The 144,179-nt window shown below is 32.2% G+C and overlaps 4 protein-coding genes and 2 pseudogenes across 5 annotated transcripts; 3 read left to right on the forward strand and 3 right to left on the reverse strand.

Annotated features, from left to right (window-relative positions):
- Positions 1-14,224: 14,224 nt before the first annotated feature.
- On the forward strand, positions 14,225-18,525 carry LOC107846528 (WAT1-related protein At2g37460-like). The gene is made up of 3 exons (XM_016690892.2): positions 14,225-14,590; positions 17,467-17,529; positions 18,433-18,525. Exons 1-3 carry the CDS (start codon positions 14,376-14,378, stop codon positions 18,500-18,502), a joined length of 348 nt encoding a protein of 115 aa, XP_016546378.1. The 5' UTR covers positions 14,225-14,375; the 3' UTR covers positions 18,503-18,525.
- A 4,630-nt stretch (positions 18,526-23,155) lies between these two features.
- LOC124888835 lies at positions 23,156-103,059 on the forward strand. The gene is made up of 2 exons (XM_047400124.1): positions 23,156-23,377; positions 102,838-103,059. Exons 1-2 carry the CDS (start codon positions 23,156-23,158, stop codon positions 103,057-103,059), a joined length of 444 nt encoding a protein of 147 aa, XP_047256080.1.
- A 20,486-nt stretch (positions 103,060-123,545) lies between these two features.
- On the reverse strand, positions 123,546-124,797 carry LOC107846527 (annotated as a pseudogene).
- A 10,167-nt stretch (positions 124,798-134,964) lies between these two features.
- LOC107846526 lies at positions 134,965-135,336 on the forward strand. Its single transcript, XM_016690891.1, has one exon. The coding sequence runs from the start codon at positions 134,965-134,967 to the stop codon at positions 135,334-135,336; it is 372 nt and encodes a 123-aa protein (XP_016546377.1).
- A 5,106-nt stretch (positions 135,337-140,442) lies between these two features.
- LOC124885299 (beta-adaptin-like protein C) lies at positions 140,443-143,489 on the reverse strand. 2 transcript variants are annotated; one of them, XR_007047294.1, is made up of 3 exons: positions 142,891-143,489; positions 141,444-141,535; positions 140,443-140,881 (listed from the first exon to the last, which is right to left on the reverse strand). XR_007047294.1 is itself a non-coding variant. In XM_047399650.1 (2 exons), the coding sequence occupies exons 1-2, from the start codon at positions 143,362-143,364 to the stop codon at positions 141,521-141,523; spliced, it is 489 nt and encodes a 162-aa protein (XP_047255606.1). In that variant the 5' UTR covers positions 143,365-143,489; the 3' UTR covers positions 140,443-141,520. The 2 variants fall into 2 exon arrangements, 1 of the variants encoding a protein (XP_047255606.1); XM_047399650.1 differs by having other exon boundaries at positions 140,443-141,535.
- Positions 143,490-143,586: 97 nt separating this feature from the next.
- The window catches only part of LOC107846525, a 1,023-nt pseudogene continuing 430 nt past the window's right edge, over positions 143,587-144,179 (reverse strand).

Here is a 144,179-nt window from a genome sequence, read left to right on the forward strand (position 1 = left end):
TGAATCAAGTGCAAATATAAAAGTGTATCCGATAATGTAATTTCATCTGTTGTGTCTCTGAAATAAAAACAATGCAGATGGACACTTTGCTAGGGAGCTGCATGGTCAGGATTATCACCTAGATAGAAAATAGAAGAAGACTAACAAAGAAGCCTCACGGGCATCGAGGGTAGAAATGATGTATAGCAAGTCTAGAAAACTTATGCCAACAGCAACTACAGTTAAAATAAGGAATCTAAGCGAAGGCGGTAAATTTCTAAATTTTAAATTTCATCCCATGCCTTCTTGTTTGTGTTTTCGACCAGGTCTACTGTCGTTGACTTAATCGGAACCACAAATAAGATTGAAAGGCAAATAGAGTATCATTGCTTCCTTAGCAATATGGTTATAATTGATTGTGTTTTCTTGCCTTAATATGCTTTCAACATTCCTTGGAGAAGATCAGATGTTTGCTGTAGTATGTGAATCTCAATAATTTTCAAGTTTGCCTCCAGCTTGTTGATTCTGTATTCAAGCTGTTCGTTGCTCTCTTCAAAGTTGGTAAAGAGTTTCTCGTCTCTTGTGATCTCGATTAGGAACACTACCTTCAAAGTTGTGGCATTCTAGAAGCCCTTCAGAACACTTTTTTCAGAAGCCTTAAAGGATTCATGGAGGGTCTCTGTGTTTGTTTTAGGTCAAAATGTGTTGATGCACGTTAAAGCTATGGTCCCAAAAGTTGAACAACATACTTTTATCTAGAATTGCTCCATGCATCTTGCTCAACCAATTTGATAAATTAGTAAGAATGGAGTTACGTAGCGTGTGATCTAAACCGGCTTTACCAAGCCTATCAAACATTACGTAACTCTAAGCTCATTACTCTATCCAAAAAAGTATAACCGAGTTAGTTTTCCATTCTTGTTTGATGCAGTACGAGGCTTCAAGGGCCCTCTAAGGGTCCAATACATAGTTAAGTTAAGTCCAATCGCTATTGGTTCTCTTCAGTGACGATAAATATTGATCTCTTCTCAAAACTTGACACGCATAAACACAAGCACCAACCGTCAGTAATTCGTAACAGGGTATCTGCACTATCTTCATGAGGTCCTCAGTTTATCAATTTTGAACCCATCAAACTTAATGGTACAATGCAGGATCTTGTTTGAATGATCAATGCCTAATCGGTTAAAAACTCCATTCACAAAGACAGTGTACTTTATGTGTGTTGTTCGGGTAACCTTATTAGTAATACATACTTAACTCCCACACATATGATAGTGGATCTATCTGCATGCACCTTATTCTTCCTAGCCCATCTATGGCTTAAATTGAATAAACAGATGACTAGCTTATTACAATAGATGACACATCTATTTATATTGTCAATCAATTGGAGATATCTGTTACGAGAGTGATCAACCTATTGCAGAAATCAAATAGATATATACATCTGTTGCAAAAAGATTGCCAGTATGTTGTAAGTTATCTAACAGAAAGAATATATTTTGTAACAGATTACCCATCTGTTAGATTTATTTTAAAGCAATTTTCTTTTCTTTTTGAGATATAATAATTTATAAATAGGTCCCTTCTTACAAATATGGATGATCCAGATTCGTACAAGAATATTCATATCGAGTCCTTGCGTGAACTTCAAAGGTAGTTTGATTAATGAACTCCAGAGAAATATTTGGCTGACTTCGGAGAAAGGCTGTCGGATGAACGAAAGATGTCAGATTGACAATAATTATAATAGTAGTAATAATAATTAGGTAATGTTTTTTATTTTAGCGATTATTTTCCTCCTTTTGTATATCAAATCTACCCAAGGGATTCAAAAATCTATGAACATTCATTTCATTTTGTTGTCGACTTTGAATTTTTAATTCTTATTTAGTATTTAATAATAATCATTCTATTTATTTCTTGTTCTCAACATGTCGACGGTTAGTGGTAGGGATTGAGCAGCAATTTGTGTCAACAGTTAGAGGTTAATCTACTACGACAGATCGATCATATGTTGCACCTGGTAGTTATTAATAAAAAAGGGCTATTGTTGTTATTGAGAGGGTGAAAAGAGAAAGACGTGACTCGAAGTTTCGATTATTCAATATGAAAAATGTTTCGTAAATAAATAATAAGGAAATAAATAATAAACACAATTTATAATCACAATTTTAATAACTGATCATGACTTTTCACCATTTTTATTTTTGAATTTGTCTTTTTAAATTATTTATTATATAATAAAATGATTATTATTTTATTAAGCAATTTGAAAAGGTATTTTTTAATTTATAAAATAAAAAAGTTAGTAAATTTTGATTAATGATATGATGATATAGTTATTTTTTTAAAAAAAAAAGTAGATTATATGTTGCAACAATTAAATTATCTGATGCAACCTATATCGAGTCACAACTCAATAAAAACAGTTCTTGGAAAGAACTAATTAATAATAATAATCTGAAAAGTCATGACTTATCACAATATTTCTTAATTTAATTAATTCATTACTTTTCCCATTAATAAAAAATATAATTAATAAATGGAGATGAACAGTTAGATTATATGTTGCAACAGATATGTTATCTGATGCAACATATTTTATATTTGTTGCGACAGCTAATATATCTGTTGCCACAGATGTGTTATCTGATGCAACAGATATAGAATCTGTTGCCACAACTCTATAAAAACGGTTCTTCGAAAGGCTAATTAATAATAATAATCTGAAAAGTCATGACTTATATCACAATATTTATTTTCTTAATTTAATCAAAAATTTAATTAATGTATGGAGGTGAATAGTCGCGCCTTTTTGCCTCTCATTCAAATTCAATCCTTTATAAATAGGTTCGTCCTTACTTAATCGTTCATTCAAATACACACTCTATTTATTTATTGCATCTCGTCTTTCAAATTACACTCTAGAAGATAAGATTATGGCTGACCCAGTGTGGGACATTACTTTTCTGTAAGGCGCCGTGAATGAACTTCGGAATCAACTTCGTGATCTGCAATGGGAATTGGGAGAAGTTAGATCAAGAATGCTCCGCGAGATACGTAGGCTGAGGAGGGCCTTGCTACTTCCAGTTGAAGATTGGCCGGCTGACAATGATGATGCTGATAATAATAATAATAATAATAATAATAATAATAATAATAATAATAATTAGACTATTATTTTTCTTTTAGTCTATTATATGTATTTTTATTTGTTTAATAAATAAATTATGTTTGATCTTTGACGTTTTAATCCATATTTAATTTTTATTCTGTCTATTATCTTCTCAACAAATATTTCGACGATTCAACGTAAAAAGAAATAATTTAGAATCCAGTAGCAATAGCAGAATTTATCTGTTAGGTTTGTGGCAGGGGTTGATTTGTGTTGTTTCAAACAGATTAATCATTCGTTGCAACAGATAATTAGTTTGGTGCAACAGATAAATATTCTGATGTAACAGATAATTAGTCTGGTGCAACAGATAAACATCCTGATGCAACAAATAATACGTCTGATGCAACAGATAATACGTTTGATGCAACAGATTACTCATCTGATGCACCAGATGATTGATCTGTTTAAATTGTAGGCACTTGTATTGGATTCATAATCGGGGTTCTATCCATTGTTGGAAAAATAGAGTGTACCCAGATGACAAATACGAATAAAAATCATAATTTTACTTACCAAAGTAACCTATGAAGTAATGACAAAGTGGAAAGTGATGTAGTAAACAAATTTTGACCTAAGAAATTGATCAGATCGCAGCAGTAGCGCTGTACCAACAATAACAACAACAAAAACAAATGGTCGACAAGAAGAAGATGAAGCAGAAGATGATGAATAAAGCAGGAAAAACAGAAACAATTAACAACAAAAATCACTAAGAGAGAGAAAACAACAATGGATGAGAAGAAAGATAAAGACGGTTTTTTTCCCTCCGTTTCCCATTATTTTAGGTATACATTAGGATCAAAGTATAAATTTAAGAACTCGTGGGTTATTTTAAAACTTCCCCAACTTTCTTAATACATAATAAAGTAATTGTTACCTTCAACTAATATTTAAGACTTATGTCACCTACACCTCATTTTAAAACTCTTTTGTCACCTGTGGCCCAACCCCCTAGCTACTCCAACTTCTCCAATTTATCACTTCCATCCTATTAAGTGCCAATCAACTTACAATGTGATGTCAATTTACAATATGCCCTTAAAATCCTTTTATCAATTATCAATATGAGTATTCTATACCGATAAAATAGTAGTTGTACATTATTGGTTAGAGAATTAAAATCAATTTACCAATTAATCATGAAATGTAATGGTCTTACATATAATTTTTGAATGTACACAGAAGTAATTCGCAAGATCATGCACCTCCCTTTCCTACTTAAACGGAAAAGGATGCAATTGGTTGGTCCAACCTATTTTTCAAATAAACAACTCACAAACACTCCCTTTATTGAATTTATTGCTAAAATGTCGATATTAAATCTGAAACTCTCAAAAGATAGCCAGTGACCCCAAAAACAAAAAAATTACGTTTTTCACATGATCTCCTCTTATAGCTACATAGATTAAAAAATCTAACTCTTATTGTATGTATGTACACACACACACTAGTATAACTGTACGTGCCTCGCATGTATAACGTTTGATTATTTAAAATTAAATAATTTTATCTATTGCGGAGATTTTTAATGAAATGTAAAAAATTCTAGTCACTTAAAGATCCTTCACACTTTTTTTTAATTATATATAAGAGAGAATACCAATTTTTGGTAGTCCTCACAAGGCTATTATAGTAACTTTCATTAATTTTTAATCCTTTAAAATTGTGACACATTGGATGATAAAGATGAAGTAATTTTATCTTTTTTTCTTTCCATATGAACATTTACAATTGGTGCATATGTCATTAAATAAGAAACTATTATTTAGTTTTTTCTTGTAATTTCTATTGTTTAACTATTTTCTATTTATTTATTTTTGCAAAAAAAATAATTAGGAGTATAGGAAGGAGAATTAAAGAGGAGATTACAAATTAAATAGTTACCAATTAAGTGAAAATTCAAACTCTCAATCAAATGAACTAGTCAAATTCCTCTGTTGTTTAGCTAATCAGTAAATCATTCTTAGAGCTTTCGTTATAATGTTTGTTTCTCATATTTACATATTATTTGATCAAGTCAATTACAAAATATAAACATCAAATATTTAATAATTAATTTTTTACTTTTACTTCATGCTCTATGAATCATCTTTCAATGATATTATTTATACAAGATTTTGATAATAGTTATCCGACAACAAGACCTAAAAGCTTTAATTTTAACTTTTTTAATTATTTTTTAATCAAAATTGATTATTTAATTACTTTAAAATATTAAAATAGTCTTAACAAAATTAATATTTTATATGAGCTTTTATTTAACGTGGTTAAAAATTATACGCTCATAAATTCATAAAAATGCTAATATTTTTCAATTTTTATGATCTTTGCGAATTATAATTATTTTATATTATTTTAAATTATATTATTATGCAAAATATCAATTCACTTGAGTTTGGACCCAGGCTTAGCGCGGGTCATATAAAACTAGTTTATGTAATAATGTAAATATAAACATATATTTTAGTGTAAGCACGTATATATTTTACCACCACAAGTTTCAAGTGGTTGATGGATCATCACTTTTGCGTTTGTCATGCAATACCTTTTACCTTTACTGCCAGAAGCTAAGAGAGACGTATCAATTTGAATCATATTTGTGGTACGACTATTTTTTTCTATATTTAAAACCTTTCCTTGTTTTAAAAGTCAAATCTTTACAAAATTATTGATTACATTTTTATTGCGTACTTAAAATTTTTAAAAAAACTTGATACTTCTTAAATTTTTCTTAATCTAACGCTTTTATATTTATTTCTAAATTTTTCAAATCTTCTTAGAATCAAATTTAGTTTATTTAGAATTCTTAAACTAATGGAAAAAGTATTAGTTGTCATTAATTCTGATGACTTCTAATAAGAAAAGGTTTTATCATAAATATATTTAATTAATTTCAACTCTTAAATAGTAGGAAAAAACTATAGTGAAAAGCCGATTTGTCTAAAGCAAAGACATTTAATGAAGGGTAAAAAGTTCAAATAATATTTCTAAGACTCTTCACACTTTTAATATTATATATATATATATATATATATATATATATATATATATATTTATATATATATATATATATATATATATATTATAGATTATTTATAGCTATAAATTATAGATCATAGATACAGATGTAGATATATATAACCTTGGTCTAATTAATAAGCTATACACATTATACGCATCCATTAATTTACCGTACTTTTTTGCTGTACTATATATACTTGTCAGCAATTGTGCTCCCTAGACCGCTATCATATAGTTAGGTAGGGACAATAAGTCTGCAGTGACGAGAATCTACAGATAGTCATTTTCCACTTCCAATGAATTGCTCCCTAAGTTATCTTATCATTTTATATTAGCGGAGTACATACACAATTCCTCAAAATTATTTAATTTTTTCACTTGGACACTTATATTTGGCCTTGAACATATTAAATACTTTATTTTTGTAAAAGAATATGTCAATTGACATAATCTACTGAAAAAAATGATGCAGTGCATGTACTACACTAAATTTGCAAGCGTGTTTTAAATGTATTTATATTATAGTAAATGTCTATATAGATAAGATCTATCAAGATCTAATAAGATCTATCAATCTAGTTGATATCTATCAGGATTTGAAGTATCTGTCTTTTAGTCAGAAACTAGGAGTAAATTTTCCCTATAAATAGAAGGGTTTCCTTCATTGTAAATCATCCTCAAGGATCTCAATAGAATCCCGAAATAAGAATTACTCTTTCTTTCATCTCTCTATTTCTTCTTGTTCTTGCTTTATAATTTCTTGTTCTTGCTTTTATATTTCATAACACGTTATCAGCACAAGACTTTACCAAACAAAGTGAGATTATAAATCTAAAGGTAATTTCAAGGTTAGTAATTCCTAATGTTATCTGTCTTTGCTACTAATAGTATAATTATTGTTAGATTTGAGAAAAAATAATTGGTTTGGAACCATTTATGTTTAAAATTTCTTTTCCAAGAACAATATTTTCAAAAGGGATGATAATATGTTGGGTTCAAGTCCTATTGATTTATGCCTAAAACACCTTTATATGGATAAGACGTTGAGTTTGAATCTCAATGCACCATATTGATGATATTATGATGGCTAAGGCAAAACAATGGATATTTGGTGAAACCTATCTCATTAAATATGCTCCATTCCAAGAAGTGAATGTCGTAGCAATATATGATAAGTCTGAAAGATGACAATTTGCTCCATTCTTGAAGTGAATATGGTAGCAATATAGAGAAATTCTCTCTATCATATTTATGCCTGATTTTTTCTTGAAGTAGCAATATCATGAAAGAGGTTATAAGCTATCAAAATTTGATAGGCTTAAGGCACGATTATATTTCATTCCTGGGGAATGAGAAGCTTATTAATGCAAACTTGTACTTGATTGTGATGATATCACAACCCACCTCCGAATGAGGCAGAATAATTAAGAGTTATTTTGAAATCTACTTCTAAAGTAGTAAATCTGAAATTTGTTCATGTAATAATAAATCTGAAATTTACTAAAGTAAAAGGTACATGTCATGGTAAACTTGGAGTTTGCTAGAATAAAAGTTCATAAATTGGCATGAACAATTGCGACATCACAAGGATGTGCCTAGTGGGTATTAAGCATATATTGAAGAACTCAAAAGTTCTTCATGAACTTTTAGTGTTGTTTGTTCTCATGATAAGTTGGTTGGACTAACTAATGTTGGAATTTGATCCCTCAAAATCTAAAAATTATAAAGGTGAATAGGGGTCCATTCACCTTTCATGTGATTTGTTAAGATGCATCGATATAAGATGATCACTTGCACGTTTATTGTCAACCTACAGTTTGACATTCATAAAGGTGCTTTCTCAATAAAATTGAGTGAAGAGCATAACTTTCAGATTATGAAATCAAGACAATTCATCTTGATGATGATAGTATCACATTGAATGCCTTTGATAAATAGCTAAACCATTGCTAATGAGAACAAAGCTTCATGTGTTGATCTGAAATATGATATGTTGCATAAAATAACACTCGTATCCATTAGACCAATAAATTATGATTATTTCTTCCCTCTCAATTGGTTTAAGGTCAGGAACCAACTATTTCATCTAATAATTTTGATGTACGATATACGATTAATGAATACCAAGATCCACAAAGATGAAATCCTCAAAGAAGATGAACAATGCATGTTAGTTTTCCTAACATAAGAGGAAGATTATACGCAACTATGAAATATGTTAAGAATTATCACCAGATCCTCATTCAAAATATAATTCAAGTCAAATGTCGAACGCATCTCATATTTAACCTGCAAGTTCTTCTATTTTATGTTCATAAAGGACAAAGTCTATGCATGCGTGAAGCGTGGTAGACCAATCTGTTCCAAATGAAATAATTCTTGAAAAAAATGAGGAGCAAATAATCATAATAAGAAGGCAACGTGCTCTTGAAGAGCCTACGACATAACACTTCATGAAATCTTATGAGAAGTTCAGGTACCTGAAAATAATGAAGTGATGAGATCTCAAAATATTATGTCACATTGTGAACCGATACAAAATGATATATCATTAACAATATCTTTGATACGATATTGACGCAATATTGTTAAAGATTACGAGAATCTGAATTCTGCGTTTATTTAAGCATGCTGACGTAGAAACATTTATCAAGTGACATGAAAGGATGCATCTTAGTAAGCATAACACTTATTTGATTTGCAGTCCAGACACTTGAAGATGTCACACATATTTATATTGTCACTTGACAAAAATTCATATGAAAATTTCTAAAAGATTCAAAATGCCTGAAGCATATAAAATTTCTAGAAAACTTATTTATTATCCTTATAAGGGATAAATTGATGGTTTGAAAATCATTAAAACTCTTGGAGAGTTTTCAGAAGCAATAAGATTATTTGTTGAAATGCGAAACGTACCGAATTGGATTGGTCTTGAAGTACCATATTTTAGTCTAATTGGTGTACTAATGTATGTTGCAAATACTACAAGGCCTGATATAGCCTTTTTAGTTAATTTGTAGCAAGATATAGTTCTGCTCCCATTAGAAGACATCGAAATGAGATCAAACACATGATTTTATTTTATTCTAAAGCTTGCAATCTCAATCTTGTTGGTTATTTTGATGTTGGGTACTTATCTAACCCGTATAAAGTTTGATCTCAAATAAGCTATGTGTTCACATGTGGGGAGGTTGTCATATATTGGAGATATACAAAGTAGTCTACTGTAGCCACTTCATCGAACTATGCTGCGATAATAGCTATTCATGAAGCAAGCCAAGAGTGTGTGTGGTTGAGGTCCACGATACATATCATCCATTAAAATATGATTTAAAATGTGACAAAGTACCCATGATTTCTTATGAGGATAATGTAGCATGCACAACACAACTTAAGGGAGGACTCAAGCAGATAGAACGAAGCACATTTCGCCAAAGTTTTTCTATATACATAAGCTACAAAAAGAATTGTGATAGTAACGTGCAACAAATTCGTTCAAGTGACAATGTGGCTGATTTATTCTCCAAGTCTCTTTCAACAACAACTTTCAATAAGATGGTGCACAAGATTGGAATGCAAAAGTTCATTGATGTTCTCACTAGGGGGAGCAAATACGCATTGTACTCTTTTTCCCTTTCAAGATTTTGTTCCACTGGATTTTCCTTATAAGGTTTTTAATGAGGCAGCCGAATTGCGTATTATTAGAGATGTGTACTCTTCTCTTCACTAGATTTTTTTGTCGACTGAGTTTTTTCTTGTAAAGTTTTAACGAGGTACATTATCTATCAATTAGACATTCAAGGAGGAGTGTTATAAATGTATTTGCATTATAGTGAATGTCTATAAAGATAAGATCTATCAAGATCTAATAAGATCTATCAATCTAGTTGATATCTATTAGGATTTGAAGTATATGTATTTTAGTCAAAAACTAGGAGTAAATTTTCCCTATAAATAGAAGAGTTTCCTTCATTGTAAATCATCCTCAAGGATCTCAATAGAATCTCGAAATAAGAATTACTCTTTCTTTCGTCTCTTTATTTCTTCTTGTTCTTGCTTTATATTTTCTTGTTTTTGCTTTTATATTTCATAACAAAGTGTGAGATGTTAAAACTTTTTAGTTTTTAATTTTTTCCTACTTAAATCTTTTTCAACTCCAAAGAGGCTACTGAATTTTTTGTCAATTTGCATATAGGAGTAGTTGATCGATATGTTGAGATCGACATGAATGGAAAATTCAGTATATGCAATTCATTCCTTAGGAAACAATTAGATAGAATCATCAATGTCACAAGCACTTAAAGAAAAATCTGAGCTATACAATATATTTTATAACTATAACAACTATACTAATACTCTAATTTTAGATCAACAAGGTGAATTATTTCCATACTGTAGTGAATGGTGTTGGATATTTTTTCAGTGGCGTTCATGGATATTTATGAAATTCGAATTGAAATTTACATTGAAAAAACCATTGTTAAAAAACTTGAAGGATTCAATTTTGAGTTAATTTCGAATATGAAATTTAATTGGATTTTATTGTAATAAAAAAAAAAATTGATTCCAGATGAAATTTGATGGTATAAATGCCATGATTAGAGATTTACAGGAGAGGAAGACGGTGAAAGTGATGGCGGTGATAAAATGGAGAAGACATTGGCTCATTTTTTTCTTTTCATGTGTCTTTTTCTAATTATTTTTTGAAAAAATTTAATAAAAGCACAACTTTAATTTGAAAATTACTAAAAATCCCTTCAGTTTGAAAAAACTTTAAATATCCCAACTTTTATTAAATAGGTTAAAAATTGAGATACTTCCTAAAACACTTTTTTTTCAGTTTTAACTTTACCAACTCTTCCTATATTAATGGCTACAATAACGCCAAAATTTTGGTCACAATTTTATCCCACAATTTTCCTTTCTTCTTCTTCTTCTTCTTCACATTTTTTAATTAAGGTTTTTTATTTACCTAAATTCATCTTCACTTTCTTCTTATTATGTTCAATGGTTTTTCTCAAAAATTAAATTAAACAACATCATATCTCTTTAGCTCACCTGAATGATTGTTTGAAGTTTCTTGTTAAAGACGATGATGTTTTTTGTGCTCGAGTTATGGGTAAAGTTACTATTTCGGCGAAGAAAATTATCTCCGATGAGGTTATTTTCGACTGGTTTTTCATTATTGGTACTTCAGGGAAACATTCTAATCCAATAATATTTTGTTGAGCGAAGAAAAAAATCAATTGGAACCTTCGATAAAAGATGATACAGTGACCAACGGATTTAAAGTCATTCATCTTTTCGAGAAAGAAAAAATCCAACTACACTCACCTTGGTAATACTCTCCAATCATCAAGTTACTAAGGAAAAAAGTTGTGCATCATTATCTCAAAACAAAAATTCAAGATCTATGCAGACCTTCAGAGCAATTTCTTGTATATGTTGTTCTCTATTTTTGTTTTTGTATGTATCTCTAGTTCTTTAAGTTTTAGTGACATAGACATATTAAAGATACATGTTAGTGAACTTAAAGATATATATTGTGTATGAGTTTGTTTTGTATGTATCTCAAACTACTTTTTGTTTTGATTAAAATATTTATACCAAAGATACATATTTTGTAGAACAACAGATACATTTTAATCTTTTGTATATCTGATTCTATATTACTGTGAATTTATGTATCTCTTGTTATTTCAGATCTGGGTAATTTCAGGCTTAAATACATATTTACGCATACATGATACTTTTTCAATATCTTGTATCTATTGTCATCTGTTTAAGTTTTATATGTTTCTCTTGTTTTTAAGTTTTAGTGAAATCACCATACTATTTAAGTTTTATATGTATCTCTTGTTTTTAAGTTTTAGTGAAATCACCATACTAAAGATACAATTAGTAAGCTTAAAGATACATATAGTGTATGAGAGCTATGTTATATTTATATGTATCTAGCATTATTTTATTTTATTTTATTTTAATATTTTTTTTTGAATTAAATTATTTAACCCTTGTACGTTATATCGTTAATCCAGACGCCGGAATGACGTAACAACACTGATACATTCATTGCAATTACTTCAAACAAAATCAATAAAAACCAATAAAAAAATCGTAGGAATCGTTTATAACTGAAAACAAAATATGAAAGAATTTTTGTTTAAAAATGTGGAATAACAAGAGATACATATATATATATATATATATATATATATATATATATATATATAAGAGTGTTATGGAGAAAAAGACTCCAAAGTCATTACTGACAAGGACTCCTAATTTAAAACAATTGCACCACTCATCAAGTAAAGTCCTAATAATAAATAACTATATACAAATAGACATTTACTCGAACACCTACGTTACATTATCCTTACATAAAGTATATCACCAATAAAGACAAAAAAGAGTTATTTGGTTAGTGTCTTTATTGAGATTCTTGATGTCACTTATCTATTTGTTCATGGGTCGAAAACAACTAAAAATATTATGTGAAATTTAGCGTCTGTTTGTACTTTTTAACATTCTTCTTTCCCTTTTTTTTAAACAAGAATAATATTAAGGAAAAATTACCTAAAAGAATTTGTAGGATGTAGCTCACGTTAGTTATATGTATTTTCAACGACAATATATTTAAAATTAAGATGCATTTTATCGTACAAAAAAAAATTAACGAGAGATACATATATGTACAATCATGCACAATATGTATCTTTAACACTACTGTATTTTTAGTATGCTGATATTACTAAAACTAAAACACCAAGAGATATATATATATACACAACCCGAACCAGAGATACAAGATGAAGGAAAAATGTATCTAGCTGACCAAATATTTATCTCAGACTACTAAAAAAAAAAAAGAATTATCAATTTTACGTTACATGTATAATTGAATAAACAAGAAACAAATAACTACTTTTGTAATGTTAAACAAGATATAAATTTTTGTAACGTTAAACAAGATACAAATTTTTTTTGTCAGATCTCTTTTTGCATAAATAAGTTACAAATCTTTTTTGTCAGATCAATTGCAATGAATGCTCAATGACATACCATGCCATAACTGAAATAACAGTACACTTATTCTTGTAGATTTGCCCAACCTTAACTTCACTATTTTTGCAACCTGTAATGATCTTGTTCCCCTTCATATCGAACAACGACAACGAAAGGGGTTTGGATGATTATGGTATAATATTGTTAATCCAAATGGCGGAATGACGTAAGAACACTAAAATATTCATTGCAATTGATGAAATAAAATCAATAAATAAATAAAAAAAGAGGTCCTATAATTTTTTTTTTAATGGAACGTATGAACTTTCATTGCTATTGATGAAAGAAAATCAACAAATAAAAAAAAAGAAGGTTGTATGAATTTTTTGGGTGGAACGTATGAACTTTTTACAACCTGAAAACTGATTATAGAAAGGTTCTTGTTTAAAATGGTGTACTAACAAACTAATTACCATATATCGTGAGATATTACTTAGTTTTTACTATAATTAGTTAAGTTAATTGTTATATTAATATTTGTTTAGCTATTACATTCCTTAAAACATGCTCATTAATTTAACTAATCCCTTAAAACATACTAATTAGTTTAACTAATACATGTATTTGTAGGACTTATCTAACTTATATGTATTTTCAAAGGCTAAATATTTTGATTTAATAAAATTTGAAAAATAGTTGAGATTTTTAGTAAATACTAGTAAACATGTTGTTATATATATATATATATATATATATGATTATACTAGTACATAAGTAAGTCATTCTACTATTTAACTATTGAAGAAGGTGCTTCAAGCAATTCTTTTCAAATAACCTATGGATTACTTTAATAAATTTCGCGTCCATTCACTGACTTCGCCGCAGCTTGGGGCCCCTTGCTTTGTCCATTCACCATTGTAGGGGCTGCTGCCCCTGGACCTCCACAGTCAAACCCACAAACATAACAAGTATTTAATTGAAAATGAAAAATAAAAAAAATATTTAACTAAAGTAGAAATTGAAAAAAAAATTGTAGTTCTTTAAATAAATTCACTTGAAAAAATTGATTTTTTTCCTTTTTGTGGAAAACCATTAGTATTTCACTTAACATTACTTTTCAAACAATTTTTTCAGAAACAAATTATATTTGCAAATATCAAAATTCAGCTAACTAACAAAAATGGGAGGAAGAGTGATGGGATCACCATGGAAGAACATGTTAATGCCTAGTGTAGGAATGGTTATTGCAGTTATAGCCACAGTTACAACCATGATTCTTAGCAAAATAGCCATGTCTAAAGGACTTAGCAGTTTCATCATTGTTGTTTACTCAAATTTTGTTGCTACTCGTCTCTCATCCTTCTTCCTTTCTTCCATCTTCATCTTTATAACCAGGTTCTTCCCTTTCATCTCATTAATCATATCAATTATTGTGTTTACTCATTTATTTCATGTAATCACTTGAATTCTTGATCTATTGATTGGAGTAAAGGTGTCTTTGTTAAATGATTCTTAAGGTAGAGCCAGGATTTTGGATTTTGATTAGATAGCTTATTGGTTTCTTGATTAAATCACTTATAGTACCTATTAAGTGATTTTTTAACACAAATATATGCTAGCTTTTGGTCATAGATTTTCAAATATTTTTGACAAGATATATTTGGGTGAAGATTTGAGTGAAATTTCACCTATGTGTTGACCATAATTTGGGAAATTTATTTCACTTTTAAAAACTTTTCAAAAATGGAATTTGGCCAAGATGTTAGTTTTTTCTACTATTTAAAAATTTGAATAATGTACCAAATATATTTGTCAAATAATAACAAATTGTATGATCAAACACTATTTATCAAGCTGTTTTCTCAAAAACTACTTAAAAAGTTTATGATCAAAAGGATCTCATATAATTTGAACCATAGCTACTAGGTTCTCCATTGAATCTGTAGGTCGAATAGTAGCTCCGCCCCTATTGGTGGAAAGACATAGTGATGAATACTAATAGGGAGGACTGCAATTGTATACATTAATCGTTGTTCATGCATCTTCATACTATTACAATTATTTCAAACTAGTAACCAAATCTTTTGAAGGGAAGAACAAATAGAAAAGGAAGAAGGGAGGGAGGTTTCAGACTTAATCCAAGCAATTAGAAAAATAATGAGACAGCCTCATAACATAAAATCTAATACTATGATATATCATTTCTATATATAGACATCATCCCAATTTGCATATAACCTTTCTTTAATCAACATTCCAAATATAATTTGTCAGATTTTCAAATATATCCTCTATCATGGTTATGTTTGTTACAGATATTATTGTCTTTTTATATAATCTTAGACTTTTTGAGAAAGTAATTTTTCAAAATTGAATACATTCAAAAAAATTATTTTCTTATCATTATACGTGTCAGAGTTAAATTTATTCCAAATTTTGATTTATTCAATATTGAACCCCTCATGTTCTCTACTACATCCCAGCATGACATGCTGTGGATTTGGTAAGTGTAGTACGAGAAAACGTCATAAATAGTCCCTTCTCTATATGAGCAGGTCTAAAATAGTCTCTTAATAATATATTTAATAGTTTTGATTCTTTAACTATTTAAAAACTTAATAAATTTAATTTTTAATTATTTTTATCAAATTTGATATTTACCTATTTTAATATAAACAACATAGAAATTATACTAACGGAATCCTATCTCTATGAGATTCTCTCTTCCTGCTACTTTTTCCTATGATTTTTTCATTTCCGTTATTAACTTTCTCTGATCACTTTCTTTAAAATGTGCGGACCATATCCAAAATTTTCATTTTGCATATTACTTTATTCAAATTATCTTCAATGGTAATAAAAGTTTGTACTTGCATCGAACTTTGTTGCTATTGTTGTCTTTCCCGAAACGTAGCACATTCAAGCCATTAGCATCAATAATATACTTCCTTTTATTAGAGCTTGTCTTCTTTCCTGAAAAATATTATTATGGATTGTTGAGGTTAGTGATTTTTTTGACAAGAGGAATTTGTGGAAAAGACAACAAAAAGAGAGAAATAATTGAGGAAATGAGTTACAATTATTAATATAAATTCTATGTTGTTTATATATAAAAATAATTAAAAATCAAACTTGTTAAGTTTTGAAATAGTTAAAAAGACTAAATCTAATAAGTATATGAAACTATTTTAGACCCACTCTCGGTTAGGGCTGTTTATCGGTTGAATCGGTTGGATAATTATGCTTAGTGGTTCGGCTTATTGGTTATCGATTTTTAAATATACTAATCCGCTAGCCACCCAATAAGATAACGGTTCGTTCGGTATCGAATTAGCAATTCACGGACGGTTTTCGGATGGTGTAACGGATAAATTTAAGAGAGAATGAAATATCGAGCAATTAGGTAGTTCTTCCGTTTCTTCGCCAACTAAGTTGTTTATATACTATGATTGATCTATTTATCAGTCTTTTAGACTTCTTGAGTTTTGTTCGTGTAGTTATTTAATAGGTTAAAACATCGAATCAAATAAGTTTTTTCTTCTGGACCTAAAATGTATGTAGAAACATTTTTAATTATTAGATTGACAGAAAAAATTAAAACTTTAATATTATTTGAATTTTTAGGTATTATATCAAACTTTGTGAAGGACAAATTTGAGTTGTTTCATTTTTATTGCGGTACTTTGTGTTGTCAAGAGTAATTTATATTTTGGTTTAAGAATTAATTTCAAATTTTCTTTATATTTTAGGAAATCTGACAGCAATTTATGATTAGATGTCACAAGAAGTGACATGTTATTTTTTAAACTAAGAAGGGAATAGAATAATAAATGAAATTTTATATGTTGGATTGACAAAAGATACTTATATATTTAAGGGTAAAAATATAATTATAATAAATCTTAATGGGTTAACGGTATACCCGATAAGGAAATTGAGTAATCCATCTCCACACCAATAAGCCATTAATTATAAAATTTTAATCCGTTCTCCAATCATTAATCCGATAATCCTTTATCAATTAACCAATAAACTAATTTTACAGTTGAGTTAATGATTACGGTTCAATTTTCACCAGCCCACCATTTATGGCATTTTCTCGTGCAGCACATTAAATTAGTGGAGTAGGAATGAGCTTTATCTCCTTTTGACTTTGAACAATTTTTTTTTTTTCAATGAGCTACTAAATACTTTTTCTAATTGAATTAGATCGAATATTCATTTTAATTTTGAACTGAACTAATTTTCTTCTTTAACCCTTTTATTTGTAGATCAGGGCGCCAACCATTGACCTTCTCGGTGATTTGGAGAATCCTTCTACTTGCTTTAATTGGGTAATTGGTACTACTATTAATTTTTTTTTATTGTCTCATCGTAAAGTGCTATTAATTTCTTTGTTTCAAATACTTATCATTTTTACTAAAAATAGATATTTAATAATATATATTATTTTAAAAAGAAAAAACTTATTAACTGATCATGAACGTTATTTGAAATTTATTAAAAGACACTTAAATTTTACGGTCGATCTATTACCTCACCAATGTGCTGATATAGATTATTGTGAATAGGTCATTTTGAATGATTTTAAGTCTATGCGTGTTGTCACACATTTGACGCGCGTAAAATATATCAACTTGACTGCAACCACCAATTAAAAAAAGCCACATGTGATTAAATCTGTCAATTATTTAAAATTCCTTCTTCTCTTCTCTTTAAATCACCCAATATTCCCCAAATCTCCATTGTTATAGTCATTGGAGCTTTGAAATTTTTTTAAACTCTTTTCGCAAATTCTTCTCAACAAAATCAGCTTTAATGTAAGATGTTTTCAATTATGTTCTAATCTCTTAACGAAATCAGCTTTAAAAACTTTAATTTCATTTTAATTTGCTTAAAGCTTTTGAAATCAAATTATATTTTGTAATTAGGTTTTAAGGGAGATATTTTTATAATGTCAAATACAATCTTGAATTATTTGTAATGACGAGAAGATCACATAAATTAGTAATGGCGATATTAGTAATCAAATGCAAATATCAAATACCAAATATTTATAAAGACAAAGAAGAATCATCTTGATATTGAGAAGAATATCGATATTTATAATGTCAAATATCCTTTATTTCCTTTCCTTTTTCAATGGTGGTAATTTGAGTATTTAAATTTGAATTTAGATGAATTTGATATTCATAAACTAGTAATGGTAATTTGACAACTACTTGATCCCCTTACAGTGAAATTGGTGATAGCAACGATCGTGAGAGTTGGACGACTATGGTGGAGAAACTTCTACAGAATATGTGAAGAAGAAAGGAAGAAAAAAATTTTTAAAAAAAAAAGAAGAAAAGGAATTATCTAAAAAAACATGGCCATAGTTTCTTAAAAAAAAATTAAATTAATTTGACACGTGTCAAATTGTGATTGTTACATCAATTACACATTTTTAATATAATTGGTGTTGACTGAAAAGGAGGTACGAATAATACTTTAAAGTTATTTGAGGGGGTAATAAGACCTCCAGACGAGTCAATAAAAGAGAACTAACTTCATTTAGACACGAGCTCTCGGTGTACGTTTAGCGCATCCTGCTAACGTGCACTGTTAGCTGGAATCGATGGCAAAAATAAGGTCGAGGTCGACCTCCGAAGGATCAAGAAGTGTCGGGAAAGCAAATTAAGACTCCTGGGTTAGCTCTCACGGAAGGAAAGAGGGTCTCGTGAAGAAATTTCAGGCGGTTCAACTGAATTAACAAAGGGGAAAGGAACACTAACTCACAATTCCACCGTCTCACCGTCCCAACTATATCCTAGCCCTGTAAACATGGAGCAAAACTCACCAATTGGGGATTATACAACAACTGTAGTAGTAGTCAAAAAAGGAGAGTTCCCACAGAGTTTGAACCATGAGGAAGTCCCAGACCCAAAGCTGGCCAGGGAGAAGCAAACGGTGGAAACAACGGTGGATAAGTGGTCAGGTCTTTTCTCGCAGAATCGCAACTCAATTAATGGTATACCCTTATCTTTTTTTCCTCCTGTGGTTGTGAATAAAAAGTTAGCAGTACAACTAGAGAAGGATGAAATTGAAAATCAAACTAAGGAATGGCGAAATGCGCTTATATTGTATTCGATGGGGGAAACTCCAAGCTACAGTTACATGCAAAATTATATTGCCTGAACTTGGAATAATGTTGCTAGCCCTACATTGTATTATCACGTCAAGGGGTATTTTGTGGTGAAGTTCAAAACAAGTCAAGATAGGGGATGATATTTTATTTTCAAGTCCATACATAATGAATAGAGTGCCTGTAATCTTGAAGATGTGGACTTCAAAATTCAATTTTCAGGAGGAATACCCAAAACAATTCCACTTTGGGTTAGGTTTCCTAACCTACCCTTGAATTATTGGGGGCCAAGAACTTTGAGCAGAAGAGCAAGCATATTGGGAGAACCTGTGTCTGCGGATAAATATACTAAGAACCAAACAAGGATTTCCTTTGCTCGGGTGCTTATCGATATGGATGTTACATAAGATCTCCTATTAGAAGTGGACATTATAGAACCCCCAGGAGAGCACTTTTCACAGAAAGTTGAATATGATTGGAAGCCATTATTTTGTAAAAAATGCTTGAAGTATGGTCATGTGTGTAGAGAGACCACTGGTAGAGGAGTGGCTAATCCCCCTAGAACTGAACAAATATGGAAAGTTGACCAGTTAAAGGAGGTGACAAGGGGAAGAAAGATGGTTCAGCAATGGAGAAATAGGAATGGCTATCCAGAAGTTGCAACAAAGGCTACTGAATTAAAAGAAGTTCGACAGACTGATGTAGCATCAGAAGAACACAACTTTCCCAAAGACAAAGAAGGTCAAGACAATTCCTCATCATCACCCCTTGGAGGTATGGGGAAAATATCATATTCAGAATTGATGCAACAAAATCTTGCTCTACGTCAATAAATCAGTGAAATTTTAACTCCAAATTAATTTATAATCTTATCCAGGGAGAAGGTGGTACACTTGGGATTTGTAAGTCCTCGGAGAGGGATTATCCTAACAACTCATTATGAATTAGCTAGTGTGAAATGTTAAGGGGCTTAACAAACCTCCTAAACAAAGGGAGATAAGTAATTATATAAAGAAGCATAAGGTATGTTTTGCCGGGCTACTAGAGACTAAAGTCAAGGAGCAAAAGTTTCTATCCTGCCTTAATAGAGTGGCTACGGGGTGGAGCTATGCAAATAATTACATAGAATCACCTAATGGTCGTATATGGGTACTATGGAAACCAAGTGAAATAGCAGTTACCATTCTAGAAATACATAGACAATATATTCACTGTCAACTCACTGGCAATAACTCAGATTTTTCTATTGAGGTTACAGTAGTTTATGGAAGTAATAGAAACATTGAAAGACATGGGTTATGGACAGGGCTATCTAATATAGGCACCACTACAAATAATCCATGGTGTGTTTATGGCGATTTTAACACACTTTTGTTGGGATTTTATTGGTGGTCAAGCGGTTACAGATAATGAAATTAAGAATTTTCAACAGTTTATTGACACTTATACTCTGACTGAAAGGAAGGCTACTGGTAGAATATTTACATGGACAAACAGGCACGTATGGAGCAGAATTAATAGAGCTATATGCAAAGACAAGTGGATGCTAAAGTATGGTACTGTTACTGCACAATTTAAGGAGAATTTTTTTCTGACCACTCACCAATACATCTTAATATTCCTTGTGTTAATATCTTGAGAAGGAAGCTGTTTCAATTTCTTAATGTGCTGGCTGATGATAGTCAATTCTTACCTATTATAAAAGAAAGTTAGAGCAAACATATTCAGGGCACTTATATGTACCAGTTCTGGGAGAAACAACAAGAGTGCAAAGAGCCTTTAAAGAGTCTGAAGCATAATGAAGTGGGTAGTGTTGAATGTAGGATAACCAAATCTAGAGAAGAACTGTTTGCTAATTAACAGCTCTTTACAGCACAACCTAGTAATGATCTACAGGTAGCCGAAAAATAGGCTCAGGTAGATATGACCAAATGGCTCACTATTCAAGAGAACATCCTGTGGAAAAAATCAAAGGTTCACTGGATAAAGGCCGAGGATGGTAATAATAAGTACTTTTTCAACTTAAAGTAAGGGCTGGTTCTAATGCCATAACTATGTTAAAGGATGTCAATGGTAATAGTCTACAAAGGGGTACTAATATAGAAAAGGGGGCAGTTAAATACTACAGAGGCTTGATGGGTTCTGCGGCTACAAGAATTCCAAGTATTGATCTACAACTAATGAGAAGAGGGCCTAAAATCAGTATACAACATCAAAGGGACATGTGTGCATCTGTCACTAGGGAAGAGGTGAAAAGAGCCCTTTTTTTCCATTAATGATAATAAAGCACTGGGAATAGATAGTTTCAATGCATATTTTTACAAGAAGGCATGAACGGTTATCAAAGAGGATCTTTTTAAGGCAGTTCAAGAGTTCTTTCAATGCAATAGATTACTCAAAGCAATAAACAGTACTGCAGTCACTTTAATACCTAAAATCTCTCATCCTGAAACAGTGAGAGACTTTAAACCGATAGCATGCTTCTCTACTGTCTACTAGGTAATCTAAAAAATTCTCACCACTAGAATACAAGGAGTGTTGGATGGGGTAGTAGGCCAGAGTTAATCAATTTTTATTTCGGGCAGGATCATATCTGACAATATTATCCTAAGCCACGAGCTTGTTAAAGGATACACTAGGAAAAATCTTTCTCCCCGATGTATGATCAAGGTGGATTTGCAAAAAACATATGATTCTATGAATGGCATTTTATTGAAAAGAAGCTTAAGAAGATTGGTTTTCCTAGTAAGATGGTGAAATGGATCATGATATGCATAAAAGCTATAAGCTATACATTAATTATCAATGGTGCTTTGTCCAAAACTGTTCAAGCTAAGAGAGGTCTAAGACAGGGAGATCCACTTTCTCCTAATATTTTTGAAATAGTGATGGAGTACCTGAATAGATGCCTACAAAATCTTCAAGGAGAACCTAATTTCAACTATTACCCAAGATGCCAGAAATTGGGAATACTTCATCTTTGTTCTGCAGACGATCTCCTAATGTTCTCTAGGGGTGATGATACATCTGTACAATTGCTAAAAGAAAGGTTTGAGATGTTCTTAGTAGCTTTGGGGCTAAAATCAAACTTAAGCAAAAGTTGGGTGTACTTTGGAGGTGTAAACACCACCACTAAATAGAGAATCTTGGACATTTTAGGGTATGAGTTAGGAGAACTACCTTTTAAATATTTGGGGATTTCACTATCTACTAAAAAGTTGACTGTCCTACAATGTAAACCACTAGTTTAAAAAGTTACAGCTAAGATCACTACCTGGACGGCTAAAGTTCTAACATATGCAAGAAGGGTCCAGATCATAAAGGCAGTCCTATTGGAGTCAATTATTCTTATTGCCAAATAAGATTATGAAACTGATAAAAGCAGTTTATAGAAGTTACCTTTGGAGTGGAGAAGCTACAATTACAAAAAGAGAACTAGTAGCCTAGGATCAGGTATGTTTACCTAAAGGTGCAGGTGGTATGAATTTGCTAAACTTACAACTCTAAAACACTGCAGCTTTATGCAAACTGTTGTGGGCGTTGAGCATAAAGAAATATAGGTTATGGATAACTTGGATCCATTCATACTACATCAAATATCAGAACCTTGAAAACATGGTTATACCACTTCAAGCTTCCTGGATGATGCAAAAAATCTGCACATGAGAAGATTCTAGCAAACATTAGGGCATCCTAGAGCATTTTTTCAGCGAGGCAAAATTAGTATAGCTAAAGTGTATTTATAACTGAGATGTGAGGTTCTTGATGTAGATTGGAAGAATTTAGTATGCCATAACTGTGCAAAGTCGAAGCAGACATTTATCTTGTGGTTATAGATGCGAAGGAGGCTACGAACAAAAGACTTGTTGAGAAAATGGGGCATACCAGTGGCTGAAACATGTCTGCTATGTAAAGAGGAACCAGAAACTGCAGATTATTTGTTCTTTGATTGCCCTTTTTTGCAACTCTATGAATTGCAATTTTGGCATGAAAAAAATGGCAAAAAGGAATACTACAGTGGCAGGAAGAGTGGAAATGGGTGGATCAACACTCATGAGGCAAGCACCCTAGAGGGGTTATCATGAAGGCTAGTTTTGTTGCAGTCATCTATTCTATTTGGCAAGAACGAAATCAACGAATATTTCAAAAAATGCAAAAACCAGTAGAGATGCTCCTCCATCAGATAAAACTTAGCTTATGTGGTTGGAGGAAATAAGAGACTAGCTGATTATATAGAAGAGTATTAGTAGACACTTAGGATTAAAGTTCAGAAAGATTAAGTAGCTAACTGGTTTCGTTTGAGAAGAGGATAATAGGTTTCTCCCTCTTGATTTTGTAAATATCTCACTTGGTAATTAATAAAGTATTTTAGTTGCCAAAAAAGACCTCCGCAAACTTTAGGTATTTTTTTGAAAATTCAGAACAACTTTAATGATGTCTTTATGTCCTTACCTTTTTAAAAAATAAAGACATAATTGAGTACATTTTTATCATTTACCCTTAGCACATTTTTATTTATTGAAAAGAGATCACACTTTTCATTAACTAAAGAGATTAAAGAGAGATAACTAAAAAAACTAAATAAGGGTATGACAGTAAACATACATAATTTCTTAAGGGGTAAATTAAGGGGCGTACAAGTTAAAATGTGACAAAATAGTTAGGAGCGAAGGGGGTCTTTAACTTCAAATTTTGCATTGCCTCGAGAGTAAAATTACTATTTCCTTTATTTTAATTTGTTTGTCTTCTTGACACGAATAAATTAAAGAAGTCTTTTAAATATTGTAATTTTAAATAAAAGATATGTCATGTGCCAAAATATGTAAAAGGTTGGAACTAAAAATTTACTAAAAAAGAATATCTTTGTACAAAAAAAATAAAAAATAAAAAATAAAAAAAAGTAGTCCAAACAAATCCAAACGAAGGGAGTAATTTTCTTGTTTGGTGTGTTTAGGTGCTTTGGACAGATATGTGATTATGTTGGTATAAGTTATAGCTCTCCCACACTTTCCACAGCCATTCTTAACCTTATTCCAGCTTTTAGTTTTATCCTTGCCATTACTTTCAGGTATCCATGCACACTCTCTCTCTTTTGCCAAATGTGAAAAATGAAATAATTAATTTACCATTAAAAAATCATTAGAGGAAATGATCTTTTAAACTTTCATGTTAAATTGTTACTTCTCTGTGTTTAAATTTATGTAAATTTATTTGATTAGATACAAACATTAAAATAGAAATTTATGAAAATTTTAAAACTTGTAATTTTAAAAATATGAAAAGTTTTGTGTGGTTATAAGATTTGTGAAATTTATGATCACAAACATATCTTAACATTTGTGAGACTATAAAAGCTTGTCATTAAAAATTGAATGCAAATTTAAGTTAACTCGAATTAAGAAAGAAATAAAGTCACCTATATTAAGTGGAACGATTGGGGGATATTGTATATGAGGTAGTAACAGAAAATACACAATGCATACCCAGCCAATTGAACTTATTAAAAAAAATTTTATCTAGACACTTAGGGTGTGTTTGGTATGATGGAAAATATTTTCCTATTTTTCCTTGTTTGGTTGTAGTAAAATATTGAGAAAATATTTTTCAAGATAACACATTTTTCTCTATTTGAGGAAAAATGACTTCCCTCATGAACCAAGGGAAGTCATTTTCTGGAAAATGACAAATGTGACTTATGCCCCCACCCCCGCACCTCTTCCCTACCCCCAACAACACTCATATTCACATGACTCAAAAATTTCATATTTCTCAAAAATTTACATTTTTCGAAAATATTTTTCACCGTGCTTTGTTTTAATTTTTCACTGCTTGAAATAAAAAATAGTGAAGCCCGAATTTTTTTCTTTTTCAATGTTCGTTGAATGTATTGTTACTTTCATATGTATAGAGGAAGACTTACCTATGTTACTTTTGCTAATTGCATATTTCATTTTATCATAGATGTAACTTGTTTCACAAGGTTTAATAAGCTTGTCGTTCCGTTATATTTCTATTGCTTGTAGTATCTTGAGATTGTCCTGACAAAATATTAAAAAGTGTCTCCTATATTTGCTAATTAATAGTTTTTTAAATTTAGTGATTGTAATATTTTAGTATTCGATATTAATATTATTTGCTATGCTTAAATTAGTTCTTACAAATTGTTTAGTTGCTAGAGACACTGATATACTAGTTAACAGTTAGTAGTATTTTCTAAAAAATATATTTTCACTCACCAATCAAACACTAGAAAATATTTTTCTAAAAAATATTTTCTACTCGCCAACCTAACACCATAAAATATTTTTCGAAAAATATTTTCCACTCACTAACCAAACATGAGAAAATAAGTAGAAAACCAACTTATTTTTCAGGAAAACATTTTCCATGAAAAATATTTTTCATCATATCAAACACACCCTTAGGGGTTGTTTGGTAGAGTGTATAAGATAATATTGAATAGGGTGTATTAGTAATATTGAGATTAGTAGTGCTGAAATTAGTAATACTGAAATTAGTAATGCTGAGGTTATTTTTTATGCAGTGTTTGATTTGATGTATTGAAGACAATATGTATTGTTATATTTTAAAAATAATTTCGTTTGTTTACAAAAATACCTTCGACATACTTAACTTTGTGTATTTTCTTTGCAAATCTTTATTGTTCTTTTTTAAAAATAAAAAGTAATCAACAATACAACTAATGACTTACTTTGGAATTGTAAGATTTAATCATTCACTTGCAGATTTTTTTTTTTTTGGTTATCTTTTCTTAATTTGTTGATCATTTATTTCTTGTTCCCACTTTGTGGTGTTCTTAAGCCTCTGTCTGGATGGTGGTTTCCCATAGTATGGTATGGTATGGTTATCATGGGAACCATGTTTGTTTTGATTGTTTGTCAAAAGGCATGGTATAGTATGGTATTTTTTCATGGTTTGATAACCATGAAATCCCCCAATTTACTGAACCACCAATTTGGTGGTATCCCATAATTTTTCTTTCTTTTTTTTTCTTTTCAACTATGCCCTTATATAATTTTATTTAATACTATTTTACTCTTACCCTACATTACTTATTTTTACCTTTTCTGCTCTCTATTTCTCTCTGCTCTTTGATGCGTTACTCTTCACTGAGTTTTTTTTCTTCCTACGCCTTCTCTTCTTACGCTCGTCCTCCAGGTATGTTTTTTAAACTTAACTGCTTATTATTTTCTTCTTGTGCTCTTTCAACAGAACATTGGCTGAATTCTTGATGCCTCAATATTATGTTACATATTTTGTATTCCCCTTTTGGGTTCTTCTATAACTGAGTTAAGTATTTTATTTTTTGATAAAATTTATCATATTTACCTCTCTATCAAAGATGTTGTTGAGTTCGGATTGGTGTTTGGACCCGTTCTTATTATCACCATACCCCTGCTGCTGGGTCATTACTATACAATACCACATAGTTTAACCAATTACCTCTAAATACTCATATAGAAAGAACTATAGGAATCCATATTTTGGTAGAAAGCTACAAAGGCAATGCATGAAAAGTAGTCACCTGAAATTTATAAAACACCAAAATAAAGGGAACTATCTCATCTGCGATTTTATTCCTAATTTGTTGTATATCTTGGGCTCTGTCTGACTATTCAACGCTAACAAAAAGGAGCAGTTTGATGCACTAAACTTTCTCTATGTGCATGTTCTGAGGAAGGTACCATTAGGCGTTAAATTCCGTGATAGTTTGAAAGTGATATAATTGATATCAATATATATAAATTAAGTCCTACATAAAATATATGTTCAATTTCTTGACATGGCTGCAGGGGCTTATTGAACAATCATAACTAGACTCCTTTAATTATTCTTTTTATACACAATTCAAGAATGACGTAGAAAATATTATTGAAATAGAAGGTTCAATTGGTATTGATACCCTAGAACTGGATGAGAGACAACCAGCCATATTCTCAACCTCTTTGAGACCTGAGGTCAGCGAAAAAGTAACCATTCACACTTGTCGTGGAGAATTTTTGCACGACCGATGCAATTACCAGGGCCTCAAAGATTGTGGCTGAATGTAGTGCCTTGCTAAGGAAATGAGCATCGGGTCTCATTACCCATAATAAGTTCTTTCCATTCACCTTTTCTTACCAGTGTTGTTAGTTTTAAAGTTGATGAATTTTTTTTGTATTGAGATCAAAAGAGAGAGCAGAGAAGACTGTAAATTGGTATGCCACAGTGAATGCCCTCATAAATGACACCAACAACTTGGATCTCTAGTTTGTACCCTTTTCTGTAATGTAATCAGCAGATTTTGATGTGATTGTTGAGTTTTCCACAATCCACACCAAGGCTGGAGAAAGTTAAAATGCATTCTCAGCACAAAAGTATGAAACTGATAAACTAAAAACTAGCTTACTAGTTTTCCCACTTTGCAGGAGACATAGCTAAAAACAATTGAAAATTTGATATAATGTTATAGAGAAGTAAGGAATAGTAAAACTTAAGTCTGACAAGAAGTAGCTGTTTTATTCTATTTTCATTTTATAACATGTTCATTTATCAGCACACAAAATCTGAATTTAACTTTGCACATTGTACTAATTTGTCAGATTCACTGTAAATAAAAAATAATAGAACTGAAAACAGACATCTTTGTTTAAAACAAAAGTTGTAGAACAAAAGATAAAATTCACACATCTGCTTGATTTGCTTCTTTGGTTATTGGTTCCTGACCTCCACCAGAAGCACCAACCAAAATGCTTAAGATAATACAGGTGAACTAATTTCTCTGATGATAGGTTTGTCCTTTAAAAAATTTGAAGCATCATATAAACTGTGATTGTATTTGCAATGCATATACGTTGATTGAATTATGTAGGAAGCAGATAAAACACAGAATTAGTCCAACATATGATTGAAAGCCAATTTTTATCTATGACTATTGTAGTTCTCCAGGTCATCAATTAAGTCTATGAAGTTCATGGCCAAAAATTAGTTCCAAGTTCTCGAATTATATGATGAATGATTTTATATATATGATTTTCTAACAATCAGTTTGAAAATTTACATTTTTTGACTTCTGTATTTGCATTTTATACGGATTTCTCATCAATTAGGTAGAAATTCTGCATTGATTGTTATAATTTAAAATTTATAATAATAAAAGGTATTTTAGTAAAATTACCCGTTACGATACTGTACCATATCATCAAACCAAACGTAAAAACTGTTATTAAACAGCAGTGAACAATACAATCTATCCAAACATTGTATTGTACTATACTATACAGTACCATACCATACTGTACCGTACATTATGAAAACATGGCAAACCACCATCCAAACAGAGTGTAAGTTGGAGGGAGGTAAGTGTAACTTTTGAATAAGACAATAAAATCATTGTTAACATAAAATTGTGTTTCGAAGAATGTTAAAGCTAAGAAAAAAATATTTTTATTTTTGATATATCTTATTTACAAAATTGAAGCTTGTATGCAATCATGAAATTTATTTTCAAATTTTAACCAATAAGTACTTTTTAGGTTAATGGAGTATTTTTTTTTATGACTAAACTTATTTGGAGGGATATTATCATCTTGATAAATTGAAAAGAAAAAACTCACATTGAATAAATTAAATTTTTTTTAGAAAAAGTTTAAAAGACTTTGAAGGCATTTTTGTCTTTACTCATATTTATCCATAGATTATAATCCATGGATTACTAATCCCACCAAATTTGGTGTATTAGTTATACACCTATAATATCGGGTGTAGAACTAATCCAGGTATTAATTATATATTGCTTCAAATTTACTATCAAACAATGTATTAAATAATATCACACTTCATACATGAATTATCAAAATAATACATGCTACCAAACGGCTCCTTATATTAAACCCTATATATACCTATTGAACACTTGATTTATGTAAAAATTATGCCTATTAAACATCCGAAACGATTAAGCCGAAATGTAAAATGCATGTATTAGATGCAGATAGCATAAAAAAAAACAAGAAAAAATTACATATATAATGACATATTTACTAGTATTTACTAAAAATCTCAACTATGTTCAAAATTTCATTAAATCCCAACATTTAGCCTTTAAAGATAGATATAAGTTAAGTTAGATAAGTCCTACAGATACATGTATTAGTTAAACTAATTAGCATGTTTTAAGGGTTAGTTAAATTAATTAGCATGTTTTAAGGGATGTAACAGCTAAACAAACATTAATATAACAATTAACCTAACTAATTATAGTAAAAACTAAATAATATCTCACGATATATGGTAATTAGTTTGTTATTACACCATTTTAAATAAGAAACTTTCTATAATCAGTTTTCAGGTTGCAAAAAGTTCATACGTTCCAGCAAAAAAAATTCATACGACCTCTTTTTTTTTTATTTGTTGATTTTCTTTCATCAATTGCAATGAAAGTTCATACGTTTCATAAAAAAAATTATAAGACCTCTTTTTTTTTATTTGTTGATTTTCTTTCATCAATTGCAATGAATATTTTAGTATAGTATTCTTACGTCATTCCACCGTTTGGATTAATGATATTATACCATAATCACTCAAACCCCTTTCGTTGTCGTTGTTCGATATGAAGGGAACAAGATCATTACAGGTTGCAAAAATAGTGAAGTTAAGGTTGGGCAAATCTACAAGGATAAGTGTACTGTTATTTCAGTTATGGCATGGTATGCCAATGATCATTCATTGCAATTGATCTGACAAAAAAGATTTGTATCTTATTTATGCGAAAAGAGATCTGACAAAAAAAATTTTGTATCTTGTTTAGCGTTACAAAATTAGTTATTTGACTCTTATTTATTCAATTGTACATGTAACGTAAAATTGATAATTCCATTTTTTATTATTTTTAGTAGGCTGAGATACATATTTGGTCAACTATATACATTTTTCCTTCATCTTGTATCTCTGGTTCAGGTTGTGTATATATATGTATCTTTTGGTGTTTTAGTTTTAGTGATATCAACATACCAAAAATACAGTAGTGTTAAAGATACATATTGTGCATGATTGTACATATATGTATCTCTTGTTAATTTTTTTCTGTACAGTAAAATATATCTTAATTTTTTAATATATTATCATTGAAAATACATATAACTAACGTGAGATACATCCTACAAATTTTTTTAGGTAATTTTTCCTTAGTATTATTCTCGTTTAAAAAAAGGGGAAAGAGTATTGTTAAATATATACAAACAAACGCTAAATTCCACGCAATATTTTTAGTTGTTTTCGACCCATGAACAAATAGATAAGTGACATCAAGAATCTTAATAAAGACACTAATCAAATAACTCTTTTTTGTCTTTATTGGTGATATACTTTATGTAAGGATAATATAACATAGGTGTTCGAGTGAATGTCTATTTGTAGATGGTTGTTTATTATCAGACCTTTACTTGATGAGTGGTGCAGTTGTTTTAAATTAGGAGTCCTTATCAGTAATGACTTTGGAGTCTTATTCTCCAAAACACTCTTGTATATATATATATTGATGTAACAAAACACTCTTATATATAAATTAGGTATATATATATATATGTATCTCTTGTTATTCCACATTTTTAAACAAAAATTCTTTCATATTTTGTTTTCTGTTAAAAACGATTCCTACGATCTTTTTATTATTTTTTATTGATTTTATTTGAAGTAATTGAAATGAATATATCAGTGTTGTTACGTCATTCCGGCGTTTGGATTAACGATATAATGTACAAGGGCTAAATAATTGAATTTAAAAAATATTAAATTAAAATAAATAAAATAATGCTAGATACATATAAATATAACATAGCCCTCATACACTATATGTATCTTTAAGCTTACTAATATGTATCTTTAGTATAGTGATTTCACTAAAACTTAAAAACAAGAGATACATATAAAACTTAAATAGTATGGTGATTTCACTAAAACTTAAAAACAAGAGATACATATAAAACTTAAACAGATGACAACAGATACAAGATATTGAAAAAGTATTATGTATGTGTAAATATGTATTTAAGCCTGAAATTACCCAGATCTGAAATAACAAGAGATACATAAATTCACAGTAATACAGAATAAGACATACAAGAAATTAAAATGTATCTGTTGTTTTACAGAATATGTATCATTGGTATAAATATTTGAATCAAAATAAAAAATAGTGTGAGATACATACAAAACAAACTCGTACACAATATATATCTTTAAGTGTACTAACATGTATCTTTAATATGTCTATGTCACTAAAACTTAAAGAACAAGAGATACATACAACAACAAAAATAGAGAACAACATATACAAGAAATTGCTGTGAAGGTCTGCATAGATCTTGAATTTTTGTTTTGAGATAATTATGCACAACTTTTTTTCTCAGTAACTTGATGATTAGAGAGTATTACCAAGGTGAGTGTAGTTGGATTTTTTCTTTCTCGAAAAGATGAATGACTTTAAATTCGTTGGTCACCGTATCATCTTTTGTCGGAGGTTCCAATTGATTTTTTGCTTCGCTCAACAAAATATTATTCGATTAGAAGGTTTCCTTGAAGTACCAATAACGAAAAATCAGTCGAAAATAACCTCATCGGAGATAATTTTCTTCGCCAAAATAGTAACTTTACCCATAACTCGAGCACAAAAAACATCATCATCTTTAACAAGAAACTTCAAACAATCATTCGGGTGAGCTAAAGAGATATGATGTTGTTTAATTTGATTTTTGAGAAAAATCATTGAACATAATAAGAAGAAAGTGAAGATGAATTTAGGTAAAAAAATACCTTAATTAAAAAATGTAAAGAAGAAGAAGAAGAAAAAAAAAATTGTGGGATAAAATTGTAACCAAAATTTTGACATTAATGTAGCCATTAATATAGAAAGAGTTGGTAAAGTCAAAATTACAAAAAAAGTGTTTTAGGTTGTATCTCAACTTTTAATATAAATTAATAAAAGTTGAAATATTTGAAGTTTTTTCAAGCTAAAGAAATTTTTAGTAATTTTCAAACTAAAGTTACGCTTTTATGAAATTTTTCCTAATAAAAATTGTTAACTGGAGGTGCATTTTGTTCCCCTAAATAGTTTCCCATGTAAAATTATGTGTGCTTTCATTAATTGTTTTATCATAACAATATTATCAAAGGAGTTGTTAAGAGTATATAAACTACTTATATAATGGTGGTACAAAAGAAATAAAAGAAAATATTGGTGGGGCTATCTTATTCTTTATTCTTTAATTGCACCTATAAAATAAAAGAAATTAATTACATAAGGTTGTTGGCAGAGTGCTTTAAGGTCCTAATCATTGACGAGGAAGAAAATTAGGGGAAAAAGACATAAATAGTCATTTTGCTCAAACAAATGACATCTGCATGACCTTTGAATTTAATTGTTCAATTAATAGCGTGGTCTTTTCTTTTATGGCTCTATCTTTACTGTCTTTTCTTTATTTTATGTTTTTTGGTTATTTTTTTTTTATTGCTATATTTAAAATGCTACTACTTTTCTTTTGTTATAAATGTACCATATATAGTAAATGTCTACTTTACCAGATATATGAATATCTATTTTATTATATATTGTGTATGTCTATTTATGAAAAAGTTGCAAACCCCAAGGTTAGTTTTTCCTTATAAATAAAAGAGTTTTCCCACATTGTAATTCATCCCTCTCTCTATTCTCTCTACTCTTCTTTTTTATTCTTTAGTTATTTCATAACACATTATCAGCACGAAACTCTACTGTCTCAAATTTGAAGGCTAAGACTAAGGTATTATTTTTTTTATTTCTTTCCTTTTCCATATGGCTAACAATCTTATGAAGTGTGACTTCGTTGCCCTTCAAAGTTCGGATAAGAACTATATTTCATGGGTGTTGGATGTTGAAATCCACCTAGATGCTATGGGTCTTGGAGATGCCATAAAGAATGAAAATACAACATCTAGTCAAAATCGTGCTAAGGCTATGATTTTCTTGCGTCAACATCTTGACGAAATTCTGAAAATTGAGTACCTTACTACTAAGAATCTACTCGTATTGTGGAATAGCCTAAAAGAAAGGTTTGACCACTTAAAGATGGTCATTCTCCCGAAAGCACAATATGAGTGGATGCATCTAAGATTCAAGACTATAAGTCTATTCATGAATACAATTCTGTCATGTTCAGAATTTCTTCTCAATTGAAACTATATGGAGAGACGGTCAATGATAATGATATGATGAAAAAGACGCTCTCTACTTTTCATGCCTCGAATGTGCTATTACAACAGCAATATCTAGAAAAAAGTTTCAAGAAGTATACTAAACTGAGTTCTCATCTTCTCGTGGCTGAATAAAATAATGATTTGTTGATGAAAAATTACGAGAACCGACCAACTGGATTTGCACCATTACCTGAAGTGAATGATGTGCACGCTCACCATGCTAGGCGTGGAAAAGGTCGCAGCCCTGGTCGTGGACATGATCGTGGTCGTGGTCATGATAACCAAGAAAGAAACCCTATTCTGGGTGTTAATTATTCATCGAATAAAAAAAAGATGAGAAACGTGAAGCAGTTAATTATTTTTGATGTGGTGGAAAAGGACATTATTCACGTGACTGTTGTGCTCTCAAGCACTTGGTTGATCTTTATCAAGTATCACTAAAGAAGAAAGAGAGAAATTCCGAGGCTAATTTTCTCTCTGAAAATGCTGTTGACATCACAAGCTTAGATGAAACAGATTTTTTTGAGCACCCTGAAGGAAAGATTGATCACTTGATTGGTGATGGTTCCGTAAATATGCAAGAATGAATGATTTTTAATTTTATTTTATTTTTATTGATAAGAGTTAGTGAATAAAGAATCATGTAAAAATAGTTATTTGCATATGAGTATTAGTTTTTGATTAGTTCAATTATATTATTATAATTTATTATTGATTGAATTTCAATTTGCCATTATTTATTGAAAAAGAAGAAGAAGAAGAAGAAGAATGAAAACAGAAAGAATGAAAAAAGGGTGATTCATTAATAAAAACAAATGTAGGCGCAACAAAGATTAAAAAAGAGTGATTGTTGGCTGGCAACCAATGACCCCGCCTATGCCATTCATTTTTTTATTATATTATATTCTTTATGCTCCATACTATTGAATTATAATAATATTATTTCATTCTTTATCAAATATAATATAATATAATAATATCATATTGTTTGCATGTTAACGTTCTGAACAAAATACATTTTTCTTCTTCTTAGTAAACTATTAAAACTATTGAAAAATAAAATACTAAGCTAAGCTAATTACATACTAAATAGGACATTTCTTTTATTGCTTAGTAAAGTATGATTAACAATTTCTTATAGCATAAGCTTTCACTTTGTACAAAAATTTAATATATATTTTATTTGATGTATGTCATTTTATATGAAGACATGGATAATTTTCAAAGTAAGCAGTCCAACTGCGAGGATATTTGTTTGATTGATTCTGGCACTACACATACGATATTCAAAGATGAGAAATATTTCTCTCATCTAACCACGGGCAAGATTAATGTTACTACAATTCCTGGTAGTGCTAGTTTGATTGAAGGCTTCGGAAAAGCCATTGTAATCTTGCCCAAGGGAACTAAACTCATCATGAATAATGCTATGTTCTCTCCCAAGTCTCGAAAAAACTTGATGAGTTTTAAAGATATTCGTGAAAATGGTTATCATATCAAGATAATTGATGAGATGAATCTTGAATATCTTGGTATTACTAAGAATGTCTCTGGGTAGACATGTGTTATTAAAAAGTTCCGTGCTTTATCTTATGGCCTGTATTGGACAAAGATTTATGCAATTGAGGCACATTCTATAGTAAATCGAAAGTTTACTAATTCCAATACTTTCGTACTTTGGCATGATTGTCTGGGACATCCTGGATCTATAATGATGAGACGAATCATAGAAAATTCAAATGGACATCCATTAAAGAACTTGAAGGTTCTATCGAATGGTGAATTTTCATGCAATGCTTGTTATCAAGGCAAGCTGATTGTGAGGCCATCGCCAATAAAAGTTGGGATTGAATCCCTCACGTTCTTGAAACGCATACATGAGGATATTTGTGGACTCATTCACCTACCTAGTGGGTCGTTTAGATACTTCATGGTCCTAATAGATGCTTTTTCTAGATGGTCTCATATGTGCCTTTTTTTATCTCGCAACTTGATATTTACAAAATTATTGGCACAAATAATACAATTACGGGCACAGTTTCTCGATAATCAAATTAAGTCTATTCGCCTTGATAATATTGCAGAATTTTCATCTCAAGTATTTAATTACTATTGCTTATTGATTGGGATAAGAGTGGAACATTCGTACCCCATGTCCACACTCAAAATGACCTTGCTGAGTCATTAATTAAACGCCTGCAGTTGATAGCAAGACCATTGCTTATGAAAACTAAGTTGCCCACTTCTGTTTGGGGTCATGCAATTTTGCATGCTGCAACACTTGTTTGTTTTAGACCGAAAAATTATCATAAATTTTCTCCGTTGCAATTGATTTTGGGTCAAGAGCCTAATATATCTCATTTGAGATTTTTTGAGTGCGGTGTTTATGTGTCTATAGCACCACCAAACCGCACCAAGATGGGCCCCCAAAGAAGGTTAGGAATTTTAGTTGGGTTTGAATCACCCTTCATTATTTGCTATCTTGAACCATTAACGAAAGATATGTTCACTGCTCAATTTGCAAATTATCGGTTTGATGGGATAGTTTTCCCAAAATTAGGGGGAGAAAATAGTGACATCAAAAGAGAAATTTATTGGAAAAATTCATCGCTATCTCATCTTGATCTAAGTGTTTCTATTTGTGAGCAAGAAGTACAAAAGATTATTCATCTGCAGAAAATTACAAATCAAATACCGGACGTATTTACAGATTTAAAAAGCATCACTAAATCACATATTCCTGCAAAGAATGTCCAAATTTGAATTGATGTCCCTAAAGGACCATCCACTAGTGTCATAGATAATGAATCTAAAGCACGCTTGAAGCGTGACAGACCATTAGGTTCTAAGGATCTAAATCCTAGAAAAACATGGTCAAGATGACACTAAAAAAGATCCTCATATGAAAATTCAAGATTTGAGCAATGTTAATATTCCTGAAGGAATTAATGAGCCTGAGACTCAAGAAAATGAGGAACTATCCATAAATTCAAGTGATGTTGAAACTAATTTGAATCGATTTAAAATAGTAGTGGATTATGTCTTTGTATATAATGTTGCAACAAAAATCATGCAAGACATTGAAGATCTTGAACCTCGATCTGTCACAGAATGTCGACAAAGAAATGACTGGCCAAAATGACAAGAAACAATTCAATCTGAATTGAATTCACTTGCCAAACGTGAAGTTTTTGGACCTATAGCTCAACACCTAAGGGTGTTATGCCTGTTGGCTATAAATGGGTTTTTGTGCGAAAAAGAAATGAAAAAAATGAGATACAAAGATATAAAGCACGCCTTGTTGTGTAAGGATTTTCACAACGGCCTGGTGTCGATTATGACGAGACATATTCACCAGTTATGGACGCAATAACATTGTGTTATCTTATTAGTTTCACAATCTATGAGAGAATTGAGATGAATTTGATGGATGTGGTAACAACCTATCTATATGGATCACTTGATAATGATATATACATGAAAATTTCTGAAGGATTTAAAATGCCAAAAATATATAGTTCAAAGCCTCGGGAAATATATTCCATTAGATTGCAAAGATCATTGTTTGGTTTGAAGCAATCTAGACGCATGTGGTATAACCGACTTCGTGAATATTTATCTAAGGAAGGTTATACGAATGATGAAATTTGCCCATGTGTTTTCATAATACTTGTTGTTTATGTTGATGACATAAACCTTATTGGAACACCACTAGAGCTTCAAAATACAATTGATTACCTAAAGAAAGAAGTTGAGATGAAAGATCTCGAAAAGAAAAAGTTATGCCTTGGTTTGTAAATGAGCATTTGACAAACGATATTTTTGTCCATCAATCAGCCTACATAGAAAAGGTGTTGATACGATTCTATATGGATGGGGTACATCCATTAAGTACTCCGATGGTTGTTTTATCACTTGATGTGAATAAGGATCCATTTCGACCTCAAGAAAAGAACTCCTTGGTCCTGAAATACTATATCTTAGTGCAATTAGTGAACTAATGTATCTTGGAAATACTACAAGGCCTGATATAGCCTTTTCAGTTAATATGTTAGCAAGGTATAGTTCTGCTCCTACTAGGAGACATTGGAATGGGATCAAACACATATTACGGTATATAAAAGGGACTACCGATATGAGCTTATTTTATCATAAAGATTGTAGTTCCGATCTTGTTGGTTATGCTGATGCTGAGTACTTATCTGACCCACATAAAGCTCGGTCTCAAACAGGCTATGTGTTCATATGTGGGGGTACTTCCATATCTTGGAGATCAACAAAGCAGTCTATCATAGCCACTTCATCGAATCACCCTGAGATTATAGCTATTCATGAAGCAAGCCGAGAGTGTGTATGGTTGAGGTCCATAATACATTTCATTCGAGAAAAATATGGCTTGAAATGTGACAAAGTACCTACAATTTTATATGAAGATAATGCAGCATGCATAACACAACTTAAAAGAAGATTTATAAAAGGAGATAGAACGAAGAACATTTCGCCAAAGCTTTTCTATACATATGAGCTCCAAAAGAATAGTGATATTAATGTGCAATAGATTCGTTCAAGTGACAATGTGGCTGATCTATTCACCAAGTCTTTTCCAACTGCAACTTTTAAAAAGATGGTGCACAAGATCGGAATGCAAAAGTTCAAGGATGTTCTCATTAGGGGAGTTAATACGCGTTGTACTCTTTTACCCTTAGGAGGTTTTATCCCACTTGATTTTCCTTGTAAGGTTTTTAATGAGGCAACATATATGCGTATTATCTATCAATTAGACATTCAAGGGGGAGTGTTATAAATGTACCATATATAGTGAATATCTACTTTACCAGATATATGAATATCTACTTTACCATATATTGTGTATGTCTATTTATGGAAAAGTTACAAACCTCAAGGTTAGTTTTCCCCTATAAATAAAGGAGTTTTCCCACATTATAATTCATCCCTCAAGAGAAGAAATAAAAATTACTCTCTCTATTCTCTCTACTCTTCTTCTTTATTCTTTAGTTATTTCATAAGATCTTTCAATTGTTTTTCACTACCTTTTTGTTTGCTTTTTCTATGTGGGCTCCTTTATCTTTTTAAAAAAATCTATTTTTGAATTGTTGCTTTATTTTTTAACAATCAAATATTTTTTTTAAAAAAATGTGTTTTTCAAACATAATTAAAAAATTTGTGGCATAATTTTTTCTTTTAAAAAAACAAAGCAGTACAAAGAAAAGAACAATAATTGAAGAGTAGATTTTTCTTAAAGAAAATGAAAAGAAGTCAATGATTCATTTTTATATAATAATGATACAATTTTTATGCACATCCTATACATACACATATTCTATACAAGAATGATACAATTTATAGATAAATCATATACAAAAATAATATTTTATACAACAATTATACAATTTTAATGCGCATATTGTATAACTTTTAGTTGCAATTGTTATCAAGATACATATTTTATACAATAACGATATAATTTTTATACACATCTTATCTTGTTTCGATACATATATCGTATATACATACATATTTTATACAATAATCATACAATTTTTATACAATTATATTTATTTATTTATTTTTTTACAAAACAAATTTCTTATCCCACGCCCAAAAAAATAAAAAAAATAAAAAATAAAAAGAGCAACACTAAGTGGGCCGACTAGCCAAGGTAGCTCAAAACTGAAATGGCCATTTAGTGAAATTAGTTGGCCCTACTGGCCCCTCTATGTCCAATGGTCCAAACGTGGGCCATTTATTTTGAGATGGACCCGCAGGTGTCTTTTTCCCAAAAAATTATTGGTGGGCTTTGACAACTAAACGTGCTTAAAGACGAAAACAATTATATTCAGAACTAAGAAAAATTAGAAAAGAAAGCGAACGTATATAATATAAAATATATTGATTATTATAAAGTCGTGTCAGTAATCAAAGATTTTGATTTTGAATTTTGATTTAAAAAAAATTCTTAATAGGAAATGCTACCCTCAAATAAACCTTATCTTGTGCTAATTCAAGTTAGTTGAGCTTCAATCAAGTGAGAATCCAAAAAAAAGTTGTACTAGAAATGGTGGAACGAAAATGTGTATTAGATATAATACTTATGTTTTGGAGTTCGGAGCCTAAAGGACAAGTTTTTTCATTTAAAATTTCGAAGGGACATATGAAAATTAAAAAAAAAAATAAAAAACGGACAAGACAAACACCTTGTCCATTAAAATTCAATATCGTCAGTTACCTGATAAAGTGTAAGGCGAAAATATAATTTTACCTTATAAGGTAAATGGAGTCACTTACCTTATTTGACTGATAAAGTGGAAAATAAATTTTCCTAGGAAATGAGTGTTCCCTTTATCTGGATGATGGGACTTACTTGTAAGTTGAATATGGGCTCTCACCTTGTAAGGTAGGATCTCATATTTGCCTTGTAAGACAGATCTCATGTTTGCCTTGTAGCAACTTCAAAATTTGTTGCATGGTGCTATATAAAGAGTGTAGATTTCTTTTATTTGCATCAATCCTAATTTTTTTGTCAAAGTGCATAACTCAAAATATTTATTGAACCTTATTCATTTTTTACTTCAAGATGGATGATAATAAGGTAAGAGTAAATTTACATTGGAGTAGTGAAGTTTTGCATGATGAGGATCAATATTCAAATCTGAAGAATTTTGACTTACTCGAAGATCAAACTCACTATCCTTGGTTCTTCGATAATAGGAGAATGTTCAACAGACGCATACATGTCAAGTGTTTGTAGATTAAGGTGCTTACCAAAAATTTCAATGATACGGAGAAATAAAGATAAAGAATCATCATTTCAAATTGGGGTTTCACCAAATAAAGGTTGTCCATTTGACATAAAATAATTTGTATATTGACCAACAATAACCACATCATCTTTCGGATTAATAATACCCATTTTACTCCTAAACATGCAAAACATCATCATCCTAATGTAAATATACTCTTACCTTATTATCATCCATCTTAAAGTAAGAAATGAATAAGGTTCAACAAATATTTTGAGTTATGTACTTTGAATTTTTTAGGATTCATGCAAATAAAAGAAACCTATATTCTTTATATAGCACCATCCAATGAATTTTGAAGTTGTTACAAGAAAAACATGCGATCCTACCTTACAAGACAAACATGAGATCCTACCTTATAAAGTGAGAGACCATACTCAACTTATAAGTAAGTCCCATCAGTCAGTTAAAGGAAATACTCCTTTGCTAGGGGTATTTATTCCCCATTTTATCAGTAAAAGGGTAAGGTAAGTGGCACCATTTACCTTGTAAGGTAAAATCATGCTTTCGCCTTGCACTTTACTAGGTAATTGATGACGGTAAATTTTAATGGATAAGGTAAGCACAGGTGAAACTTTTTATTTTTTATTTTCATATGCCCTGTCGAAATTTTCAAATGACTAAATTTTCGCACCGTGCTTCATTTTTTATCTGTCTTAAAAAAATTCAATTTTCATATGCCCCTTTGAAATTTTGAATGAAAAAACTTGTCCTTTAAGCTCTAGACATCACATACTTAAAGTTGTTTCAAAGAGAATAAATGTCAAAATTAAATAATTTCTACACAGGTTACTCCATACAGATGTAGTCTTGTAGTAGTTTAGACACTACACCAAAAAAAGATATTTAGCGATAATTAGTTAACGACATCAGTTTAATCACTACAAAAAAATCTACATTTAGTGACAGACACAATTCATTGCTAAACAAATTATTTTCATCGCTAAACTAGTTTAGGACGGATCAACGATGAATAAAATTTTGTTGCAAAGTTGCGTGTTTAATTCCATCACAAAAACAACAACAAAATAATAATGGCATAATATCGTTTGTGTTATGGAACATGGTAAATGTTCATGTGTCCAAATTAAGTGACTTGTGTCACTATTCTAAAAGATTCAATATCAAAGTCATCCATCACCTCTTTTCTTAGGATAAGATTCCATCTTTTTACTTGCCTATAAATAGCCTATATTTTGTGTAGAAAATGTGATGTTGTGAAAATATTAATAAAGAAATTCTCCCTGGATTCATCATTATACTTTGTTACATAGGTAATTTTATATCACGTTATCAACACGAGTCTCTACCATCCCGAGCAAATACATGTAATAAAGGTTAGTATTTATTTTCTTAAATAATGTTGAATATATTTAAACGCGAATTTGTTGCTCTAGATATATCGGACAAAACTTACATGTTCTGATCACTAGATGTCGAAATACATTTGGATGCGATGGGTCTAGTAGACACCATTAAAAAGAAAAATCAGGCATCAAATCAAGACAAGGCTAAGACCATGATATTCTCCGTCATCATCTTGACGAAGGTCTGAAAATGAAATACCTCACAATTAAGGATCCACTTATATTGTGGACTAATTTAAAAAAAAGATACGACCACCTGAAGATGGTCATCCTTCCAAGGAATATTATGAGTGAACTCATTTGAGGTTACAGAACCTTAAAAATATAACTGATTATAATTCTGTGATGTTTAGAATTAAATCGCAGTTGAATTTATGCGGAGAAAATATAACTGATCACGATATGTTAGAGAAAATATTCTCTACTTTTCCTGCCTCGAGTATACTCCTGCAAAGACTTAAGGATGTCTCATTAGGAGGAGTTAATACGCGCTGTACTCTTTTTCCCTTACGAGGTTTTGTCCCACTGGATTTTCCTTGTAAGGTTTTTAATGAGACAACCTATACGTATATGGTTAGAGATGTGTACTCTTTTTACTTCACTAGATTTTTTTTCACTGGATTTTTTTCTAGTAAGGTTTTAACGAGGCACATTATCTACCAATTAGACATTCAAGGGGGAGTGTTATAAATGTATTTACATTATAGTGAATGCCTATCAAGATCTATCAAGATCTACTTTGATATCTATTAGGATTTGAATCATCTGTCTTTTACTCAGACTAGGAGTAAATTTTCCCTATAAATAGAAGGATTCCTTCATTATAAATTACACATCAAGATCCATCAAGAGAAATAAAGAAGTCTCCCTCTTCTCTCTCTATCTATTCTTGTTGTTCTTTATTTATATTTCATAACAACAACAATATATTCTATTATGGTAAAAGACTTTGCTATGAAGATTTAAAATTTGTGATTAATTTATGTTTTAGTCTCATAATAACAATCCTTACATTTAGCTACGTGTAGATAGTTAAGAATTCATTCATTCTGCCATGAAATACATAAATTATAGTTGCATTTAAATTTGCTATGAAAAGTGAATATATAAAGCCATATATTTTACAATTATATATAGCTACAAAAATTAGTTGCTACAAATTTAAGAATATTTTTATAAATATTATTAATTACAAGAATTTCTATGATATAACTAAAATTAAAAAAAAAAATTCAACAATTTCACTTCTACAAATTAAAAAATCTTCTACAAGCTTTGTCAATAAAAAAAGTTGCATAATATAGCTACAAATTCATTACATAATATAGCTACAAATTCATTTTTGAGATTCTAAAGCAGCTGTCAAATTACTAAAAATTATATTTTACAATTTTGAGAGTAGTCATAATATATAATTCTTTTGAGATGCATCTTGTATGAGTTTAAAGCAACATAGTCTTCTACTATCTCTTATTATGTAGTCTTCAAATGCACCTCAACTTGATCGACATCCGTCTTAATTTATCGCTTATATGCTCTTATTCCATTAGTATATCTATCAATAATAGTAAAGTATTTTAGCACCAAGAATGTTAATAACAACTAATTATATATGCACATATGTAGAACTTCAAGGAGAAAAATATATTTCTTAGGTAATTCTTTTACTAAAATTTTTAACAAATACAAATAAGAAAAATGCAAAGTAATCAAACAAATTTGTAGACTTTTTTAAACTTCTTAAAACATAAAGATATGAATTTCAAATTTCAATACAATAACAAAAACATGTTCAATGTAATTTCATAAGCAGTAAATATCAATTTTTAAATCCACACGGACATAATATTATCTTCAAATTAAAAAAAAATATATACAATTAAGTGCAATACTCATATTGTGAAACTTACTTTATCTACTTAGAAAATTTCATGTTTCAAAACCTACTAAAGAAAAATTAATTATTAATCAATTATACATCATAAAAATTCAAAACAAATCAAAAATTGAAAAAAAATGGTTAGGGATGCAGAGCATGGAGGGAGGAGAGGGAAAAGAGAGTGTTGTGTGTTAAGTGGGATTAGGGTTATTTAATAAAAAATTAGGTTTTAAAATTTTGGTGGAAATTTTTGGACCTTTGCAATTTTTTATTTTTTGGGGGAGATTTTGGATGGATATAAATGGGAAGAAATTTTATTTGTGAGGCGGCTGATTTTTTTTTTTTTGGCCAATTAGTTTTTGCTTTTTTTTTTTGGCCAATTAGTTTTTTCTTTTCTTTACCTTTTTTTATTTTCGTAAAATTGTTTTTCTTTTCCTTATATACTAAAATGTATATATATATATATATATATATATATATATATATATATATTCTTTTTTTACAAATGCTATTAGAGTTATGTAACTAGGGGCTTTGAGCTAAAAGTGATAAAAGAGTTTGAAAATGAGGTGTAGGTGACTCAAGTCTTAATAATTGAGTGGAGGTGATAATTATTTTATTATGAATTAATAAAGTTGGGTAAGTTTGAGAATAACCCACAAGTTTTTAAATTTATACTTTGGTCCAAATGTTTGCCTAATATAACGAAAAACGGAGGAAAAAAGGCACATTTCTCTCTCTTCTCGTCTATTGTTGTTTTCTTTCTCTTAGTGATTTTTGTTGTTCATTATTGCTGCTGCTTTATTCATCATCTTCTGCTTCATTATCATCATTTTCTACTTCATTATCAACTTCATTTTCTTCTTGTTGACCATTGTTGTTGTTGTTGTTGTTGTTGTTACCACTACTGCTACTATTTGACCAATTTCTTAGGTCAAATTTTATTTCGTACATCACTTTCCACTTTGGCATTACTTCATAGGAGACTTTGGTAAGTCAAGTTATGATTTTTAGTTGAATTTGTCATCTGGATAACTGCTATTGTGCTGTTTTTCTAACAATAGATAGCATACGAATATAAATGCAACATAAAAGTCATCTGTTTAAATAGATTAATCATTTGTTGCGAGATGAGCCATCTGTTGCAATGAAAGACTTATATATTGGATTCATGTTTATGGTTCTATAGTGCCGTGACATGAATAAAATAAATGGGTCATTTGTTACAACATATGACCCATCTATTGCAACAGATTAGTTATATGTTGCTATAGGATAAATATTTATTACAACAAATTAGTAACCTGTTACAACAAAACCTGAACTCGATTCTAACAGACGTGTCATCTATTGCAACAGGGTAAATATCTATTGCAATAGATTAGTAATCTGTTGCAATTGAACCTGAACTTAATTCCAACAGACCCATTGTCTATTGTAACAGGTAAGTCATATGTCGCAACAAGTTAATTATCTGTTGCAATATGTCACTCATCTGTTGGAATCATCTTCAAAAGTTCTTTAGTACTATAGCATCTATCCCAATAGGCGTTTCACCTGTTGCAACAAATGTATAGTCTGTTGCAACATATGATTCACTTGTTACAACAGATGACTCGTCTATTGAAATCAGCTTCAGGAGCGTAACATGAATCCCAATAGGTAAGTAATTTATTGCGACTGATCACTTACCCGTTGCAACTTATTTTTCACTTGTTGCAACAGATTACACATCTATTGGGATTCATGTATGGCACTATGAAATTACTATTAACTTTTTTAACAAATGACTTTATTTAGGTACCACTAATGGAGGGATCAATAATAATAGGAGTGAATTGTCATGATCAATGGATCGAGAGGAGCAATCGATATGTATGGCGTTGGAAAAAGGATGAAATTCTAGAGACGATAGCTATGACAATCCAAAGTGATATTTCATATGATGATTTTGTGAACTTAATCATCAGCTATTGTGGACTGAATTGTCAACTAGAAGAACTCATCATCAGCTACATGCACAGCTCCTTTGGAAATCAAAGGGTACTACCTTTCAAGATAATCGATCAGGTTCGGTTGTCTACTTATTTTAGTGATTCATCCAGACCGGTGTTAAGGGTGTATGAGGTTGAAAAAAAGAGAGAGATTGAGAACCAAAATGTAGAAGAAGAAGAACAACAAGACATCTTTGAATATAGGTTGGATGATCTAGACATGAATATTCCAGATAATGATCAAACACCTACGCCCGTTGATGCGACCAATATGGTGGGTAGTTTTTCTCGATCAACACAATCTGGAAATCTTCAAGACAACGAGATTGGCTTTTTCAATGGAACGTCATTCAAGGACAAGTAAGAACTATATACTACTTTATTTATTTCTTGCTTGAAAAAAGATTTCAGAATAATGAAGTTGATTAATTCGAGTAAAGTCTTTTGCTATAAATGTGCTAATCCGAATTACAAGTGGTGGTTGAGAGTGGTGAAGTACTTGAGTTCTGATAGATTCGTCATTCATAAACATGAAAAGTATCACACATGTGGTTTTGAGCACATCTCGGGCCAAAATCCTTATGCCACATCAAAGGTCCTCGGTGAATATTACAAGAATAGATTCCCCGATGGCAAAGGCCCTTCTATAGAGGTTATGGCCAATCAAGTCCTTACAGAATTGGGTGTCCTGGTCACTTATTGAACTATATATACGATCATAGGGATTGCCAAGGACTTGGTTAGGGAGACACATAAGCATGGGTATGTAGTCCTCGATGGCTACCGTTACATGCTTGAGTCCACAAATTTCGAAAGACGACGTTGCATTTTGATGAAAATGGAAGGTTCAAGTATTTTTTTGTATCCTATGAAGCTTGGATTCAAGGTTTTCGATATTTGAGAAAAGGCATAGCTGTTGACTGTACCTTCTTGAGGAGCAGGTATAATGAAGTTTTGCTAGCGGTGGTAGCACAGGATGCGGAGAATCACATCCTTCCTGTCACTTTTTATGTAGCTGACAAGGAATGTGATGCCTTTTATAGATTTTTTTTGAACAACTGCGAAGCTGCATTGAAGATACCGAAGAGTTGTGTTTTGTTTCGGATAGGTATCCAAGTATTTCAAAGATGGGTTTAATTTTCTTCACTTCAGTTTACTTTGGTTGTTGCATCAAGAATCTTGGAGAGAACATTTGGACCAACTTTCATAATGGAAGGGTCGTGGCTCTTTCTTGTAGAGCAGCTAAAGCATATAGTAGAGAGGAGTTTTTAGACCATTTCAATCAAATAGAGGATATGCATCCCAAGGCAGTAGAACATCTCGTACCTGTCGGTTTTGAGAGATGGAGCTGGGCATTCTGTCCAGCAAACCTACATTCTTATGAATTTAATGTCTTGTTAGAGTTACAATTTTAGTATGATGTCGTACTAAGTGATTCTTTTATATAGGTACAATATTATGACGTCAAACATAGCTGAATCGATAAATTTATTGTTTGGTGAAGAAAGAGAATTTCCCATCAAGGCTTTGTCTGAAATAATATACAAGTATGGCCAATTTTTTAACAAAAGGCGTGTGGAGTTCAAGGACGCAGGAACCCCATTGGTTCTAGAAGTGGAAAAAATAATATCAACGAACATTAGTCTGGGGAATAGGTTATTATCTCATCAAATAGTAGATTACAAGTTCAGTATCAACGATCATGGTGATGTTGCGACAGTCGATCTTCGAATAAGATCTTGTATGTGCAGAGTTTTTGATTTGGACAAAATACCCTGTCCACGTGCCATGGCATTACTTCAATATAGTGAAAAATATGAAACTAAAATTTAGGAGAACTCCTCTCCAAATTATTTGATGAAAAATATACAATGGCATATAGTGGGCATATTACTCCGGTGCCTCCTGAAGAATCTTGGGTTATTTGTGCAGAGCTTTTGGGGAGATTAATACCTCCTCCATATATTAACCCAAGCACTATCAAACCGGAAAGAAAGCCATATAAGAGGAGGCATGGAGTTAGAGAATCATTTTCATCAAGAAGAAACAAGTGCTCCGTGTGTAAGAGCGCTGACCACAAAAGAACTATATGTCTAGATCATAATCCACCATGATCGTTGTAATCGTAAAAATTTGTGTTGTTGTTTGTTGTGGACTTTTATATATTTAAATCATTATTGTGAACGTAAATGCTATCATTTATTATATATAAAATATCTTTTTTAATAACTTGTGCATCAATAAAAAGAGGCAAAACATGAACTAAATACAACAGAGTACAAAATTATTTTCAACAGATTAACCATCTGTTGCAACATATGGATATTAGATAGAAGAACACAATACAGTTCATCAAATTGGAATATTTTCCTCCAACAGATGGATAATCAGTTGACAGAAACCCAACCGATGACCAATCTATTCCAACATATGGTCCATCTGTTGAAAGAACTCAAAAGCCAAAATTGCTATTGCTAATGGATCCAAAATTGCTCTTTACCTCCAACCGTCTGCATGTTAAAATGTATGTTTAGAAGAAGAAATAGACAGAATGAAAATTGAATAAGAATTAAAAAATCAAAGTCGACTAAAAATAAACTTTTCATTAAATGAAAAATAAAATACATTAGGTATAGATCCGATATAGAAAAATTATAATACATGCGTTAAAAAAACACATTCTAATTATCATCATCATCATCATCATTATTATTGCCAGCTGTCCAATCAACCGACAACAGCAGGGCCCTCATCATCCTCCGCATCTCTCTAAACATCCTTTCTCTGACAGCGACCAACTCCCTCTGTATGTCATTAATCTGCCTCTAAAGTTCCCGCATGGTGTCTCGCAAAATAGCAATGTCCCAAATAGGATTACCATATCTAAAACATGCATGAATTGACAAAAAATGTAAACACAAAAGTAAAGAAAAGAGTCTGAATGTAATACAACGTATACTACCAACAAGTAGATTTACATAGAAAAAAGCTTACCTCAACGAAAAAGGAATATGCTCTTTGAATAGAAGTGGTTGAAGATATATATACGAAGAGAAAAAATACAAGAAATAAATAAAAGTGGATTAGAATGAAGATTAAGGAGGGACCTATTTATAGAGGATTGAATCTGAATGTGTTAGGAAAAAAGGCATGACTGTTCAACTCCACTATATTAATTACACTCAAACTGCTGGCTTTTTGTTTTCTGTGAAAATTTATGATTTTTCTTTTATATTTAAACTTCTCACCATTTGAAAACAGTTTGAGACTTAATAACATCAGTTATTGTTGATATGTTGCAATAGATCGTCCATCTATCATAACATATAACCCACTATCGCAACAAATTTACAATATGTTGCAACAGATGATCCATATATGCAATAGATGAGACATCTATTGCAACATATGGATTATTTGTTATGACTGATGCACCATCTATTGGAGAAGATATTTTTATTTCTTCTAATAGTTGATTCATCAGTTATACCAGTTGGGGGATTTGATTCATCAGCTATTTTGAATGTGTTAAACAAAAAGTCATGACTATTCACCTCTTTTTAATAGTCATCACATACCGAAATTAATCCAAATTGGTGACTTATTACATAAATATATTTAAAAATAAAAAAGGTGAACAGTCACGACTTGTAGCACTTGTTTTTTCTTGACGGGCAAGTAGTCATTTGACATTAAAGATGGTTACCCTTTGAGCCTCTGTAGTATTGTACACTACTTAACAATGGGAAGTAAATATAAAAACTGTCTAACATTGATGGGGTAGTAAGAATAAGGTGCGTGCAGATGAATGGATCTGCTTTCATGCATGGGAGTTATGTATTATTGATCAGGCTATCGTGAGAGACACACATAAAGTATAATGATTTTGTGAATGTAGTTTTTTATCGATTAGACATTGATCCTTCAAATAGGATCCTGTATTTTACAGTTTAGTTTGATAGCTGTGAACTGATAAGGATGAAGGGTTCCAAGATGGTGGTGTCGATACTCTATTTCAATTTAATGACAGTTTTGCTCATGCTTTTGTGTTAAGTTTGGAAAAGGGTTTTAAGTTTTTAGCGATAGTGTAAATATCCAATAGTGATTAGACCGATTTTAATGGAACAATGAACTTTTGAAAGGCCTCCGAAGCCTCACACTGTAGTAAATAAGAATCGAAAACTAATAGAATTTCCCCTAGTCCAAATTTATATGGATGGGTTGCTCGAGGAGACTATTATACAACAGAAGGTGCTTAGAAGAATACCTGTATGGGAAGGGAGAGAAGGAGAAGACCATATATCATCTCAAACCTTGTTTAAGAGGAAACATAGGGAAGCAAGTAAGGAATTTTTAGTGAACCTGACCAATGAATTTGATTTGATAGATGAAAAAATTGAATGAGCTTTAAATGTAGAAGTGTTTCCAATTATTAAAATCCGTCAGTCATTCTTGAAAAAGAAAAATACTCAAGAGCACTGGAGCTAGACACTTTGCTAGGGACTGTAGCTAACGAGTGTGGCCTCAATGAAGACCCATAAAGTGCAGGACCAAAACTCTAAGGAAGTATCTTGGTGAGCACAGAGGATTGGTATGATTTTCAGTCAAGAATGAAACCTGAACCAACAACTCCAGAAGTAAAAATAAGAGAAGCTAAGGCGTCAATTTCTAAAGTATAACTTTCATCCCATGCCTTTTGTTTATGGTTCTGATCAGGTCAATGGCAGTAGAATAAAAAAGGTCTGAAGTTGGCCAGAAATCCCATGCCTTGTTGTTTCCACTTCCTTTGACCAGACTAGAGCCATAAACAGAAGGCATGTGATGCAAGTTTAACTTGAGAAATTAACACCTTAGCTTGATCCATTATTTTTACTTGAGGAGATGTTGGTTCAGGTTTCGTTCCTACCAACAATCATACCACCATCGGTGCTCGCAAAGCTGAAACCTTAAAGTTCTGGTCCTGCATTTTGTGGGTATTCATTTAGTCCATGCTAGTTAGTTTTAGTCCCCTAACAAAGTGCACAGCTGCAATCTATTTCAACATTTTTATTTTCAAAATGGACTGATGGATTTTTATTTTTGAATGCACTTTCACATTTGCAGCTCATTTAATTTTTTCATTTTTCATGTCAATTTCATCAGCCAGTTTTGCTACACTTTTCTTCCTACCTGTGTTTCTTTTTTAATCAGGTCTGAGTTGATATATGGTTTTCTCTACCTCCCCTTCCCGCCCAGGTATTCTTCTAATCACCTTCTGCTATATAATAGTCTCCTCAAGCAACCCATCCATATAAATTTGAACCAGAGCAATAACTATATTCATTTCTATTCTTGTTTGCATTAGTGCGAGGCTTTGGAGGCCTTTTAAAAGTCCATTGAACCCTTAAAATCAGTACAATCACAATTTAAATATTTACACTGCCACAAAAAACTTGAACCCTTCTCCAAACTTGACACATAAATATTAGCAAAATCTTTATTAAACTGTAGCAGGGTATCAACACCACTTACTTGTTTATTCAACCTAACCAGTTTGAACTTAACAATCTTAACTGTAAAATGACATATCTTTTTTGAAAGATTAACGCCTATTATGTAAAGAACCAACATTCAAAAAATTAGTGTACTGGATGTGTGTTTTCACGATAGTTGATCAGTAATACATACTTCCCACATATGAATTGGTTCTATCTGCAAGCAACTTATTCCCCCAAACCCATCTTTACTCTAGCCTTTAATACTGGTCAGGAAAAAGTTGATTAAGTGTCACTTCCTTTTATCTTCAAATAAGAGAAAAACATTTGATGTTAAACAAGAGAAGAACAAAAAGAACGTTATAAAAGGGTAACACAAAATTAAATGAATCAACAGATGACCCATCTGATGCAATAAATTCCCCATCTGTTCAATCGATGAGTCATCTGTTGCAATAGGTGACACATCTGTGGCAATAGATAGATGACATATTTCAATTGATGGGTCATCTGTTGGAATAAATCAAACCAGCCTTGCTACTGATTTGATTTCTTCCAACAGTTGCTCCGTCTGTTCTAATAGCTAATTCATTAGTTGCAACAGTTGAGAAAACTATTGCAACACCACCAACAACATCAACAACAAAGAAACAACAGCACATGTTCCAACACCATCAACAACACAAACACCACATGTTCCAACAACACCAACATCTATTTCTCAATAAATAGGAAATTGGTAATGGGTAAATCAATAATAACAACAGATGTAAATATCTAATTTAAATAACATACAAAGAAAAAGACAAGAAGGAAGGAGCAATAGTGAAACATACTTGTAATGTCAAAAAAGTAAAAGGATCAGAACACCCATTACAGTCGATCAAAGATATTGGGGGGATCAATTGAGATTCGAAAGGATCCTTATCCTAAAGAGGAGATAAAAAAGAGGCAAAAAGGAGATGATTATGATTATCCTAAAGGAGAGAGAAAGAGAATTCTGAATCTGAATAAAGAAGAAAGATGAGTTGAGTTAATTTATGGCTGAAGGAGAGAATTTTAGAGATGGATTTTAAATATTCATTAATAACTTTTGAGGGGAACGAGGAGACGGTGACATTGAAAAGACAAGATAAGACTACTCAAGGAGGAGATTTTTGAGTTATCCAAGCAATATTTTTTACCGCCTTAGTATTTTATCTTTTTTTTTTATCTCAGGCATGATATTAGGAAATTTATTTAAAATAATAATAAAAAGATCTTAAAACATATAAGTCATCTGTTGCAACAAATGATAATTTTTGTTTGAAAATTTTCAATGGCTCAGTATCTGTTGCAACAGATGATAATTTCTATTTGAAAATTTCGAATGGCTCAGTCATCTATTATAACAGATGGCAAGGCCTATTTGATAATTTATAATAGATAGTTAATCTGTTACAATAGATGGAAATGCGTAATTGATAATTTACAATAAAAAGTTAATCTGTTACAATATATGACTTAATCTGTTTGATAAATTCCAACAGATAAGTCATCTGTTGCAACAGGTTAAACATTTATTTTTATACAATTTCAATTGAGTTCGTTCAACTACAACTTCAATTGATTTAGATATATCTAAGGATGAGTTGATAGGGTCAACTACAACTTTAATTAAGTCTTTGCAATTTCATGATGTTGGTATTGCGTTCCTTCCGACCTAAGTCATCAATTAATCACTCCGAGTTGAAATGATTCTTATTAAATCATTATCAAGGTAATACCTAAATTTATTTATCTAGAACTAGGGGTGAGTTCATGGGGTCAACTATTACTTTAACTGAGTCTTTGGCAATTGCATGATGTTGGTATGGAGTTTCTCCCGACCTGAGTCATCGATCGATCACTCTGAGTTGAAATGATTCTTATTGACTCATTATCAAGTTATTACCTAAATTGATTTAGCTAGAACTAGGGGTGAGTTCATAGGGTCAACTACAGCTTCAATTGAGTCTTTGGCAATTGCATGATGTTGCTATTGCGTTCTTCCCGACCTGAGTCGTTGATCGATCACTCCGAATTGAAACAATTCTTATTAACTTAATTAATTATCAAGCTAATACCTAAATTGATTTAGATAGAACTAGGGATGAGTTCATGGGTCCAACTACAACTTCAATTGAGTCTTTACAATTGCATGATATTAGTATTGCGTTCCTCCCAACCTGAGTCACCGATCGATCACTCCGAGTTGAAATAATTCTTATTAACTCATTATCAAGGTAATATATAAATTTATTTAGCTAGAACTAGGGGTGAGTTCCTGGGGTCAACTACAACTTCAATTGAGTTTTTACAATTGGATGATATTGGTATTTAGTTCCTCCCGACCTGAGTCATCGATCGATCTCTCCGAGTTGAAGAGATTCTTATTAAATCATTATCAAGGTAATACCTAAATTGATTTAGCTAGAACTAGGGGTGACTTCATGGGGTCAACTACAACTTTAATTGAGTCTTTACAATTGCATGATGTTGGTATTGCGTTCCTCCCGACCTGAGTCATCGATCGATCACTCTAAGTTGAAAAAATTCCTATTAACTCATTTTCAAGGTAATACCTAAATTGATTTATATAGAACTAGGGATGATTCATGGGGTCAACTACAACTTTAATTGAGTCTTTGTAGTTGCATGATGTTGGTGTTGCATTCCTTCCGACCTGAGTCATCGATCGATTACTCTGAGTTGAAATAATTCTTATTAACTTAATTAATTATCAAGGTAATACCTAAATTGATTTACCTAGAACTAGGGGTGAGTTCATGGGGTCAACTATAACTTCAATTGAGTCTTTGCAATTGCATGATGTTGGTATTGCGTTCCTACCGACTTGAGTCATCGATCGATCACTCTGAGTTGAAACAGATCTTATTAACTCATTATCAAAGTAATACCTAAATTGATTTATCCAGAACTAAGGGTTAGTTCATAGGGTCAACTACAACTTTAATTGAGTCTTTGGCAATTGCATGATGTTGGTATTGAGTTCCTCCTAACCTGAGTTATCAATCGATCACTCTGAGTTGAAATAATTCTTATTACCTCATTATCAAGCAAATACCTAAAATTCACCAGTGTTTGAGTTGAACTTAATACACTTTATTATGATGAGATGGTAAAAAATTACGTATATCTTTTATAATTTAAAAAAATAATTAAGATCAATTTGGATCAAATTAACATTTTCAAAACTTGTCATTCTTTTTCAAAATACAAATCAACCCATACAAATCATCCATTTGCGGAAAAAGCATTTCATCATTTCAAATCTTAAGTTCTCGCTCTTTTCTTTCTCTCTCAATAATACAGACAACAACTACTCAATAAATTGCTCAACCCTTCACAACAGATAATTTTCTTCCTATTTTTGACCACATAGGTGTTATTTTTGACTTCATTCTTACTTGTATCCATCATTTTGTTTGTCTTCATAGGTAATAGAGTTCAAAAAGAGTTCTATATTTGTTACCTTTTTCTAAAAATTAGGGCTTTTAAGTTAATGATGAAAAAGAAAAATTTTAGTTGTATAATCTTTGAGAATGAGTTTACAATTTTAAGTTTTGATGGTAAAATCATTGGAAGAACCCGAAAAAACCCTTATTTTTGTTGCAGTGTTCCATTGACTATCGTGGTATTGGTGGTGGTGGCTATTAGTGGTGGTGTTAGTAGTTGTGGTGGCTGTTAGTGTTTATGGTGGTTGTTGGTGGTGTCGGTATTGGTGGTGCTGTTCATGTATTTTTTAAAATTTATGCATACATCAATTGTAATGTAATTTTTGTTTTTCTATTATCTGTAGGTAAAATATGTCTCCCTAAAGAAAAGAAAGTAAAAGTGGATCAACTTCTGACCACCTAATAAAAAAGGCTATAGCACAGAGGGATTCAGAGGAGGTTCTTGAACAATCTCAGCCAGGGAATAGTGAAGCTGAGAAAAGATATGGAAACAACGTTAAGGGAGATGAACAAGGGTATGTAGATAGTGATAAGGAAAGATGGTGATGAGGAAAATAAAAGTGAGGAGGAGGAGGAATAAGATAAACAAGAAGAGGAGGAAGTAGAAAGTGAGAAAGAGGATGATCATCAACACGATGATAACGCATTACCAATAAATGGATTGTACTTGAATATCAGTTGGGGAAACCTTTTGATAAATTTAGGAAAACTATGAAGAATGAAAACATAAATGGATTTTTTAAGAAAAGCTGCTTTGGACATTTTCTTGAGCTTCCTGAGGACTATATTTCCCATTTCCAAATGAGCATGGTATATGGTCTTCTCAAGCGTAAGATCAAGTATGTGGGAGATGATAAAGATTCGAAGGAGGGAAAAAAATATGGATAAAATTTGGATCAACTACTATGGCATGCCAGTTTGTTTTGGCTTGAAAGAGTTTGCCATACTGACTGGCTTGAGATGTGATCATCCAGAAGAACCTCTCACCAATGAAACACCGTACAAAAGGTCCAAGGCAAGAAAGAAAACCAAACCACACCATCAAATATAAGGAAGGCATTGGACCAACGACCACCTACCAAAACCAACAAAAACAAGGAAAATCAAATGGGTTGTTGGACATTGCTGGACGTGGGTACAAAGTCAATAAGTTGATAGAAAATCTTAAGGATAAAACCATATCAAAGAAGTCCAAGGAGAAATTGTGCTTAGTTTAGTTTGCTCATTTCGTTATATTAGCAAGAGACGTCTACAAAGTCACAGAAGATGATTTGTTGAAGCTTGCTAAGGATTTTGAAAAATTCAATAATTATTCCTGGGGATATGATAGCTACTACTTGACTGTCAAATATTTACTGACCAAACTATCCCCAACGACGATCACATTATATGGATTTTATTAGGCTTTCATGGTAAATTTAATCACTATTTGTTCACGCATCCATTAATTTATATTGAACAATTATTTTCTTGCCTCCTATTTGTAGTTTTTAGTCTTAGGAATTTGAAGCCATTCCTCACCTTTGAAATCAGGTCAAGGATTACCCGGATGAGGTTTCTCGTCCAAGGATCTTAGGTGGTTGGCTGCAAAGAGCAACATAAGAATTAAGGAGGCTAATTTTTTAACCCTACAGATGATGCAGTATGTCTTCTTTCAAGTAAAATAATTTTACTCAAAGAAAGATATTTAAACAGATGTGCCATCTGTTGCGATAGATGGGTTATCTGTTACAACATATTACACGTCCACTACAACTGGTACAATAGATAGGTAATCTGTTACGACAGAAGATTCTTATTTCGCATTATATTACCCATCTGTTGCTTTGGTTTTCTGAAATCAACTCAACAGATTACCCATCTACTGCAAATTATACAACAGATTAGTAATCTGATACAACATATTGTTAATCTGTTGTGACAGATAGATCAACTATTGTGACAAAAAAATTATCTGTTGTATAAGTTGTCTATGTTAACATGTAACCCAATTGACTGCAAATTATTATATGATTTAAATGTATCTGTCTTTTTTTTTATAGATTTAAATGCAACTGGTACAACAAATGAGTAATCTATTGTGATAGACGATTCATATTTCGCATCAGATTACCTTTTTATTGCTTTGGTTCTCTGAACCTAACTCAACAGATTACCCACCTACTATAAATTATGTAACAAATTGGTAATCTGATGCAATATATTGTTAATCTGTTGTGACAGACAGATAAACTATTGCGACAGAAAGATCATCTATTGCATAAGTTGGTTGTGTTAACCTATAACCCAACTGACTGTAAATTATTATATGATTTAAATGTATCTATCTTTTTTTATAGATTTAAATACAACTGGTACAAAAAATGGGTAATCTGTTGCGACAAATGATTCATATTTCTCATTAGATTACGCATATGTTGCTTTGGTTCTCTAAACCCAACTCAACAGATTACCCATCTACTATAAATTATGCAGCATATTGGTAAACTAATACAATATGTTGTTAATCTATTGTGACAGATAGATCAGCTCTTGCGATAGAAAGATCATCTTTTGCATAAGTTGTCTATGTTAACATGTAACCCAACTGACTGTAAATTATTATATGATTTAAATATATCTGTCTTTTTTTATATGTTATTCATCCATGGATCATGCCTACTAAGCAGGAGTTGGGGATGGATTCTATTATTACTCTAGGTCTTGTTGATACAATAACAAACCCAATGGTGGAGTTAATAAAGAAGGAATTGACTGGAGCAACAACCATAAGAAGAGTATTTAGGCAAGGTCAGCCTAATATTGAGGCTCTTCAAGACCAACCTACTGTAACAGATCTGGGTGCTTCTTTTGAGGGTGTTGCTCGTGTAGTTATTGATGTTGGTGGCGCCATGCTGATGCTGTGGCTAGTCGTGATGATGAGCATGTTGATGCTTAAGAAAAAATAAATATATTTGAAAATACCCCTTTCACAGGTCCCTCTCACCCCTTTTCACCCTTATGTTCTCATTGTAAATGGGAAGAGTGCAAGGACAGCCAGGATAAACTCTTTAAAAAAAGAGGCTATCGCTAAAACTGTTGAGAAATAAAAATCTAAAAGGGGCGTCATACCATCCAAGAAGGTGAGGGAGCCATACACTCCTACAGTGGCAGTTGAGAGGAAGAAAAAAGAAATTAGCCAAGTACTCTCCAATTGGAAATAAAAAAATTACAACTCCTCCCCCTCCAAAATTTATGAAAGTTCAGGGTTCATTCAAGAAGGTGGACATATACGTGGAACTTAGCATCAAAGAGAAAAGGGATCTACGATGGGCCAAGAATGCCACGCAAGGCACATAAGATTACCCCATCCATACCTTTTCCGCCTAAGACTTCAAGAGTATGACAGATATGCATATGCATAATATGGATAGGGTAAGTTTACTTTTCCTAACCTAGCCTTCTAATCTACTTCATGAAGAAGAAACTACACAACCGATGTGTCATCTATTACAACAGTTATGTATTCTGGTGCAACTTATGGTAGTTCTGTTGCAACATATTACCCATCTCTTGCAAAAGTTGCGTTAGATGGGTAATTTGTGAATAGATTCAGAGAACCCTCTGCAACAGATTGTAACACCTTACATTTTTCGGACTAGTTTTTGAACCGTCGTTCTTACGTGTATAAGTTATAATCTAAATAATTCCCATATGAATATAAGTTTCATGATCTTTATCCTTGTGTTTGATGTGATTTCGAGGTGAAAAATGTTCATAGAAATGACTTAGAACAAAGTTAAGCTAAGATCATTTGATTCGCCCAAAATTTGGTATTCGATTCTACAAGGGTCTACTTTAAATATGTATAACTTTTGATATACGTAAAATTTTTCAGCTCAATACCCACTAAATTGTAGATAATTGAATCATATTTCAAACGATACCAATTTTACCTATATTCGATACCCGAGTGAAAAGTTATAGCATTTTCCGTGTGAGGCAGTAAGCTGCCGCGATTGCACTGCTCGGCGGTAAGCCTCAAAATCGCAATCTGAGTTACGAATTTTTAGTTAAATGAGTGAGGGGAAATCGGGTCTTTTCCCACCTCAAACTAGGTCATAAATACACGATCTTAAGCCTCCATCGGGGCATTATTTGCCCTCATTATCCTATTTTACTCTCAAGAACAAACCCTAATCAATCCTCTTCAAGAACAATCAAGAATCAAGCTTCCCAATTCAAGAAAGCTTTCAAGATTTTGTTTCTTATTCAAGATTTAATATTTTAAGGTATGCGGGAGTTCATCCATGGGTCCTCTTTCACCCATGGAATCCAAAAACTCTTTTATTTTAATTAAAGAATGAATTTTTCATTATTATGGTATTTTGTATGTTCAAGAAAGATTGAATTTCATGTTTTCATGGTGTTTTAAATTTAATTCAGTCCATGTATAATTCCATGCAAGATTTTAAATTTCTCATGCTATGAATTTGAATTTTCCATGCTTTATTCAAGTAAATTCCATGATAGATCCTAAATTCATGATGTTTAGCAATATTCCTATGTTTTAAATTCATGCCTTTCACATGTTTGATGAAATTCCCATATCATGTTAAGTCAATTTCAAGATGAATCCCCAAGTTATTAATTTTGCCATATAATTCTATTGTTCACCCTTGTTTAGGACATTCTTACGTTCAAGCTATGAACTTTACATATTTTGATGAAATGCCTATGTCCTATTTCAAGCGAATTTCATGTGAATTCCTAAATTCATGATTTTAGTTATGTAACCATGCTATGCTCTCATGTTTAAGATATTCCCATATCCAAGTTCATGATCCCCATATGTTTGGAGAATTGACCCATGTTATAGTCTCAGTTACAGTCTTAGTTATAGTCTCAGTTCAGTATTCAGGTTTGCTTGACCATAGCGTATAGTTATCAGCTATTCAGTTATCAGTATTTCAGTACTTTAGTTTACAGACTATTTCAGAATCATGTTATATGCTTGGTCTTGCATTCTCAGATAATACAGTTTTCATGTATTCATGCTCAGTTATCTCATGTTTCTTAGTCAGTCCTTAACTCATATGCATAATACTCAACAGTTTCAATCTAGTTATTCATACTAAGATAGTTCAGTTTTACATAACCAGTATTTAGCTATCAGTCATTTAGTTAATCAGATAAGTTAGTATGTTTATGCATTCGTGCTCAGTGTGATTGTATATTTAGATCCTCAATTTATGTCAGTCACCATCACGTAGTTTTATACCTAGTATTCATATAGTATCCATGTTTTACCATATCCTAGCTTCAGTTCTACTTATGTCATTAAAGTAAAGTTTTACAAAAACTAAGTGTAGATATTCACCATCTTATCAGAGTATGTTTTTCACTCATACTCTAAGATGTTTTCAGCTTTTAGTTTATTCCAGCCTATTGGTGAGTCTACTTACACTTAGCATGCATGTTTTAAGATTACGTATGAAATCAATTTTACTTATTGCATTTACCCCTACATACTCAGTACATTCCAGACGTACCAATCCACATATACATCTGTGTGGCTACATTGTTTCATAATATAGGTACCAGTTGTAGCCCGCATATCACAATCAGGCAATTGTAGATTCTAGCCAGCAGGTGATAAGTTCTCCTACTTCGGGAACTCCAAGCTGTTTTAGTTCATGTACAATTTATTTATTTTCATGTGTATTGATTTGTGGTAGTTGGAGGCATGTCCCAGCTATCTATATTCAGTATAGTAGAGGCTTCATAGATGTCAGTCAAAGTCAGTCATTAATTTCAGTTCTTCTCTCAGTTTTAATCAGATTGTAAACTTTATTGGTATTGTACTTATTCAGATTATGCCATGATTATGTTTCTGCACAGTAAACTCAGTTATTTTATACATTATAAATCAGTTTCTCAATAGCATGCCAATTCATAGGTTAGCTTGGGATCACTTGTGGTTCCAAGCACCGTGTGACGACTAGGGAGTAGTCTCGGGTCTCTACACAGATGGACCATCCATTGTATCTTTCCACTATATTTTCATTCTTTATAATTACTAACCTATTTAAAAATTGACTTCTTATATCACAATAAGTTAAAGAAATTCTCTGCCTCTTGAGGGGCAGGCAATTAGCTTACTCAGAGGCTTATGATGCTGCCGATAGAATAATGAACCTCGACTTCTACTAGAATTTCAAGGATAGGTAAGATGATCTCAGTAAGTGAGCATCAACACATGGTGGTACGAGATTTTATTCGTTTGTTTCTGGGTTCCATTGGGATGAAGAAATGATAAAATATGTTAGACGGGAGAGAACAAATCCACACGGCAAGATCTGTACTAGAGCAAAGAGGATTATTGGAGTCATGAACGTGGATGACATATATTATAGGGTTGTTAAGATACTACTTGAGGATGGAAAGATCAAGGTTTATGACTGCAACTTACCTGCCTTAGACGAGGCCGAATTTTTTACCTATATGTAGCCACTGTTGGAGTTGTTTCTCATCTTGTTGAGGTAGAGTAAACTGATGGATCATTTGCCATCAAAGTGTTAATGAAGCAACCATGGGATTTTTAAGGTCGAAACAAGGACATGGGCCTTCCAAAAAATAAAACCGGTGCCGTGTGCGGGTCGCACGTGCTTGCACACATTGAATATTTACTGACTGACACAGAAATGGCCTAGCCAACGACCTTTCTATGCAACAATATTGTGGCAAACGTACAACAGGTCTGGGATTATGAGGTACTAACTAGACGCTTGGAGCCTATGTATAAAGAAGAGCCTATGAAATAATAATTTTTTATTTCGTCACTTCACTTTACATACGTAACTATACATGTAGTGGCAATTTTTTAATATTTTACAACAATTATGAATGAATATCCTTGTGCTCAACAACACCAAACCAGTAGCAAATACAAATACACCACTATGAAAATTTCAGCAATTAGGCTTGAATATCCATGTGCCCAACAACACCAAACCAGTAGCAATAACACCAACAAGGTAGTATTTTCTTGCTCGATTTTGCTTCTCTTCAAAAGCCTTGACTTTCTTACCAAAAAAATCCAGATTACACGATTTGCTTGTGAAAGGTGTCGTTCTTTATACCACTCAAAGTAATCACATCCACCCAACTTCTATAAAAATAAGACCACAATTATAAAATAATTACAAGTTAATAATTAATCAATTAAATAAATAAAAAATATTACCTTTGAAATCTTACAAATAAAAAATCAACGATCTGGATTTTGTTGAGTCCAAGAAGTCTTCAACAGAGCTTCATGACCACACTTACAATATCAAAAATTTTTATCACAAAAAAAAGTCGAAGGTGAGCTAGACATTGTCAAGCTCAGTTGGAAAAATGAAAAAAAATATGCAAAAAAATCAAATACAAATAATTTGAAGAATTTGGATAGAGAAAAAAAGATGATGATGAAAAAGAAGATTTGAGAATTTAGGATTAAATTTAAGAAAGAAGATAAATATATAAGTGGGAAAAATAACTGTTGGGGGGAAAATCAGACGCCAATTTAGCAAAAATGGGGGTTCAACGAGCCTCGACTGCGTGAATTACATGCAAGCTACCAAAGTGAAAGATCACTGCAACTTTAGGTGCTTGTTGATGGGTTCTGCCTTTTTTATTTTAAGTCACTTCACTTTACATGTAGTGACAATTTTTTATGTCTAATGAAAGTTGAATTTTTTATAATGTAACAGATTGTCCATCTGTTTTAACAAAAATTCTACCTGTTCTGACAGATAGTTTATCTGTTGCAATAGATTGGTCATCTGTTGCATTATGTCGATGTTTTGTTGCATTATATCTATGTTTCTATCTAAAGTCTATCTGTTGCAATAATGGAAAGACCTATTTGATAATTTCCAATAGATTACCTATATGTTGCAATATATGTATAAATCTGTTTGATATTTTCCAATAGATATGTCGTCTATTGCAACAAATACATTATCTATTGCAATATTTGAATCTAGTAGTCCATTTTAATTAATAAGTTAAAATCTAAGGATAAAATAAAATTCATAGACAAAATAAAATAAATCGAAGCCTGCAGAAATTACATGAAATAAATCAACAAATAAATAAAATGTAAAAAAATTGTTATGGGTATAGATCTTAATAAATAATTCAATAATTTAAGTTTTGATGCCAACAATTCCTAAGGAGAGGTGAGGTTATGATACGATAATAATCATGGATATGGATTTAGGAGCGTGTGTGTTGGACCCGAGCCTTGACATGTACAATTAAAGTATAAAAGAGGCCCAAAATGCACCTAAATCAGCCCATAAATTACACTAGATGGGTGCCCACTCTTTGAAGGGCCTTTTGATCATTTTAACTTATATTTTGTAATATCTATAAAAGGAACATTATAGGGTTTTTGGACTTAGATTTTAGATAATATGTAAGTCTTGTATGACTTTTGAAACACTAAGTCCTCTCTCTTTTGAGGCAAACCGAAACTAGGAAAAGAAACTAGTGTGGATTCACTAGTGATTGTGTTTGCTTGGAAACGTCGATGCTTGAGAGGTGGAATCCGATCTAGTGTCATGTAAGAGATAGGTTTTTATTATGTGTAGTGTTAAGGGTCCAAGAGTGGAATAGGCTCTTGGGTTCTTAAGATTATACCAATCAATTGTCTATCTATCTATCCCTTTTCTTTTATTGTAATTCTTGTTAGAGTTGTTCTAGTTCTTGTAAGCCATGACTTGTTGTCCTTGTTATAACATTGTTGTTGTTCTTCGTGTCCTTCATTTTCAAGTTGTTAATATAGTTTGGTAACTATTTTGGTGTTAAAACACATCGTTTATCACATTATTGTTGTTGTCATTGTTGAATCCGAGTGTGGTCACCAAAAGAGGTCCTCGGTTTCTTAACTAGTGGACGGATTTTGGTGTTTGTTTCGTACTTCATTGTTTTTCTTGTATCAGTTTATTACTTTGATAGACTCAAGCTATAAAGATCTACTAAATATTGACAAGTTGTTCTTCATTTGGTGCTATGGAATTCGGTTTTGGTCATCAAGGATCTTTAATATTGCTTATGTACGATTTCTGCATTTTTGCTTCTCCGTATTTCCATTAAAAGAGCAGCATATTAACAATGTTGTTCAGCAGTAGCTTCTACAGTGACATCCACCTGGAAAGTCAAAATTGGTCAATGCTAATCACAGATAAAAAAATGGAAAAGGATAACTCATCTGCTTTACCAAATCAAATAGGTCTTCCTCCTATTTTAAATTATCCCAAACAGATTATATTTCTGTTTCAATAGATGGATCAACTGTTGGGAAAAATTATAACATGAGGAATACCTGTACGATAATTTCCAATGGATGAACCATCTATTGCAACATATGACTCATTTGTTTGAAAAAACTGAAACAGTAGGAAGTCTTAATTTAATTTGTCCGAACAGATGACCCATCCATTGCAGCAGATAGGTCATCTGTTGGTACAAATAAAAATGGTATGTAGAGCTATTTGATTTGCTAAAATAGACAAGACATATATTGCAACAGATACTGTATCTGGTGCAACAAGTTAGTCAACTGTTGCAATAGATGTATATATCTGTTTAATAATTTTTAGCAGATATGTCATCTGTTGAAAAAAATATGTGTCTGTTTGTTAGTTGTAACAGACGATATAGATTCACCTTCGTCAGATCGTTTTGCTCTTCTGTGGCCCTTGTACATTGCTCAATTGTACAACACATGGATAGAGGAGTTGCAATTTTGCTTTTTTAGATGCTTGATAATGCCTTGAAAAATACTTTTCTTCTCCTCTTAGCCTTAATACCCAATGGAGTGGATGGATATAAAATCCTCTTTAATGGAATGATACCCCTCTTAGATGTCAATTCCTTTACAGAAGCAGTTAATGCATTAATACCATTAATTACTACATCATGTTTCACCTTGCAGTCTTGACATTTGCATGTAGAACATTTGCTAGGAGAGGAAAAATCTATATAACCAGTATCATCATACTCATAATGGTTATTTTTAAAATTGTAAGAGGAGCATCATTATCACCAACAGCAGCACCATTACCACCACAAACAACTCCATCACCACTAAGACCATCCACAACAACAACAAGCCCACTCTTCAAAATTATTTTTCTTGTGATGGTTGTTGCTCCTAACAATTCCATTTTTATTCTGCCAATGACCTTATGACCCGATAAAGTTTGCACAGACTGTAAAGTAAGAAAAATGACATCTTCAACTCTCGATTGGTAGGAACAAGCAAAGGATGCACAATCTAACATAAATCATTACATATATTAGAATGATGCTTAGATCATTAAAAAAATTATTAATTAAAATAAAAACTTAATTATAATTATACTTACTACATCTTTCGGAGATTTGAAGAGATAATTTTTTTTGCATTTTTATTAGTTTTGGCTGACAACTATCTCAAGATTCTTGGACAAGAAACTTATTCCTGATAGTTCACTTATTGTTTCAAATAAGAAATGGCTTCAAATGCCCAAACCTATAAAATAACTCCAATAAATCAAAAGCATTATTGAATAAAAAATGAATCATGTCATAATAAAAGAAATATTTACCATGAATATCCATAGAAAGCCATATAGGTTGACTGTCCTTGGAGTTAACAGAGTCAATAAATATTTGATAGTTAATTTGAAGCTTTTATAACTTCAAGGATAACTGTTAAATGCATCAAGATCCTTGAAGAGCTTTATCAAACCATGTGGTTTGTTGTTGTTAACGTCTCTCGCCCAGAGAACATTATCTACAAACCAAAAAAAAGCACAATGATTGCTTGTGACTCTTTGAAATTCTTTTTCCTTTCAACGCTTCTATCAAATTTTTGTTTTTGAAGCTTAGACCAACAATGGACACCAGGTCATCACGATCACTCAACTTACCTTTGCCTTTTTTGGGTGTGCGGGGTGCTTTTTATAGGTTAGAATAGGTATAACTTGAGAAGGAGATGGAGGATAATATTTTAGTCCAGTAACTATAGCAAACTCCTTCCAACCAAAATAAATAGGCATGCCATAGTAATTTATCCACACCTCATCCATCTTATCTTTGTTTTCATATATAAACCTACTCTTGAGAAGATCATATACAATTTTCATTTGGAAATGAGCATTGTTGTCCTCCGACAAATCAAGATATTACTCGAAGCAACTGTCCCTAAAATAAGCATCTAATTTTTATTCTCGAAGTATTTTCAAAAGGCGTCAAAAGATTTTCTCATGGCTATCTCAGCCATGAAATCACCCGTTAAATCTGTGGTACCATCGCACTGCATTGTCATAAGATAACGATCAATGCTAAAGGTTTTGAACAACTCTTTGATGGAAGGGCTAATAGAATTTGGATCTTCTCTTTTGAAACATTCCCCTTCCCTATGTTGATCATCTTCTGCTCTTGATTGAGATAATGCTTGTAAAGCAAGCTCATAGAGTGATGGATGTAGCCTAGCTGCTTTACTTATTCCTTTACTTAGACTTAATTCGGTTTCTTTTCTTTTGAGAGCCATATTATATAAAATTAACAAGAACATAAAATAGATTATAATTGATTAATGTATCATTAAAAAAGAATAACAGCAAATCAAACATGTACAATAGTAAAATAATAGTTTCAACAGATCATACATCTATTGCACCAGGCAGGATATCTGTTGCAGCATATAAGCAATCTGTTGCAGTGGATGAGCAATCTATTGGAAAAAATAAAAATAGATTACTCATATGTTGCACCAGGTAGGTTATCTGTTGCTGTATATAATCAACCTGTTGCAAGGGATGAGTAATCTATTAGAAATAATAAAAACAAATCAATCATCTATTGCACCAGGTAGGTTATCTATTATAGCATATAACCAACTTATTACAAAGGATGAGTAATCCATTGGAAATAATAAAAATAGACCACACATTTATTGCACCAGGTAGGATATATCTTGCAGCATATAACCAACCTGTTGCAAGGTATGAGTAATCTGTTGGAAATAATAAAAATAGATCACTTATCTGTTGCACCAGGTAGGTTATCTATTGCAACTTATAACCAATCTATTGCAGCGGATGAGTAATTCATTAAAAATAATAAAAACAGATTACTCTTCTGTTGCGCCAGATAGGTTATCTGTTGCAATCTATAACCAACCTGTTGTAGCGGATGAACAATCCATTGAAAATAATAAAAATAGATCAATCATCTGTTGTACCAGGTAGGTTATTTGTTGCAACCTATAACCAACGTGTTGCAGCGGATGACTAATTTGTTGTTAATAATAAAAATAGATCACTCATCTGTTGAAACAAATCACTCATCTGTTGCCAAATGAGTTATCTGTTGGATCAATATTGTTTAGATTTCTTCCAAATAGAAGAGTCTGTCTCAACAGATGAATAATCTATTAGATTATTCATTTGTTGCATCGAATTTTCATTATTGCATTAGATTTTTATGTGTTGCATCAGATTTTCATCTGTTGCATCAGATATTTTATCTGTTGTATCATATAGTTCATCCATTGCATCAGATGGTGAATCTGCTGCAACACCAGTTTTATCAAGAAAAATAACAAATCAACCCAACAACACCAACACAACACACACACACACTAAGAAAATCAATGATGACAAAAAATCACCAACAAATCGAATCAATAGTTCGACAACAAGAACTACAATAACAACAAAAAATTATATTTCACACCGAAAAGAGTAGAGAAGAAATGCCAGAAATTAGAGTTTTATTCAGTCCAGATTTTAAATTTAAGCAAGAAATATTAAAATTGTTAACCAATACTAAAAGAGAAGTTGGCTCAAGTTCCTCTGTTTCTTCATAACTAAAAAGACATAATTTTTTACCTGTAAAAGAAGAAACGGGACGACGAAGAACTCGAAGCTGTTGTCGCCGGAGAACACTGCTTGTCACATCGATTAACGGTTGAAAGTCAAAAAAGAACTCGCCCAGCTATTTATCGCCGAAGCTTGAAGTCGCTGAAAATTGAGTGGAGAAATTTTGCAGAACTGTTGGTAGGGAGAGATTTGAGAGAGACTATATCGAGAGAGGAGAGAGACAGTTGATTTGAAAAGGAGAGAGGTGTTGGTTGATTTGTATTTTTGAAAAGATTAGAAAGTTTTAAAAATATTAATCAAGTCCACAATTATCTTAATCAAGTTTTCTAATTATGTTTGACCCTTTAAGTTGGTCAACGTTACCAATCCTTCATTCAAGAGTTAAATGAGACCTTTCCTTCAATTTTCTGATGTAACTACATAATATAACAATTGTACCTTAAAAACAAATATAACAAAGGAAATTATTTAATGAGAATATAATTTTTATTTTATGTTAATAGAGAAAATCAATGATTTATGTGAAATAAATATTATTCTAAATATTTTATTTTTTTTAAACTTTTTTCGCTATGATATTGTTAGTTTTTTTATGTACTCTGCTATTACAATAAATTCTTAATTTAATAATGTCTACTTAAACTGACGATTATTTTGTAATACATTTTTTTAGTTTGAATTATAAATACAATAATTATATGAATTTAAAATATTTTTTTCTACTATTGAAGTAGAAATAAGGTATGTATAAATTAGAGTTATATTTGTGGATGAAAGTGTATTTTCGACCTCAAAGGTGAAAGAAGGATATTTTAGGACCATTTTTAATACTTGAAGGATATTTTAGACCCTGTTTCACATATTTTATTAACTATGATATTATTTACTTGAAGGTAAAATATTAAACTAAAGAGCTCATTTAGATATTATGTTTTAAAAAAATTTAGTGAGAGGGATAGATAATGTACAGGTATTATAGTTCAAATTAGTTTTTTTTTTAAAAAATAAAATAAATTAAATAAGTATAAATTTAATATGTCAAAAAAATTAATAAAACATTTGTAATTATTATGATTCCTTAATAATGTTTGTTCATCGGGTGAATTCAAATATACTTATCTATAGTATATCTTCAATTGTTGATGTTTCTATGAATACTTTTTTGTTTTAAAAAAATAAATCATAAATCTAAAAAAAATGTACTTTTTATAAATCTAAAAAAATGTACTTTTTTAATACAATAAAGTATCAAAGTATAAATAAATTTCTTTACAACTTTCAAAAAAATTGATTGTATATATTTTTTTCAGAAAAATACAATTAACATTCAAAATAATATGTTGTAATAAGATAAAACATTAACTTGATATGTTTAAGAAGTTAACTAATAATAAGTTTGAGGTTATAAGTATGTACATTACTTTTTTTTTTTGTATGTTTGCTTTGTTATTTGAAATTTAATTGATTCTTGTACGCACCTTTATTTATTTCAATTAGATTTGAAATTTAGAAGTAAGATCACATAAAATTGAATTAAGTTGAAAGATAAACACCTCTAATTACATTCAATTTTTAAAAATATTATTTCAATACATTATATTCAAATCAAATAATAATTCTAAATATATATATTTGATCGGGAGGAAGTTTGACTGATACGGAGTTTTTTCTAAAATTTGGCATGATTAGTTTATTGAGAAAAACATAATCGAACATTTATCTGAGATATATTTAAGACTTACAAGCTGTAAAATTAAATTAAATCAATTGATTAATACCTTCAGTCACATCAGAGTTATAAATATATTATTTTGGGTGAAATAAGTTTAAGTCAAATAATAATTTTGGAAGTACTTGATTGGGATTAAACTTCAGTAAGACCAAATGAAATTATTTTTAAGTTCAATATAATTAGTTAATCCAAATTAATTAGAAGTTACTATTTATTGAGCTTATATTTAAAATTCACAAGTCGGCAAGTAGTATTGATTCGAATTAAACGATTAATATCTCTAATTAAACTAAATAAGTATTGCAATAACAAATTTTAGCTCGTAAAATCTAATAACTTACTATAAAATTTTATAATAATATTAAGTTTGTGGCATATCATTTAGTTATGATAAATAATTACTTTCCCATTCCAAATAAGTGGTTTTAACATTTTTTATTTTGTTTCTAAATAAGTTATGTTTTAAATAATTAAGAAGACATTAATGATGTTCTTTCAATTTTATCATTCTCTAAATAAAAGAATTTTACATAACTAAGAAATTATTAAAGAAACATGCCCTTCAAGGCATTTATCAAGGATAATTAATAAAAATATCTTTATTTTATAGAAATGGATAGTTTTATTAAGGGACAGACCCAAACTAAAAGTACCACTTATATAAGATGGAGAAAGTATAGTTATTATTAAGCTAATGATTGCCACGATTTTTTGAAACTCAAAGCCAAAATATTTATTAGCTATAATATTTTATTTTAAATAACCATTTTTAATGACTAAATGGTCACTACTGCTATGAGAAGTTCAACACATTACAACAATTAGTCATTAGCTACGAAATTTTATTATAGGAAAAATTTTATGGATGCATATTTAGCTTATTGCACTAATTTTTTGGAACTTGAAACAAAAATAATTTAGCCACAATATTTAATTTTAAACAATTTACAATGACTAGAGATTACTATTGCTACAATAAATTTCAATTTGTGGCAAAAATCAATAATTAGCCATAAATGTATGTTATAGAAAAAAAATATGGCCATATCATTTAACTCTTGTCACAAATTTTTATGACTTGAAGCTAAAAAAAAATTATTTAGCTATAATATTTTATTTTAAATATTTTATTGTGGCTAAAAGCTTACTATTGCTGCAATAATTTATATCACATTTCAAAAACTTATGATTAGCTATAAAACTTTACCATAATAATGAAGTTGTAGCTATTTAGGTAATTATTGTCACGATTGCTAGTAATTGTAGCTAAAATGATGAATTAGCTTTGTCAATTTAATTTTATGGCTAAGAAATTTTAAGAATTTTTAAATAGCTATGAAATTCAAAATGTTATAGCTATTACAAGTCAATAGCTACGATTTCTAAATTTATAGCTTAGTTTTCATAGCTATAGGTGTCTTTTGTTGTAGTGTCCTATACATAAGAGTGAATACAAAGTCTAATTTAATTATGATGAATTATACCTTAAATTCTGCAAAATAAAAAATCTTTCATCTCGTTTGAGATACTTTTTCAATTGATTCCTCTAAGATCTTATATATGCTTGAAAGAACGATATATATAGAGTATATTCCAACGGTGCCAGCCAGGACAATTTAGAATACAATATTTAAAAGCATACCACATATCAATGAAAATAAAAAAAAAATAATAGGACGAGAATGGACTAACCTTGTGGGAGAAACAGTGACAAGCGTCCTCTATCAATTGGTACGTCTGCACTCAACTTCGTCACCTATTATGTTGCGACGAGAAGATGTTATCCCACCTATTGTGTTGCTTTGATTTAAGATAACTGAAGATAATTCCAAATGACTGGGTAAAGTACGATCATGAGTTGATGCTTGAATGGGTATCACCAATGGCATACTACTAGGTCCTGATGTTTGAATTTGTCTGATTTTGTTTGGCGTACTTGAGGAATACCTGAGAGGATATGAACAGAAGGCATGTTTCACGAGTAGCAAAATTATTCCTACCTGAAGAGTTTCCTACACAACTTTTACTATCTCGACCTCTGCCTTGATTCATATTATTAAAAGAAAATGCAATTAATTTAATAACAAATTTATTTACACCGATTATGAAACTAGGAATAATAGCCCCTCAATCATCCAACCTTTCATACATCTAACAACGCTTCAGATTATTCATGTTCCTATTTAATATTAGAATGAACAAGATAATTTTTAAGATGGGTGTAGAGAAGCTGAAGAGTAGTGCAGAGAAGTTATTTAGTGTTTTTATGTAAAAGAGGACTAACTGGAGTTAGTTATACGATTTTAGAATTAGTTGTGAAACATGTGATGGGATAATTAGTCATTAACACACTCTATAAAAGGGATGACTACCACTTGTATGAGTCAGTTATCAACAATTCTTCATTCTTAAGCATTGAGAGTGAATGAAGAGTATGTGTTCCTTGTGTTAATTTCTTCCATTTTCTCCCTACTATATGTGGTAGATGTGGTATAGATTGTAGAAATTAACATGGTATTAGAGCATCTGGTAATGATTCCAAGCTAACCGAGCTCAAAATTTTCTCTTACTCATTAACAATTGAGCATTTGAGCTGCGACAATGGTTGAAATTCAGAATTCACAGATTATAGAGAAACCATAGGTAGATCCACAAACAAATCATAATTATCCACTACATTTGCGGGCATCAGATACACCTGGTGTGTCTTTGATTCCTTTACAGCTTACAGGCCCTGAAAATTAGGCAATATGGAGTCAATCGATGCCATTAGCTTTGCTAGTTTAAAACAAACTCGATTTCGTAGATGGAACCTGTGTGAAGAGTTCCTATAATGGAGTTGTTGCAATCAAATGGGAACGATGTGATACAGTTATTCTCTCATGTATTAGTGCAGTTGTGGCACCAAAATTATTAACAAGCATCATTTATGCTACAAGTTCGAGGAAAATCTGGAATGACTTCAAGGAAAGGTTTGATAAGCCTAACTTGACTAGAATTTATCATATATGAAAGGAGCTTAGTATGTAACTTAGGGTACTAACTCTTTTACTTCTTATTACTCTAAAATGCGTGACTTGTGGGATGAAATTGATGTTATGGTGCCTCCTCCATCGTGTGATTGTGAGGATCTGCAACCTCATGTTGAGCATGTTAAACAACAAACATTGCTTCAATTTTTGTCGACCTAAATGAGAGTTATGATCAAGTAAGGAGCTCTATTCTACTCAATAATTGTATTTTGAGTGTGAATCAAGCCTATGCAATGGCTATACAAGGGCAGAGTCAACGAAAATTAGCTCTTGTCCACAAAGGAATTGAGCCTTTAACCATGTTAGAACGGCAAAAACAACGTTATTCGAATCAAAGTAGTCAGGGAAGAGGATATAAACCTCAACAATCTCAAAGGAATCAGAATTTTTTTGAGGAAGAATCAACTCTCAGACACAGAATTATCAAGGAAAGAAATCAGGGATTGTTTGTGAACATTGTGGTTAAAAAGGTCATGGCAAAGTGAATTGCTACAGAATTGTTAGTTTTTATGCTAATTTCAAAAATAAGAAGAAAGGACCAGACGAAGGTTACAAAGGATCACTCGAAGGTAACAAACTCTATGCTTACAGTGCTGTGACTGAAGAAAGAAATGATGCAGTGAACAAGTAGGGAATCAATGGTATCTTCCTAGAGGCTATTTCACAAAGAAACAATATGATCAGGTGGTGCAGATGATGTCTTGACCGACATATACTTGTAAGGAGAATGCAGCTGTAGGTATGCATGTTTTACATACTGATGTTACATGTGATGAATCAATAATTGATTTTGGTGCATCTCATCACATAACACATTGTGCACAACTGCTAGATAAGTGTAGATCCCTGAACTATCATGAGTATAGTGAAGTACAAGTGCCTACTGAAAGCAAAATTAAAATACAACATGTTGATGATAACGTTGTTTTAGGAGGTTATATTCTGAAGAATGTTCTACATGTACCAAATTTTAAATTTATTTTGTTATCTGTCTCTTAACTAACCAAGGGTCTCCAATGCATAGTGAGTTTTTATCCTTATCTTTGTGTAATGCAGGCTCTCTTCAGTGGAAAGGTGATTGAGATTGGTAGACAAATGCAGACTTTATTTTTTGAATCATAATGTGACTTCAGTAATAAGTGCAATTGTAAGAAACAAAAGGAAGAAAGAACATATTCTTTGGCATCTCAGATTGGGCCATCCCTCAACTACTACTATGCAACACATTCCAATGATGAAGAATAATGAGGATATCATTGCAGTGTCTTAAGAATGCATGATATGCCCTTTAGCAAACCAATGCAGGCTTAAATTTCCTATTAGCAGTTCAACTTCTACTAATATTTTTTTAGTTGATTCACTTTGATGTATGGGGACCTCACGAACACCTTACATATGATAGGAACCATTACTTCCTTACTATAATAACATAATATACCTCGATAATAGTATTTAATAGACTTGAATAGTGATTTATGTGCCTAGACTTAATAGACAGAAGTCATTTTCTTCTTAGCTACTGGCCGTACAGTGCACGATTGACCCTTTTTCGACGACCACCTGAATAATTCACCGAATTTCAGCTTACAAACAACCTAAGGAGTGTTGGAATGTTGCTATTGAGCCAAGAATCGATTTGGAAATGTGGGACTGATTTTCAAGCTTTTTGTATGAAAATGGAAGAAAATTGGAGCTGAAAATAAGCGAAAATGGCTTAAAACAATAGAGATAATGTCACTTTCCGATGGATGCCGGAAAGTTGGATGAAAAATGACCGAAAAATGATCGAAAAATCGAGGAAATGACGCCAAAATTGGGTGGTTGGTAGTGGATTGGTTGAGAAGCTTTGGGATATTTTTTTTTTTAAAATTAATTATCCAATATTTATATTTTCGGACATAGAGTAAAGTGTAGTTTTTAAAAAATTAGGGTAGAAATGGAAAAGGGGCTAAAGTGTATATTTTGTAAGTTGTGTGCTAGAGTTATATTTATTTTTTGTGGTCCCATTAAAATGTCTATTTTTTCGATTAAAAAACTTGGTGTCTAAAAGTTAAAAAAGATTCGAAAAGTGGCCTTTTATCCAACTCCACCCACCTTATGCAACTCCTTCTGCAACGAGCTGTCTTTGGGTAAAAAAGCTCCTATTGTTTTTCCATAAACTTCAGAGGTGGAAAAGTAATTAAATAAGACGTTTTTAATTTTTTGAGTAATACTTCATCTGTATTAATCAATTCACACATTAAATTCATGAGAAAAATAAGCAAAATCTCTGAGAAGTAAAATCCATCAATTCATAAAACATTTTCACTGTAAAAATTGAAAACAAAAAATTCACATCTACTTCAATTATTCTAATGTGGAGACCCCAACACATTTGACAAAAAAAAAAAATTATCCATCAGAAAGTATATATTTCACTCTAACAGCTCATTAAACAATGTAAATGAAAATTGACTCTCATTTATTCTTAAATGCTTAAAGAGCTTCAAAAATTATTTTTGTGCACCCATTTCGTCGTAACTTAAACAAGAGTAGTGGAATTTGTAGAATTTTAAATAAAAATACATATCATAAAGGAAGAACGAGGAGATTTAGCATTACTCTCCTTTATTAAAATGTTTACACTACTATGTCGAGATATATCTTTTCAACTACAACATATAAACGTTATAATATAAGAAGCTCAAATTAGGAACCAAGCACTACTATAGCTATTAAAGTAATTCTTCAAACACTTGGTGAGCAAGAACTCTAAGGTTTGTTGCAATGATTTTTAACCACACTTACTTGGGGTTTTGGGCTATAGGTGATAAAATTTTTTTAAAATGAGGTATAGATAATACAAATCTTAATAATTGAGTGGAGGTGACAACGTTGGAGTCCCACATCGGTGGGTTAAAGGGTAATTGGTCTCCTTATATGGACTTGGACAATCCTCCCCTCATGAGCTAACTTCTGAGGTTGAGTTAGACCCAAGATTTATTTCTTTATCATTGTATCAAAGCCAGGCCCATCTTGTTCATTGTTTCCGATGTTGGGCCCCCTGTCTTATATTGTCCATGCTCCAGATGTCCAGCCTGGTCGTGTGGGGGTGTTGGAGTCCCACATCGGTGGGTTAAAGGGTTCTTGGTCTTCTTAGTCTTGGACAATCCTCCCCTCATGAGCTAGAGCTAGCTTTTGAAGTTGAGTTAGGCCCAAGGTCCATTTCTTTATCAGACAATTACTTAATTATGGATTAAGAAAGTTTGAGAAATTTCAAAATAATTCACAGGTTTTTAAATTTACACTTTGATCCAAATGTTAATCAATATAACGAGAAGCGAAGAGAAAAAAAGGCGCATTTTTCTCTCTCTTCATCTGTTGTTATTTTCTCTCTCTTCACGATATTTGTTATTCATCGTTGCTGCTGCTTTATTCATCATCTTCTGATTCATTATCATCATCTTATATTTCATTATCATCTTCATATTCTTCTTGTTGACCATTGTTGTTGTTATCGCAACTGCTACTCTTTGATCAATTTCTTATGTCAAATTTTATTTCGTACATCACTTTCAACATTGGCATTTATTTGAGAAGAGACTTTGGTAAGTCAAATTATGCTTTTTAGTTGAATTTGTCATCTGGGTATCTGCTAGTGTGTTGTTCTTTCAACAATAGCTAGCATGCAAACATCAATGCAATATAAGAGCAATCTGTTTAAACAGATCCATCATTTGTGGCACCAGATAAATAATCTGTTGCAGCAGTAGACTCATGTTGGATTCATGTTTATGGTTCTAGGCATCCGTAATATGAATCGAATAGATGGGTATTCTATTGCAACAGATTAATAATATGTTACATCGGATTAGTAATCTGTTTCAACTGATAAATAATCTGTTGCACCAAATTAGTTATCTATCCAACATATAAGTAATTTGTTGCAACAAAATATATATCTGTTGTAAAAGAATATTTATCTGTTGCAACAGATAATTATTCTATTGCAACAGATGAATAATCTGTTTCGAACAACAAAATGCAGCTTCTGTCACAAACCCAACAGATAACTCAACTCATATGTTGATCTCTTGCTATTGATACTGTATTTAAATTATTCTTTAATTGTAGACATGTCATTCGTTGAGAAAAAGAAATAGACAACATAAAATTAAATAAAAATTAAAATGTCAAATGCATCAAACATAAATTTTTTATTAAATAAAAAAATACATAGGTAAAAGAAAAAAAAGCTTAATTATTATTATCATCATCATTATTTGTATGGTCAGCCGGCCAATCTTCAACTGACAGCAGCAGCGCCCTCCTCAGCCTGCGGATCTCCCGCTGCAGGTCATGAATCTCCTTCATCTCCTTCTGCAGTTTCCGCATGACGTTTCATAAAATAGCAACATCCCACACTGGATCAACCATATCTAGAAAATTCATAAATTGACAAAACACACACGTAAAAATCAAAGTAAAAAAAATAAAGAATTTGAATATAATACAACGTATATTTACACAAACAAAAAAAAAACTTACCAAAGATAGGAAAAAGCTATCAAGTCCTTGAACAGAAAGTAGTTGAAGGTGCAACAAGAGCAAGGAATAAATAGAGTGTACTAGAATGGACGATTGAGTAAGGATGAACCTATTTATAGAGGATTGAACTTGAATGTGTTATGCAAAAAGTCGCAACTGTTCACCTCTATTTATTAATGACATTTCTTGCTTACTGTGAAAAGTTATGACTTGATTAAATAAAGCAATATTGTGATAAGTCGACTTTTCAGCTTATTATTATTTTTAATAATTAGTTCTTTTCAAGAACCGTTTTTATACTGAGTTGTGACAACAGATTATATATCTGTTGCATCAGATAATATTTGTGACAATAAATATATCATCTATTGCAATAAATAGATAATCTATTGCATCAGATAATATATCTGTTGTAACATATAATCTATATATCTTCTTTTAAAAAAAATTATCATCATGACATCCAAATTTTTTGACTTTTTAATTATATAAATTAATAAAATAAATTTAAAGACGTAACTGTTCACCTCCATTTATTAATGACATTCTTGATTACTGTAAAAAGTTATGACTTAATTAAATTAAGCAGTATTATGATAAGTCATGACTTTTCAGCTTATTATTATTAATAATTAGTTCTTTCCAGGAACTGTTTTTACATTGAGTTGTGACAACATATTATTTATCTATTATATCAGATAACTCATCTGTGACAATAGGTATATTATCCATTGCAATAATAGATAACATATTGCATCAGATAATCTATCTGTTGCAACATATAATCTATCCTTTTTTCAAAAAAAAATTATCATCATATCATTAATCCAAATTTACTTATTTTTTTATTATATAAATTAATAAAACAAATTTAAAAACAAGAATATTTTTGGTGAGTTTTTTACTGCTTAAATTTTGTTTATCATTTATTTCTTTATTGTTTTCTGTGAAAAGAAATGACTTAATGAAATCAAGCTGGTGAGTTTTTATTATTGTGACAAGTCATGAATTTTCAGCTTATTAAATTTAAATAGCCTTTTTCTCAATTTAAAAATCTAAGACACCTGGTTTTTAATAACCGTTTCTTTAATAAAATAATAATAATTTTTTATTGAGTTATGGCAACAGATTGTATATCTGTTGCATTAGATAACCCATCTGTTGCAATAGATATACCATCTGTTGCAACAAATCAACCATCTATTTTAGGAGCTTTTTTGATTTCTTCTAACAACTGATTCATCAGTCGCAACAGATGAGGAATTTGATGCATCAGTAGTGTTGTTTGTTTTTGTTTGTTGAATGTGTTTAGACAAAACGTCACAGTCACGACTATTCACCTTTTTCTTAACAATCATATCATCATATAACTTAATTAATCCAATATTGTGACTTTTTAAAATTAAATAATCCTTCTTTTATGGTTATAAATTATGTATATCATTTAGTTCCTTATTATTTATTAACGAACCATTTTTAGGAGAATCATAATGACTTTTTACCACCCTCTGTTTGCACAAGTACTCAATCCCTACCTCCAACCGTCGACATGTTGAGAATAGAGAATAAATAGAATGATAATTAAATATTAAATAAGAATTAAAAATTCAAAATCAACCAAACCAAACATATACATAGATTTTTGAATCTCTTATAGGTAGATCAGATATAAAAAAGAAAAATACATACGCTAAGAGAAAGAAAAAAATATAACTTAATTATTATTACTACTATTATTATTATCATTACTATTATCATTACTATTATTATTATTATTATTATTATTACTATTATTATTGTCAACCGGATAATTTTCATCTGGCAGCAGCAGGGCCCTCCTCAGCCTTGCTCAGAAGTCGGCCAAATCTCTTTGGAGTTCGTCAAACTACCTTGGAAGTTCCTGTAAGGACTCGATATGAATATTTTTGTATGAATCTGGATCAACCATGTTTGTATTATAAGTTTAGTAGAATGAACGAGTGAGAAGAAGTTGAAGGGACCTATTTATAAAATGATTGAATTGGAAGGGGTGACTTGACTTAGTCAAACAAAAAGCCACGACTGTTCATATCTCTTAATTAAATAAAATTGGTGACTTTTCGAACATGTAAATTAAAAAAAATGGATCTAAATTCAACATTTTATTTTTCTATTGTATTTCAGAAAGAAAAGAAAATTGCTTTAAAATAAATCTAACAGATGGGTAATCTGTTGCAAAATATATTCTATCTGTCAGATAACTTACAACATATTGACAATCTGTTGCAACAGATGGATATATCAGTTTGCTTTTCCATCAGATGTGACATCTGTTGCAACTTGATAGTCATTTGTTTATACAATTTTATCGAGAGCATTAGATTTTTCTAAACACTTCTTGTCCAAACTCAATTTTTGCTCTTGGATTGCTTCTCTTTTTGCTTGAAGGATGCAAAGAAAAAAAAAGAAGCAATCCAAGAGAAAAAATTGAGTTTGGCCAAGAAGTGTTTAGGAAAATCTAATGCTCTCGATAAAATTGTATAAACAGATGACTAGCAAATTACAACAGATGCCACATCTGTTGCAACAGTATAGAGCTCTTGATTTTTTGTGAGTTTGTCAATGAGGACCACTTTCTTGGAAACTTTCTTATAATACTCCTCTTGGTCCTTCTTAGCTCTAGGAAAGGTCAAGGAGAAGTATGGAAGGTTCTCTTTGAGTTTTTCTAAGGCAATTGCTCTCTCAACTGATAATCCAGTGCTGCAGCATATATGGATAGTGCAGCACTCAATGCAAAATAGTTTTCTGGTAGAAGCAAGTCTTGAGAAGACATAATCAGTAATCTCTCGATATCATCTTTTGCTTGAAGGTTGTTTGAGAAAGCTCCACTGAGAAACGCTTGATAAAAGTGAGCTATTCAACTATTAGGACCACATCTTCATTGTACATCAACACATTTTGACCTAAAAATATACATAGCGACCCTTTATTTATCCTTTAAGGCTTTTAAAGAAGGTATTTTGAAGGGGCTTCTACAGTGCCACAACTTTGAAGGTAGTGTTCCTGATTGAGCTCACGTGATATTAGGAACTCTATACCAAATTCAAAGATGGCAACGACAAAATTGAAGACAAAATCGGCGAGCTGAAGGCAAGCTTAAAAATTATTGGGATTCGCATACTACAGCAAGTCTCTGATCTTCTCCAAGGAATGTTGAAAGCATGCTAAGTCTAGAAAACACAATTAATTATAACCATATTGCTAAGGAAGTAGTGACACTCAATCTAACTTTTAATCAAGTTTATGTTTCCTATCAGGTCAACAATAGTGGACCTGATCGAAACCACAAACAAGAAGGCATGGGATGCAATTTAAAATTCAGAAATTACCGCCTTCGCTTAGATTCCTTACTTTAACTACAGTTGCTATTGGTGGAAGTTTTCTAGACATACTGTACAACATTTCAACCCTCAATTCCCTTAAGGCATCTTTCTTGTTCTTCTGCTTTTTTCAATCTTGGTGATAATTCCGACCACGCTACCTAGTCGCATCTCCCTAGCAAAGTGACCATCTATATTATTTTTCTCTTAGAGAGACAACAAACGAATTTACATTACTGGATACACTTTCATATTTGCATTTGATACAGATTTCTCATGTTTTAAGATAATTTCATTAGCCAGATTTGCTAGAAGTTACTTTTTACCTTATGTATCCTCTTCAATTAGCTCTCAGATGATATAGTCTTTCATCAACCACTTATTTTCCCTCGAAGGCATTCTTCTACTGAAACTTCTAGCGTATAATTATCACCCCGAGCAACCCAACCATATAAATCTGGGCTAGGATAATAACTATATTGGTTTTTTGTTCTTATTAGATGCAGTGCTAGGCTTTAAAGGCCTTCTCGGAGTCCAATGTACCCTAAAGGTTAGTCCAATTGCTATTGAATCTCTTTACAATGACACCAAAACTAGATCCCTTCACAATGCTTGACAATTAAACATGAGCAACAACCGTCATTAAATCTTAACAGGGTGTTAGAACCATATTCATGGTCCCTCAGCCTTATTAGTTCGAACCTACCAAACTTAATTGTAAAATTACAGATATCTTATTTGAATGATCTATGACAAATCGATCAAGACAACACTCACAAAATCAGTGTACTCTATGTGTGTTTCCACGATAACATTATCAGTAGTACATACCTCCTACACATGAAGTAGTTCCATCTACATGTAGTTTATTCTTCTGAACCCATTTTTAGTGCAACCTCTTGTGATGGTCGGGCAAAAGTTGATCAACTTTCAGTTCTTTATATCTACAAAGAAGAGGAAAAAATTCATGTCCCAGAAATAACATTATCCATCTATTGAAACAGATGTAGAGTCTATTGCATCAAATGAGGAGTTTGTTGCATCAGATGTGGAGTCTTATGCAATAGATGTGGAGTCTGATGCTACAGATGTGGAGTCTGTTACAACAGATGTGGATTCTGTTGAAATACATCAAACCAACCTTGATGGTGGTTTGATTTATTCCAAAAGTTGCTCTGTCTTTGGTAACATCAACAACAACTTAAACTACAAAGAAACAACAAATAAAAAACATCAACAACAAAGAAAACAACAATATTTGTTCCAACAACATCATCAACAACAAAGAAGCAATATCCTATGTTCCAACACCATCAACAACACCATACCACAAGTTACAACAATGCCAACCCTACCAACAACATTAATAACAACATTAACAACAAAAAAATAAACAAAATACATACAAAAAAATGATACTGCCAATAATACTTTTTAACTTCTCCCAACAGATGACTTTTTTTTGCATATTATAATCAAAATTCTCGGATCATTTATTCAATAATTAAAAGTTTCTTCAATTTTTTTAAATAAATATGATATGAGCAAATGGTAATTAAATTAAAAATAGATATAAATAACTTGTAAAGAAGAAGACGAGAATGAAAGAGCAATAGTGAACCATACCTTAATGTCAAAAGGGGATCAAAATAGCAATTTCAGTTGAGGAATCTAAGATATGGATCGATTTAAATTCGAAAGGATCTTTATCAGAAAGAAGAGAGAAAAAAGATTGTGATAACCCTAAAGAGGAGAGAAAGAAAAAGATGAAAGACGAATAAAATAAATTTAGGGCTGATGGAGAGATGAGATAATTCTAATTTCCAAATGTACTATCCTTAATATTAAATGACTAAACAAGGTGTATTTATTCAAATTTATATTTTCAAAGCATAATTAATAAGGGTAATTTGGTAAAATAAACCCCTAATTAATATTTTATTAATGGGTGTGCCAAGTAAATAGAGGCCAACTAATACGAAACAGAGGAAGTATCAGGGATTTCAATATTCATTAATTAATATTCATTAATAATTTGAGGGGCATGAGAAAGAAAAAGGGTGACATTGAAAAGACAAGACAAGACTACTCAATGAGATTTTTGAGTTATCCAAGAAATATTTTTTACCGCCTTTAGTAGTAATATTTTATCTACTCGTATAGAAGCTTGCTTTAAAATTAAAAGAAAAAAAAATTCCAAACAAATGTGTCTTTTGTTACAACAGATATAAATATCTGTTTAAAAATTCAAATAGCTCAGTCATTTGTGACAACAGATGTAAATGTCCATTTGATAACTAAATCAGATATGTCATTTGTTACAACAGATATCAATATCTATTTGAAAATTTCCAACAGATCAGTCATCTGTCACAAAAGATACAAATGTCTACTTGATAATTAAATCAGATATGTCATCTGTTGCAACAGATATGATTATTTGTTTGAAAATATCTAACAACTCAATCGTTTATTGCAATAGATTTTATTGCAATTGATTTAGGTGGAAATAGGGATGAATGAATAAGCTCACAGGGTCAACAACAACTTCAATTGAGTCATTGTATTTGTATGGTGTTGGTATTGCATTCACCCTGACCCGAGTCATCGATCGATCACTCTGAGTTGAAATGAGTTCTCGTTAACTTAATCTTAAGATTAATAATAGTACCTACATTGATTTAGGTGGTACTAGATATGAATGAATAAGCTCACAGGGTCAACAACAACTTTAATTAAGTCGTTGTATTTGTATGGTGTTGGTATTACATTCTTGACCCGAGTCATCGATCAATCACTTTGAGTTGAAATGAGTTCTCATTAACTTAATGTTAAGATTAATAATAGTACCTACATTGATTTAGGTGGAACTAGGGATGAATGAATGAGTTCACATGGTCAACAACAACTTCAATTAAGTCATTGTATTTGCATGGTGTTAGTATTGCGTTCATCCCGACCCGAGTCATCGATCGATCACTCTAAGTTGAAATAAGTTCTCGTTAACTTAATATTAAGATTAATAATAGTAACTACATTGATTTAGATGGAACTAGGGATGAATGAATGAGCTCACAGGGTCAACAACAACTTCAATTAAATCGTTGCAATGGCATGGTGTTGGTATTGCGTTCATCCCAATCCGAGTCGTCGATTGATCACTTTGAGTTGAAATGAGTTCTCATTAACTTAATATTTTAAAAACTATATCATTTGAAATTTTAAAAATTAATTAAGATCAATTCAAACCAAATTAATAATTTTAAAACTTGTCATTCTTTTCCAAAATTACAATCAACCCATACAAATCATCCATTTGCAGAAAAAACTTTTCCTCATTTCAAATATCAAGTTCTCGCTCCTCTCTCTCTTTCTCAATAATACAGACAATAACTACTCAATATATTGCTCAACCTTTCAAAACAGATTGATTTTCTTCCCATTTCCTATCACATAGTTGTTATTTTTGACTTTATTCTCGCTTGTATCCATCATTTTCTCTGTCTTTATAGGTAACAGAGTTCGAAAAGAGTTCTACATTTGTTTTTTATTCTAAAAATTAGGGCTTTTTAGTTAATGATGAAAAAAAGACTTTTAGTTGTATTAACAATTTTATGTTTTGATGCTAAAAAGGTAGGAAGCACCCGAGAAAATCCTAGTTTTTGTCTCAATGTATTGTTGACTGTTATGGTATTGTTGGATGCTGTTTGTGGTGTTGTTTGTGTCTGTTGTTGGCAGTGTCGGTATTTGTGTTTTTGGTGGTGGTATCGGTGGTCTTGGTGTTGGTATTGGTGGCATTGGTGGTGGTCTTGGTGGCATTGGTGGTGGCATTAGTTGTGGTGGTGGTGGTCCATCTGTTGCAATAGGTGAAAGATCTATTGGGAGATATTAAATAGGTCTTCAAACAGATTCCCCATCTGTTCCAACTTATGGGTTATCTGTTGGAGTATTTTTTTTGTAATGTGGCATAGAATAATTTATTGAAATTTGTCTTACCTTTTTAAAAAAATTTATGTAGACATCAAATGCAATGTATTTTGTATTTTTCTATTATTTGTAGTTAAAAGATGTCTCCCAAAAGAAAAGAAACTAAAAGTAGAGAAAGTGGATCAACTTCTGATCACCAAACATAAAAGGCTAGAGTACAGATATATTCGGAGAAACTTCTAGAACAATCTCAGTCAGGAAAAAATGAAGCCGAGGAAAGTGATAACTCCTCCTCACCAATAGGGCATGAAATAATATCGAAATCTCAGCATGATTCTGTCAAAACCATTAGTTTTGACAAATTTTGAGTTGCGATGCCGATGAATAGGCCTAACATAGTATTTAGTGATCTTGTACATAAATTTTAGTTGGAGAAACCTTTTGATGAACTTAGGAGTATTATGAAGAATGAAAACATAGATGTACTTTTTAAGAAGATCTGTTTTGCCTACTTTCTCAAGCTGTCTGAGGACCGCACTCTCCATTTCCTAATAAGCATGGTATATGGCCTTCTCAAGTGTAGGATCAAGTATGTGGGGAAGGAAGGCAAAAAAAAGGACAGATGAACTCTTGATCAACTACTGTGGCATGCCGGTTTGTTTTGGATTGAAAGAGTTTTCCATAGTGACGGGCTTGAGATGAGATCATCCAAAAGAACTTTTTATCAAGGAAACACCCCATAAAGGGTCCAACAAATGCAAGGTAAAAAAATATTAGTTGTTGGGCATTGTTGGACCTAGCTACAGAAGGGAGGATTTGATGGCGGATCTCGAGAATTAAAATATACCAAAGCACTATAGGGAGAAATTGTACTTAGTTTGGTTTGTCCATTCTGTTTTATTGGAAAGAGAAATTAGGAAAGTCATAGAACATGATTTATTGGCACTTGCTAATGATTTTAGGAAATTCAATGATTATCCCTAGGGATATGACAACTACTACTTGACTATCAAATATTTACTTACAAAGCTATCCCCAAAGACGACTATATTATACGGCTTTTCCTGGGCTTTCATGGTAAAATTGATCATTATTTTTACTCATCCATTAATTTATATTGAATATAGTTATTATGACTTTTTTTTGCTTGCTTCCTGTTTACATTTTTTAGGCTTGGGAATGTGAAGCCATTCCTTCCTTCGAAAGCAGTTTAAGGATTACCCGGATAAGGTTTCTCATCCAAGAATCCTTAGGTGGTTGGCACCAACAAAGATCAGCAAAAAATATATTAAGGAGGTTGATATCTTTAACCCTATGGATGATGTAGTATGTTTTCTTTCAACTAAAATAATTTACCTCAAAGAAAGATATTGAAACAGATGTTCCATCTGTTGTGATAGATGGGTTGTCTTTTGCAATAAATTACTCTTCAACTGCAATTGGTGTAATAGATGGGTAATCTATTGTGACAAACGTTCCATATTTCACAACAGATTTATCATCTATTGCTCTGGTTCTCTGAACCGACTCAATAAATTATCCATCTGATGTAAATTATGCAATAGATGTGTAATCTAATGCAATATACTGTCAATCTGTTATGACACACAGATCAGCTGTTGCAGCAGCTATATCGTCTATTGCATAAGTTAGCTATGTTAACATCCATGTAACCCAACTGACTGCAAATTATTATTATATAATTTAAATTCCTTCTGTCTTTTTTTATAGGTTGTGTATCCTTGGATCATGCCTAACGCTGATGAGCTGGGGATGACTTTTTTCTTACTCTGGGTCTTGTTGATATAAAATAAGACCCAACGGTGGAGTTAATAAAGAAGGAATTAGCTAGATCAATATCCATAAGAAGAGCAGTTAGGCAAGGTCAGCCTAATGTTAAAGCTTTTCACGACCAACCTCAAACTGTAACAGATTTGGGTACTTTTTTTGAGGGTGTTACTAGTGGAGTTATTTATAATGGTGGCAGCAATCCTGATACTACTGCTACTGCCAGTCTTGATTATGAGCATGTTGATGCTCAGCAAAAAATAAATACTTTTGAAAACACCCCTTACACAGGTCCCTCTCATCCCTACACCGGTCCCTCCTACCCTTACAGTAGTCCCTCTCACCCCTCCTCACCCTTATGTTTTCATTACAAATTCAATATGTGCAAGAATAGAGAGGATAAACTCCTTGAAAAGCTAGAGAATATTGCTATAGCTGCCAAGGAGTTGAAATCCAGGTGGGGTGTCATACCATCCAATGAGGTGAGAGAGCCATGCACTTCTACAGTGATGAGTAGGAGGAAAAGAAGAAAAATTAGACAAATTTTCTCTGTTCTGAAAATAACAAAAACTGCAACTCCTTCCACTCCAAGAGTTGTTGAAGTTCAGGGGAGGCTGAAGAAGGTGGACATATTCATGGCACTTGACAAGGATAAGAAGAAGGAACTGCAAGAAATCATGAATGACAGGACGAAGGTTAAAAAAGAATACACCATGCATTCATTTGCCGCCAAAGACTTCACGAATATGACAAATATGTGTGTGTGGTACAAGGAAAATATAAGTTTAATTTTGCTAACCTAGCCTTCCAATTTACTCTACGAAGAAGAATATATGCAGCAGATGTGTAATCTGTTGTAACATCTTGGTATTCTATTACAACATAATACACATCTGCTGCATAAGTTGTGTTGGCTGGGTAATCTGTGGACTGATTCAGAGAACCTTATGCATCAAATTCTTTCCACTGTATTTTTATTCTTTACAATTACTAACCTATTTAAAAATTATCTTCTTATACCACAGTATGTTGATGAAATTCTCTGCCTCATAAGGGGAAGGCAATTAGCGTACCCGGATGCTTATAATGCTACCGATAGGATAATAAACCTCAACTTCTACAATAATTTCAAGGATAAGTACTCTAATCTCCATAAACTAGCTGATTCTGGTGAACCGAGATTTGGTAAGTTAGTTTCTACTTTCCAATGGGATAAAGAAATGATTAAATATGTTAGAAGGAAGAGGCCATATCCACATGGCAAGAGCTGGACCAAGGAAAAGAAAATCCTTGCAGTCATGAACATGGAAGTCAAATATTTTCTAATTGTTGAGGTACTACTCTACGAGGGAAAGATTAAGGTTTATGAATGCAACTTACCTATCTTCAGCGAGGATACATTTTTAGCCTACATGCAACCACTCTTGAAGTTGTTGCCCAAGTTGTTGACGCAGAGTAAGCTGATGGATCATTTGCCGGCTGAAGTCTTGACGAAGGAATCATGGGATTTTTAAGGTCAAAATAAGAACATCAAGCTCCCAAAAAATAAAATCGGTGCAGCGTGCGGGCCGTACTCGCTTGTGTATATCGAGTGTTTGCTGACCGGCACAAAAATGACTGGTATATCTGATGTTGTTGAGAAAAAGATGCAATGGGTCTGGGTTTATGGGGTACTAACTCAATGGTTGGAGCTCGTGTATAAAAAACAATATGTACAAAGACAGAAATGAACACGATAATATTTTTTCATTTCAAGCCACTTCACTTTACTTTACATGTATTGGTAATAATTTTTATGTCTGCGGATAGTTGGATTTTTATAATACAACAGATAGTATATCTGTTGTGACAGATATAATACCTGTTGTGACAGGTTGATTAGCTGTTGGAATAGGTTGGTCATCTGTTGTATCAATAGATGTTTCCTAGTCTCTCTGTCGCAACAAATATCCAATCTGTTGCAACATATAATCTATCTGATGCAACTGATAGGTAATTTGTTGGAAAAAAATAAGAAAGTAGAAAGACCTGTTATATAATTTCTAGTAGATGACCTAACTAAATAGTTGGAGTCCGTGTATAAAGAACAATATGTACATAGACGGAGACGAACACGATAACAATTTTTTATTTCAATCCACCTCACTTTACATGTAGTGGCATTAATTTTTTTATGTTTGTGTATAGTTGAATTTTTATAATGCAATAGATAGGATATCTATTGGAAAAGATATAGTACCTGTTGTGACAGATTGATTATCTATTGGAATAGGTTGGTCATCTATTGCATTATGAAGATGTTTCCCCGTATGTCTATCGCAATAGATATCTAATCTATTATAATATATAATCTTTCTATTGCAACTGATAGGTAATCTGTTGGAACAAATCAAGAAAGTAGGAAGACCTGTTATATAATTTCTAGCAGATGACCTACGTGTTGCATCTCATGTTGCAACATATGTCTAAATCTGTTTGATAAGATATATCGTCTATTGCAGCAGATGTATTATCTGTTGCGATATTTGAATCTAGTATTCCATTTCAATTAACATGTTCAAAATTAAGGATTAAATTATATTCATAGACAACATAAAATAAGTTAAAGCCTTCAAAAATTACATAAAATAACTCAAAAAATAAATGAAATGTAAGAAAATCATTATTGGTACAAATGATCTACTCTACAAATAAATCAACAAGTTAAACCAAGGAGGATAGGTTATTACATTGACAGAATTAAGCTATAAAGATCTACTCAATATGGACAAGTTGTTCTTCATCTAGTGCTGTAAAATTCGGCTTTGGTCATCGTGGATCTTTAATGTCTCTTGCGTACGGCTTTTGAGCTTTTGCTTCTCCGTATTTCCATAAAAGAGCAGCATATCTTTTGCGGAGTAATCCGGTATCAAGTCCATCATTTGGTACTTGTAATCCATCGCTCAAATACTCAGTATACGAAGCAACAAAAATACCACAATCCCTATATTAAAAAAACAAATAATCCATATCTCGCAATTCATGCAAGTGTTGTGAAATTTGTCGAATGAAAATAAATCATGACACTTAAACTTACAGGCTACCAATGGTTTGTTGAGCAATTCCTTCAACATATTGTACATCAAATGGATTACCTATTTTATCCCGGTATGCTTCAATCGTCGACCAATCAGTACGAACCTTTTGATCCAAAAAGCCACTCATATCAAGGTAAGTAAGCAATATTTTGGCCAACTTTTGTATCTCAGACGATGGTCCGGAACATCTCCTTTGCGACATTGAGTCATAAACTCAGATGCGTCTTTCTTTTAGAACGATGACAGCCAACATCCAATGGAATTCATCACCACAATTGATTGAGATGTACACTTCATCGACCAAGTGCTAAGGTAAGCTTGCCGGAATGCTAAAACCTTTGATGATATTGATTAAGCATTCCTCATTTCGGAAAACTTCCGATTGTTGTTGACAATACCTATCATAGGCATTATTGATGTAAACTTTGTACAAATAATTGCCTGTTGTGTATCTATATTGTTCTTGTATTTGAAACTTGGCCTTCTTTTGGGTTAGTAAAAAATAACATCGATGTGCTGCGCATATCATCAAATATTTCAGATTACATGATGAAAAAATTAATACGCAGATGCTATTAAATAAAGTATTAATTAATAGTAATATATATGGTATTTAAACCTCATCATTCTAGAGAGTTTGGGGCTGTGACATCAAATAGAACCAATTCTTCATTCTGAAATGTGCAACAATAAAGTCGAACATATAAAAACCAAGACTCGATTCATTTACTTTGTAGCGTTCATCATTTTATTTTCTACATAATGATTTATATGTGTTAATGTCACGTTCTTGCAACAAGAATAGTATAAACCAATATCTTTAAAAATTGATTTATGTAACTACCGACATGATGCTTTAATAGCCCATCGGCAATCCATTCTGAATAGTTGTTGATCAACTGTGTTAGTTTTTTTGGAGTCTCATCCGAGATGTTGAATCCTTTAAACGGGTAATTCTTCCATTCTTCCTAACTGAAAGGCTCCACTTTTTCTTCTTCTTTGGAAGCAGTTGATGGATTATCAGCTGTGATATTATGCTCTTCAGTAATGGCTTCTACTATGACATCCACCTGGAAAGACAGAATTTTTAATGCTAATTACAGATATACAACAGATTGTCCATCTGTTGTAACAGATGAGCCTTATGTTGCAACAAATAGATCATCTATTAGGATGAATTTGAATAGGTAAATTAGAGAAGTATGATAATTTTGAATAGATGATCCACCAGTTACAACTTAAGACTCATCTGTTGCAATAGATAATGCTTCTGATGCAATAGGTTAGACAATAGTTACAACAAATGTATATATCTGTTTGATAATTTTCAACAAAAGTATCCTCTATTGAAACAGATATGTGTCTATTTGTTTGTTGGAACAGGTGATGTACATTCACCTTCTTTGGCTCATGCTGCTCTTCTGTGGCCCTTGTACACTGAACATTAATGTAAGACAAAGACAGAGGCATTGCAATTTTGCTTTTTATGCTGCTTGATGATGCCTTGAAAGTATCTTTCCTTCTCCTCTTAGCCACCTTGATCTCTAGTGGAGTGTTTGGATATGAAATCCTCCTTGATGGAATGATACTCCTCTTAGATGCCATTTTCTTTATAGAAGCAGTTAGTGCATTAATAGCATTAATCACTCCATCGTGTTTTGCCTTGCATTCTTGACATTTTCATACAGAACATTTCGTAGATATGGCAAAATCTGGAGAAAAATTTGTACAACCAGTATCATAATCATAATGGATTTTTGTTTCAAAACTGTAAGAGGAGCATCATTAACCCCAACAGCAACACCACTACCACTACCATCATCAATAACAACAAGCCCACCCTCTAAAATTATTTTTCTTCTGATAGCTGTTTCTCCAAACAATTCCATTTTTATTCCATCAACAACCTTAGGGTCTGATAAAGTCTGCAGAGACTGTAAAGTAAAAAAAAATGGCATCTTCAACTCTCGGTTGGTCGAAATAAGCCACGGATGGACAATCTAAAGTAAATTAGTACATATATTAGAATGATGATAAAGTCATTTAAAATAATCATTAATTAAAATAAAAACTTGATTAGAATTGGACTTACTGCTTCCTTCAGGGGGTTGAAAAGATCAAGAAATTTTGCATAACCATCTCAGGATTCTTGGACAGGTAACTTCTTCCTGGTAGTTCACTTGTTGTCTAAAATAAGGAATGACTTCAAATGCCCAAGCCTATAACATAACGCCAATAAATCAAAAGCATTATTGAATAAAAAAATGATAAATCATATCATGATAAAAGAAATATTTACCATGAAGGCCTATGGAAAGCTATATAAGTCTACTGTCTTTGGCGTTATTGTTAACGTCTCTTTCCCAAAGAATATTATGTACAAACCAAACCAAGCACTATGATTGCTTGTGCTTCTTTGAAAGTCCTTTACCTTTCAACGCTTCTATCAAATTTTTATTTTTGAAGCTTGGACCAACAATGGACACCAGGTCCTCACGATCACTCGACTTGCTTTTGTCTCTTTTGGGTGTGTGGGGTGCTTTTTTTTGGGTCAGAGTAGGCATAACTTGAGAAGGAGAAGGAGGATAACATTTTAGTTCGGTAGCTATGGCAAACTCCATCCAATCAAAACAAACAGGCATGCCACAATAATTTATCCACACCTTATCTATCTTTTCTTTATTTTCATACATAAACCTACGCTTGAGAAGATCATATACCATTTTCATCTAGAAATGAGCATTATTGTCCTTCGGTAAATCAAGATATCACCTAAAACAGCTTTTCCTGAAATAAGTATCCAATTTTTGTTCTCGAAGTATTTTTCTGAAGGTGTCAAAATTTTTTCCCATGGCTGACTTAACCACGAAATCACCCGTTAAATTTTTGGCACCATCGCATTGCATTCTGATAGAATAACGGTCAATGCTGAAGGTTTTGACCAACTCTTTGGTGGAAGGGCTATTAATATTTGGATCATCTCTTTTGAGACATTCCTCCTCCCCGTGTTCATCATCTTCTGCTCCTGATTGAGATAACACTTGTAAAGCAAGTTCATAGAGTGGTGGATGTAGCCGAGCTGCTGCACTTGTTCCTTTACTTGGACTTGATTCGATTTCTTTTCTTTTGGGAGCCATATTATCTTAAATTAGCAGGAACATAAAATAGATTATAATTGATTAATGCATCATTAAAAAAGAATAACAGTAAATCTAACATGCACAATGGTAAAATAACAGTTCTAATAGACAACCTATATGTTGCACCAAGTATGTTATCTGTTGCAACATATAACCGACCTGTTGCAACAGATGAGTAAGCCGTTGGAAATAATAAAAACAAATCACTAATCTGTTGCATTAGGTATTTTATCTGATGAAACATATAACCGACCCGTTGCAGGGAATGAGTAAATCATTGGAAACTATAAGAACAGATCACTAATCTGTTGCACCAGGTAGTTTATCTATTGCAACATATAACCAACCTATTGCAAGGATGAGTAAACCGTTGGAAACCATAAAAATAGATCACTAATCTGTTGCACCAGGTAGTTTATCTATTGCAACATATAACCAACCTATTGCAAGGATGAGTAAACCGTTGGAAACCATAAAAATAGATCACTAATCTGTTGCACCAGGTAGTTTATCTGTTGCAATATATAACTAACCTGTTGCAATGAATGAGTAATCCATTGAAAACCATAAAATAGATCACTAATCTGTTGCACCAGGTAGTTTATATGTTGCAACATATAACCAACCTGTTGCAATGGATGAGTAATCCGTTGGAAACCATAAAAATAGAATTCTAATCTGTTGCAACATATAACTGAATTGTTACAATGGATGAGTAATCCATTAGAAATCATAAAAATAGATCACTAATCTGTTGCACCAGGTATGTTATCTGTTGTAATATATAACTGACCTGTTACAATGAATAAGTAAATTGTTGGAGATCATAAAAATAGACCACTGAACTGTTGAAACATATCATTCATCTATTGCAAAATAAGTTATCTGTTGGATCAATGTTGTTTAGATTTATTCTAAATAAAAGAGTCGTCTGTCGCAATAGATGAATGATCTGTTAGATTGTTCATCTGTTGTATTAGATTTTTATAGTTGTGTCAGATTTTAATCTGTTGCATCAGATATTTTCATCTGTCGCATCAGATGTTTCATCTATTGCATCAGATGTTTCATCTGTTGCATCAGATGTTTCATTTGTTGCAACACCATTTTTACCAAGACAAACAACAAATCAGCCCAACAACACCAACACATCACACACACACATACATTAAGAACATCAGCTGTGAACAAAAATCACCAACAAATTCGAATCAACAGTATGACAACAACAAGAAAAAATTCCAGAACTTAGGATTTTATTTAGTCCACAATTCTATACTAGAAGAGTAGTTGACTCAAGTTTCTCTGTTTCTTCATAATTTTTAACCTGTGAAAAAAGAAATGGAATGACGAAGAACTCAAAGTTGTTGTCACCAGAGAAGTCTTCACGATGATTGACGGTTAAAAGTCAAAAGAGAACTCGCTCAACTATTTTTTGCCGAAGGTTGAAGTCACCGGGGATTGAAAGAAGAATTTTGCAGAACTATTGGTTAGGAGAGAGTTGAGAAAAGATGTCAAGAGAGAGAGGAGAGAGATTGATTGGTTTGGATTAAAGAGGGGTGTGGGTTGATTTGTATTTTTGAAAAGATTAGAAAATTTTGAAAATATTAATCAAGTCCATAATTAACTTATTCAAGTTTCCTATGATGTTTGATCCTTTAAGTTGGTCAATGTCACCAATCCTTCATTTAAGACTTAAAAGACACCATTCCTTCAATTTACTACACTTACTTACTTCTTAGCTCACAACAAAAGTATAAACTCCTTCAGAGGATGATTAATACCTCTCGCACATCAAAACACATTAAACTACTCTTTATCCATCTCACACGAATAACACAAGGAAAGCAGAAACCTCAGATGATAAAACAAGAAGCTCAATTTTAATTCTTGACTTATCAAAAAATGCATATTGAAATATCCATAAATTTTGACATACCCAAACTATGATTAATCCATAAATACTGAAAATCTATGTAGAATCAACTTACCTGAATTGCATGTTGGAAGTTTTCTTATGAAAAAACCTCTAACTTATTTTCTTACAGATTTAACTTTGTTGAGACAAATTCGTAAGAAGTCTTAAAAGATATTATAGAGAGAACCATAAAATCGAAGTTGAAGTCCATTTCGAAACTAAATCGAAAGAAAAAAGTATAATAGGTAATATAAGATGAAAATTCTCAAAAACACGCTGGAGGAAATGCTAGAGAGGGTTTGTCGAAGAGTGGGATTTGCTGGAAAGAAGGTTTGCTAAAAAGAGGGTCCAATGGGAGAGTTCGAAGGAGAGAGCTTCAGAAAACCTTAATCTACATATATCATTGTAAAAGAAAAAAAAATTCAAATGGGTATAATGGGATAATAAAAGAATATATCAAAATCTATCTATATATATTATAAAGTAGAGGACGAAGCATTCTATATATATTATAAAGTAGAGGACGAAACATCAGAAGAAGAAGCCAAGTGGCAAGCTTCTAAGAAGCCACGTGTCCGTTTTTTAGGACAAGTTTAATAGTATTGTAATAAGATTTTTATAATTATTTGAATTTGAAAATACATTATCTTTTAAGCAAATATTATTATTATTAATTATTTTTAAAATAGAAACCAACAATGAAAGAGTTCTAAATGAACTCTTATATTTCATAAACTTATCTATATCAAATATAATGACAAATATATTATAATCATTATCATTGATAAATATAAATAATATATTTGTGGTGCTTATTCTTCCTTGCGATTATTTTAAAATTTTAAATATAAATTAAAATTTAATAACTAAATCCAACGTATATATCTATTTTAAATGCCTTTATATATCTAAGTTGTCTATTTATTTTTATATAAAGAAAACTACTAACAAACAAACAAAAGAAAGAAAGAAAGAAAAAAAGGGAAAAAAAAAAAGAAAATTAAAAAAATGTGCAAAAAAAGAGGTTAAACTATCACAAAATAATTAAGACTAATAAATTATTAATTTTAAATTTAAAATAATTATAAAATAAAATTGCATATTAAAAATAGTTAGTTATCACATTTGAGAGTTCTAATTAGACTCAAATCAAGTTTTGAATTGAAAGATTAAATATTTGAATTTGAAATACATTTATTAAAAGATATTCATTATCTCAAAAATAAAACCCATAATTGAAGAGTTCTAATAGATATTTGATATTTCAAACTTATCTCTTCAAAATTCAAATATTATAAAATATAGTTAAATATAATTTATTTATATATTAATGAAATAAACTGGGTTTGTTATTGATCAATGAAATATGTATATTTTATTAAAATAATAATAATAATAATAATAATAATAATAATAATAATAATAATAATAATCCCTTGTAGTTTTAAATTTAGCCTGAAAGATAAAGACCCTCTTTAAATTTGAATTGATAAGCAAATATTTTAAGCATTGTAAATTAATAAAATAATAAGATAATTAAATTAAGAATTATTTAAGTGATAAATAGATTATTTGAATTTTGTATGAAAAAATACACATTGATTATTTAGTACTGCAAATTCACAAAATTGACAATTGTACAACTTCTCATTAAGTAATTAAAAACATGATTGCAAACTTTTAAAATGAATTATCAAAAAATAATTAAATAATTTTTTTAAACAAAATTACATAACAAAAAAAATGAAAAAGTCCCTCATAAAAGGCCATACTAAATGCACATGTTTGGACATTTATTTTTTTCTTTAAAAATAACATAAAAAATAAGAAGCCATATGGCAGTTTTTAAGACATATTTAATAACTTGTAATAAATGATTTAGAAATATTTGAATTAGAATTTTTTTCTTTTAACAAAAGAATTATTAGTAGCTTAAAGTTAGAACGTAAGATTGAAGAGTTCTACATGAACTCTAACTATTTCATAAACTTATCTCATTTAATTTTAAATTTAAATTGAACTCCTCTTTAAATTTGAATTGATAAAAAAATCTTTATGCATTCTAAATAAATAAAATAATAAGATAATTAAAGAAACAATTATTTAAATGATAAATATATTATTTAAAGTTTGTATGAAAAAATACACGTTGATTATTTAGTACTGTGAATTCACAAAATCCTACACAAAATTGATAATTGTACAACTTATCATTAAGAAATTATAGGATTACAAACTTTCAAAACGGAAGTAATTAAATATTTTTTTAAACAAAATTAAATAATAAAAAAAATAAAAAATCCCCTCATAAAAAGTCATACTAAATTCACACGTTTGGGCATTTATTTTTTTCCTTAAAAATATCATAAAAAATAAAAAGAATGTCTCCTCTTTTTTTTTTTTTTTTTTAAAACCAATTAAATGAGTTGAGTTCCTAATAAAATGCTAACTCTTGCGCTTTTTAAGTTTGGAAATATACAATTTTTTATATGATTTATTTTCTTTATGATGAAACTATAAATTATAAGATAAAGATATTGTGAAAAAAATTAGGGATAAGGAAGAATAATAAACTAATATTCTTTTAACTAATTTATATGATATTTAAATTTGAATTTCAATGAAATTTGAATTTAAATGGAGTTTGAATTTGAATGAAGTACTAACTTCTTACCTCTATGTCTCATATATATATACACACACACATACATATGTCATGAGTTTTATTAATAATTTTTTACTGCACTGTTTATATTTTTTAGTTTCAAAAACTATTTTTATTTAATATTTTTTTTTGTTTTTATATGAAGGTTGGATATGACATATTCAGTTTCATCTCCTCTATTAACGTTTAAGGTATACCAATTTAAATTAATATCGATATATCTTTTTCTGACGATTCAATTTAAGGAATAATATTATTGTTACCATTCTCTTTTTTAATCATGATCCAACGTGTATTCCATCATCATCTCTTTCTATTGTTTTTCATGTTTGTTAAGGTGCACAATAGTTTCTTTATTTGAATTCACTTATTGATTTTATCACAGAATTTTTAAAAAATGTATATTATTTGATATTATTGCACTACTTTAAATAAAAAAAGAAAACTTTATTAGAATTACAGATTTCGATTATTACACCCTCCTCCAGTGAAATTGATAAAAGCATCAGAAGCTCATTTCATACTTTTGAGAAATTGTTAGCAACGAAAAAATAATGATTAAAAAAAATTTGTCCATCACATTTCAAATGAAAAATGTCTTAGGTATATTCATAGAAAATAAAGCAAGAAGAATTATAGTTTTTTAACCAGAAGAAGATACATTTGAATTTAAAAGTTAAAATTTCAATAATTTTTTGAACTTTTTGGTCACTTTTTTGTTTAATTTTACATTTAAATGTGGCTTATATGAAATACATAGTATATTTAACAAAAATTAGATAGATTAATTTTTCTAAAAAAGATTGAATTGAAAATACATTATTTTTAAAATTCACACATATAATTTTTTTTCAAGTTTTATTTTATACATCTTCCCAAAAAGTATCAATCCCCTTTTAACTTAAGGATGACCTAAAAACGTGGCTAGAATCAGTTGAAATTCAACAAACATACATCGATGTACATTAGCTACATTAAGCCAAGTGATAAGTTGTTCTATAAAATTTAAATTGAAGAGCGGTGAATAATAGAATAAAAGTTCAAAAATAAGAAAATCATAAGTAAAAGAAAAGAGAAGCACTTATTCTAAAGATCACTAAATAAAGATCACTAAATAATTCTATTAAGTGAAAATATAATAAAGAAAAATATCAAACATAAAATTTATCGATAATTATCTGATTTATTTTCTTAGTCATACAAATTTGATTGTGGGAGGTTGTACATTCATTGAGGAATATATGATTATTGATTTTTTTTAAAAATAATCCGATTTAATTAGTAGTGAAAATGTAATAAAAAAAATATGTAACATAAAAATTTATCGATAATTCCATGATTATTGTCTTTATTCATATAGATTTGATTGTGAGGTTGTGATGGTGTTGGTGCGTGTTGGGCTAGGGGGCATGTAATAAAGAAAAATATGAAACTTAAAAGCTTGATTTGATTGTGGGATCGTGATGATGTTGGTGTGTGTCTGGAGGGTGGGAGAGGGTCGTTGTACATTTAAGGAAAAATAAATTTATTTTTTTAACAGAATATCATAATATGTTCAAACAAAATATTACGATTTAAAATGATTCCGCGCATCGCGCGGATACGTATACTAGTGTATATAATAAAGCAAAGAAGTTAGCTTAAAATTAAGCTAAGTGGCATATTGAGAACTAGCCACTTGATATTTTGGCAACAAAAATCTATTTTGTTGGTAATAAAATTTATTTTACTTTTGTTTATTTTTATTCTATTATTTCATATTGTGATAAAAAAAATTAGAATAGACTCCTACGAATGAACACTATTATAATTATTTATATATTTCACATCTATGTTTATTTTTATTCTATTATTTCATATTGTGATAAAAAATAATTAGAATTGACTCCTATGAGTAAACACTTATTATAATTATTTATATATTTCATATATTGGTAAAAAATAATTACTACTAATTCCACTATCATTACTACTGATTGAATAAAATTTTCTCTTTTCTGGCAATTACTACTAATTCCACTATCATTTGTAGTAATTCCATAATAAAAATAATTACTATTGATTCAATAAAAATTTCAAATTTTCGGCAATTACTACTAATTACACTATCATTAGTAGTAATTTCACAATAAAAATAATTACTACCGATTCAATTAAAATTCCATATTTCCGGCAATTACTACTAGCTAATTCCAATAACCAGATATATATTTCAATCACGCATATTCCTAGCTAATTCCATAATTTGTATTTCAATTTTCAGATATATATTCTAATCAATCAAGTGATTGCTTCTTATTTCATGATTTGTATTTCAATTGATTTCACAATTTATGGTAAGTGAATCATATCATCATATATGGCTATGGTAAGTGCTGCTAAATTGTATTACAGCTAATCATGATTAAAATGCATATAAGATTGGTAACTAAATATTTGATCTCTCTCTCTATATATATGTTAAAGTAATATATTCTGATCATAGTTGATTCTAATTAATTTTACCTGTAAAAATTACTATATAATATAATGATTCCTACTTAATACAAATATTGAAACTACAGAGGCATCTATAGAAAAAAAATCACTTAACTCCTTCGCTTTATTAATATTATGGATGCTAAGATTGACTTAATCAAAGAGGTTTCAGGGACAAAAATGCAGTAGTGTCTAAAAGTGCAAGTCGTACGATTGTGGGTTATTCCTGATTGTGAAAAGGAAGACAATCCACAATCGATGGAGATGGTGCTGCAGGACGTAAAGGTATTCATATATCACTTTTAAAATTAGTTGTCCATGTATATATTGACGTTTTCCAATTATGGATATAATATAGGTGCTGAATTTTTTATAGAGATCGTATCCATGCAACTATTGGGAGATATGTTATGCATTTGTTCAAGGAAAAAATAAGTGAACTTGGGTTATATAAAATGAAAAACTTCATGGTTGGTCCAAATACTTTCAAGTTTAAGACCACTAAGCACAAGATGAGGTTGATGTTCATAAAAAGAACAATGATTGAAGAAATAAATGATCCACTTTTTGGTATGAATATCTTCAATATACGACCTTATAAGCATTTGATTGACCAAGTGGATGTTAACGAGAACGATTATTTTGTAATTATCATAACAGATTTATATTGTAATATACATCGTTACTTTTTAACCAACTTATTATGATTTTTTGGATCTGTATTAGATGTCGTTAGTGAGATTGTTGGCCATGGGGCAATTCAATCTCACAAACAAATGATAAGATCGGTGTCTTTATGAATGTCGAGCTACAAGACCACGAGTAATCTCATATTTTATGCATAGAATTACTAATTCCTAAAGAACTGACATTTTTTCCTTTGTTATGATGATGTATACTTTCATGTAGGTTGAACAGCATTGAGGCTACTTTTTTGGGTGATTTTGTTGAACAAATCATTCCATATTTGGATGGATCCAACACTGATTCAGTCGTAGTTGTTATGCAATTCGTTCGAGCGCATAAATTCTAAGGTACAAATTGTCTTGTGTATATTTAACCAAGTACTTATATAGTTAACAACTTATGTATGCTTAACTTTGTTTGTGTTTGAGAATATAGATAAGTACTCTGTTCGTAATACTTGGCATGCTTCAAAGCTGTGGGTTAATCTCGATCTTCCTCAAGTTGTTGATTTTAAGATTAGATTTTCTATTGTAACGCCCCGTAAAAAGTCCTCCATGTGTTATGTCGTAGTAGCTTGCTTATATAGTTGAAGACTTACTTTTTTTTTCAAAGTGTCAAAGAAACTTATTCTCATTTTGAATTCCCTATCTTTGAGGATTTTATTTTCGACCTTTCTGAGCTTCATTTCTTAATTTTTTTGTTAATATACGATGGGGAAAGTTAATAGTATGTCTTGGGTGCATTTTGGGGGAAAAACATACTAGTTTGAAATGCTCCAACATTTTGAGCGCAGTTTGGGCGCATTTCAGGGACAGATTCAGGGACAACTTCAAATGATCATAAATTACTGTTTATAATGAACTGGGAGAGCTACTATGTATCATGTTAAATCTCTTTGAGTCTTCTTTCCAATGCCACTGATTTCATCCAAATCCAACGTCTCAGTCAAAAATTATGCCCGTTTTACTTCAACATATCAGCCTGTCAACTGGCAGAAATTTCTGCAATATTTTTAATTTCTTTAGGGGTAAAATGGACATTTACCATCCCCTATCATACACTAACAGGAGATTTAAGACTCAATTGACCAATATATGGTTATTTTCTTTCAATTTCTCAAGAACCAAACCCCTTAGTCCCAAAATAAAAATCAAAATCCCTCAAAATTCAACCGTAAAATTTTGAAATTTATTTAAGATTCAAAATCCCCATTGCGAGGGCTACAAGAAGCACCCATCAATTATTCGTATAGCATATCTAACGCGAGAGTTCATTCGAAAGCTTCTAATCTAAGGTATGCAGGGTTTTCCCAAAAATCTCATGGGCATAGAAATCAAGATTTTAAGAAAAGGGTTTCGGATTTATGAATATATTCATGTTTTAGAAACATTAATGATATTGTTTTGGTCTTTAGGCCTTCCCCAAATTAATTTGAATTGATATATGTATATAGGTACGTGTTTTAATGTTAATGATTGAATTGAGAGCATGATTCATGTAAAAATCCCTCTCTGGTTATGATTTTCTTTACTTATCATATACTATGGATTATCTTGAATGCATCATTGAAAAACATGATATGAAATGCCTTAAGTATTGTTATAAGTGGGTTATGATTTTGATTTCAAAAGAGAGGGTAGTTATGTTGATAAATGTTGAAAATATTCATATTATGAAAGAGTGCATGATTTTGCCAAAAGCACATGACCACCATATGTTTGAAGGATTCTTGCATAGTTTTGACTTATGTTTCAAAACATGAAATCTCTTAAACTATTTGCATGTTTGAGTGGTCTGAATTGAGTTTTCATGAAAGAATCATGCATGGTCCAATGTGGCTCAGAATTAGGACTTACAAGTCTTGGTGTGACGACACCAACACAGTTAAAGCCATAGTAATTCAGAATAAAATAGAACACATGTTTGAAATCAGATTTTCAGATGTTGAAACTAGAAGTATGCATGATTCAAAATAAGATAAAATTGGGCATAAAAAGAGCTTAGGTGGTTCCCCGAAGAAGGTATGAGTTCAGATAACTCATTTCCCAAAATCGTAATTTGTCGATCCGGGTATATTATTATATGCTGGCCTAGTGCCCTATGGCGTATCAGACTCAGACACTCCAACTCTTGCGTCATACTTGGGTTGGGAGCTTCCCCGTTGAGTCAATGACGGATTTCATATAGCCCATGAAATATCAGACTTGTAGCGGAGTGCCACCTAACTCAGAAGTAATACAAAGAGTGGAAACGGTATTGTCAAGAATGGTTTATGATTTTCAGAAAAGTGCCCATGTGTTTTGAAACTATTTTATGATGTTTTTTAACCCTCTCTTAACTATTTAATATTTATGAAAATTTGTTATTTTGGATTTCTTCGCGTACCAGTACATTTGTATTGACCCCCTCCCCCTATCTCTCAGGTTCTGAGGCTCAGTCTAAGAATCTACATAAGCAGTAGATTTCATTGGATAGAGTTACAGTGTTCAGATTGTGAGCCTTCTATATTTTAGAAGGCCTGTTTACTTTTTGATAATTATTATTAGTTATAGTTTTGGTCTACTGGGGGCCTTGTCCCAGTTGTGTTAGTGATCATGTAGTAGAGATTTCACAAACGGTTTGTAGATGTTGTTAGATGGTTTTAGATTTCATTCTCCATTTCTAACTTGATATCATATTTATGACCACAATTCTATTTGTAATAATTTTTGCATTTCCTTATTTGTGTATGAATGGTGTATATGATTTCAAGATAGAAGGGTGTCCGAGCCTTCAAAGTTTGGGATGCTCGTCACAGCCAGGGCCTCGGTTTGGGTCATGAAAAACTTGGTATCAGAGCACGGTTCATGGTCCCAGGGTATCTGCTAAATCGTATTGGGTAGAGTCTTGTTTATGGGTGTGTAGCGCGCCATACTTATAAGCAGGAGGCTACTAGGCATTTAGGAATGTTTCCCGTCTTTTTGATTTAGTTCATGCTTTGGAGTCTAATCTGTCCTCTAATCAATGATCTCTTGCTTTTCAGAAAATATTCATGCTTCCTCGTCGCTCCAACAATCAGAATACTCAAGATGATGAAGTGCGCCTTACCTATGGGATGCAGACCCATAATAGAGCGCACACCCCTGAACCTGTCCCTACTCTGAGAGTGCCTCCAGTACTGGCCAGTCCTCCTCGAGCTCCAAGAATAAATATTAATCGTCCCCAGTCTTCTCAGAGGGACATATCGAATGAAAAATTCAGATAATCCATCCACATGCTTGCATAGCTGGTAGCCGCACAGACTCAGAGGTCAGAGGATACTGGGTCTAAATCTATTACTTCTGAGGCTACTAGGGTGGTCCAGTTCATGAGAATGAACCCACCTAAATATTTTGGTACTAAGGTAGAAGAGGACCCACAGGAGTTCATAGACAAAATGGAGAAGATTTTCAGAGTAATACATGTGGATCAGGTGGAAGAGGTTGAGTTAGCAGCATACCAGCTTAAGGATGTAGCGAACCAATGGTATAACGAGTGGGAGGATGCGAAGGGTGAGAGTGCTGAGCCTACAGTTTGGACCGAGTTTGTGGAAGCTTTTCTTGATCGGTTCTTTCCTTTAGAATTGAGGAAAGCCAAAGTAGAGGAATTCATGAATCTTAAGTAGGGAAAAATGAGTGTCCAGGAGTACACTCTGAAGTTCAACCAACTGGACCGTTATGCACCAGAGATGACAGGTAATATGAGAGCCTGGATGAGGAAATTTACATCCGGCCTTTCAGATGATCTAGCACTCGAATGTCAAGGAGAAATGCTAAACAGGGATATAGACTTTGCTAGGCTATCAATCTACATGCAGTAAGTTAAGGAAAAGAAAAAGAAAAATGCTGATTCTAGGGAGAAGGACAGGCAGGCAAAGAGAGCCAAAATAGCAGACCAGAGTAACAGTTAGCAGCAGAATGGTAACTGGGGTAACAAATGGCAAAAGAAAAAGTTTTGGGGCAAGGCGCAGTCTGCAGCTAGCGTCCCATCACCCAGACCCCCAGTTGATAGATGATTCCAGAGTTTTTAGACTAATCATGGATCTAGGGTGTAGGATACCAAGTCATAGGGCAGTGTGGCACAGCAGCATCGTACTCTTCCATGGTGTGAGAATTGCGGTAAGCATCATCCAGGAAGGTGTCAGCTGGGCTCACTGATGTGTTATTCATGTGGTCAGACGGGTCATTTTCAAAGGGATTACCTTTTGGCTAGAAGGAGTGTTGGGGGTGCCAAGTCTCAGGCAAACTCTTCTGCACCACGACCACCTAAAAAAGGTGCCACTTTAGCTACCAAGAGTGGTCTCAGCCGGTTGTACACCTTGACCAACCGCTAGGAGGCAGAGGCCTCACCAGATGTAGTGATTGGTATGTTGCAAATCTTTTCTCATGATGTATATGAATTACTTGATCCCGAGTCTACCTTATCCTATGTGACCCCGTATGTGGCTGTTGGTTTTGGGTTTGAGCCCGATGTGATTGCTGAGCTTTTTTCTGTTTCCACCCCGGTAGGAGATTCTATTTTGGCTAGGAGGGTGTACAGGAATTGTGTTGTATCTGTTTGTAGCCAGGATACTGTAGATGACCTCATAGAGCTTGATAAGGTTAATTTTGATGCCATCTTAGGGATGGACTAGCTCCATTCATGGTATGCCAAGCTAGACTGTAGAACTCGAAAGGTTACTTTTTCCTTTTCGAATGAACCAGTGATAGAATAGGAGGGTCATTCTTTAGCATCTAGAGGGAACTTTATATCCTATCTTAGAGATCGTATGCTCATTTGTAGAGGTTGTCTATATCATCTTATATGAGTAAAAGATTTTAATGTTGAGAGTCCATCCTTTCAGTCAGTCCCTGTGGTAAATGAGTTTCCAGAAGTCTTTCCATATGATCTTCCAGGAATACCACCTGATAGGGAGATAGATTTTGGCATTGATTTATTGTTAGATACCCAACCTATTTCTATTCTGCCATATAGAATGGCTCCTACAGAACTGAAAGAGTTGAAAGAGCAGTTGGCAGATCTCCTAGATAAAGGCTTTATCCGTCCTAGTGTTTCTCCCTGGGGTATGCTTGTACTTTTCGTACGAAATAAAGATGGTTCTCTTCGTATGTGCAAAGATTTCCACCATTTGAATAAGGTCAAGATTAAAAATAAATATCCCCTTACTAGGATTGATGATTTTTTTGACCAGCTTCAGAGCTAGGTGTTTTTCAAAGATAGACCTTAATATGGGATACCACCAGTTGAAGGTTAGAGAGTCAGATATTCCAAAACATCTTTTTGAACTAGATACAACCATTATGAATTCTTAGTCATGTCCTTTGGGTTGACTAAAGCCCCTGCAACTTGCATGGATCTAATGAGTAGGGTCTTTCGTCAGTTTCTGGATCTGTTTGTCATAGTATTCATTGATGGCATCTTGGTATATTCTAAGAGTGAGGAGGACCATGCCAATCACCTCTGAATCATCCTTTAGACTCTCAAAATTCATAAGTTGTATGCACAATTTTCCAAGTGTGAATTCTGGCTGAATGTTATTGCTTTCTTGGGGCATATTGTGTCTAGTGAGGGAATTAAGGTTGATCCCCAAAAGATTGAGGAAGTGAGAAAATGGCCTAGACCTACGACTCTAACTAAAATTCGGAGCTTCTTGGGTTTGGCAGGGTATTATAGAAGATCCGTAGAAAGTTTTTCTTCTATAATTGCTCCACTTACTAAGTTACTAAAAAAGGTTGAAATTTGTGTTGTCCGACTCATGTGAGAATAGTTTTGAGAAGTTAAAGGACAAGTTGTAAGACCCCATAAAAATCACAAGTCAAATTGAGCTCATAAAGCTCCATGAGAGATTCCAACACTTAGAAAATTTTTTTGCTAAGTGTTCAAGTTCAACACTTACTCTCATTTTAGGCCTCCTAACATCGGAGATTTATTTGATGACCTTCCTGACCTTCGTTTTTAGATTTTCAAGTTGCGTCACGATGGATAAAGTCCGTAGTACGTATTGAACACATTTCGGGTGCATTTTGGGTGCATTTCAGAGGCTAACTCACTGGTTTGAAATGCTCCCGCATTCCGGGCGCATTTCAGGTCAAAAATTTTAGTTAACTTCAAACTATCATAATTTCCTGTATATAATGAACTGTGAGAGATGCTTTATATCAATAGAAATATCTTTGACTCTTCTTTCCAATGCAATTGGTTTCATACAATTTGAACATTGGAATAAAATATTATGATTAATTTACTTCAGCCTATCAGCCTGAAAACAACAGAGGGCAGCTGCGTCTTTCTCTCTTTCTCCAGGGGTATTTTAGTATTTCCCATCTCTATATATATACACACAAACACAATATTCAGCATAATTTTGCAACATATGCTTGATTTCTCTCAAAATTCATCAAGAACAAGAAGAGGGTTTGCAATTTGGGATTTAATTTCCAGAAATTCTCTCCGTCGATCTTCGTAAAATGAAGAACTAAGGTATGCATAGTGTTCATCCATGGGTTCCTTTCATCCATAGAGCTTAAGAATCAAGTTTTAAGTTATGTATCATGAATATTTTGTGGTGGGAGAATTATGTTCATGTTGATGATGTTAAATTGAGTTTTTAATTCCATGAGTTATCTCAAGAATCATGAAAACTAATTTATTTTGTAATATTATTCATATGAACTTTATGTTGAGTTCTTGAAATTGCAAGTTGGACGTTGATGATCATGTTGTTGGTGTTGAATTATTCCCAAGTTGGGATCTTTATGTGAAATAATGAAACTATGTTGAAATATAAGTTGAAGTCCATGAATTTGGTGATTTATACTTTGTGAAAATTTTATGATTTCACGTATGCCTAAGTTGTGCATGAAAGGTCTTTGATTAAATGTTTAAGAGAAACAAGAAACATGTTATATGGATTAATATGGCCTAAAAGGTGAATTCATGCCATTGACCTTATGCTTGAATGACTTACATGCTATTGTTGTACAATGAATATGTTGTTGGAATGTTATGATGTTAGAGTATGAAATTGTGATCTTGATTATATACTTTCCTACCATGAACAAGATTACGTTAACCATGTACTTCATGAAATTCCCAACATATTTTATTATGAATGGTTGATATTGATCATGTATTCAAGAATGTCAAAAAGTGTCAGTTTCCTTCTATTGAGCCCTAGGAGTACTTATACCCAAAAAATATAGCTGTGTGCCTAGAGTCATGTCATGTTTTCATGATACTCTCAGTCAAGCCATGTTCAGTAGACTTTAGTCAGTCTCATGACTCAGAAAAACTCTTGTAAAGGCAGTATCAGTTCAGTTTTACTCAGTACTCAGTAATCTGCGTAATCTCAGTAATATTTTGTCAGTCTATGGAATTCAGTAAATCTCAATATCAGTACAATTTAGTTCAATATTCAGTTCAGACATCATAAACTCAGTCAGCTAACATAACTCGGTAGTATTTAGTCAGTTAACAGAATTCAGTAGTGTTTCGCTAGTCATCAGAACTCAATAAACTCAGTCCATGTTTAGTTTAGTTAAACAAAACAATCAGTAATAGTTCAGTTAATTCTAGTATGAACTGGGAAATTAGTTCAGTTTCATTCAGTTGGCAGTAGGATTCAGCACCGAGCGAACCCAAGGATGAGAACTCACATGCCAGTAGAGGGTATGATTCTTAGAAGTAGTCCTTGCGTTACAAAACTATGTAGCCAGCATAGGTTGAGGAATTAATACCTATCAGTTGAGGGTAGATGAGGTGGCTTAACCTGTCAGATGAGGGTTCCTACCATTCTCATTAGAGTACCTGCCAAATGAGGGTCACTCACAGTTTGTCCTTACCAGTGGCGCGGTATTGACACCCTTCCAATCAGGGCAGAGATTGGACCCCAGCTTAGATATTATAGCATATTTGGGGCATGTTAGTTAGATAACTACTTCCCACATTTTCAGTATCAGTCTCAGTAAAAGAACTCGGATAGTTCTTCAGGATATCAGGACTGTCAGATACAGTCAACTCAGATATAGTACAGAACTCAGCTTGTTCCATCAGATTTAGGACTGTCAGATGCAGTCATTCATAGTATCAATTATCAAAACTCATGTTATCAGATATATCAGTTATCAAAATTCAGTTATCATTCATGATATGTTATCAGTAAATATATATCATTAGTATTCATATTTAGTAGTCATGTTATCACGAGCTCAGTTTTAGGAATGTTATATACGGTCAATCAAATCAGTTCTTCATAATTAGAACTATCAGAAACAATCATTCCTTTATCATTAATATAGTATCAGTCTCCCAGTATTCAGTAATACAATATTAGTTCCTCACTTATTAGTGAATTACATATCAATTTCAGTAAACTTAGTCATTCAGTATCTCAATATCAGTAAACTCAGTCATTTAGTATCTTAGCATCAGTAAAATCATGTTTTTAGTATTCAGACTCAGTAGTTAGTATCACCATGAGTTTAGTTGCAGTTACGTATGTATGTATTCTCACGTTCATATCAGTCAGCATTATTCATGTATATAAAACCTTTTGCATTTAGCCCACCTCACTCGTGTACTCAGTATATTCAGTCGTACTGACACATTTGCGCTATGGTGTTTTATTTGATGCCGTAGGTATAGAGGCATGAGTTTCAGAGCAGCAGTAGCATTACAGATTTCAGCAGTCAGTGCTCCTCTTCATTTGAGGACAATATTATTATTACTTTATTATAGTATTTCAGATTAGTTTTTCAGTTCATGGAGTTAGTTGGATAAATATTCCTTCAACTCCTTATTCAGTTCAGTTAGAGGCTTTCGAACTAGATGTTAGATTAGATGTTCAGACTTCAGTATTTATGTTTTTTTTGGTATTGTTATACCATGTTTTTCAGATATGTATTAGTATTGAACGTTATGTCCTTACAGTTTATATTTCTGCATATTTTATGAGATATTATGCAATTTACAGGTACAGATATCAGTCATGGGTTAGCTTGTGGTACTTTGAGGTCATAAGCATTGTGTAGCATTTCGGTTCAGAAAATTGGGCTGTTACAAACTTGGTATTAGAGTCTAAGGATCAATAGTGTCCTAGGAAGTCTGTAAGCTACATCAAGTAGAGTCTTGTACCTGGGTGTGTTGTGCACCACACTTATGTGCAGGAGGCTATGAGATGTTTTAGGAATAGTTTCCCTTTTTCCATGTGTCAAGATCGTGCTATAGCAAGTTTCTCTAAGGAACCCATGTAGATTCATATCAGGCTCCCCTCATGTCAACCTTACCTTACTTTCAAGGTAACAGAAATAGTGAAGCTCAAGTCCTAAAAATAGGGCTTTCTCATGCAGTCCCTGGAGACAATTATGGGATTTGCCACATGCTCAAACAATATCCCCTCAGTTCAGTCATGTTCCAAAGTTGTACAGATTTTATTTATGATCATAAGAACTCCTTTGTAAACTCAAATCCAATTTTTGATATGCCGTTAGATTCCTTCTCAGAATTCTATGATAGTATAAACCTAGAATTTTAAGCATAGACCCAAGAGTTTAGCAGTAGATGAGTTGGGATAGTATTATCTAGTCTAATTATATTATGAATTCATTGGGATAGTTGTACCAAGGTAAATCAGGAGGCTTGAACAGTGTAAGCTAGAATTTAAGTTTATTTACTTAAAATTAAGCATGAAGGTGTAGATGTGATATTAGTAGTATATGAGGAAACAAAAGCAGTTGATGTGTTTAGTAGGATGGGCAGGTGTCGAACAAAGTATAAGTATGTGATGATAGGTCAAGTGACTAAGTCAGACTCTCAGATTCCAGTAGTAGTGCCAGTATGTATAGAAAAATAGTAAGGGAAGACGATTCCCAACTCATCCTCTTCTCAGTACAAAGATTTGTACTTTAACTATCACGAAATCCACCCAGGTCTTACATATCAACTCTATGGTCATGAATCAAGATCATGCACTTTTCCATAAATCATGTACGATTTTAGTTTCCAGTATAAAAGATCTCAGTTTACCCTGCAGTACGAATCAATTCCATGAATATGGCTTATGTTTACACGTTTTCCATAGAATCATGCGTGATTTTAGTTCCCAGCATAGGAAGTCATATCTAAATCACTCAGTGTCACAAATCATGTCTCACAAATACAAAAAACTTGAAACTTAGGTCATGCAGCTCATAACTCATGTACATGTATCATGCTTTACAGTATACTCAGCTTTCATGACTCATGCTATGCCCCTACAGATTAGATAAATTCATACCACATCGTGTATATCCTCAGTTCAAACCTTTTTGGTAAATCCATGCTCAGCTACCTCATGTTAGTCAGTCAGTCCCTTCTCGTATGCATAATACTCTATGGTCTCAGTCCAGCTATTCAGACTAAGTACAATTCAGTCTTACATACCCAGTATTTAGTTACCAGTTATTCAGTTAATCAGATAAGTTAGTATATTTATGCACTCATAATCTACTAAGTTCATGCATCATGTCTCAGTTTCAGATCCCAGCTATTAAGTCACAATTCTATTCGTGAGTTCCTTGTACACCTCCTTAGTTTTCCTTAGTATCTCAGCTAAGTCAGTATTCTTCAAGGGACCTAGATTCCCAAGGGGGAGATATCCTATATCCCCCAACCTAATGTGATTTAAACATGCCACTTTCTTTTCTCTAGATGAATCCAACTGGAGGAAGGGTTACTATAAGCTGACCCTCTAGCTCCAAATTTCAGTCATAATCTATGTTCTTAATGGCTCAGTTTAGCCCATAATACTCTATCCATGTCACATATTATAGACTCAGTTCAACTTATGTATCATGTTCCAAACTCAGTTATGTTCTCATGTTTCCACTCATGTATATTAAGTGATTAATCTCAGACTCATCGGTATTTTCAGTTCAATGTAACAGTCTTCCTTGAGCTTACTCATTCTCATGTTCAGATTTTAGTACCAAACTTGGTACCATTACCATTGTATGTTCAGTCGTATGTTCATGAGTCTGTTCAGTCATGCATCCATGCATTAGATACGTGTGGTCAGCTTATAAATACTTTCAGTCATGCATTCACGTATCACGTCAGTCATATAATCATGCATCAGATATGCATGGACTCAGCTTATCAGTTATGCATCAGATATGCATTCTCTTTTGAGAAAACTTAGTTCATCAGAACACTCAGTCCTTCATTCATAAATCAGTTACACATGCATCAGATATACATGTTCAGTATGATATATTCAGCTTTTCAGTCATGTCATCCATGAAATCATATTCAGTCATTCATGCTCAGTACTTGCTTCAGTTGTCTTTTCTCCCCTCTCAGTCAGTCTCATTCGAGGACAAATGTTCCCAAGGGGGAGATATTGTAAGACCCCATAAAAATTGCATGTCAAATTTAGCTCGTAAAGCTCCATGAGAGATTCCAACACTTAGAAATTTTTTCCTCTAAGTGTTCAAGTTCAACACTTATTCTCATTTTAGGCCTCCTAACTTTGGAGATTTATTTGGTGACCTTCCTGACCTCCATTTTTAGATTTTCAAGTTGTGTCATGATGGATAAAGTCTGTAGTACATATTGGACACATTTTGGGTGCATTTTTGGTGCATTTTAGAGGTTAACTCACTGGTTTGAAATGCTCCCGCATTTCGGGCGCATTTCAGGTCAAAAATTTTAGTTAACTTCAAACTATCATAATTTCCTGCATATAATGAACTGTGAGAGATGCTATATATCAATAGAAATATCTTTGACTCTTATTTCCAATGCAATTGGTTTCATCCAATTTGAACATTGGAATAAACAGTTATGATCAATTTACTTCATCCTATCAGCCTGAAAACAACAGAGGATAGCTGCGTCTTTCTCTCTTTCTCCAGGGGTATTTTAGTATTTCCCACCTCTATATATATACACACAAACACAATATTCAGCATAATTTTGCAACATATGCTTGATTTCTCTCAAAATTCATCAAGAACAAAAAGAGGGTTTGCAATTAGGGATTTAATTTCAACAAATTATCTCCGTCGATCTTCGTAAAATGAAGAACTAAGGTATGCATAGTGTTCATCCATGGATTTCTTTCATCCATGGAACTCAAGAATCAAGTTTTAAGTTATGTATCATGAATATTTTGTAGTGGGAGAATTATGTTCATGTTGATGATGTTAAATTGAGTTTTTAATTCCATGAGTTATCTCAAGAATCATGAAAACTAATTTATTTTGTAATATTATTCATATGAACTTTATGTTGAGTTCTTGAAATTGCAAGTTGGACGTTGATGATCATGTTGTTGGTGTTGAATTATTCCCAAGTTGGGATCTTTATGTGAAAGAATGAAACTATGTTGAAATATAAGTTGAAGTCCATGAATTTGGTGATTTATACTTTGTGAAAATTTTATGATTTCACGTATGCCTAAGTTGTGCATGAAAGGTCTTTGATGAAATGTTTAAGAGAAACAAGAAACATGTAGTGTGGATTAATATGGCCTAAAAGGTGAATTCATGCCATTGACCTCATGCTTGAATGGCTTACATGCTATTTTTGTACAATTAATATGTTGTTGGAATGTCATGATGTTAGAGTATGAAATTATGATCTTGATTATATAAATTCCTACCATGAACAAGATTACATTAATCATGTACTTCATGAAATCCCCAACATATTTTATTATGAATGGTTGATATTGATCATGTATTCAAGAATGTCAAAAAGTGTCAGATTCCTTCTATCGAGTCCTGGGGGTATTGTACTCGAAAAATATAGCTGTGTGCCTAGAGCCATGTCATATTTTCACGATACTCTCAGTCAAGCCATGGTCAGTAGACTTTAGTCAGTCTCATGACTCAGGAAAACTCCTGTAAAGGCAGTATCAGTTCAATTTTACTCAGTACCAATAATCTGTGCAATCTCAGTAATATTCTGTTAGTCTATGGAATTTAGAAAATCTCAGATCAGTATAATTTAGTTCAGTATTCAGTTCAGACATCAGTAAACTCAGTCAGCTAATAGAACTCGGTAGTATTTAGTCAGTTAATAGAATTCAGTAGTGTTCCACTAGTCATTGAAACTCAATAAACTCACTCCATATTCAGTTCAGTTAATAGAACAATCAGTAATAGTTCAGTTAATTCTAGTATGAACTAGGAAATTAGATCAGTTTCATTCAGTTGGGTGTAGGATTTAGCACTGAGTAAACCTAAGGATGGGAACTCACCTGCCAGTAGAGGGTATGATTCTTAGAAGCAGTCCTTGCGTTCCAAAACAATGTAGCCAGCATAGGTTAAGGAATCAATACCTTCCAGTTGAGGGTAGATAAGGTGGCTTAACCTTTTAGATGAGGGTTCCTACCGTTCTCATTAGAGTACCTGCCAGATGAGGGTCACTCACAGTTTGTCCTTACCAGTGGCGCGATATTAACACCCTTCCAATCAGGCCAGATATTGGACCCCAGCTTAGCTATTATAGAATATTTGGGGCATATTGGTTAGTATAACTACTTCCTAAAGTTTTAATATTAGTATCAGTAAAAGAACTCAGATAGTTCTTTAGGATATCAGGACTTTCAGATACAGTTAACTCAAATACAGTACGGAACTCAGCTAGTTCCATTAGATTTAGGACTGTCAGATGCAGTCATTCATACTATCAGTTATTAAAACTCATGTTATCAGATATATCAGTTATCAGAATTCAATTATCATTCATGATATGTTATCAGTAAATACATGTCATCAATATTCATATTCAGTAGTCATGTTATCACGAGCTTAGTTTCAGGACTGTTATATATGGTCAATCAAATCAGTTCTTCATAATTAAAACTATCAGAAACAATTATTCCTTTATTAGTAATATAGTATCAGTCTCCCAGTATTCAGTAATATAATATCAGTTCCTCACTTATTAGTAAATTACATATCAATATCAGTAAACTCAGTCATTCAGTATCTTAGCATCAGTAAACTCATGTTGTCAATATTCAGACTCAGTAGTCAGTATCACTATGAGTTTAGTTGCAGTTATGTATGTATGTATATATTCTCACATTCATATCAGTCAGCATTGTTCATGCATATAAAACCCTTTGCATTTAGCCTACCTCACTCGTATACTCAATACATTCAGTCATACTAACGCATTCGTGCTATGGTGTTTTATTTGACGCCATAGGTACAGAGGCATGATTTTCAGAGCAGCAGTAGCATTGCTGATTTCAGTAGTCAGTGCTCCTCTTCATTCGAGGATAATATTATTATTACTTTATTATAGTATTTCAGATTAGTTTTTCAGTTCATGGAGTTAGTTGGAGACATGTTCCTTCAACTCCTTATTCAGTTCAGTTAAGACTTTCAGACTAGATGTCAGATTAGATGTTCGGACTTTAGTATTTATGTTTCTTTTTGGTATTGTTAGACCATGTTTTTTAGATATGTATTAGTATTGAACCTTATGGCCTTACAGTTCATGTTTTTGCATATTTCATAAGATATTATGCCGTTTATAGGTACAAATATCAGTCATGGGTTAGCTTGTGGTCCTTCAAGGTCATGAGCACTATGTAGCATTTTGGTTTAGAAAATCGGGGCGTTACACAAGTTGACTACTGCACCTGTGCTGACTCTTCCATAAGGTATACAAGGTTTTGTTGTATACTATGATACGTCCCGAGTGGGACTCCGATGTGTTCTTATGTAGCATGGTAAGGTTGTGGCTTATGCATCTAGGCAGTTGAAAGTGCATGAGTGCAATTACCCTACCATGACTTGGAGTTAGCCGCTATGATATTCGTACTTAGGATCTAGCGGCATTATCTTTATTGGGTGCTTGTTGATATTTTCACTAACCATAAAAGTTTGAAGTATGTTTTCTCTCAAAAAGAATTGAACCTCAGGCAAAGGCGCTGGATGTAATTGCTAAAGGATTATGACATAAGCCTGCACTATCATTTAGGCAAGGCGAATGTTGTAGCTGACGTCCTCAGCAGGTTGTCTATGGGCAGTCTTTATCATGTTGAGGAAGGGAAAAGAGAAATAGTGAAGGATATTCATAGACTTACAAATCTTGGGGTACGACTCTTAGATTTTGAAGATAGGAGAGTGGTTGTTCATGAGATATCTAAATCTTCCCTTTGTGTAGAAATTAAAGAAAAGCAGGCGAAAGATCCCATCTTGATGCAAATTAAGAATGATGTGGGTCAGCAGAAGGTGATGTCATTTAAGATTGGTAGTGATGGTATTTTAAGATACCAGGGGAGATTATGTGTGCCAGATGTAGATGGTCTGCAAAAAAAATCCTTAACGAAGCTAACACTTTGAGGTATGTTATTCATCCAGGCTCTACGAAGATGTATCATGATTTAAAAGCTATATAATGGTGAAATAATGAGAAACGTGATATGGCTAACTTTGTTGCCAAGTATTTGAATTGTCAGCAAGTTAAAGTACAGTATTTGAGGCTCAGTGGTACATCCCAAGGGATAGCTTTACCTTTGTGGAAGTGGGAAATGATCAATATGGACTTCATTATGGGACTTTCAAGGTCTCGAAACCAATATGATTCTATTTGAACGATTGTCAATCGGCTGACTAAGTTAGCCTATTTTATGCCTGTTAGGATTAATTATTCGAGAGATAATTATGCCAAGCTTTACATTGAGGAGATAGTTTGCTTACATGGGACGCCGGTATCCATCATATCTGACCGATGTACGCAATTTTCTTTGCAGTTTTGGAGGTCCTTTCAGAAGGGTTTAGGTACCCAAGTAAACCTAAGTACTGCATTTCACCCTCAGATAGATAGGCAAGATGAGTGCACCATTCAAGACCTTAAGGATATGTTGAGAGCCTGTGTAATTGATTTTGAGGGTATTTGGGTGGATCACTTGCCACTAATAGAGTTTACATATAATAACAGCTACCATGCCAGTATTAAGATGGATTCTTTTGAAGCACTGTATGGAAGAATATGTAGGTCGCCTCTAGGGGGTATGAAGTGGGAGAAACTCAGTTGTTTGGGCCTGATCTTGTTCACCAGGCAATGAAAGACATGAAACTTATTAGAGAATGACTTAAGACAGCTCAGATTAGATAGAATCCTATGCTGATGTTAGTAGAAGGGAGTTGGAATTCGAGGTTGGTGATTGAGTATTTTTAAAAGTCTCTTCTATGAAGGGAGTCATCTGCTTTGGGAAGAAAGGTAAGTTGAGTCCTCGCTATAAAGGGCCATACTAGATTTTGAGAAGGATAGGTGCAGTTGCGTATGAGTTAGAGTTGCCTGCAGACAATGGGTTCTGTTCATCTGGTATTTCACATATCCATGTTGACAAAGTTTATTGGAGACCATTCTCTAGAGTTACCCATAGAAGAGATCAAAGTGTCGGACTCCTTATCTTATGAAGAAGAGCCTATAGCAATCTGAGATCGTCAAGTTAGAAAATTAAGGAGAAAAGAGATAGCCTTAATTAAAGTGTTGTGGTGGAGAAACCAAAAAATTGAGGAAGCTACTTGGGAATTCGAGGATGGCATGCGAGCTAGATACCCAAGCTTGTTTGATCTAGCGATTGACGAAATGGAAGGTACAATCCTTGTCATATTCTTTCCTATGCCTTAGTATGTTTGAAATCATGCTTATCTATGTTCTGCGTCATCATTCAGGGATGAATGATCCCAAGGGGGGGATAATGTAACGTCCCATAAAAAAATCCTCCATGTGTTATCTCGTAGTATCTTGCTTATATAGTTGAAGACTTAAATTTTTTTTTCTAAGTGTCAAAGAGACTTATTCTCATTTTGAATTCTCTATCTTTGAGGATTTTATTTTCGACCTTCCCGACCTTTATTTCTTGATTTTTTTGTTGAGATATGATGGAGAAAGTCAATAGTACGTCTTGGGTGCATTTTAGGGGAAAAACATACTAGTTTGAAATGCCTTTGAAATGCTCCAGCATTTTGGGCGCAGTTTGGACGCATTTTAGGGGCAGATTCAAGGTCAAATTCAAACGACCATAACTTCCTATATATAATTAACTGGGAGAAATTAAATATATCAAATTAAATCTATTTGAGTCTTCTTTCCGATGCCACTAATTTCATCTAAATCCAACATCTCAGTCAAAAGTTATGCCCTTTTTACTTCAATATATCAGCCTATCAACTGGCAGAAAGTTCTGCGACATTTTTGATTTCTTTAGGGCTAAAATGGACATTTCCCATCCCCTATCATACACTAACACGAGATTTAAGCCTCAATTGACCAAAAGATGGTCATTTTCTTCCAATTGCTCAAGAACCAAACCCCTTAGTCCAAAAATAAAAATCAAGATCCCTCAAAATTCAACTATAAAATTTCAAAATTTATTTAAGATTCGAAATTCCCATTGCGAGGGCTACAAGAAACACCCATCAATTGTTCATATAGCATCCCTAACGCGAGAGTTCATTCGAAAGCTTCTAATCTAAGGTACGCGGGGTTTTCCGAAAAATCTCATGGGCATAAAAATCAGGATTTTAAGAAAAGGGTTTCGGATTTATGAATATATTCATGTTTTAGAAATATTGATGATATTGTTTTGGTCTTTAGGCCTTCCCCAAATTGATTTAAATTGATATATGTATATATGTACGTGTTTTAATGTTGATGATTAAATTGAGAGCATAATTCATGTAAAAATCCCTCTATGGTTATGATTTTCTTTACTTATCATATGCTATGGATTATCTTGAATGTATCATTGAAAAACATGATACGAAGTGCCTTAAGTATTGTTATAATTGGATTATTATTTTGATTTCAAAAGAGAGGGTAATTACATTGATAAATGTTGAAAATATTCATATAACGAAAGAGTGCATGACTTTGCCAAAAGCACATGACCACCATATGTTTGAAGGATTCTTGCATAGTTTTGACTTATGTTTCGAAACATGAAATCTCTTAAACTATTTGCATGTTTGAGTGGTCTGAATTGAGTTTTCATGAAAGAATCATGCTTGGTACAATGTGGCTCAGAATTAGGACTTACAAGTCTTTGTGTGACGACACCAACTCAGTTAAAGACATAGTAATTCAGAATAAAATAGAACATATGTTTGAAATTATATTTTCAGATGTTGAAACTAGAAATATGCATGATTCATAATAAGATAAAATTAGGCATAAAGAGAGCTTAGGTGGTTCCCCGAAGAAGGCATGAGTTCATATAACTCATTACCCAAAACCGTAATTTGCCGATCCGGGTATATTATTATATGCTGGCCTAGTGCCCTGTGGCGTATCAGACTCAGACACTCCAACTTTTGCATCACACTTGGGTTGGGGGCTTCTCCGCGGAGTCAATGGTGGATTTCATATAGCCCATGGAATATCATACTTGTAGGGGAGTGCCACCTAACTCAGAAGTAATACAAAGATCGGAAATGGTATTGTCAAGAATGGTTTATGATTTTTAGAAAATTGCCCATATGTTTTGAAACTATTTTATGCATGATGTTTTGTAACCTTCTCTCAACTATTTTATATTTATGCAAACTTGTTATTTTGGATTTCTTCACGTATCAGTACATCTATATTGGCCCCCTACCTCTCAGGTTTTGAGGCTCAGTCTAGGGGTCCAGTTAAGCAGTAGATTTCATCAGACAGAGTTGCAGTGTTCAGTTGGTGAGCCTTCTATATTTAAGAAGGCCTATTTAATTTTCGATAATTATTATTTGTTATGGTTTTGGTCTACTGGGGGCCTTGTCCCAGTTTTTAGATTGTCTTAGTGATCATGCAATAGAGATTTTGCAAACGGTTTGCAGATGTTGTTAGATGGTTTTGGATTTCATTCTCCATTGCTATCTTTATATCAGATTTATGACTATGATTCCGTTTGTAATAATTTCTGTATTTCCTTATTTGTGTATGAATGGTTTATATGATTTCAAGTTAGAAGAGTGTCCGGGCCTTTATGGTTCGGGATGCTCGTCATGGCCAGAGCCTCGGTTTGGGTCGTGACATCTATCGATCTATATTATATTATATGTTTATTCAATTTCCATTGCACAACTTCAACTATAGCAAATTAATAAATAAATACAGTTTGACCGGTGTGCATGGAGATAACACTTTGAGAGTTATCTAAATTTTAACTCAGTGTTCTTATTCTGTTTTGGATGAGCTACTGTCTGGAGATGTGGAGGTAAAACTATTGCGCAATTAGTTGAGTGTCTTCATGTGACTATAATTTGGCATGCATTTGAAATTAACAAATAAGCAATTGATCTAGAAAATTACTTCTTAATAGAATCTTCTTTTTTATATGTGATAGGAAGGGAACTTTTGGATATATGCAACCATTGTTCATATAGAAATGGAAAATGGTTTGTCATACATGGGTTGGAAAAGGTGCCTTAAAAAGGTCGCAAAAATTGAAAATAAATTTTATTGCAATAAATGTGATCGCATGGATCATTCTACTGCTCATAGGTTTGAGCCCAATTGTGAATATTTGAAATGAGATTTTGAAATGTGATTCAAAATTTATATTATAAACTTTTATTCTATATAAACTCAAAGTGAGAGTAATGGATGATACTAGTTTTATTTCTTTGTTGCTTTGGGATCACAAAGCAACAAACCTCATAGGGAAGTCTGCTGCTCAATTGAAAGGACATGAAGACGAGGTATGTTAATGACGTGTTTCACATAGAATGTGTTTTAGATTTTTCTGAAGACATAGTTTGTTATTATCTATATTGTTTTGGAAAGAACCATTTTACTACATAAATTACTATGTATTTTGGCTTACAGACTACTGATTCAGATGATGATGGTGCTTATCCACTAGAGCTCGATATTATTATTGATAAAAATGCCCTATTTAAGATAGTTGTAAAGAGCATAATGTAGAAAAACATGTTGAAATTTATACCATTATTAAGATTTGTGATGATGTGGAACTTACTAAGCAGTTTCGACCTTCTTCCAGTGACGACGAATTTATAGTATGTTTTCATTTAAACATAGTTCAAAGCATTTACAATTTTCTAATGTTCACAACTATATATCAATACCTTAAAGGTTTGTGAGAAATTGTTAATTTAATAATTTCATATTTGTAGGATCCAGATTTCAACCGTGAAAAGGTTGTTGCTGAAACTCATGAAATCACGGTGATTTCAATGTTGCCTTTTCTGTCATTCTATATATAAACACAATAATTATTATTAGAGTTATTTATTATCGACAATTTTAAAATTAAAGTTGCCCTTACATTGTAGGATTCTACTCCTGATAGTGACTTGAATACTCCAACAAACACTCTAGTCAAGAGAAGTTTATTGGAGGTTGAATCACTTGGCATAGAAGTTGAAGATGAACCCAATGCACAACTCTCAAGCACTAAGCTTAACAAAGTGGTTAAGAAGGAGAAACTTGCATGAGTTAGAGCATCCAACAATCTTGAAGACGATAATTAGAGAAATGATTGTTTTTATGTTTTTCCAGGGAATTAGTTTTGTTGCAAATAGTATGTTTTTGTTGAGACTTACTTAATTTGATTCCAAGGCTTAATTAATATGGACTGGATTTGTTGTTTTATTTCTTGGAAATGTAATAATCCACTTTTGTTATGGACGGAAAGTTCCAGTTTATAAAGAGCATTATTGATTCTATTGATTGAGTATTTAAACCAATATCTGCACTTTTGTTATTCAATTTAGTGGATTACTTTAGTCTTTTTATGCACAGAGCAGTTACTCTATCATCTGTATTTTGTATTCTGTATGACCTTTAGAATATTGAGTCATTTTAACCAATGTTGTTTTCACGCTGTATGTATTGTACTATTTAATTTTTTTCAGCCAAATGAAAGTTATATCCTAAACATAGCATCATAAAGAATTTTCTATCTGGTTTGGAATCTAAACTCTTAAGTTTCTTTTGCAGTAGTTGTATTTTTATTACCAACATAGACATATCAAACTTCTTTTCGAATTAGGAATTGATATAGCTCTGGTTATGGGTATTTACGACCAAATGAAAGTTATATCCTAAATATAGCATCTCTAAAGAATTTACTTTCTGGTTTGGAATCTAAACTCTTAAGTTGCTTTTGCAGTAGTTGTGTTTATCAAAGTATGAAATTTTTGATATGAATATAAAAGCATATAAGACCCTACTAAATTTATGCCACCATAATAGAGAATAAAAGGTTTTTAGTATAGACTTCAAGTTGTTCCTATAACCTCTGCTGAGTTGGAGACTGTAAAGTTCAAACCAGAGAAAAGTGTGAAGCTTCTAAGATTCACAGATGTTACAAATAGAATGCGGTATAATTTGTTTCTTGAGTACTGTCTGTATAGTTTTTTTTCTAGTTGATATTTGGATAGGAGGGAATATCTTGGGCTGTTATTCATTCCAATCTTCATACAATAATACTTTGTTTACTCAGGCATTACTACCTGAAAGATGCAAATATCTTCATAGGCGAACCTGGCAACAAAAAGTCATCCTTGCACTTTCTTCTTTGGCAAGGGCAATGAAGGAAATGAACAAAGTAGCAATTGTCCGATGCGTATGGAGTCAAAGATAGGGTAATACTGTTGTTGGGGTCCTAACTCCAAATGTCTCTGACAAGGATAATACTGTAAGTATGGTTTAAATTTTCAACTCTTGATTATTCTTCTCTTAGATTGTTGACATTCTCTTGAACCGCTGCTTGCAGCCTGATTCATTTTACTTCAATATTCTTCCCTTTGCTGAGGATGTTCGGGAGTTTTACCTTCTTTCAGCAATCTGCCTTCATCAATGCAGCCAAATAAAAAGCAACAAGAGGCGGTAGATAAATTGGTTCAGATGTTGTATCTTGCACTACCTGGAAAACAAGAAGTGTTTCCTCCTAAATTTACACTGAATCCTGTTTTAGAGGTATGGTGTCATGATAGTTGGAGAGTATTGTTGAGTTTTCCTTTTAGCTGGATTATTACTTTACGTGGTATGGAATCAAGGATTTTTATTGAGTAGTTTCTTTTTGATGGTTTCTAATATTGCACGTGTGATTCGTATTTCTCTGATGTAGATACATATAATAACTGCAGCAAATACATATATCAAACTTCTAATCAAATTAGGAATTGGTATGGCCGTGGTTGTGGGTTTTTTCGGCCAAATGAAAGTTATATCCTACACATAGCATCACTAAAGAATTTTCTTTCTAGTTTGGAATCTGAACTCTTAAGTTTATTTTGTAGTAGTTTTATTTATCAAAGTATGAAATTGTTGATATGATATAGTAAGGGATCCCCTCGCTGAGCTTTAGACGTTACTAGATTTACTTTACAAACATTGCGAGTAGTTGAAAGACCTGATGCGATTAGTTGAACTTGGAGTGCTTGCAGATGTCCCAGGTAGCAATTGAGGAAATTGGAGTTGTCCACCGGCAACATGATTTCATGTATTCTTTTTAAACTAAATCATGAACCCATTAAGAGGAACTTCTCAAACATCATGCAGTAAAATACCTATTCGTCTCTCCGCACCAGTTGGTCACTGATTTGTAAACCTTGACCACTAGAGGTTGGTAATACAATGGGTAAAGGAGGGTCGGCAGGGGTTACAGGTTGATCAGCTGACCCAATAGCACTATTGCTATTATCCATGCCAAGGTTAAGTAAATTAGGCAGTACAAGAGCTGCAGGTTCAGCTGGTTACCTTGCTGCAGGATACCGAGCATTAGCTGTACTAGCTGGTCGTGATGCACCACTTTTTGATACAGGAGTAGGAGAATCAAAATAACCGTATTCAACTACATCGACAAACTATTTATCCTCAGTTTTCTGAGTGGTCTTCACACTAGTGATAAATGCTTCTATAGGCTAATGATAGACAGAGGATAAAGTAGCAATATTGGAAAAAAGTTTGTCAAGAAGGGTAGGATCAAGTTTACCCCGTGTTTATTTTACAAGTCAATTTTATGCCTAAAAGAAGTGTGTTCATGTTCTTTGCCAAGTTAAGGGAATGTTTGCATTGAATAAAATGTGTCAAGTTTAGGGGAGTCACAAGGTATTCAAGTGAGATGAACTTAAAACGACACTAGTTAAGTCATGTATTACTGTTGATGAAGCAACAAGGACTTCGATTATACCATTGAAACAACAAACTTGTAGATAGATTTTTTGAGTTCCATAGAAGAATCATCTTGTGAAATCAACACAGACTCTAAAAGCGTCTCTGGCCATTGACAACTTCCATTTTTCACAAGCATTTTGCCTAGATTCGCCAATGATTTTCCAATTTCTATATGAATTTTACAATCAACGATAGTCTATCCCATCCTTTCTGTACCTATCTCATTACAACATCAAACTTTTCACCTGATTTATCCTACTTATTATTCTTCTTTTGTAACTTGTACATTTTTTCTCTTTATCACCTTAGTGATTATATTTTCTTGAAATGTGATATAAACAATAAAATGACACTAAATTTTAAAATACAATAAGAATCAGAATGCATTTGAAGGACCAAAAAGAAATATGTCTAACAAACAAGAAAATAAAGAAGTTAGTTGGTTGGTCTTTATTTATGAACTTGTCATGGGGTGTAACATTGTTTTCTATCATTGTGTTTATAATAGATAGTTTATTATAAGTTAAGTAGTTATTTTGTAATAGTAAGTTTCTTTTTTTTTTTTTATTTTTTTGTCTGTTGTTTGGTATTCGCTTTTTGACTCGACTAGGGGCAGGAGCAGAGTTAGGTAGGACCGAGGAAATTTTTATTGGTTTTTGGTTCGGTGTTTGGTGTCCGCTTTTTCACTCGATTAAGGGTAGGAGCAGATTTTGGTAGGGTCAAACTCTCTAAAAAGCTTTCAAGGAGCTCATCTGCATTATCAATTCTTTCAGCATACTCATCGATAATCTAGATCACTGATGCCTTTGCCTCTAGCTCATCTAGTGTGTCCAAACTTCCATAGAGAGTCGTAATTATGAACTCATAGGTGTTAGGATATCTTCTAAAAATGTCCTTGATTACTATAATAGCTTCTTGAACAACATAATTTACTTTTATCTTAATCAATTCAAGCAGGACACTGATACAACACTCAACAACCCTCTCTAATTTGATAGGACATCGGCCAATAGCTCGGACAGCTTTTCTGACAAAGTCAACATCAATTTCCGTGGCATATTCCTTGAATGTAAGTAGTAACTGGTCTATGTTTCTGTCTGAAGCAAGTTTTATCATGATTTCTAACTTCTTCATTTTTCACATATAAAGGATCATTATACTTGCAAAAGAATAGCTTGATTTTATGTGCAAGGATTATCGAACGCTTTTGTACAATGAGGTTTGTGTTCCTTAAAGCAACATATTGAATTTCAGGTGAGGTTTGTGTTCCTTAAAGCAACATATTGAATTTTAGGCTCTTCCAAGAGGATGAGCCATCTTCTTACAAAGGTTCTGAACTACATCAATGCTAGTGATGAGTTCCATTTGTTGGAGTATCATCTTGACAGCTGATAGCACAACAACGTATTTTCAAAGTTGTAATCGTGGAGTGACTCACTCCACTATTTTTTCAATTTAGTGAGCATCAGTTGCTTTGTACTTAGGGAATCCAATATAAATACTTGACCCCACTCAGTGCATTTATTCAGAGCAGTTAGAAGCTTTGAAAGTGTATGGCTAGTGATCTCAAAGATGGGTATGCTACTGCTTTCTTGGATTTTTGCAAAAGCAGCAACAACATTTGCAACAACCATAGGATTATTGTTAGATATTAAGTCCTTGAGAGCATCCAAAAAACCCCTATCTTCCACAAGCTCAGAATTTATATCATAGATCTTGGCAACACAGATAGCTACTGTCTTACGAACATAAGGATCATTATCTGAAAAAAATGTTTATATTACTCAAAGTAGTTAGCCTATGGATATGCATCTGTATAAGTCTAACTTCTCATTTTCACGTATTTTATTGTGGAAAGGACACTAACAATAAATGGAAAAAATTGTACTATGTTTCTTGAAATCGTCTATATGAAACTTAAAATTTAAATTTACAATACCAAGAGTCCAATATATTTACTGTTGTAGAGTTTCAGATTGTGAGTTATATTAAGTACATATATACCTTTTAGCCAACTTGCCAAATAAATATTCATGGTTTGGAAAATATATTGGAATGAGTTCCGGAGTAACACTAATTTTGGTTAAATAAGTCCACCAAACTATCAATATATCAAACAAATACAAAAATAGGCAAACAACACAAATTCCAATAGTATAAAGCTTAATTATAGAAACTTTTGTCATTTTATATAATTATTGAAAATCTCAAATTTAGGACTGTTGAGATACATAATTAGCCCATGATACATCTAAACGAAGATAGATTTTTCTTGGTAAGGATATATAATTAGATCTCAATAATTTTTTTTTTCTGATTTTGGGTTTGTCGAGATGCATAATTAACTTTTGATACATCCAATGAAGATACATAATTAGTTGAAATTCTTATAATTACTTTATAAGGATGAGAACTTGTATCAATATGATAAATTAGGGTGTATGTTTATGTTATTTTATTAATATCAAGAACAAAAAACAATAAGGATAAATGCCAAAAAATATCCCATATTATGAAATAGGAACATTAAGGCATTCCATTGTCCTTATATCACCAAACTACGTGTAACAGCCACTTTCTCTTTCTCTCTCGTTCTCTTTACCTTTCTCTATCTCGGCCTATATCTATCATCAAATAGACTACCATAAGGTTCCAGACTAATATGAAATCCAACTTCAGTAGTGCATACAGATGGAAAATAAGGGCAAGAAATTAGCAAGAATAAATAGAGTATGCGTGCGGAGACAGAAATGGGCTAAATATTCTTCGAGAAGAAATGGTATAAACTTTGAACACCAAACTACCTTTTTGGTATGCTTTTCTTGTTATTTTTATCACTAGCTGGATGCATCTCTATGTACCACTAAGCAATTATCTGTATGCCAAAATTCCCCAATTTATACAGCTGAACGTATCAATATGAAAACTCTCAAATTATTGAGATAGCATTTTATTTTAGAGAAAATTTAAGTTTTATCGAGGTTGTGTTGTGAGTTAATTATAGTGCAATTTTGTTTTGGATATAATAATTTGATTTTGCATGATATAACCTATGGTTAATTCCGAACACTAATATTTTCCCATAAGGTTCTGAATATATAGCTTACATTAATTGATTTTTGATTGTGAGTCATTTCTCCTATCTGTAACTTATTTTGTTTGCAATGATATTTATTATATAGAGAATGTTAAACCAGCGAATGTTCGTGGGAGTAGAATCGGATGAGAGGAAAATACTTTTACTTTGCATGATATAACGAATGGTCAATTCCAAACAGGTAATTTTTTTCAATATGGCTCTGAATATAGAACTTACGGTTATAGATTTTCATTTGTGAACAGTACAACCATCGAGAGGCAAGAAGAATTGTCCTCTGAGTGTTGCTGTTAATGAATTGAGAAAACAAAAGAATGTGATGAGTTTAAACATATCAACTGATACACCTGTATGCCGAGGAACATTCCAAAATATTTCATATTCAACAAAATTAGAAAGGAATAAAATATATGAAATTTTTGATAACTCAAAGCGTAAAAGCAACAACACACGTTCTACATATCATTTAATTTATTATAATGAGAGAAAATCTAAATTGGTTATGAAGTTGTGTTCTTTCCACCTTGTGACTATCTGTAACTTATTTTATTTGCAACGATATTTATTATACAAAGAATACTGAGCCAATGAATGTAAGAGGGAGTAGAATCGGATGAGAGAAAATAATTTCACTTTGCGTGATATAACGAAAGGTCAATTCCAAACAAGTAATGTTTTTCAATATGGCTCTGAATATAGAACTTACGTTTAAAGATTTTCATTCGTGAACAGTACAACCATTGATAGGGAAGGAGAATTGTCCTTTGAGTGTTGCTGTTAATGAAATGAGAAAACAAAAAAAATATGATGAGCTCAAACATATCACCTGATACACCTGTATGCCGAGGAACATTCCAAAATATTTCATATTCAACAGAATTAGAAAGGAATAAATATATAAAATTACCGACAACTCATTAAGCGTAAAAACAACAACACACATTTTATATACTATTTTAATTTATTATGATGAGATAAAAGCTAAATTGGTTATGAAATTGCTTTCTGTAATAACCCGTATTTTGATGCTAAAATTCTAACCGTTGATCTTACACGTCTAAGCTCTAATACAAATGAGTTGAATGTGAATACAAGTTTCATGATCATTATCCTAGTCTATGGAGTATTTTAGAGATGAAAAATATACATAGCAATGACCTAGAACAAAGTTGAGCTAAGACCAATTGATTCATCCAAAGTTTGACATTCAATTCTATAAGGGTCAACTTCAAACCTGTATATATATATTAATATACATGGATTTTTTCATACCAAGGCCTATAAAATTGTAGATAATTTAATTAGCTTTCGAACGATATCAATTTTGCAAAAATCCAATACCCGGGCGAAGAGTTATGCCCATTTTCGTGAGAGACAGCAAGGGTATGCGATTGGTTAGGCGCTGCCTAACCAAACTTAGGTGATTGGTTAGGCGCCACCCAAAATGGCTTGTGAGATTACTTAGGCGCCACCTAAGTCAGTTCCAAGTGCCAAAAACACTCCATTTTGACTTATATCAAGGGTGTTGACGTCATTTCACACCCCAAAACCGTCCCTAATCGCTCCAAATCATTGATAAGGGGTTTTTAAACACATAATTACAATCCCTAAGCCCTAAATCATTCAAGTTATGATCCAAAAATCTTCCTCTCTTCCCAAGAACAAAATCTAAGTTTACCTCTCAAGAATTAAGAAGTTAAGCTCCGAATTCAAAGTTCTCTACAAGGATTCTTTCAATCAAGCTTGAAGGTCCAATATTTTAATGAATCCATTACCATAAAGGTATGTGGAGTTTTCAACAAGAGCCTTCTTTCGTTCTTGTGCCCAAATTGATGTTTACGTTTACAAATATACATGATTTTTTATAGGGTTTACTATGAATTTGAGATGGAATCTTATATATTATATTTTGTTCAAGAAACTATGATATTTTGATGCCTTGAAGTTGAATACCATGAACTTTGATGATAATATCTTGTTTAAAGTTAAAATTTCAAATTCTGTATGAATTATATATGGTTGCTACATAAAGTATGAATCTTGAAGTATTTTGCTCAAGTGCTGATATATGGGATTTAAACCCTCTTTGAGATTATGATCTTTGGTGAAGTAGTGTGTTATACACACCTTGATATTTGAATGATTTGACCTTTTGATCGTAAAAAGGGATTGATTTGAACCCGAGATGAGAAAAGAAATTCATTTTTATTGATTATTATAAAAAGGGTAGCATGATGGCTCCCGTTGTAAATTGTTGAATTATTTATTTGTGGATTTTCTTTTGAAAAGATCTAAGCTAAGTATGGGAGTAGTCTTTAGCACCGAGTGAGAGGTATAGCAGGATTGGTACTTCCCTAGAACTACGTGCTCTCATAGGTTGTGAGCCTGAGGCTGATTTATATAGTGATCACTAGTGTTTGGATTGATGATTTAAGGTCCTACTTTGATGGCAAAGATAGGACAGCTCTCCCCAATGTGGGTTTATGTTGGTTGTAAGAGACTCCCAATGTGTGTGTATTCTCTTATCTAATATGAAAAGTCTTATTCTTCTATCTGAGATGAAAACATATTTGTTTGAAAGATAGAGTTTGAGAAAGTCATTGTTTTCGAAAGATTTAATGAACATATATTCCAAAGAGAATTGTTATGAGATTTGATTGCTTTGATGATTTGGAATCGATATAGAGAGGAATTGAGATTTATTATGATGACTCACATATTTCACTTGATATATTGTACTCTCTTATGATTATAATGATTTTAATTCGAGCTAAGTGAGTCATTTATTTCAACATGCATAATTTTATAAACTGTGATGATATTAAGATATAATTTTATATATGCATTGCACCCCATATTCTCAGTACATTTCCATGGTACTGGCCCACATATTTGTATGTGGGCTACATTTTATCAGAATGTAGGTACAAGGTATAGTGTACATCTTCAGATCCAGTCAGTTCGCGGCATCCAGTCAGCAGATGATTAGTCTTTTTGATTCAAGGGCTTGAGTTAGTTATACAGTTCGAGAAGTGTTGTATTTTCTTTATTCAGTCGTATTGAGTTGGGTTAGTCGGGAGTCATGACCTGGCTACCTCCAGTCAGTACTAGTAAAGGCTTCATAGATAGTCAGTAGAAGTTGATGTATTCTGTTTCAATTTTGGTTGTAATCTTGTAAATTTAGTTTTGTATCTATCATATTCAGAAAAGAGTTATTTTTTGCAGATTTGTATAGATTTATACTTTTTGTTCAGTTACTTATGAGTTATGCCAGTAGAAGGGTTAGCTTGGGGTCACTTGTGATCCTAAGCATCATGTGACGTCTCAGGACCCAATTTTGGGGCGTTACACTTTCTTTCCACCTTTTACTAGCTATAACTTATTTTGTTTGCTACGATATTTATTATATAGAGAATGTTGAGCCAGCGAATGTCAGGGGGAGTAGAATCGGACGAAAGAAAAATAATTTTAGTTTGCGTGATATAACAAATGGTCAATTCCAAATAGGTAATTTTTTTTAATATGACTTTGAATATAGAACTTACGTTTACAAATTTTCATTCGTGAACAGTATAACCATCGAGAGATCAGAAAAAATATGTTCTAAGTGTTGCTGTTAATGAAATGAAAAATAAAAGAATGTGATGAGCTCAAACATATCAACTGATACACTTGTATGCCGAGGAACATTCCATAATAGTTCAAGTTCAACAGAATTAGAAAGGAATAATGGTTATGGAATCACCAATACCTAGAAAGTGTACAAACAATGACACATGTTCGACATACCATTTCATTATGAAAAAATTACACACCTTTGATGAGTATCCCATTAATGAGTTGTGGAAACGTTGAATCATTGCAAATTGTTGCACATAATCAAAAGTCGTTTCCACTGCGAGATTTGAGCAATGGTTAGTTTCTAATTTCTCTGTTTCTTAGTTTGTATCAGATTATCAAATAAATTTTGCATCGAATATCTAAATAATTTGTTTATTTCAAACATTTATTAATGATAGAGCTTGAAAATTGTTCGTCTGCAAATTCAAAACAAAAGAAGGGTAAAGGCATGTTGGGCGGTCTAAAGATTCCAGACTTAGGTCATTTTAGCATGCAAGATGGAAGTTCAAGTATTAATAAAGATACTATACAAGGTGTTCAAAGTTTTGGAAATATGATGAAAAATAATTGTCTACCTGATTTAAATGTTCCTCCGATCGTGTAAGGTTAACCTTTGACTTTTTGTCTATTAATTAATATGTGGTATTAAAAAATATTGAGAATTCAATATTTGTAGTATTTATCATAATTTCATCATGAATTTATCAAAATTGTGTTCTAACAAGAATGTCATAGTTAGTAATTACTCCTTTTACGTTTTACTATATTATTATAGGTATTCGAAATGAAGATCATCTGCCTGATTTAAATGAATATTCATGTAATAGAGGTAAAGTTTAAATCTCTTTACAAACTTTGAAGGATTTATCTTATTTGATTGTTAATATGACCCTCATCTATATTTAATTAACTAATAATAGGTCTTCAAAGTCATTCTCCAGATATCCGCCCACATCAAATTCTACCTGATTTAAATGTTCTTTTAATTTTGTCAGGTTGGTAATTGAGATTCTTGTACTATCATGTTGAATAATATATAATATTGGAAGTTACTGACAAGCAATAATTATATAATTCTTTTAGAATCTGAGGTTAGAAATATCGATGTTGCTATACAAGGTATGTCATAGGGGTATTTTGATTTTCATTTTATAGGAATCAACAAGTAAATATGTGATTTCTATCTAAGTTGTTTGGACTCTCGAAATTGCCGTACTTATGTTAGATTCTTAAAAATTACATTATCTTTGGACGATTCAACACGCACCCATCAATATTTTTGAGGAGTCAGAACCACTTAGATTTATATGATAAAAGTAAATTTAGAGTGACATCGCTAAACATGAATACACACGTACAATTTCATCATATCTTACTTTCATACTTAACAAGTAGTGACATACAATCCATCTTAGATGATGAACACGAAGAGGACAATCATTATGAAGGTATGTAAATTGTAAATCAAATAATTGTCAATATGATTTTATATAGAAAGACTAGAACTTTAACATATTTGTCACTTATTTGATTTTAATATTAAATTTTTAGAGGATAACATCGAATGTGGAGACATCTGTAACGATGGTACGTATCGTATGTTTTATACAACTTTAATATTTAAAATTTTTGTGTTGAATATGGTGTTTTAACTTTAAATTTTATTCATTTTAGAGTATTGGGGCATAAGAGATACTACTTATGAATGTGAACATTGTGGGGCATATTTTTGGCACGAAGATAGAATAAAAAACACTATAAAAAGACCAGTGTTTAATTTGTGTTGTAATCATGGAAAGATCAAGCTCCCTGATTCAAAATATCCTTCTCCAACTTTAAAACAATTATTATTTGGATCAGGTTAGAAGAAGCAACTAATTTAATCTCATTATTGTGATGTACTCCGCACTTCATGTATATGCTTATCATTTTTCAACTCTTATATTTTAGAGGTCCAAAAACTGTTCATTTTTGAGAAAATATTATAATTTACAATTCGATGTTCTCATTTACATCTATGGGGGGAAGGTTGATGTCGTCAATCAATCACGTAGTCCGCGAACATTCAAATTATCTGGCTAGAATTATCATCAAATTAGAAGTTTATTGCCTCTTGAGGTGTCTAATCCAAAATTTGCGCAATTATATATTTATGATACAGGAAATGAAGTCGAAAATAAAATTCATACTGTGAGGTACGTATTGTACCAAATATTTTATACATAACAAAGTACATTAAACAAAATCATGTACCGAAATTCATATAATCTTTGCTTCTGCAGTCGTGGTCAAAACGTAAGCAAACTTCATGCTGAGATTGTTTCTGATTTGAAGCAAATGCTTAATGAACACAATGTTTTGGCCAAGACATTTAGAATCGTAAGAGATCGATTTCAAGAAAATAGAAGCTCCAATGTTAGACTCAGATTGATAGGAGAAAGAAACACTGATGGAAGAAGGTATGATTTATCAACGGTTTTAGAGGTAGCTGATTTGGTGGTTGGAGATTTTGAACTATCAAGATATGATAGAGATATCATAATTGAAACATAGTATGGTCAGCTGCAAAGGATAAATGAGTTGAATGCTGCCTATTTAGGTCTACAGTATTCTTTGCTTTTTCCATATGATGAAGACGGGTACAGAGCGGACATTTCTTTAAATGGGTATGTAGGTGGAGATCATGAATTAGTTGGAGAAAGACAACATGTTAGAGTGTGAGAGTTTTTTGCGTACAAAATTCTAGACAGGAAGGATGAAGTACCAACAATTGTGTTTGTAAGAAGATTATTTCAACAATTCTTAGTTGATGGATATACAATGATTGAATCAGGCCGATTAAAGTATATTAGGACTCATTAGACAGAGTTGAGAGTTGCAATGTATAATATGTTACAAGAGGCTATTTTACATGGAGAAACTAATCCTTTATCTCAGGGAAAAAGAGTTGTTTTACCATCAACCTTCACAGGAGGTACACGATACATGATTCAAAACTATCAAGATCTATCTATGGCTATATGCAAATAGGTTGGGTATCCTAATCTATTTATCAAGTTCACTTGCAATCCAAAGTGGCCTGAGATTCAAAGATTTGCAATGAGTAAGAGCTTAAATCCCGAAGATCGTCCAGATATCTTAAGCAGGGTTTTCAAAATCAAATTGGATAGCTTAATAAAGGATTTGTGAAGCAATAAAAATTTTGGAGAAGTAAAATCGGGTATACATATAGCTTTTCAAATAATAATATTTTTATTTTTTTATGATAATTTTTTATTATAGATTGAAATTCTTTTTTATTCCATAACTTCATTTAAACTTTCTGTGCAGTGATTTATACAATTGAGTTCCAAAAACAAGGGTTTCCTCATGCTCATATATTGTTGTTTTTGCATGAGCATAACATATATCCAACTGCTGTAGATATCAATAAAATAATTACAGCAGAAATACCAGATGAAGTAGTTGATCCTCATTATTACAAGGTCGTGAAAAGTTCCATGATTCATGACCCATGTGGTGATGCTAGAAGATCTTCTCCTTGCATGCGGAATGGGATATGTACCAAACACTTTCCTAAGAAGTTTGTGGATTCAACCACAATTGATGAAGATGGTTATCCTATTTATAGAAGAAGAGATAACGGAAGAACTATCTAGAAGGATCGTATTGACTTGGATAACAGGTTTGTCGTGCTGCATAATCATTTTATGTTAATGAATTATGGTGAACACATAAATGTGGAATGGTACAATCAGTCAAAATCCATCAAGTACTTATTTAAGTATGTTAATAAAGGGCATGATCGTGCCACGACTGCTTTTTCTCGAAGTGTACATGATGAGGGTTCACAGGATGTTGATGAAATTAATATGTATTATGATTATTGATACATATCACCTTGTGAAGCTACTTGGAGGATATTTGGATTTCCTATTCACTAGAGACAACCTTCGATGGATAGGCTGTCATTTTATCTTCCAAATGAACAAAATGTCATCTTCTCTGATGATGATCCAATTGATTATATTGTCAATAGATCCACTGTAAGGGAATCAATGTTTTTAAGTTGTTTTGAGGCAAATAAAATATTTCCTAAAGCAAGACAACTAACTTATGTAGAATTTTCTCTTACGTTTGTGTGGAAATCAGATTTGAAAAGATGGGAGAAAAGAAAAACTTCTGCATTTAAGATTGGAAGGATTTTCTTTGTTCCTCCTAGATCTGGTGAGCTATACTACCTTAGATTGTTATTGAATGTTATTAAAGGTCCAACATGTTATAAGGATCTTAAGTTTATCAACAATCACGATCACACCACTTTTAGAGATACATGTTAGGCACTTGGCTTATTGGATGATGATAAAGAATATGTGGATGCCATAAAGGAGGCAAGTAATTGTGGTATGCCATCGTATCTTAGGAAGTTATTTTCTATGTTGTTGTTATCAAATTCGATGTTATGACTAAAAATTGTTTGGCAAGAAACATGACAATTATTGGCAGATGATATTCTTCATGAAGAAAGAAGATTATTGAATGATCTAGGTACGAATATAATTCTTATATCTTCACGTTATGATAATATCTTATATAATTTTGGTATGCATGTGATAATGATAAATGAATTATTCAATCTTAGGATATTGAAAATATATATTTTCAAAGAGGAGATAAATTGTCTTTATAGTGATAAACAAATGTTGAAAACTTGAATAATTAAAGTGATTATATTTGTTCATCAATTGTAGTTCAATCAGAAATGGCTGAAATTCATTTTGATATATTTTTTCCCATCGAGTTTAGATCTTTATATTACTACATAAAATGGGGTTGTAGAGAACGTTTCCTCAAAATCTACTAGCCAAAGTTGAAAAATAATATTCTAAGAGATCCCTAAAACAAAGAACCTAAATATAATTCTATCGTTGTCACTAAATTAGATAATGATTATTTTATGTAATCATGTAACTTTTATTTTTACGTTATAGCAATTGAGATGATGTTTATTTGTGTTCTTTCAGATGCACATCTATGCGATGATGAATTAAAAAATCATTGTTTACAGAAGTTGGAAATTTTTTGAAAGGTTGCGGAAGAAGTTTTCAAGATTTTCCAACAATGCCAAGTCCTCTTTACAACGAGGAAGAATTTAACCATAGCAACAAATTAATTCATGATAAATTACGGTATAATAGACGTTCTTTGTTAGATGAACATCAACATCTGTTGCGGAATTTGACAAATGAACAAAAATTTATTTATCAAAAAATTATGATAGTAATGGATGAAGATAGAGGTGGATTGTTCTTCTTATATGGTTATGGAGGAACTAGCAAGACATTTATTTGGAGGACTTTATCTTCTGGCATACAATCTAGAGGAGATATTGTGTTAACTATTGCATCAAGTGGGATTGCATCTCTTTTGTTATCAGGAGGTCAAACTTCTCATTCAAGATTTGCAATTTATCTCAATCCAACCGAAGATGCCACTTGCAATATAAAGCAAGGGAGTCCCCTAGCAAAATTGATCATCAAGACAAAGTTGATTATCTGGGATGAGGCACCAATGATGCATAGCTACTATTTTGAAGCTGTTGATCAAACTTTTAGAGATATTCTTAGATTTGAAGCCACTTCCAATTTGGATTGACCATTTGGAGGTAAAACAGTTGTTTTAGGTGGTGACTTTAGAAAAATTTTGCCTGTCATTACAAAAAGGTACTTGACAAGATATTGTTAATGTTACTTTAAACTCTTCTTATTTGTGGCCCCACTATGAAGTTTTGAAATTTACAAGGAATATGAGATTGTAGGGAAATCAGTTAGAGCCACATTTAGAAGAGTTTAAAAGAGTTTTCAGATTGGATTTTTGCAATTGGTGATAGAAAAATTGGAAGTTCTCTTGATGGAATTGAAAAGGTCTGATTGCCTGATGATATTCTCATATACAATTGTGATAATCCAATATCTGCAATTGTTGAAGCACTTATCCTGATTTTCACAGTCATTCTAATGACATAAACTACCTCTAGGAAAGAGCAATTCTTGCTCTAACTCTCGATATGGTGGATTCTGTCAATGAATATATGGTTTCACTCAATCACAATCCCGACAATACCTACTTAAGTTCTGATATAATTTATATGTCTGATCATGCTTTTACAGGTTTATACCAAGTGCATACACTGGAATTTCTGAATAGTATTAAATGTTCAGGAATTCAAAATCACTCTATTACTCTTAAGGTAGGTATTCTTGTGATGTTATTGAGAAATATATATCAGTTATGAGATTATATAATAGAACAAGATTGGTCATCACAAGACTTGGAAATCGAGTTATTGAAGCCAAGGTTTTATCAGGTAATGTGGCTGGAGAAAAATGTTTATCCCAAGAATAATGTTGACACTATCTGATGCGAGAATACCTTTTAAGTTTCAACAATGACAATTTCTAGTCATTTTGTCTTTTGCAATAACGATCAATAAAAGTCAAGGCCAGTCATTATCTTATGTGGGATTATTTTTAAAGAAACCAGTGTTTACACATGGACAGTTGTATGTTGTGCTTTCACATGTGACAAGTAGGAAAGGGCTAAATATTTTAGTTTATGATGATGATGGAAAAAATAACAAATGAAGCTAGAAATGTAGTGTACATTAAAGTATTTTGTAATTTGATTTGAAACGTTATTTTAAGCTTTGAAGATTTAGGTGTTGTTATCATGAATGGTTTAAATTTAGTGAACATGTTCATGATTTAGCTGTAGAACCATATATATATTTAATTAGATAATTTCATTGGTATATCAAGTGCGATTTATAAATGTTATACTTGTGATACACATATGTTTTATCTTCTTCTTTTCTGAGATTAGACAGGATATATATGACTGATTGCTCACCAAGAAAAGTATGTGAGGGAAGAACAAAGGAGGTTGCAAGAGGTTATGATGGATCATATTGTGATACACAACAAACTGGCAAAGAGGAGAAGTCTCCAGTCCCTTATATTTTAATACATTATAAACTGCCCAGTTAGTTTGGAATACTAACTGAGCTTTGGGAGCTTCCTATCATGTTTGATAAGTTTCTCTCATTTTGTTTAAATTCTTCTGTGAGTATGTTGAATAAGATCGTCATATTTTCATAACTCTTTTTATAAATTGACTATTGCATCTTAGATTTGTCTCCCGTTTTGGCCTCTCCTTCAAAAGAACTTTAGTGAAACTATGCATAAACTTTCTGGGCTGCACCATGCATATGGATTGCACTATTTTCCTGATTCCATGTTTTTGTTTGTAGGAGGAGGCATCAGCTATCAGAAGCGCAAGCCACTCGTGGTACAAGACAATGATCCCAGATTCTGACTATACAGAGTTCGACAACTTCTTAAAGTTGCTCATAGTTTCTCATTAAAGATACTTCTATTTATGAGACTAGAGAGTATTTTGTTTACTTTTTGTTTAGTCTGTTCTTTTTCTCTACTTTGGTGGTCCAAGACATGAAAGATATTGAGCGGGAAGAAAACTATGGGCTCTTTGCTTGGCTTTCCCCTGCTGACAATTTGAGTTTTCATTTTAGCTGGAGTATTACTTTACGTGGTATGGAATCAAGAATTTTTATTGAGTAGTTTCTTTTTGACGGTTTCTAATATTGCATGTGTGATTTATATTTCTGTGCTGCAGATACATATAATAACTGTTTGACCATAAAAAATACAGCTTATATTTGTTGTACTGGATAGGTACATGATTAATTATTGTTTATGGGATGGTTTCCATCAGTATTGGTGAGTTTTTGTTGCTTCAATAATTCAAGGTTGTGTCGAACTGATTGAATGATTTTATAGTTTTGAGCCTTTGATTATAATTTTTTATTGTTGTCATGGCTACATAAAGACATTTTGGAAACATTCTCTTTACCTCTGAGGTAGTGATACTTTTTTGTTTTCACTCTATGCCTTTGATTATTTGATATTGTTGTTTTTGTACCCACAAAGGTATGAAACAACCTCTTTACTATGAGATCGGGGGTAAGATTTGTGTACACACTATAACCCATCCACTTTGTGGGTTATATTGGACGTGTTCTTTTTACCAACATAGGCATATCAAACTTCTTTTCGAAATAGGAATTGGTATGGCTATGGTTATGGGTTTTTTTCGGCCAAATGAAAGTTATATCCTAAATAAAGCATCACTAAAGAATTTTCTTTCTGGTTTGGAATCTAAACTCTTAAGTTGCTTTTGCAGTAGTTGTGTTTATCAAAGTATGAAATTGTTGATATGAATATAAAAGTATAGACTACCCTAATAAAGTTGTGCCACCAAAACAAAGAATTAAAGGTTTTCAATATAGACCTCAAGTTGTTTCTATATCCTCTGCTAAGTTGGAGTCTGTAAAGTTCAAACCAAAGAAAAGTGTGAAGCTTCTAAGATTCACAGATGCTACAAATATAATGTGGTATAATTTATTTCTTGAGTACTATCTACCTGGTTTTTTTCTAGTTGATATTTGGATAGGAGGAAATGTCTTGTGCTATTTGTCTTTCCAATATTTGTACAATAATACTTTGTATACTCAGGCACTACTACATAAAATATGTAAATATCTTCATAAGGGAACCTAGCAACGGAAAAGCCATCCTTGCACTTTCTTCTTTGGCAAGGGAAATAAAGAAAATGAACAAAATAGCAATTATCCGATGCGTATGGAGGCAAGGATAGGGTAATGTTGTTTTTGGGGTCCTAACTCCAAATGTCTCTGAAAAGGATAATACTATAAGTATGGTTTAAATTTTCAACTCTTGACTATTCTTCTCTTAGATTGTTGACATTCTCTTGGACCGCTGCTTGCAGCCAGATTTATTTTACTTCAATGTTCTTCCCTTTGCTGAGGATGTTCGGGAGTTTTAGTTTCCTTCTTTCAGCAATCTTCCTTCATCAATGCAGCCAAATGGAAAGTAGCAAGAGGCGACAGATAAATTGGTTTAGATGTTATATCTTGCGCTACTTAGAAAACAAGAAGTGTTGCCTCCTAACTTTACACCTAATCCTGTTTTAGAGGTATGGTGTCATGATAGTTGCAGAGTATTGTTGAGTTTTCCTTTTAGCTGGAGTATTACTTTACGTGGTATGGAATCAAGGATTTTTATTAAGTAGTTTCTTTTTGATGGTTTCTAATATTGCACGTGTGATATATATTTCTCTGTTGCAGATAAATATAATAACTGCTGCAGATACATATACCAAACTTTTTTTCAAATTAGGAATTGGTATGGCTGTGGTTGTGGGTTTTTTCGACCAAATGAAAGTTATATCCGAAACAAAGTATCACTAAAGAATTTGCTTTCTGGTTTGGAATCTATGCTTTTGCAGTAGTTGTGTTTATCAAAGTATGAATTTTTTATATGAATCTAAAAGAATAGAAGACCCTAATAAAGTCGTGCCACCAGAATAGAGAATTAAAGGTTTTTAGCATGGACTTTAAGTTGTTCATATATATCCTTTGCTGAGTTGTAGGCTCCAAATCTCAAACCAAAGAAAAGTCAGAATCTTCTAGGATTCACAGATGCTACAAATATAATGCGGTATAATTTGTTTCTTGAGTACTATCCGCACAGTTTTTTTTCTAGTTGATAGTTGGACAGGAGGGAATGTCTTGTGCTATTTTTCTTTCCAATCTTCGTACAATAATACTTTGTTTACTCAGGCATTACTAACTGAAAGATGTAAATATCTTCATAGGCAAACCTGGCAACAAAAAAGCCATCCTTGCACTTTCTGCTTTGGCAAGGGCAATGAAGGAAATGAACAAAGTAGCAATTGTCCGATGCGTATGGAGGAAAGGACAGGATAATGTTATTGTTGGGGTCCTAACTCCAAATATCTCTGACAAGGATAATACTGTAAGTCTGGTTTAAATTTTTAACTCTTGATTATTCTTCTCTTTGATTGTTGACAATCTCTTGGATCGGTGCTTGTAGCCTGAGTCATTTTACTTTAATGTTCTTCCCTTTGCTGAGGATTTTCAAGAGTTTCAGTTTCCTTCTTTCAGCAATCTGCCTTCATCAATGCAGACAAATGAAAAGCAATAAGAGGCGGCAGATAAATTGGTTCAGATGTTGTATCTTACACCACCTGGAAAATAAGAAGTGTTGCCTCCTGACTTTACACCTAATCCTGTTTTAGAGGTATGGCATCATGATAGTTGTAAAATACTGTTGAGTTTTCCTTTTAGCTGTAGTATTAGTTTACATGGTATGGAATCAAGGATTTTTATTGAGTAGTTTTTTTTTTATGGTTTCTAATGTCAAGAAATGGACCTTGGGCCTAACTCAACCTCAAAAGCTAGCTCAAGAGGGGAGGATTACTCAAGTCCATATAAGCAAACCACTAGTCCATTACCCAACCAATGTGGGACTTTTTACCCACTCTAACATCCCCCCTCACGCCTAGGCCCAACTGGCACTAGCGCATGGACCGAGAGCCCAAAATGGGGATCAACCTAATATTTAGATGGGATAGAGGACTCAATCAATAAAGTATGAGTGACATCTAAAAGATGACGATTTTTATGCTTAGCGACCCCGTTTTGTTGTGGTGTATATGGACAAGAGCATTGTGAGACAATTCCTTTGTCAAGCAAAAATTTTTTGAATTCATTTAACATATATTCTTCACCCGAATCAGATCTTAATAATTTGATACAAGTAGAAAATTGAGTCTCAATGTAAGCCAAAAATATCCTGAACATGGAAAATACTTCAGATTTGGTACGAAGAAAATACACCCACGTAAATCAACTATAATCATCTATGAATGTCACAAAGTACTTGAACTGAGCATAAGAAACAATAGGTGAAATACCCCAAACATCACTATGAACAACATCAAAACACTTTGTAGCACGACTACCCAAATTAGGAAAAGGAAGAATTTTACTTTTGCCTAATTTACAAGTAGAAAAATCAAATGAAGCAGGGGAAAATTGATTTTTACTTCCTAATAAGCCAGAATTTGATAAATGAGACAACACAATAGAATTTGGATATCGTAGACGCTGAAGACAAAACTCAGTCTTATTAGCTGTAGAAGTACAAACAAAAGATATAACAGGAGGAACGGAAAATTGTATAGGAAACAATCTTCCAACTTTAGGCCCCTTCGCGATTATCGTCCCCGACACCTGATCCTGCACAAGACAACCATTACTAGAAAAATTTACATCACAATTGTCACCAACCAATTGTCCAACTGAAATAAGACTAGTTGAGAGTTTTGGTGAAATATAAACATTCTTGAAAGTTGGAGCAATGTCCCTAACCTTGTAATGGGTAAATTACTACCATTAGCAACCTGTATTTATGATGAACCTTGATACTTAAGCACATTTTTTAGCATGCTTGTTGTGTTGGTCATATGATTGGAAGCACCAGAATCAACTATCCAAAAATTAGATTTAACATCAATACCTTGTAATCCCAATGTTGAAAAGGCTTATACGATCATTTGTTGTACCATTTTAGGAGTAAGAACTTGTCCTGAAGGTCCTAAAGATGAGTTCTCAAGAGTGGAACCATTTATTGATGCATGAAAATAATTTACCTTATGATTCTGAGGGCGTGTGGGACACTCTTTGATAATGTGTCCTTGTTGTTTACAATAATTACAGAACTTCTTGCCATAATTTCTAGTAATATGGCCATATTCCTTGCAATTGTAGCATTGAGTTCTATTCATATCCCTACTCATACCTTTACCTTGGGCAGCAAATGCAACAGCGACATCATTTCCTCTTCTGAAAGCATTTTATGTGACATAACGCTGCTCTTCATAAAGCAATTCCCTAAAACAAACATCCAGAGAGGGAGACGGGTCATGATTCATCAAGTTAGAGCAAACACTCTCAAACTGAGAGCGTAACTTCATAAAAAATTGATCTCGCTTGCTTTGCTCATAAACTTGCTAAATTACAGAGAGAGATTCAGAAGGTATTTTGGCATAAACAATATCTGTAAATTCATCCCAAAGTTCTGAAATACAGAATAATAATCCTGAATAGAAAGACCTCCTTGAGAGTAATTAGCAATTTCATACTCTAAGTGAAAGAATCGGTCACTATTATCTTGGTTGTAAACCTTTTGTAAATAATCCCACATGGCCTTAGCTATCTTGTTAGGCCTGAGATTAGAAATAATAAGAGGGTCAATTGACCCTAAAAGCCATGTCATCACCCGAGCATCTTTAATCTTCCATTCACCTAACTTTGTAGGATCAGTAGGAGCAGGATCGGCTCCATCTATATAGCCCCATAGTTCTTTTCCGGTGACAACTGAAACTAAAACTCCCATGACGAAAAATTCTTTTGAGTGAAACAAACATTGAATGATTCAAACTGATATGAACTCATAATTATGAAAACTATAAACATTAACTCAAAAAGAACAACCAAAATGACCAAGATCAAAGTCCTAGGTGTTAATTGTCGAGGAACAATCAACGAAAACTAAAATTTTCAAAATAAATTTTGAAAGAAACCACAAATGAACTCTATGAAACAAGACAGCTAAGAGAATGCTCTGATACCATGTCAAGAAATGGACCTTGGGCCTAACTCAACCTCAAAAGATAGCTCAAGAGAGGAGAATTACTCAAGTCCATATAAGCAAACCACTAGTCCATTCCCCAATCAATGTGGGACATTTTACCCACTCTAACATCTAAAATTGCATGTGTGATTTATATTTCTCTACTGCATATACATATAATAACTACTGTAGATACATATATCAAACTTCTTTTCAAATTAGGAATTGGTATGGCTGTGGTTGTGGATATTTTTGGCCAAATGAAAGTTATATCCTAAACATAGCATCACTAAAGAATTTGCTTTCTGGTTTGGAATCTGAACTCTTAAGTTTTTTTTTACAGTAGTTGTGTTTATCAAAGTATGAAATTTTTGATGTGATATAGTAAGGGATCCCCTCGCTGAGCTTCAGACGTTACTAGTTTTACTTTACAAACATTGCAAGTAGTTGAAAGACCTAATACGAGTAGTTGAACTTAGAGCGCTTGCAGATGTCCCAAGTAGTAATTGAGGAACTTGGAGTTGTCCACCGACAACAAGATATCATGTATTCTTATTAAACTAAATCCTGAATCCATCTATAGGAATTTCTCAAACATCATGCTGTAAAATACCTGTCCGTCTCTCTGCACCAGTTGGGCACTAATTTGTAAACCTTGCCCACTAGAGGCTAGCAATACGGCGGGTAAAGGAGGGTCAGCAGGGGTTGCATGCTGATCAGTTGACACAATAGCACAATTGCTATTATCCAAGCGAAGGTTAAGTAAATCAGGAAATGCAAGAGCTGCAGGTGTAGCTGGTTGCCTTGTTGCAGGATGCCGAGCATTAGCTGTACTAGCTGGTGATAACACATCATTTTCTGCTATAGGAGCAGGAGAATCAGGATAACCTTGTTCACCTGCATCGACATACTCTTCTTCCTCAATTTTATGAGTAGTTTTCACACGAGTGATAAATTCTTTTGGAGGCTTATTATAGACAAAGGATAAAGTGGCAATATTGGAAAAAAGTTCGTCCAGAAGAGTAGGATCAAGTTTACCCCCGTGAACTTGGCAAGTCAATTTAGCACCTAAAAGAAGCATATTCATATTCTTTGCCTAGTTCAGGGAACGTAAGATAATTTACTTTTATCTTAATCAATTCAAGTAGGACCCCTCAACCCTCTCTAATTTGATGGCACAACGGCTAATAGCTTGGACAACTTTTCTGACAAAGTCAACATCCACTTTCGTGGCATATTCCTTGAATGTAAGTAGCACCTGGTCTATGTTTCTGTTTGAAGCAAGTTTTATCATGATTTCTAACTTCTCCATTTTTCACATATATAGGATCATTATACTTGTAAAAGAATAGCTTGATTTTATGTGCAAGGATTGTCGGATGCTTTTGTACAATGAGGTTTGTGTTCCTTAAAGCAACATATTGAATTTCCGGTAAGGTTTGTGTTCCTTAAAGCAATGTATTGAATTTCAGGCTCTACTGAAAGCAATGTTACAAGAGGAGGAGCCATCTTCTTACAAAGGTTCCAAACTACATGAGTGCTGGTGATGAGTTCCATCTATTGGAGTATCATCTTGACAACTGAAAGCACAACAATGAAATTTCAAATTTGTAATCAACTGTTTTGTACTTGGAAAGGGCATCCAGTATAAATACGTGACCCCACTCAGTACATTTATTCAGAGCAGTTAGAAGCTTTGAAAGTGTATGGCTGGTGATCTTAGAGATGGATCTGCTACTACTCTCTTGCATTTCTGCAAGATCAGCAACAATATTTGCAACAAACATAGGATTATTGTCAGATATTAAGTCCTTGAGAGCATCCAAAAAACCCCCATCTTCTGCAAGCTTGTCATTTATGTCATAGATCTTAGCAAAACAGATAGCTATTGTCTTACGAACA

The sequence above is a fragment of the Capsicum annuum genome, chromosome 11 (assembly GCF_002878395.1).
Source record: "Capsicum annuum cultivar UCD-10X-F1 chromosome 11, UCD10Xv1.1, whole genome shotgun sequence".
In the NCBI taxonomy this organism is placed as follows: Eukaryota; Viridiplantae; Streptophyta; class Magnoliopsida; order Solanales; family Solanaceae; genus Capsicum; species Capsicum annuum.

Bases quoted from the DNA above. Each gene is read 5' to 3' on its own strand.
- LOC107846528 (XM_016690892.2), top strand. From the start codon at position 14,376: ATGGGAGGAAGAGTGATGGGATCACCATGGAAGAACATGTTAATGCCT. The intron at 14,591-17,466 runs GTTCTTCCCTTT...TTTTATTTGTAG, and splicing joins ATCTTCATCTTTATAACCAG to ATCAGGGCGCCAACCATTGA. The intron at 17,530-18,432 runs GTAATTGGTACT...ATCCCCTTACAG, and splicing joins CTTCTACTTGCTTTAATTGG to TGAAATTGGTGATAGCAACG.
- LOC124888835 (XM_047400124.1), top strand. From the start codon at position 23,156: ATGCGAAGGAGGCTACGAACAAAAGACTTGTTGAGAAAATGGGGCATA. The intron at 23,378-102,837 runs GCAAGCACCCTA...CTTGCTTTTCAG, and splicing joins GGTGGATCAACACTCATGAG to AAAATATTCATGCTTCCTCG.
- LOC107846526 (XM_016690891.1), top strand. From the start codon at position 134,965: ATGGATGAAGATAGAGGTGGATTGTTCTTCTTATATGGTTATGGAGGA.
- LOC124885299 (XM_047399650.1), bottom strand. From the start codon at position 143,364: ATGAATATGCTTCTTTTAGGTGCTAAATTGACTTGCCAAGTTCACGGG.